The following is a 144,179-nucleotide window of genomic DNA, read 5'->3' on the forward strand; positions in this document are numbered from 1 at the left end:
GTCTAGGGAAGGACTTTGAAGAGGGTGTTCAATCTATTTCTAACTCCCTGCTCTTTTCAAGAACAAGTAGTCTATAAATGAATAGGGTCATAGTAAAACATTGTTTGTATCCTGACTTAAACAAATCACCATAAAATGCTTTTTAAAGCAATCTTGCAAATGTATTTGTGGACTGTATATTACATAATATTAAAGAATTAAAAATATTTTTTATGAGTCTCACTCTGTCACCGAAGCTGGAGCGCAGTGGTGCTATCTCGCTAACTGCAGCTTCTGCCTCCCCAGCTCCAGGAATTTTTAATACTATGATATACGATAGTGGCAAGATGGTTATTTTAAAATGTCTGTATCAGTTGGAGATCATAATTAAGTATTTATTGGAGAAACACATGATGCACTTTTCAAAGACAAGCTTTAAAATTCTCTAGCTCCTCCAAAGCTAAAATAGAGAAATATATGAAGTTGTAAGAAAAGATTATAAGGGAATTATTCGTTGTTGAATATGATTGCTAGGGGTATATTTTCTCAACTTTCATGTGTTTTAAAATTTGTAAATACAAAGTAAAAATAAAAAATCATCCAAAGTAGTCAAGGAACTAAACGTACAACAAAAATAAATGTTGGGAGCCACATGAACAACCAGAAAAATTAAAAATTAAACTTTGGGGTTTTTTTGTTTGTTTGTTTGTTTTTTTTTTTTTTTTTTTTTTGGTGTTTGAGACGCAGTCTCTCTCTGTCACCAGGCTGGAGCGCAGTGGCGCGATCTCGGTTCACTACAACCTCCGCCTCTCAGATTCAAGAGATTCTCCTGCCTCAACCTCCCAAGTAGATGGGACTACAGGCGTGTGCCACCACGCCGGGCTCGTTTTTGTATTTTTAGTAGAGATGGGGTTTTGCCATGTTGGCCAGGATGGTCTCTATCTCTTGACCTCATGATCCACCCGTGTTGGCCTGCCAAAGTGCTGGGATTACAGGCGTGGGCCACCATGCCTGGCCTAAACTATTGTTAAATATAGATGGATGTTCCAAACCCACCTAGAATGAAAAAAATTAAGACCCTAAAAAGCATCATAATAATTATGCTATGTAGAGGCAATTACTGAGCCCCCAGAAATAGAGTAGCTCTCCCCACACACGCTTTCAAAGTTCCATCAAATTTAATAAGAACCTTGATGTGTTCATTTGCATAGAACATTGCATGTTAGACCAGAAAAGAACAACAACAACAAAAAATCACTCTAGTTTCACCTATGTTCCATTGAGTATGATTTTGACTACCAGTACAGATTGTCAAGTCCTCAAATTTTAAAATGAATAGATTAACGATATACTCTAATTCCAAATTGTACAACAAACTGATATTTCTTTTGGAAACCATGCCCTTCTTTGCAAAAATAATAACCACTAATAATAACCAACAGGTTATACTTGAACCGTTCCCTCTAAGGAGTTCCGAGTAACTACAGACTTTGTCTTAGCCTCATACATTTCCAAACCATGCTCATCTTAGAAATTATATCATTCCTCTACTATCAACCATTCCTATTATTCTACAAATCAACTGAGTTTTAAAATGCTGTCTTAACACTAGGAATGCTATGACATATAATTTAGCTCCAAATAGAGGCTAATATCTATGCCAGATACGTCTAGTGTCTAATGTAGAACTGTTAAAAGCAGGCAACTACTACCTGCAGGCTTAATCTGACCCACCATCTTAGTAGATAAAGTTTTACTGCAACATAGACACACGCATTTGCTTACAATTTGTCTTCTTTTTTTTTTTTTTTTTTTGAGACAGAGTCTCGCTCCGTCACCCAGGCTGGAGTGCAGTGGCGCGATCTCGGCTCACTGCAAGCTCCGCCTCCCGGGTTCACGCCATTCTCCTGTCTCAGCCTCCCGAGTAGCTGGGACTACAGGCGCCCGCCACTGCGCCCGGCTAAATTCGCCGTATTAGCCATGATGGTCCCGATCTCCTGACCTTGTGAGCCGCCCGCCTCGGCCTCTCAAAGTGCTGGGATTACAGGCGTGAGCCACTGTGCCTGACCTTGACATTTGTTTTAACACTGCAATAACAGAGCTGAGTAATTAAGAGAAACCAAACAGTGCCCACATGCCTAGTATGTACTGCTTAGCTCTTTACAGAAAAAGTCTGCCAAACTCTGGTTTAAAGCACGACTCTCAGCAAATTGCCAATGGTATAGACAATTCCCAAAATAACTATGCTAATACATAGATACAGAGAAATTCAAGTTGATTTGCCTAAATATGAGAATAATAATTATATCGATATACAATATAGCTTGCATGTTTTATTTTTTAAAATCTTTAAAATTGAGTCACAATATCTTGCAACACGTTAACAGAAGCCTTCAAAGCTAGTCTTATATAGGAGTTATTTAGTCAATGAATCAATTAATACTGAGGCCGAAGTCAGTCAGCAGTGTCTGTGTGGTAAAGAAAGAAATGACGGACTTCTTGCTGTATAAGTAATTGGAGCCACCCAGGAAAGAAATTGATGCATTAAATATCATTATACATTTACATGTAAAACATACATGCATTAATTGTACTGATGGTATACCTCCTACTCTATGAAATAAATTGAGAATTATTGTTGGCAGAAAACGACGTATCAAAAGTTGTACGTTGTGCTGTCTTGAACTTTTGGCAAATTATTTAACTACTAAATTAAAGGTTATCATTAGGTTAGTGCAGAAGAATTGTGCAATTTAAAAGTAATGGCAAAAACCACAATTACTTTTGCACGCCAACTTATTACTGCAATTACTAGTAAACTCTATGTGAAAAACATACTCTACATATTAACACTTTAGTGCTTTTAGTGAAGAAAAACTGGTAGATATTCAACTTAATTTCTTTTCCAACATAAGAGAAGTAGATTTCCCAGGTGGCCAGTTGCCCAGGTATCTACCCTCATTTTTAAAATATGTCTTAAAAATTAGGGGGTTTTTTTGCAAACAAAATAGTTTGTTGATAGTTTAAAAAAGATAAGTTTTAATTGTTTATCATATATGACAGATGTATTTTACATTCACACAAAATATGCAAGTAAGAAACTATTGATTATGGTGACAGCCAGAGAGTTTATCTGCTTTTATAAAAAAAAAAATTTAATTTGGGTAAAGCATATTAAAACTCTTATAATTGACTTTATTTTTTGAGACATTTTTTGTTGAGAAAATACACGTTTTTAATATAGTGGATATTATCAAAATAAATACATAATAAATTTATTTCTTTTAAATGTGTATTTTATCACTATTCGTAACTTTATGAAAGCCTCTCTCTTAATGGATGAACGGTGAGACAATGACCAAATCAAAATAGAATTAGGGACAATAAAATTTTGGAATTTCTCTTGTCCTCAACAAGCAGTTTCAACAAAGGGTATAAACAGTCCTGGAAATGCTTGCACATTCAAATGTTCATATTTGCGTGAGATGTTTAATTTATTATTGCACATTTTAAAAGTCCAAGAACAACGCAGATTTAAATTATAGTTCGCTAAAAACTACTGTCTAAAACTTATTATCCTCATTAATAAAATCTATAGTAGATATTTACTAAGTAAATTCACATTATAAAAGAATACATTTTATCTGGCTAAAATTACTAAATAAAAATAAAATGTACTTTTTCCCCCTCATTCTGTAATTATGTTAAAGTAAGTTATAGAAATATTTATGTCACCAATTTTTGAGTATTATATTGGTGCAAAAGTAATTGCGGTTTTTGCCATTGAACGTGATGCCAAAAACCGCAATTACTTTTGCACCAACCTAATAATTATAATTTGTGGTAATATTAAGAACTATTATTTTAGAACCCAAACAATCTAAAACTGAAGTTGCATCTCATAAAGCTTTCTGTCCACAGCAGAGGTGTAATGCAAAAGGAAAGAGGAAATTTTTCCTGAGGTCTATTTGTGGTTATTAATTTGCAAGTATTTATTTTTTTGTGGTTTTTGATGATCAGCATATCACTATTCTGTCATTTATCACAATCAACAAAACATTCAAACAACTACAACCTTCTAATGACCAGGTGGATTTGTACAAATTACAGAATGAATCAGCTAATTTTACTACTAAGTAAAATAATAAAATAGCAAATAGTAAAATTGCTAGATTTTCAAAAAAGCAAACAGTGTGAATATTTCATGTTAGTAGCGGCCAAGAAAATGTTACTTAGATAATCAGGTATGTCACATGGATAAATGGGTGGTGCTACTAAGTTAATACAGGTCTACCTAAATTGCTGTGCAATCTGCCAAGTTGCTGAGAATACTAGACAATAGAACATTACATGTAGACAGTAAGATCTGTCAATACTCCAAAAATTCAATTTTTGCCATTCCTGTAGAACTCTTACTCCACCAAAGTAGTCACCATCGCCGCTATGTAGCTGTAAAACTGATTGATTGAATTTATGCCTCGTTTTTATTCCCTTCTCACCTTTTTGGTGACAGTGCTAATGAACTGTCAGATGGCTGGAAATGAACAGTCAAATTCTGGCAGCTGGAATATGAAGGAGAAGTGAGGGGCACAAAGTTAAGTACTATTAAGTTATTATGTCTTATTAATTGAGAAGTGAATGTAATGAGCTTTTGCTTAATTTGAGACATCCTCAATTTTTATTGTCTAGATAGTATGCTTCATATATCTGGCACAGGAAAAAATATCAGCATAACAGAAACAATTCTGTTAACACTTTAACTGTCTAAACATAACCCATTAATCTTAGCATTTACCTGAAGAGGATGTGTTACAGGGAAAAGTCATTGATTGGTTCCAGAAATTTTCATTAAAGAACTGTTGACACAGTCTCAGTACTGGCGTCAAAAGTAGAATTTCTTTAAGCACTGACTACATTACTTGGCAGAGCTTGGTAGGCAGATGCTAAGTCTACATTTGATTCCTATAACTGGAAAAATAACATGGAAAAATACTGCTTCCATTTGTCTTAACTAAATACCACTGATTTTTGACAAAGCATAATCTTATCTAAAAGGAAGATTAAAGGACATTAAGTGGTATGCTAGAAATTAGCGTTTAATTTAAAATCAAAAGAGCTTCACCAACAGGATGCACTGACAAACAGCGTTGAGAACAATACTCCAAATTGGCATCAATGAACGGGTATGAACTAATTTGATCAGACCAAGTGAGTTCTGCTAGTGTAGGCTGATGAACAAAGGGTATTAAGTTTGGGGTTGCTGAAAGTCAAGTGGCCTAAGGGACTGTGAACTATATGATATATAAGAAGTGAAGAATGTTTAGTCTATAGTAGTGAAGAGCAATACCAATTTAACCATTAGAATTCTGTCTGGGAGCAGGACTGACCATGTGATTATTACCAAAATTTAAATTAATCTTTTTTTTTTTTTTTTCCTGGTGAACTGTTTTCCAGAGTTGTTCATGACCCTGGGATGACTTTGAATTATCTGGTTTTACTGTTTCCACATCTGGTATTTTGGAGATCACTTCTTGTTTTGACCTGTCCAGTTACACCTAACTGACAGATTACTGCTTACCCCATTGATACCTCAATATCTGGTGTTCTACTTGTTCATTTCTTCTTGTTTGGTCCCAGTGGCTGCCCCTGACATTATCCTGCCTGGTGTTATCTTCTTCATAGCTGTTTTCATCATTCCACTAGGCGTTCCTGCACCTTTGTCTGGTGTATTTATAATCAATGACTATATGATTATCTAGCATTCTAGCCAATTATAATTAGCTTATGATAGTCTAACTTCAATTCAAATTTGAATTGTCAATAGCGACAGCTTCTTAAAAACGAGTGTATAAGTGTAGTGAACAATATTTTCATGTCTTTTTCTGTTTGTCTTCTTGCTCATGTCAATTTGCTGCATAGTGGGCAGAGTCCACTGAGTTTGGGACCACATGGAAAGATGAACCTTACAGATGCCATGGAGTTCTCAGTGACTAAACCCATCTAAGTTGTATTTGGTGGTGTTCGGGGTGGAAAAACAGAAATAGTTGAATGGCAACTCAGTCCAGCAAAGACACATTTGAGAGAGATGGTGACTCAGAATGAACTATGGCCATTATATAGGCCTGGACAGAATTAGAAAGGCTGCGGTCATTATAACCTCAAATAGTCAGAGTGCAATGAATCATGAAAACTTGTCTGGGTAAAGCAAAACTCAACTCCTCAGCGGATTAGGATCATCAAGCTTCAGATCCAGAGAGAAAATTTAAGACAAGATATTTGCAGCATCAAGGGCATATCCAAGATAGTTGCTTTGCTAAAAGTGCCATTGCCTTGTTGGAGAAAATCTTAGCTTCTTGTCATCCCCAAAGGTGTATGTATAAAAGTATTTTTTTTTCTGGGGTTAGCTTCGTATCCAGAGGCTCCTTTTGTCCCGTGGGCGTGCTGGATCAAAAATTATATATACCAGTCTGATTTTACAAAGAATGATTCTCCTAATTAGAAATGATCTACACTCAGCAATCTAGTCAGGTCCTGAGTTGAAAGCATAGGGCCATTTACAGGTGATTTTCACATGCTTCTCCTAGAGTACTGAGCAAACTTCTAATTACTATCTTATCCCCATGAACATGACAACATCAGGGAAAATGAGCACAGTTTATTTAATAATCTTGATTGACCGACCCTAAAGACACAGTAGTACATGTTTTGCTGCATTATCTTTTACAACTGGTAGAACCATATTCACATGGGAAAGAAAGTATATTCTCCTTCATCTGGGATTTATAATGGGAGGAAAACTTTATTGGGAATCAACCTTAACAAGAGCATAATGATATTTTTTCCTACATAGATTTCTCCCTATTTTTTAACCCACATTTGCCTTTAAATTTGTTTTAAATAAATTATCTTTAAAATATATTTCAGGAAAATAAAAGAGTCCATTCTGGCACTGTGACCAGCTATCACATGAGCAGAATCATATGATTTGTAATAGAATATACAGGCCTCTGTTCCTACTCGGATACTGCTCTAGAGATTTTTGAGAGTAGCAGTGACTACATTCAACACTCTTTCCAAAAATGTGCTCCCTAAGCTCTCTCGAATAAACTAGATGAAACCAGGACAGACTACATATCATGAATAATCTGAAAACAGCAAGTCAGGAATGGGTACACCTTAAGATCTATCATCAACTATTGTCTGGGGCTAGAGGGAGGTTACTGATCAGACATTGTTTACCACATGTTCACCCATTCACTTCAACACTGTATTCTTGATTTTACCAACACTACTCCATAGCTTGAAGCAGAATGTTATGTATTACGCCTCATTGAGTACAAAGAACATCCACACAGTATTTCAAAGTAGATTTTTAAAGTGTATATACTCTTGCTCGTATCAGGCAATGTTTTAGCCAAATATTAAGAGAGCAGCCTGTATGTTGGACATTTTCCTTCTGTTCAGAATCACATTTCCAAAGGTTAACAGTTTAGTTAAATTTATCATCCCAAGAAAGTCCTCACTAGTCTGATGAATTGCTTGGAGCTCAGAATGCTTAGTTTTGAGAATAAAAATCTCTTTAGAAGAGAAATTGGATGTCGAGTGTTTCTTTCCAACCTGAGACCTTCAGAAAAAGTTATGACTGCAAATTGGAGATTTTTTTGAAATCCTTAAGACCTTTTGAACACAGTATTATGAAATTTTCAGAGATTTGTTCCAGTAAATGCCTAGTATGATCTAATTTGATATATGAATTTAAGTGTAAAATTTTAACTACACTTAACTAATTTCTTAGACTCTTAAAAGATGAGAATTCACAGATCATCAAGCTCAATTTCTGTCTTGATATAAAAATGCCTGTGCTGCTTTGAAAGGGAGGCATTTGACCTGACGACAGCTACGGCTTTCCATTTTGGGGCATTTTTGATTTAAAGGTGTTTCTCACATGGCTCCAAAACCCACCCCCTGTAATTCTGCCCAGGGAAATAACATAGCACTGGTATTTTCTTTCTTCTAGATGAATAGTTAACCTAAGTAGTTAAAGGCAAATCTCATATTATTTCTTAAAACCATTTTACATACCCCATAAATTATAGTACCTTCCCCTTTTGGTCACTGTGCTAGGGACACTTATGAGTTGGTCAGTATTCTTCATTACATGTTCTATGTTATATTGCGATCTTATGATTAACAAAATCATCATCGGTTTTTCATTTGAAATGTTAGCAATTTTTATTTGAGAAGTTGTTGTTTTGAATGTGAACATTTATATCTGTTAAATTTTATTGTCATTGCTCACCTTATCTACATTCCCTGCTGAGCTGCCTCTGGATTACATGATTCCAATCCCTGACCACAACTGATTGGACTGAGCAAGGATCCACACCGACCTGTCTACCCAAGAGTAGTCTTTCTTTGACTATTCAGGGACATGTGTCTTTGGTGGCCTGCCACAAAAAGATGAAAAGGGCTCATTAGGCCATTCATCCCAGGAATTAAAACAAAGACAACAGATCTCAGAAGGTTGTATATGTACCTATGAGAGCACACAGAAATATTTTAGCTGGTATATGCATGATTTAAGTAAAAGAATGTTAAATGTGTTTGCTTGTCTATGTGCTAACACATCACGAATTTCATAAAATATCACTATTTTATGAACAGTGATTGTTTGGGGCAAGTTAAGAAAATAATCAATTTAATGTTGGTTAAGAGTTTATTACGTAAATACAAGAGCCCTTATAAAAACAAATGCCTGGGACCTATTTGATATTTAGAGGACAATTCTCTTAGATTGAATTTTATTACTATATAAATACACACACACACATACACACACACACACACACGACACCCTCCCCAGGAATGTATATATCCAAATTTTTAATCATGTTGAACATGTCTCTTTTAAGTCACTGATACATTGGGGAACAAGATTTATAGAAAGAGAAAAGAAACTAACATTTATTGCTACATATTTTCTATCAGATAAAGTCCGACTCTGTACAGATCAGCTACCACAAAGCACCCTCAGCCTATGAAAGCAAAAATCCTAGTTCCATCTCTGTGTTCTTATAGCTGTTTCTTTTAATATCCTCTTTTTGAAGTCTTAGAATCATGTCTATTTTGTTAAATTTCAGGAGTATATGAAGCTATGTATATGTTATCTTAGGTGTACTGCTATTATTTTTTACTCGAACAAAAGATTGTAGCTGAAACATTGTTAGAAATATCAAAACCTAAAAAGCTGATCTTTATGATGAAGAAATACAGTACAAAGTAAAGAGATAGGACTTAGGGCAATGAAGACATGGATTTGAAATCCAGCCCTTCCCCTTCCTAGCCAGGTTAACTACAGCACATTATTTGTCATCCATGAGTCTCAGCTTTTTGTCTCAAATAGGGACCTGAATGTTAAGTGCCAGAGACAAAATAAATACATCCAATGACTATTATCATCAATGCTGCATTACTCTTACTCCTTAATTTAGGAAAAAATGATCGTAGATTTTGAGAAGAAACTTTCATATGACTCATAATTTTCATGATGATCCAAAAGTTATAAATAATTAGAGATAACATACTTAAGTTCTGTATTTATAGTTTTCCATGTTACCAATGAGTATAATTTACGTTATCATCGGGTTATCAATATTGGGGTTATTTTTATTTTTATCTGAAAAAACATTATCTCAATCTGAAAATGATTATTTTAAAACTGCCAATACCTTGCTAAAAACTTATTCCAATTAAAATGAGATTAGTTAATTAGAACTATTTAAATTCTAACTGATAGGAATTCATAGTTACAAAGTCATTATATGAACCAAAAGGTATAAGATACCTAAAGTAATTTTTCTGAGTGTAATATGAAATTAGACTAGTTTTATTTCTCCCAAATTAAATCCAGGTCTCCTCAGGGCAATACAGTCTAAGATATCTGGATGGAAATTAGTTGGCTTTTTTATTTTATTAATTTTCACCACTGCTATTTACCTATATGCAACTTCTGAAATTTAGAGTCAATGAATTCATTTATATTCAAATGCATTTAGCAAAGAAAAATATGCAGCAATAAAATTGTAATTTGTATTTCCTTGTAGGCTAATGGACAAGGAAGATTTGATAAGAGTATGATACTTTTATATACTTTATACTAATACTTTTATTAAAATGCAGGCAGAACTGGATTTTTTTTTTGTTTCCTTCTAATTAGATATTGTCAGTATGGTAGACAAGTTAAGTTTAGAGTGTGTCCCTCTGCAGAGTAGGCGTGTGAAATGAATGTGCAATTTCAAAGGAATGTAATATAATTAGAAAATCCTTGGTGAATCGTTGACATCAGGAAATGCATTAAAAACCCAGTCATGGCCCTTTAAAAAAATCAAATTCCATTAAATAGAAACCCTGAGAAAATCAGTGAACTCAGCCACAAAGGTAAAACAAGTAGATTGAAGTGGTCAATACTTCACACCCCACGTGCTCAGCTCTCTATGATTTTGTTTTAGGAACGGTGATCCTGGTAACAGGAAATTAAAAGTCAGATACGCCTGCATAGATTGTTCCTTACTGTGCTTTATCTAGCAAGTAATGTTAGTTGCACAACCAGAGACCTTGCCTGCGGATGGATTATTACTCCTGCAATGCAGGCGGCTTCTGCTGCTACTGAATATACAGAATCCAACCACGTGAACACAAACTTCTAAGACAAGTCAGGTTATCCTACTCCCGTGAGATTTTAAAAATCCTTCAGTGGTAGGCCGGGCGCGGTGGCTCACGCCTGTAATCCCAGCACTTTGGGAGGCCTTGGCAGGCAGATCACGAGGTCAGGAGATCAAGACCATCCTGGCTAACATGGTGAAACCCTGTGTCTACTAAAAACACAAAAAAATTAGCCGGGCACGGTGGCAGGCGCCTGTAGTCCCAGCTATTTGGGAGGCTGAGGCAGGAGAATGGCGTAAACCCGGGAGGCGGAGCTTGCAGTGAGCTGAGATACACTCCAGCCTGGGCGACAGAGCGGGACTCCGTCTCAAAAAAAAAAAAAAAAAAAATTCCTTCAGTGGTTTCCCATTTCTTTCCAAATAAAACCTAAAGTCCTTCTAATGATGAACAAAGCCACAGTGGAGTTCCCATTGCCTCTGGAACTTCATCCTCAACTACTCTTCCCCTCGCTGTTTCTCTCCAGGGTCACTGGCTCTCTATTGCTAAAACTCACCAGCCAAGTTTATGCCTCAAGGCGTTTGCATGACTTCTCCCTTTTGCCTGCAATGCTCTTTCCCTGGTTAGCCACGTGGCTTGCTCTTTTCCCTTAGGTGTCTGCTCAAATGTAACCTAATCAGCTTGGCCTTCCTTGACCACCTCACTAAAAATTGAACAAGTCATTGCCCTGTTTGCTCTTTTCTTTCTTCTCTTTTCTCCATGGTACCTATCACTTGTAACATACTCTATATTGGAACTATTTTGTTTATTGAATGTCTTCCCCCACCAGAAATAAAGCTTTATTATGGCATGAAAGCTTAGACTAGAACCTAGAAAAACTAATTGCTTAAAAAATATTTGTTGAAGAAATGAAGAAAATAATAAAAGCATTAATGTATCTATTAATTATATCTCAATAAAGAAAAGAATGAGTGCTAGCTTTGTAAAAGTTTCAGGGACTCTTGAATCAGACATGGACTGTTTCTTAAAAATGCTTATGGTCCGGGAAATGAAATTAATCATTTCTATAAGTAACACTAACACAGAACAGAGCACTTGAAGTCTGATGAGGTTAAAATATTACCAACAAGACAAAAAAAATATACTGCCTTCATGTAAAGACATCAGAGAAGCTACATGGAAGAGACTGCATTTAAAGTGGTTCCAAAAGATAGAGATTGCCATGAGTCCGTATGAACGGGTGGGGAGAGTATTCAGGGAGAAAACAATGTAAACAAAGGCTCAAATCTGTGTGGTCACTGAGCTCTCCTGTTTGGCAACAATGTACAACATATACACAGGCAAACACAGCGGAAGAAAGTTGGAAAGGTAGAGTCAAATTATGAAGAGTCCCATAAAAATCCATCATTTCAATAATATTTATCACCTACTTGAATATAACTGCTTTGTTCCCCATGTGTTGTCCTAATTATTGTCGAAGTTTCACTTTCTTCTGGGGAAGACATTGGCAATCAGTAAGAAGTGGAATGTTTCCTGGGATCCTTGGGGGCAGCTAATGACTCCCCCTCCTTTCACATCTCTCAGATCATCTATCTGTCTAATGAATCAAGGTGCCTTGCTCTGTCCCTAACAAGAGGCCCCAAATCTTACTTGCTATTAAGGCAGGATGAGGCAGCTGAAAGCAGTTATTCTGCAGAAACAGTTTCAGCAGGAAACTGTTAACCAGGAGAAATTCGATGCAAGCAGAAATTTATGACTGTGACTCCTCTGGATCATTCTTTTGGTGTTCTTAGTTGTTTTTGATTGCTTTCTATCAGAACTGGGCAGGACACAACGTGAGAATAAGCCCTCATGGTAGGTAAAAAGCCATTTAGTGGGACCTCAAATGGAAGCTCTAGTGATTTAGTACACTTGAAAGATTTTAACCCACTATGACCAGACTCCTCTCCTGGAACATTGCAGGATGCCCACCTAAAAGTAAGGACCCTTATATTCTGATATACATAAGGAATTTTTTTTAATCGTTGTAGGTGTATTAGAAAATTCACTTTGAATAGCTTTAGAACAGTTGAGAGAGATTTCACATAGCTCCCTAGGCCTCTAAACTTTTAAGTTCAAATGATTGGAAAGAGTATCAGGAATTTACACAGGCCAAACTCTAAGTCTTCTAGGGGGTAAAATAAGGCATTTTTTCCCCCGAATGTCTATCATATGACATTTGACAGCTCAATTCACAAGGTATCTTTTAGGAAAGAGGAAGGTAGGAGGGAAGGTGGGAAGGTGGGAAGGTGGGAAGGCGGGAAGGCAGGAAGGCAGGAAGGCAGGCTACTTTCTTCACTTTAATATTCTCCATTCTACTTTCCATAAGGAGCATAACGAAATTATCAGATGTTAATGTGGTATTCACTGTGTACTTTTCCTTTGTCTTTATTTTGCTATTTTTATATTCTGTCCTCCCCCATTTTTATTCCACTTATTTTCTCCATTTTCTATCCTAATTTCTTTCCAATACATGCTCCCCATTTCAGAAAGTGTGCATTTTTATGCATAAGATGAGCACCTCTCAGTAAACATTGTTGTTAAAAAAGAAAACATAATTTTTAACATCCATTCACTATATACTGCACATCAAAATTCTTTCCTTTGTACTTGAAGGGGAGGAAGGGGTTTGGCCATCGTCACTGACAGATGCCAATGTCAGTGTTATGCCTTAGCAAGTTTCACTGACTCCTGTCTTTCTTTTGCCCTGAACACTCTTCGGTTTGTCTCCTGGGCACTCCAGCCCTGCTGTGAAGACTCATTCAGTTTCATTCCCCAGGACTCTATGAACTCTGAAGCCCCATATGGGCTTGTGCCAGGCAGGAGGTTATTTCATGAAAATCAGCCAAGATTTCTTTTCTCTCCTTTCATCACTTGACTCTCAGCTAAGCCTCTGGTGGAAGATTTTCGAGGTTACCATCCAGCATCTATACCTCAAGGAGGACAATTGCACTCTGTAATTGGAAGCTTCATCTGAGCCTTAGACTGGAATTTTATCACAAAGAGTAACTCAACGTCAGAGGTAGTAAATTAGGATATGGGGAATCTTGTCATTTACATACTCTCTACCAACATATGGCAGTATCTGTAAATGCCAACCACAGTCACTCTTAATTAAAAGTTTAGACAGTAGATATACAGAAGTATGAAGGCTTTTTTCTAAGCTCTTCTACATTATTCAACCTGTCCATATGTCCACCAAAAAAAAAATTGTTAAAAAAAAAAAACCCACAGCAGGGGTGGGGGGCAAAAAGCCAAGATTGGGGAGTTCAGTTTTCCTTGATTTAATATCCTATTAAAACTCTATATGAACAGATTTACATAAAGCTTGCCATCTGATAGGACAATTGTGATTTCATCTCATTACACTGAAGTAAATATATATATAAACTGAAAATATATTAATTTTCAATCTGAGACTGAATTTGCACATACCTGGAATTATTTTTCTTTCCTTGTCTGTTGAAACAAAATGAATTCACAAAGAAAATGTATCATGTAAGGAGAAAGTATAACCAATTTAGATAACAAACCATTCTCAATCATTTTTAGATATACTTTCAAATAATTGATATGTTAATTATAAATCTTTTCACATTTTTTATTAAGTGGAACTCTAACCAGTAAGATTGTTTTCTACTATAGTTTACATAGATTGTACCAGAAAATTAAGAGTATTCCTAATGAAACACTCTTCAATTGAATTTAACATAATTCACTGATTCCTATTATTCTTCCTGCCAATTAGTCTTCACAGTTTTATTTGAAATTAATGAGGCTTTGTGACACTGTTTCTTGGTGTCTTCCAAACGTTTTGGAAAATTATTTTCTCTTCAAATTTTTTTTCTGCTTTATGTCTTCTTTTCTCTCTTCTGGGATTCCAAGTAAATATATATTACACTTTTTCACCATATCTTCTGGGTTTCTTGCCCTCTATCTTGTACTTTCCATATTTTGTCTCTTCAGCTTTACTGTGGATGGTTTCTCTTCACCTCTCTTTTTATTCATGAATTCCATTTTCATCTGTGTTTACCCTGTCTTCAAACACATCACCTGAGCTCTCCATTTTGGTTTTTGTATTTTTCAGTCTTAGCATTTCCTAGGCAATTCTTTTCTTTAAAGCCAGAATGTCATGGTATCTAGTTTCCAATTCCTTGATAATATTTTACAGTTTGTTCTTATTTCCATTAATATAGTAAATGTGTTTTGCCTAATCTGAGCCCAATATTCTCACTATATGGGCACACCTGTGGGGCTTTTTCTGCAGTCTGTCATTTGTGACGATTCTCTTTCATGTTGCCTTCTTTCCTTGTGCCCTAATTATCCTTGTGTACCAGACACAGTATTTGAAACATGTAGTAGAAATATTTTGAGGCCAAGATAATGTCATTATCATCTGGATATGATTTTCATTTGCTTCACAGGTGTCTGTAGATGCTAGCTTTCCAGGTTCACCTTAATCTAATTTGTCTTGGTCACCAAAATGACTTACACTGGGCTGCAATGTGTTCTAAGACTGTTTGACTTCTAGCTCAGTCTCCCATGTAGATTTGGTTCCTGCATTTATGCTACGGAAGTTCATCCAGGGAGCTCACCCTTGGCAAGCTGTAGACTTCAATTTTTGTCCCTAAAGTGCTGAAGCTCTGTCAAAGACCTGCTCAGCAGCTCCTCTGGATTAGCAGATACTCCTAAGCCAAAGCAGTCTGAATTCTGGGCTCATCTTTCTGATTTCCTTCTCTTACATCTTGGTCCAATTACTCTTCATTATCTTGGTAGGTATTTAATGCTTGGAAAGATTTTTTTTAGTTCATCTATATATTTAAATTATAATTAGCAAGTGGGTTTGTTCAAATTACTCATTCTGACTTTACTATAAACAGAAGTGCTTTTCTAATTACTCTTAACTAGGGAGTTTTTAGAACACTACAAAATAACTGCGCTGATAAGCATACACAACCATAAAATTATTTTCACTGGGGATGAAGATAAGGTAGATCTAATTGGAAATTTTTCCATTAATCCCAAATCCATACTGATGGGGAAATGACCTGATAACTCCATGCAAGGATTTTCCTATATTTCAAAAAAATTATAGAATATTCTATCTTTGAGAGGAAGAACAAATACCAATAAAAATTGCCAGTTTATTCTTTAGGACCAGAAAGAGACTACGTAAGAAACATAAGAGAAATCGTGTAAAAAATTGAGGACAAGAGCAATATCCTATCAAAACCTATACACCAAGATAATTTATAGTTTGCACATGCTTATACATATGAAAAAACTGCTATGATCAAGTCTCAATGATTCTCATAATTACAAATAGTATGTATTTGTGTATTGAGGTATATATGTGTATAAAAGATAAAGTAAGAAATGTGTGAGTGGAATGACAAGGAATTGAAACACGGTGGCCTACCCTTCTCCACCTCTCCCCCACGAACTGACACAAGTGGTAAATGTGCTCAGGCAACCGTTGGTTTAGGACAAGCAAGGAGTAAAGAGAGAAATTTACTGTCCAAGCCCAGTGTCCTCACTCAGTAGAACTTAATGATATGCCTAAATTCAAAATATTAGAGGAGAATGAACAGAGGTCTGTCCATAAGAAGGAGACAAATGGAAAGGTCTGTGTCACTGTAATTCCCAGGAAAATTAGATCAAGGAGATGTGAATTCACCTACAAAGTTTAGAAAATCAATCAGTCCCTGTACTTATTGAGTACCAGCTGTATGTAGGTCACTGTATTCAGCAATGAAACACTAGTTACTGAAATAAAAGCCAGTCATTTATGAAATATTTACTGAATGTCTACTACATACCTAGCAGTTAACATACACCTACTGAAACAAACAAAGATTCCTTTCATCTAGAGCAGTACTCTTGCAGCGGAAAATAGACAATGTGCAGTTATTATAATAAACTGATATATTATGAGTATCTAAGAAGTAGAGCAAAGTTAGACGGAGCTGGAGTGGCCTCATGGAAAAAGTGACGTTCGGATAACAGAACAAGGTATCCCAGGAGGCAGGAAGATATCATACAGTCATGTATTAGTCATGTAGATATCTGGGGGAGAGTCTTCTAAGCAGAGACAACCAGCCCCTAGAACAAAGGCTCTAATGTGAGAGGCTACCTGGCATGTTAGAGAAATGGGAAGGGAATAAGTATGGCTGGAAAGGGGTATACACAGAAGAAAGGAATGGAACATAATAAAAGTTATAAACACACAAATATGTAAGGTCTTGTGGGCCTGGAATCTGAATGAAATGGGGCAACACTGCAAGATTTTATTTATCTATTTATGTATTTAGAGACAGAGTTTTGCTCTTGTTGCCCAGGCTGGAGTACAATGGCGCGATCTCAGCTCACCACAACCTCCGCCTCCCAGGCTCAAGCGATTCTCCTACCTCAGCCTCCGGAGTAGCTGGGATTACAGGCATGCACCACCATGCCCGGATAATTTTGTATTTTTAGTAGAGACGGGGTTTCTCCCTGTTGGTCAAGCGATCCCAAACTCCCGACCTCAGGTGATCTGCCCGCCTCGGTCTCCCAAAGCGCTGGGATTACAGGCGTGAGCCATCTCGCCCGGCCCAACACTCCAAGATTTTAAGCAGAGGAGTGACATTATCTCGTATTTTAGCAATATTACTTTAACTAGTAAGATGAGAATAGATTGGTGCAGGAAAAGGAAAGGCAAGGACACCTGTTAAGAGACTATTAAGTGTCTGGGAGAAACCCAGGTAAGAGAGATGGTAGTAAAATGGAAGTATTGGGGAATTGAGTGGAACAGTAATTCTGTAACACACATTTGTTTCTCCCCATAGGTAGGAATACAGGTGTCCTCACCTCCCTACCTGAAAACAAGTATGCATGGAATTTCTCCAACTTAAGGCAGTTTGATTTAATCTATGTCATGCCCAGATTCAGAAACTGAGAATTTTAACAAAAATCAATTGCCTGAGAATAATGACCACACATTATGAATAATTTTCATTTACTATATAGTTAAATTCCTCCGACATTATAGACCTGTATTACAATGACAAGTTTTAGGTTTTTTGTTTTGTTTTGTTGTTGTTGTTTTATTGTGTTTTTGTTTGTTTGGTTTTTTGTTTTTTGTTTTGTTTTTGAGACAGATTCTCGCTCTGTCACCCAGGCTGGAGTGCAGTGACGCAATCTCGGTTTACTGTAACCTCCACCTCTCAAGTTCAAGCGATTCTCCTGCCTCAGCCTCTAGAGTAACTGGGATTACAGGCCCGTGCCACCACGCCTGACTAATTTTTGTATTTTTAATAGAGACGGGGTTTCTCCATGTTCGCCAGGCTGGTCTCAAACTCCTGAGCTCAGGTGATCCACCCGCCTTGGCCTCCCAAAGTGCTAGGATTACAGGCGTGAGCCACTCCGCCCGGCCAAGTTTTAGTTTTGACTGCCAATAACTTTTTAAATAGATTGAGTGGTGGATGCCTAGAACCTGAGCATACAGAGGTCAGTGTTGTTTTTGTTTGGTTTGTTGTTGTTGTTGTTGTTTCAGACGGAGTCTCGCTTTGTCGCCCAGGCTTGAGTGGAGTGGCACGATCTTGGCTCACTGCAACCTCCGCCTCCCGGGTTCAAGCGATTCTCCGGCTTGGTCTCCCAAGTAGCTGGGATTACAGGCGCACGCCGCCAAGCCCGGCTAATTTTTTGTATTTTCGTAGAGATGCGGTTTCACCGTGTTGCTCAGGCTGGTCTCGAACTCCTGAGCTCTGGCAATCCGCCCGCCTCGGCCTCCCAAAGTGCTGGGATTACAGGCGTGAGCCACCGTGCCCGGCCCAGAGGTCAGTGTTTAAACTTGCTGAACTAATCCACTGTCCTACTTTTCATTCATTATTATTTCTTTCCGTCTTCTTCCATCTTCCCACATATGTTTCATGGTCTTTATAAGCTCCATCAGCAGCCATGTGTTCTCCAATTTTATTTTCATTCATGCTATCATCTTTGGCAATGCCAGGAAGGCTTTTTCTCCCCCTCTCATATACTTTAATATATTATTTCTCAAAAAATAGCCTCCCTGCTGCGTTTTTTCTGAGTCTGTGAGAAAGAAGAGCCAAGCTGCAGAGAAAGAGAGTTTGCCATGTGCTGTGTGATCTTGCATGGTTTATAACCTCCAGTCTTTTCATCCATGACATGAGGATAACAATACCTCCTCAAAGGGCTTTTGTGAGGATTACACAACCCAGGGTATGTACAATGCCTGTGAAAGTGCCTGGCACAGAGGCCAGGACTCAATACTTCTGAGTACTGCCTGTAGGTCAGAAGCTTCTCTCAATTCCTACTCTAGCCATTTCTGCTGCTATTTGGTTTTCTGTTCTTGACTTACCAGTAGCTCTATGATCTGCATGTTCTGTAATTTATTACTACTAACTAAGCTTACTCTATATGGTTTGCTAATGAACAGCTTCCCTTCTTAATATTCCTAATAGAGTTATTTTCAGCATCAAATGATATAATAAGTGGAAAATTCAATTAATGTATTTGGGATATAACAAGTCCTCAACTGGTAATCATTAGTCTTTATTTTTGATATTTTATTACCAATATTAATATCTATCTTCTCTTCCCACTAGGAAGAAGGCTCATCAAGGACAGAGATATTCATCTGTTTTATTCTCTGATACATTCCTAGTGCCTAAAACAATGCCTAGCATATAAGAGATAGTCAATAGTTAATGAATAAATTAGTAACTGAATGAATAAAACACTTTCACTTATTTCAGTTGCATTAATGCAATGTAAGTTACAAGTAAGTTACCTTGCCATCACTGAGTATTATAACTTTTTTGCTAACACATAAAAGGTATAAATTTATAACTTACTTTGTTTCGTATTTTTTAATGACTAGAACAGTTAAACATTTATTTAAAAAATTATTGAGGTTTTGACATTAGTCATAAAACAGGCAAGGTTGTGAAAAAGTTAAGAAATATCCAACATTTCAAGTGGGAGAAATGTCTTACACAGGAAATGAGGGAAAATTATAAAATATTTATCATCTTTTGTTTAGAGTGAAACTCTCTGGCACTCTCTCTTCTCAATTTCATGTGATGACGTAGTCTCATATCTCACAGAAAACACAGATGGAATCAGATGTGAAGGCTTCCCTATTTCTTCCATTACATTTCCCACCCTTCTGCATATTCACCCACGTTTCCCATTTGTCTGCTGTTCAAATGGATAAAGTGGCTCTGGTCCTATCAATAATCAACACATCCATATGCATTGCAGACTCCATCCTTTCTTCCCTACTCAAGCTCTTCTCTCCTAGAATTATCATTCCTTTTTCCATCATTGGTCTCTTTTCCTCTACTTGATTATTGTTTTCACCAACATATTAAAATGTATAGGAAGGGCAATATGTTCAATATAGATAATGAACTTTTGGCTTTTACCTTTCTTAACACTGGTCTGAGGAATTCTTCAGCCTAGAGGATAAAGTGAAGAGTTAAATTCCTTTCCTTTTGCATACTTAGAAAAAGCATAGAGATGTAAAATTTAAACGCAGCCATAAAAAAGGGGGAATAGATACTAAGCATGTTTTTTGTTGTTGTTGTTGTTGTTTTTGACTCAGGATGGAAGGATGATTCCAAATGTGAGTACATATTTCTCTCTCTGGCTTTGGAGGAGTATAAAAAACATTGCATTAAATAAATGCAAGTATCACCAATAGTACTGGAGGCTCTGCCTTTATAACTTAGGAAAGAAGACCAATTCTGACTCACTGGCTTTGCAAACCAAACCAAGGCCTAATTTTACCAACTTGGGGTTGCAATGTGGTCAGGTTACCAGAGAGTGCTCTTGATGTTCAAATATTTGGATGTGCCCTCAGTGCCTGGGATGCATGGATGTTATGTTGATAGCCTATGGGTATTCCGTGGTGCCTACCTTGTCTCATAACATGACTTTTTCACATTGCCTGGTCTCCAGCACTGGGCTAGAGGGTAGGAGACAGGCTTAACAAGGACTCGGAGAGTCCATGCTCAGAGAGCCAGGGACAATTGATCCTGCAAGAGTAAGCTGACTTTGAGTTAGAGCCCAGACTTCAGCACTAAATGCCCAGAATAAAAGGCCATCAACCAGAAAAGAAGAAACTACACAAGATCTGAGTCTTTTTCTTCACCATAGGGATGCAAAAGCAACACTCACCTTCCATACACAAAAGGGAGAAACTATATTAGAAAGAAGCTGGGGTAGGCATCATAAGAACCTGATTATTCTTTTATTCTAGAAATCTTTATCAGTAGGATGATTTAAATCATCATATTGGACTAGGTTTTAACCTGAAAAGGATGTTTAATTAACTTTTCTCCTGTAGCTGGCAGGTGCCACCTAATGAATAGGCAAGATTAGCAGTAGACAAAATAAAATTACAAATTTTTTACAAATCAAAAATTTGGAGTGAGTCACATTGTATAATTCTGTTTATTGGTTTACTTGTAAAAAATAAAAATAAACTAACTCCTTTAGCAGTAACTACCTTATCAGCTACAACCTCATTTTTTCCCCTCTCGGAACTTCTTGAGCTAATTTTCTTCCTGCTGACACCATTCTCTTCCACTTCCATTCTCTCTTCACTTTTACCTCAATTGATCATCCCTCTTTATCATGTCACTAAAATTTTTCTTGTCAAGATCATCAATGAGAAGCAAGTTGCCAAGACCAATGGGCATTCTTCTGCCCTCACTTTACCAATCTCATGGCACCATTTGGCACAGCTGACCATTTCTTCCCTCCAAAATACATTCTCATTCTAAATTTTATTATTCACGGATCTTGTCTACCTCCTTCTGCTCAGTACTTAGCTCTGTCATCTCCATTTCTTCACTAATTCTGTGTGACCTAGCCAATGACTTTGGTAACATACCATCAATATTGCACAATTCCCACCTCTTCCCAGGAGTTCCAACGCCATAGAGCCAATGGCCAACCTGATATCTTCCATTGAAATTGCACAATTTGTTAACAACTTAAGAGTAGACATTATGTTTCTGCTTTTCTTCCCTCAAGCCCCATATCCAGTCCACCAGCAAATCCTTTGTCTGTATTTTCCCAAATCCTTATACTTATCACGATCTTCAAGACTACTACATTCTTCCAGTCATCATTATTCCTCACCCAGACTCAGCAATTTAGCACTGAACTGGTCTTTCTTTGCGTCTCCTTGTGTCCCATATTCATGATGGCCACAGCAACTTTGTGAAATTTTTCTTTTCAAAATTACTTACTTATAGGAAAGTAATACAGCTACAGTATGTTTGCCTGATACTGAATTAAAAAAATGTGTCTTGCAGAAGGCAGTTTCATCACCTTGTCTCGTGAAGGAGGCTACCATATGAAGTTTCCCTATATGAAGGGGTAACCATATGAAGTATAACCAGTATGTGAAGTTTACATTTCCCCACAAGCAAATGCCTGCATATAAAATAAAACTCACACATGGCTTATTTTTGAGGGGCAGGAAAACTGAGAATAATTTTAAACAAAAGATATTCTCTAGAAAAGACATAAAAATCGAGAGGGAGACACCCAGCAGAATGAGAAAATATGAAAATGATAAAGTATACTCTAAACAAAGTGAGAGCTCAACAACTATTTGTTGTTTATGATGAAAAGGCTTTCCAATGAAATCAATGCAATGCCTGACACTCAGATTTTTTTCTCATTTTCCCAGGCTTGACAAAAATAAAGAAGACACTGAAAGAAAAGTTTGCATGGATTCTGTTGAACTGAAGAGGGCAGATGGACATCTCTTTAGAAAATTAACAATAGCTCTGGCCATCCATCTCACAAATGTGTGTCATTAATTCAGCAGAGACAGTGAGAAAGAGCATAGATCAAACCAAATCTGAAGTAAAGTAGAAATGATGCTGGCCTGGGAGTTATAGAATCAGAGTACTACAGATGAATCTCTGAATCCTTATTAATGGGTAGTGTGAACTTGAGCAAGTCCTTGAACCTCTAGCTGCTTACAAGCTATCTGGACTAGATCAACTGCAAAGTCCTTCTAATTTGTATCTTCTAGAATGTATAATTCTAATGTCACTATTGGAAAGCCAATAGATGTTGTTATGATTGTGGTAGATTGATAGAATTGTTTTCACATACAAAGAAGGCACAATGCCTTTAGACATGTGGAAAAAAGAGCCATTAGAGGTGTCCCTAAAGGAATATTTTGAATCACTGATTGATTATACCTCTAAAGTTCCCATTTACTTACATAAGTTTATGTTTTGGAAACTTACCAAAGGTCCTTTGCTTGAGAACAAAGAAAAGTCAATTCTTCATTACAGACCATCTGAAATAAGATGTTGGAAAAAATTATTATGAGCCATAAAGTGTCTTAGAATTATTACATTCTATTGCTTGAACTGCATATGAGAGTAAAGACTGATAATTTTTAAAATACATAGGACTATATGTTACATTCGATTTGTTATGGTTTCAAATAAGGGGATTCAATACATTGAGGAAAGCATTAAATAAAATTTTAACTCAGGCAATGCCTTTGGCCCACAATTTGGATAGCAGGTTAAACCAAGGTTTACAGCTCTGCAGTAAGCTGATGCTCACCAAACAATTTAATGTAGGCTCTGGAAGAGTGCATTTTACATGGAATAATTTGGAAGAAAGGAATATCAGTTAAAGAAACAGTAGAAGAGTAGGCGCGTCATAGCAAAAAAGTAGAGTCATTCAGCAGAAGATACTGCCCTCATCAAAGTGAAGCCCATGGATAAGATGGCAAATAACAGAGATTAAAATAGTTATCAATGACTTAGTGCCTCCTACACTCCAGGTCCTGTACTAGGTACTTTATATTTCCCATTTCATTTCATCCTCAAGGCAAATCTAGGAGTTCAGTTGTATTATCTTCATCTTGCAGTTGAGGAAATGAAAGCTTAGAAAGATTACTTAATTTTCAATGATAGCAAATGTAGTACAAATCAAAATGAAGAGTAAAACTCAGATCCATCTGTATCCAAAGCCAATACTGTTTCAGCTACTTGAAGCTACATAAATGGCCAAAACATTAGTGTTCTGGGAAGTTGTGTAAGAGAACCAAGCGAATAATTGTTACATCACAGAGCACAAGTATTCATAAAGGACAACTACATAAAGTGACTTAGGATGACTTAAGAATGGAAGCTCATTACTTCTATGGTTTCAGAGCACCAGACTGCAACCTTTTTATCTGAGTGGAAAAAAAGCATTCAGGTATAAACTCCAAATTACTAAGTAATCAAAGAAAATTATCTGGTATCAATTTTTGTATTTAAATAAAGCCTAAATATATTTTATTTGAAATTTCAAACACTATCCAGTTTATGACAACCCAGCTTCATACATTCTATAAAAATACCAAGCACCACTTTTTAAACTTCTATTTTTTCCCCAACCCTGAAATTCATTGAACTCATACCCAACCTGGGAAACAATATGTTCAACTGATGTGTAAAAACCCTAGCTGGTTAATGAGAAAGGACCTGTTAGTCATCCAATAAAAAATGGATAACATGCTCCCAAAATTACCTGTTGATAAGAACAAGTTGAGTTTATTGCTTATCGTGGTAAGGAATATCACCACCTTCACGTAATCTTGGGTAGAATTTCAGAAGCAAACAACAAAGTTAGGATTTTTGTTGTTGTTGTTGTTGTTGTTGTTGTTGTTGTTGTTGTTGTTGTTATGGAGTCTCGCTCTGTTGCCCAGGCTGGAGTGAAGTGGCGCCATCTCAGCTCACTGCAACCTCAACCTCCCGGGTTCATGCCATTCTTCTGCCTCAGCCTCCCAAGTAGCTGGGACTACAGGCGCCCACCACCATGTCTGGCTAATTTTTTGTATTTTTAGTAGAGACAGAGTTTCACCGTGTTCGCCAGGATGGTCTTGATCTCCTGACCCTGTGATCCGCCCGCCTCGGCCTCCCAAAGTGCTGGGATTACAGGCGTGAGCCACCATGCCCGGCCATAAAATTAGGATTTTTAAGAGGTTTTGATGATGGTTTAAGGCAATGTATTTGTTTAGGTTTCGGTAAGGTTCATCATATGATAGTTTAGGACTGATGGACATAGTAAGACAAGCTTTTAAGGAGAGAGTTTTTGCAAGCAAACAGTCTTTCCATGCTATCTATTGAAAAGTTTGACAGTCAAATGTTCATTTAAATGGGCTTATAGGAGTTTCTAAAATTAATAATAATTATTTCTAACTTTTTTATTCCTGAGCAAAACTTTCCTAATATAGTAAAATCATGCTAATGCAGAAAGAAACTTCCGTGGGTATACATGGTTTTGCTTCCAGAATCATGAAAATAGAAAATTATTTTAGCTGGGCATTTATTTTGATCTATGAAGATTAATCCTTTATTATATTTGGTTTATTATATATCTTTGCATAGTTTTGGGGAAACTTTGAAGGATATTTCTTCATGAAGTATGTTTGAGAAACTTTTATGTTCAAAGAAGCTCCAAATAAATTCTGCTCATTGATATCAATAATTGCTATTATTGATAGACATTTTTATGATATTTAAATAAATAGGGTTCTCACTTTCCCATATGAAAACAGCCTCATGAAGCAACATAAATAACCAAAACATTAGTGAAAAATGTTTTGTGAAAAAGTCCTTCTGTGGGCATATACTTAATTCACCACTTTTTTATCCTGTCAATTATAAAGTATTTGACAAATAAAATAATTTATCCTACTATTGAACAAACAAGAGGACAAAAAACATTACCTCATAAAACACTACAAATATGCTTGGACATCAGAAGGGTTGAACAGCCTTGCCTTCAATTAGTCTCCATCCTCAAGTGGAAAATAATGTTAACAAGTAAATGTGGTAAGAACTATAAAAGATGTAACACAACAGAGGTAAAGAAAAAGAAATGATTAGTTCTTACTGCCTATCCCAGTAAGTGTCAACAAGAAACTAATATTTGAGCTAATCTTGAAGGAGGCAAAGACATTCCTAAATGAGAGAATCGAAGGTCTCAATGATTAAGTCTAGGGCATAATAAATAGAAAAGTTGAACGGAATAGGAATGTCAGCCTGGCAAGAAGTTACTTTTACCTCTTTCTTGCTTCAAATTTAGTTCCTTTTCTTGGCTAGAACAAAGAATTTTCAAAAGAGCAATGCATATCATTCTGTCTTGTTCTGGTAGCATTTGATGCAATTATAATTAATTATATGTGAATGACACCTGTCTTTTTCAAGGTAGATTATTTTTGCATCTCTAGTATCTAGTACTGTGTCAGGCACATGTTTGAATGAATTATTAAGTGACTACATGAAATGCATAAATTAATTTGGTTCAGCCTATAATGAAGGTTTGTTTATATCCTAAGAAAATATCCACTTTGGAAGATTTCCACTTTGTTATATTTATATCTCAAAACTATTTATTGTTTGGAATCTCTAGTCATTTTTCAAATGCTAAAAACGACTCACTTCTCATTATACCAATCAAGAAGGGCATCCCTATGCCTTATGAAACAATATGTTTTTGATTTGTGCTAGTATAGTATACAGTTTAGGTTATTCTAAACCTTTTCCTTTGTCATTACTCTTGTGAAATTTGTTTCTTTGTCTTATGTCCTTTTATCCTTTTTCCTCAGAAGCCAAGTGGTTCATACAAGGATGGAAACCTTGGACTTTACTTCAAAAGCACCAGCTCTCTCAGGGAAGATACTTATTCTAGAAAGGGCAAAGAAGTAATTTAGGACAGAAGGTTTTCATAGTAAATGCTAAATGTTCGCTCTTTAGGTTGGATGTTCTCTTTTGAATTCTACCTGCCAGGTGTCCATCTATGACCTTTACACTGGTAACATTTAACTTAAAATTTGATATATCTTCATATTCTACATCACAAACTATCTTGGATGTGTTACATCACTTCTGACTCCTTATTCCTCTCACCTGGCAGGAATCATCTCTGTGATGCTGGATGCAGGACAGACAGGCCAGTGCTTCTCACATCCATGTCCTTGCTAGCTCTCACCTAAGTATTCTCATCATTTTACCACTAGGGGAGAAGGGACACAGCTTCAGAAGCCTGAACATATCACTGCAGCCTCCAGTGGCATTCGCTTTACACATGAAATCTCTATGAAACCCTTACGTTTTCCTTAGAGTTTCTGCCCTTTCTCCATTACAAATGGGAAGGTAGTTTGTGAATTATGGAGAAGTCATTAGATGATAGGGCTTTGGTGGGGTGGAGAGCTCACCTCCAAGAACTATATGGGAGGCTGTTTATTAGTAGTGCTTGCTTAGCAAGCCCCTTCATTAATTAGTCTAAGACCTTTCTTATCTCCTTCATGTACTCCCTCATGTACTTGATTTTTTTATTAAAAAATCAAATATAATTTTATAACCCTGCAGTTCATGTTTTCATTTGCCAAAGGAAAAAAAAGGTTGGATATAAAATAGGAAAAAATAGAAACTACTATTACAATAATCTGGGCAGATACAAAATATGTGTGAAGCTATGTTGCCATATATTTGCTTGTTTAATAACAAAAATGTATTTGGAATTTTGTGCCATTTAATTCTTTGTAATAATATTAGTAGAGAGTGGCATTTTCTGCAAGTTAGAAGAAATGTCTTTTTTCTTCATTTGTATTTATCTCACTCATTAAAAGTAAGAGTAGGCATTATGTTAATGGCCTATAAGTATATTCATTGAATAATGTGTTTCTTTTACTTTAACAAGTTAATAAGCACCAGTAACATGGCCAGACAATTGGACTAACTCTGTCAGAATCAGAAGGTTGGTCACAATTTAAAATGAGCTAAGTACAACCATGTTGCTTGAGAAATAGCATTTGTTTACAGGCAAAATATGAAAATTTGTTCTAGTAAAACTTCATTTGAAAGGGGCAATAAAAATAACTTCTGCTGTCTTGGAAAGTTATCTGTTGAAAGTGTTCTACTGATGGATGTGTATTTTACACAGATGGACACAAATAGGAAGAATGGAGTAGAGGGTTCAGCTTACAGGGAGGAGCATTTATAGCCTTATGTCAATGAAGCACAGGTTACGGCATGGCAAGAGTCTGTTTACCAAGGTTTGTGTGCTTCCTTCAACACAAGTCAAGTTTAAGGATTTATATCCCTAATTGGAGTGTTTCTTAAGTGTCAGTTACACATATTTAAAATAACAACATAAAAGTAAAGATAATTGAAAATGTGTCAGTTAGGTCTCTTACAATGACTGTTTTAACATTTAAGAAAAAAACTGGAAGCCACAGCACTGAATATGACCTATTTGCACAGAATATCAAAGGAAAATTTGATTCCATTCCAGATGAAATTCTTCAGCCAACTCTATGTTATTTACACCCAGGCTTTATAAGATTGATTAAACTGAGTTTTAAGTATCTTTGTATAAATAATATAGTCAAAGCTTGCTGACTTGAATTCAATTATATTCATTTTTGACAGTGTAATTGGTATCAAATTTAATTCTAATGATCTGCAAAGCTGATTTCTTTTGTCTTCCTAATTGTGATGAAGGATTTTTTTTTTTTTTAGCAGAACGAGGCTATTGTCATCTTCTCTTTACCCTTAAATAGAAAAAGTATTCGGTTTCAATTTATTCATACCAGAGAATAGAATACCAACTAATTATTATTCACTGTGCTGAAAAAATCCTATTAGGTAGTTCACATGAAAGAAGAAAAATAAACCCTGCTAACGTTACATTTACTTTCTGGAGATTCACCCCTTGCTAATAAGTGACCTTAACCAAAGAAATGCTTTCTTATAGAAGGGTTATAACTTGTCATATTATCTCATTGACTGGCTTATGGACGTCTCTTTCTGTCATAGCAACTAAAATTCCTTCTGGTATGAGCCTTTTGGTGCTGAATGGTGCATTGTTTTGACATTGACTTTAAACTGGAATAAAATTCTAGGTGAGCTGTTCTTATAAGCTATCCTGTCCCACAGAAAGTCCACAACAAATTTACTTTCTTGAGGTCAGTCCCAGTCCTGAATGTTCTGACCCAATCGCTTTGTGTTTTCAAAGCTATTCTTATTTCTAGAAAATAGCCTTCAAAAAATGAGCTGTCTTTCAGAATAGGTGTGAGAAGAATTAAGGGTCTACTATTCATGCTAATGATGGACCATTTTAGTGCATGTGTTTGCAGACTTAGACTTGTGGTAGTAAGGGAATTGTATTTTCTACTTTTCTCACTTTATACCAACCCTTTCTCTTCGACTAGCTAGTCTTTTGTGTCCTTTCTACCTTGCCCTTGCTGCTCAAAATTCTCACTTAGGGCTATACACCACCAAGTACCCTATGTTCAGAATCTATTTCTTCAGATGAGCTCTAACAGAATTATAGACTTCAAGTGGTGATGTACCTTTGGATGTCTTTTTTTTTTCTTTTTCTTTTCTTTCTTTTTCTTCTTCATTTTTTTTTTTTTTTTTTTTTTTTTTTTTTTTGTGAGATAGAATCTCCCTCTGTCACCTAGGCTGGAGTGCAGTGGTGCGATCTCGGCTCAGTGCCACCTCCGCCTCCTGGGTTCAAGCAGTTCTCCTGCCTCAGCCTCCCGAGTAGCTGGGATTGCAAGCATGTGCCACCACACCTGACTATTTTTTGTATTTTTAGTAAAGATGGGGGTTTCACCATGTTAGCCAGGCTAGTCTCCAACTCCTGACCTCAGGTAATCTGCCTGACTCAGCCTCCAAAAGTGCTGGGATTACAGGCATGAGCCACCATACCTGGTCGGATGTCTCTTAACCTAAAATTCCATCTGATGTAGCAACTCTACCACAGTATACCCCAGGGATTTGCTTTATTCTATCCAGTGACTGAAAAGGAGTCACAGACCTCAAGTACATTTTTAGCAAAAAAAAAAAAAAAAACTTTAATAAAAATGTTTTCCTTTTAAGTTTTAGCCATTAGTCTTAGTTACTACTGTGAAAATACATAATATGTCTAAATTTTCTTTTACATAACCCATTTAATATATATATATTTTTTGAGATGGAGTCTCGCTCTCTCACTCAGGCTAGAATGCAGTGGTGCAATCTCGGCTCACTGCAACCTCCGCCTCCCAGGTTCAAGTGATTCTCCTGTCTCAGTCTCCCAAGTAGCTGAGATTACAGGTGTGTACCATCACGCCCAGCTAGTTTTTGTATTTTTAGTAGAGATGGGGTTTCTCCATGTTGGCCAGGCTAGTCTCGAATTCCTGATCTCAAGTGATCCGCCCATGTTGGCCTCCCAAAGTGTTGGGATTACAGACGTGAGCCACCGCGCCCGGCCAATATTTTCCATTCTGTATCATGTGTTCACATCTGTTCCTCCATTTTTCTAGCTTTTGAGTTTTTCCACTATCTATACTCCTATGATATTGAAGTCTCAGCACTACCTTCACAACAGGGTGATTATTATTAGAATAACGCAAGAACATACTCTACTTCATGATAGACTCTTCTCAAAATTTGTCACCCAGAAAATAACTAAGATACTCCAAATAGTGGTTAATCAGCCAGGCTATGCTACTCTCTAATGTTCGTATTTTGGTCTACAAAATTGACAAATAGATCAATGGAACAGAACAGAGAGTCTAGAAATATACCCACAAAAATATAGTCGATGTATCTCTAACAAAGGAGCAAAAGCAATTTAATGGAGAAAGGATAGTGTTTGTAACAAATGGTGCTTCTCTTAGTTCATTCGTGCTGCTATAATGAAACATCTAAGACTGCATAATTTGTGTATAAACAATAGAAATGTATGGCTTACAGTTTTGGAGGCTGGGAAGTTCAAGATCAAGGTGCTGACAGATTCAGTGTCTGGTGAAGGCCCCTTTCCTCATAGATGGCACCCTCTAGGTATCCTCACATGGTGAAAGGGCAGAAGGTCAAAACAGTTGACAAATGTTGTGTTTTCCCATGGCAGGAAAGGAGAAGAGAGGAAACCCACTCTCTTAAGCCTGTTTATAAGGGTCCTAATCCATGAGGCCTCTGCCCTCAGGACTTAATCACCTTTTAATGACCCCACCTCTTAATACTGTCACATTGGCTATTAAGCTTTAACTCTCGAATCTGGGGAGATATATTGAGACCATAACAGTGCTAGAGGAACAACTAGACATCCAAATGCAAAAAAGTTTGTCTGAACATTGACTTTTCACATTTCACAACTAATAACTCAAAATGGGTTATATATCTAAAAGTAAAATGCAAAACTAGAAAATTCTAGAAGACAACATAGGAGAAAATTTAAGTTACCATGGGTTTGGCAATTACTTTCTAGATAACACCACCAAAAGGACAATCCATAGGAAAAAATCAGTAAGTGGATTTCATTGAAATTAAAAACATCTGCTCTGTGAAAAAATGGTCTAAGATAATGAGAAGATAATCCATAAACTAAAAGAAAACGGCAAAACATATAGCTGATAAAGGATGTGTATCTAAGATATGCAAAGAATTCTTAAACTTCAACAATAAGAAAACAAACAACCCAATTGAAAATAGGTAAAAAAAAAATCTGAAAAGACATCTCACCAGAAAAGACATATAAATGTCAAATAAGTATATGAAAAGATGCTCAACATCATATGTCATTAGAGAATTACAATCAAAACAATGAGATAGGCCAGGTGCCATGGCTCACGGCTGTAATCCCTACACTTTAGGAGGCCATGGCGAGCGGATTGCTTGAGCTCAGGAGTTGAAGACCAGCCTGGGCAACATGGTGAAACCCCGTCTCTACAAAAATACAAAATTTAGCCAGGCATGATGGTGGGTGCCTGTAATCCCAGCTACTCACGAGGCTGAAGCAGGAGAATCATGTGAACCCAGGAGGCAGAGGTTGCAGTGAACAGAGATCGCACCAGTGATCTCCAGTCTGAGTGACAGAGCGAAACTCCGTCGCCAAAAAAAAAAAAAAAGAAAAAAAAATTAGTCGGGCATGGTAACGCATGCCTGTAGTCCCAGCTAATCAGAAAGCTGAGGTGGGAGAATCACCTGAGTGTAAGAGGCAAAGGTTGCAGTGAACCAAGATTGCACCATTGCACTCCAGCCTGGATGACAGAGCCAAACTGTTCCCCTCCCCCACCCAAAAAAACAACCAATGAGATACCACTGTACACCTACGAGAAATGAGCAAAATCCAAAACACTGACACTCTAAATGCTGCCAAGTGTAAGGAGCAACAGGAACTCTCATTTATTGCTGGCAAGAATGCAAAATGTAACTACATCATAAGATAGTTGGACATTTTTTTAAATAAAGCGAAACATAGTCTTATTATTTGACCCAGCAATTGCATTCTTTGGTATTTACTCAAATAAAATGAAAATGTATATCCACAGAAAAGCCTGTACATGAATGTTTATAGCAGCTTTCCTCATAATTGTCAAAACTTGAAGCAACCAATATGTCCTTTAATAGATGAATGGATAAACAAACTACAGTACATCCAGATAATGGAATATTTTTCAGTGACAAAAAGAAATGAGCTACCAAGCCACAGAAGGACATGAAGGAAGTTTAAATGCATATTGCTAAGTGAGATAAGCCAGTCTGAAAGGCTATATGCTATAGGACTCTAACTATATGGCATTCTGGAAAAGGCAAAAGTGTAGACACAGCAAAAAGGAAAAAAAAAATCAGTGCTTTTCAGAGCTTAGGAGTAAGGAAGGAATAAATAGGTGTAACATGGGGATTTTTAGAGGAGTGGAATTATTATGTGTCATACTGTAATGATGGAGACATGACATATATTCATCAAAATCCACAGACTTGCACATCACAAAGAGTGAACCCTACTGTATGTAAACTGTGGACTTTAATTAATAGGAATGTATTGATATTGATTCATCAATTGTAACAAATATCCTACATTAGTGCATGATGTTAATAATAGGGGAAGCTGTGTGTGGGGAGAAGAAGTATATGGAAACTCTGCCCTTTCTGTTCAAATTTTTCTATAAACCTAAAAATTCTCTGACAATCTGTATCTATCAACTATAACTAACAATATTGAAAAAGGGCCATGAAAATAGAGTAGATTATAAATATAAGTGACTGAAAGATGTTAGGAAATGACTGCACTTCTTTGAAAACTATTAAATAAAGGGGGAAAATTCTCTTCTTTTACAGTTGAAGAGGAAAAATTTCTTATTCTGAAATAGTTTATATACAATGAAGAATGATAGAATATCACCATTCTGTAGCCCCTAATGAGTTAATGGATCTGAACAGTGATCATCAATTGCTACTAACATCAGAAGGAGAGAAAACTAGACTCAGGAATTTCATGATGAAAGTACACAACCCTGTCTATTAAGCAGTTTACTACCAACTAATAAATACATAAATTCTAAATTTGATAAATATTTATACATAATACCAAGTTATGAGAAATTCAAGATAGAAACGTTAAAAATAGCGCATGTATAAAGTTACAATTCACATTTAAAAGTGTGTATTAAAAAATGTCTGGCTTATCATATGAAATATGGCAATAAAAAAGATCTAGAGGAAAATTAGAGTTTAAAAGAGACTTAAAACTAAATATAATATAGAATCCTAGAATACTCGCTGGATTAGTGGAAAAACTGGTGAAATTCAAATAAAGTCTGTAGTTTAGTTTTTAGTATTATAGTAATGTTAATTTCTTAGTGTTGAAGTACCATGGTTATGTAAGACGCTAACATTAGCAAAAACTGAGTAAAGAATGTCAACCCAAAAAAAATGTCTGAAAGTATGTTGAGTTTATTTGGGAATTACAAAAGAGGATTATAATCTCAGATCCACGGGTATGGCAAGCCATATATGCACCTGAAAAAGGAGGGTAAACAAGCTTTTGTTGACACAAGAAGTTCACATAAACTACTTGGAAACAGAGTTCATTGATTTCAGAGGCTCAAAGCCAGAGATAGCATCAGTTCATTGGTGGAGATGCCATTACTGGGCAGATGTTCTTCCAAGAGCATCTTATCTACAGCATCTTATTGCTGCAGTCCTAAAGAAGGAATAATTTTTTTTGTCGGGTTATTTTAGAAAGTCCTTGAGACAGTCTTTATCTCAGATATGCAAGCACGAGCTCTCCCTCTTCATGCTTTCCTGGCTCTAATTTCTTTGGGTCTGACAAAAAGTGATTTCATGCTGGCATCTGCAACTTTCACAAGGATATACCAAAACTCTCTGTACTATCTTTCCAGCTCTTCTGTATACCTAGAATCACTTTCAAATAAAAAGTTTATTTTTAAAAAGACACTTGAAAGACATATCAGCAATATATGGACATTATCTTGATCCCAATGCAAACAGATTGCAAAAATAATTACAAGGCAGATGAGGAGATGTGAACATTGGCTGAATATTTGATGATGATGATGATAAAGAATAATTCTACTAATTATTGTTAATAATTTAGGTATCATCATAGTACAAATGCTATGTTTGAAAATAATTTAAGTATACATATTAAAATATTTCAAGATGCAAGGATGTAATGTAATAGCTGATAATTGCTTCAGAATAATCTGACTAGGCATCCAGATGAGGTAATAAGTAAAGAAGGGAAGAAAGAAAAAGAAAAAGGAAGAAAGGTGGGGAGGGAAGGAGAGAGAGAGGGGGGAGGGAGGGAGACAGAGAGGAAGGAAGGAAGGAAGGAAGGAAGGAAGGAAGGAAGGAAGGAAGGAAGGAAGGAAGGAAGGGAGGGAGGGAGGGAGGGACGGAGGGAGGGAGGGAAGGGGAAGTCTGGCTTTCCTGAATCAATTATTGTTGATGTAAACATTAAGTGCAAGTATTGTTAGGAGTTTCACATATATCATCACATTTAAATTTCACAACACTTTTTATAAGATAAACATTTTACAGCTGAAAAATCCAAGTATAGTTAAGTAGTTAACTATCTTTTCTTAAGACACAAAACCATTAAGTAATGTAGTGAAGATTGGAATCCACATCTGCAGGTCTCTGAAGCTAATGCCCCTTTCTTGTGAAAGTAATTACTAGTAAGTGTATTATATCAGGACCAGAAGCTCCAGGCAACAGGTGAGAGAGGCAAGTCTTCCTGGATGCCACAAATTCACTCAAGTTATGCCTCTCTGTCATATCATGAGCTTCCTCAGACTGGCTGCATTGGTTTTTGTTGTTTTCTAGTAATAGTGATGGCTTACACTCCCCAAACCACATCTTTATATATATAGTCTCCTTTATTATCAACAGGGCACCCTCGAAATGGTACGTGACTAAGGTCAGGGATGCAGCCTTATGTTTTGCATTCTTTGAAGTCAATGTGTGATTAGAATATGTAAAATGATGATGACAATAATAATGGTGATGATACCTATATTGACAGGACCCTGTCCTAATGAACTGGTCATCCATGCAGAAGTCAAGAAAGGGACAGACTCTTTACATCATATCCTCCAGGCAAAAGTGGAATTTATTGAATTTTGGACAGACAAAGCTCACGGATTTAGGATGGAGTCTCAGCAAATTGCCACATAAAAAACTATCAGAGGAGAGGTACTGACAACCTACTGTGCTCATCCTCTGAGAAGTTTTGGTCATATCCTAAAGGCAGTGCTCCTTACTTTAACTAATACTTGAATGAACTTGTACGTGGCACAGATTCAGGGAGTCTGTAGAACCCAATATATTTTGACATTAAATATCAATAGAGTTAGGTATAATGAATGCTAAGGTACATTACCTCTGTAGCTGGTTATACCAATACATTTTTATATTGCTCCTCAAAACATAATAATGTTAATTATTATAGCCCAAAACCCATATCCAGTTCTTTTCCAGATACTGTGACTCAGTGTGAGTGTTATTTCAGTCTCACAACAATCCCTTGATAGAAGAATGATTGGTTCTACTTTATAAATTTAAATGCATAGGAAATATAATTATTTGTATAAGGTCAAGCAGCTAGATCAGTCAAGATTGTGTCTTTTCCATGAGGTTATTTTTCCTGGTATTAAGGAACGGTTGCTATGGTTCCTGCTACAGCTGTTGCTTTGAAAGATGACATTTCCTTGGCGGAGACACTTTGCATACTGCTCTACCATCTTAATTGCATGTGGATAATGGTTCAAACACAGCCACATCCTCTGGGGAATGAGGCGGCAATCCCAGCACTGTCCAATAGGCAGTTTGGTGGCTCTTCAGAAAATTCTCTCTGTGAAGACTTGTTCTCAGCAATCACAAGAGATATCAGTCAAAGCTATAGCAGAAGTTTAGCAGAAATTCCACCAAAAAGATATCAACAGATGACAGAAATGGAAGGGAGGAAGGTGTTTGAGGTACTCCCATATAAAGCAGATATCTATAATCTCCAAAAAATTATGCCAAGTTTTTTTTTTTTTTTTTTTTTTTTTGGAGATGGAGTTTCACTCCAGTTGCGCAGGCTGGAGTGCAGTGGCGTGATCTCAGCTCACAGCAACCTCCGCCTTCCCAGTTCAAGCGATTCTCCTGCTTCAGCCTCCCAAGTAGCTGGGATTACAGGCACCTGCCCCCATGCCAAGCTATTTTTTTGTATTTTTTGTAGAGATGGGGTTTTGCCAGGTTGGGCAGGCTGGTCTCGAACTCTTGAACTCAGGATCCGCCTCAGGAACTCTTGATCCGCCTGCCTTGGCCTCCCAAAGTGCTGTGATTACAGGCAAGAGCCACCGCGCCTGGCCGCCATGTATTTCTTTAGGTCCTGAAATTAGTCATGTATTTTTACAGGCAGTATATATTATATATTTGCTGTGTGTGTGTGTGTGTGTGTGTGTGTGTGTGTGTGTGTGTGTGTGTGATTAGCAGGCTAGAGGTGACTGCACATGCTCTGTCACTTCACCCATTGTGAGGAGGCCTCTATACCACCTCCTCTTGAATGGGTAGGTTCTGTAACTGCTCTGACCAATAGAAAACAACACAAGTGGTGTGATGCCAGGCCCAGGTCAGCTTCCACGTTCTATCTCATGAAACACTTGCTCATGGAATGCTTGCTCTGGAGGAAATCAACTGTTAATGTAAGAAATCTGACTACCCTGAGACTGCTAGCCTGGAAGAGCCAAAGACGCATGAAGAGGGCCTGGAAGATAAAATGCCAGGTGGAGAGAGAAGCTAAGGAGCACTGCAGTACCAGCCATATGAGTGAAGATTTCATCTTGAAATGCAACCCTCAAGTCTTGGGAAACTCTGATGATGTCATATGAACCAGAGACAACCCACCTAGCCAAGACCATTCAAATTCCTTGACACATAAAACTGTAAGCAACATAAAATGGTTGCTTTCAGCCCCTTAGTTTATGGGTACTTTGCTTTACAACCATAGATACCTAAAAAATACATGCTAAAATAATCAGATAATGAGATTTGTTTTTAAAAATAACAGGCTGTCTCTCTGTAATAATTAGTAAACTAAAGCCAATAAGAGAACTTTGGTTAGAAGGAAGGGGGTGAACAACCTTTTTCAAAGTGGAAACACATTAGTTATAATTAAAACTTAATCTTAGGCATTTGTAATTAATACCCCTCATTTAGTGGTTTAGAAAAATACTGTTAGAGATTTAGTTTTATAGTGTTGATATAAGGTAGTGATTTTTCAGAAGATTAAAAAAACCTATGGCAGCCATTTTTCTATAAATTAGATTTGTAATATAGTAAGGGATAGCATCTTTCCTATAGGAAAACAGGTTATTTCTTTGCAGAGGAACTTGAGACATAACAGAAGTTCCAGATCTTGTGACAATTATAATACAGAAGGTAGAATAATAAATGTTTCAAAGATGTGGAGTCCTTGTCCTCAAAATGGCAAAAAAATATAATTTGTAAAGGTACACATTTTTTATATTCTTGGGTATTTATCACAGTGCCAATTTTGAGCTCATTTTGCATAATGGTGGTGAACCAAATGCATGAATTTACTTTTGCTTCCCTTCAACCATTCCATTAAAACAACAATAAAAGTTTTTCTCAAACACCGTAAACCCACAAAGGCAACAAAATGGGACAAGAGACAAGAGCAATAAAATATTAGAGGCTGAGAAACAAAACCCAAAACTGTCTTAGCAGTCAGAAAAACAGAGACACACTCTGAACTACACTGCTGATTCCTTCAAAGAATTGGGGCACCAGGGAAATTTGCAATAAAAAATGAAGGTGGAGCTGAAAAACAGAGAGACTTTTCAAGATGTAATTAGATCTCCTCCGTGACTTAGTTCCCTCTCCTCTACCTTGTTAAAATACTAGACATTCATTTGCTGCAGAGGGTAACATACAGGATTTCAGAATTCAGGGACAGGTTGATGTCAGGGACACCACACTATCAACAGAGTGATAAGAAACATGAATATCCTAACTCCATTTCTTCACTCAGCTTTCAGGTAAGGCAGCTAGGTCTACTTCCTTCAGAGAAGAGATGAGAGGGTCTTTCTCCAAGAAACGTGACTGGCTCTAGGCAGGTACCTAAAATTACTGACATCACAGCCTCCTCAAGAAAGCAGGCCAGGCAGCAATTACCCTGTCTTAAAGCTCAGAATGGGTAAACTCACACACACTCAAAAGACTTTGATTGTTTTCATGATGCCCATTCGTAAATCGGAGCAAACAACCTAGGTTCGCCAGGTTCCAACTATCTGATAAAAGTTTATAATGTGACAAATAGTGAGCAAATCGAACAAAAAATAAATAATTTGAAGGAAAGGAGAATATGCAGAACAGGAGACAATGAAGGAAAAGATCTCATTAATACCTTCAGAGAGGAAAGGGAAGAAATTTCATTGATGAAGCAAGAACAGGAAATCTATTTTTAGGAAAGAAATACAAATAATTTTCTTCAGGTGAGATCAAGAAAGAGGGGCAGAAAGCCACAGATGACATGTCACCAAACCCCAGGATATGGGCAGTCAGTTGTGGCCAGCGCCCTCAACCCGTCAACCTCTAGCAACAGGGCCAGTGAAGAATCAGCAGTTATGTAGCAGGAGCAGCAGGAGATGAAGTGGAACCAAAGATGGAACTCAAATAGACAACACTTTCTTCCAAAAGGAGAGGAGATACCATGTGATGAAACTAACTGGAAGAATAACCAGCTGAAAGAGCCCTGCAGCCTCCAAGATGAGGAGCACAAAACCATATGTGGGGAGTCACTAAGAGATCAAAAGGGCTGTGTTAGTTAGTCTAAGCACTTGAGAATCTCAGAAATAGCAGCAAATCACTCATGAAAACCCTTCCAAGAGCACAGAGCTGAAAGAGAAAAAGAAATTGCTAGGAAGGGGAATAAGAAGGTTTACATTGTAGGGAGCCAGGATGCAGAAAAAGCAGATACTGAAAAGTACTATAACAACAAAATATCAGTAAAACTTCTCAAGGGAGAGCACCATCTCCAAAGGCAAGGCCTGATGCCTCTGGGAAACACTAGCTGAGGGGCAGGAAAATTTGCAGAGCCAGACCTAGCTCCAATTCAATAGGCCTCTAGAGGGCCATAAGCTAACCACAGGGGAGGGAGCCCTGCAGCCTGACCAACATGCACACAGGAGGGTTCTCTGTCACCCAAGACTGAGTTAATCTCTTGAGACAGTTCAGAAGAAATATTCCTCAAGAGGTGACAATCTATTTGGGTAGAGACAACATCCATGCATGCAACAGTCCTGATATCATAGGTTCTCTGATTGGTTGAATTATTAGGTTAGAATTTACATCAATGCATATCCAGGTCACAGTGAATTCTGCACACCAGTTCGGGCACTTACAAGTTGTTTGAACTTGGACCTTCTCTCAGTTTCCTCTCTATAAAATGGGAAGAGCAACAAAACATTATCATAGGTATTTTGTTTATATTAAGTAAAATTAAACATTTAGAACCAAATGTTAATAAGCATTTAATAAGTATTTGCCCACATCATTATGATTATTACTATCCAATTGCAGAGTAATAGAATACTCTTTCTGAGCTGATCGATCTCTGTCACAGTATGTAAAAACATCAAAGTCATGTAATGAAAGGATAGGAATAGATTTGTAAACCCAAAAAAGACCCCAATGTAGATCTGAAAATCCAGAAGAGACCATGGGTTTCACCTCTATAATCTCATTGCCTGCAATAGCATCTGATATTCCCTTGGTACTCAGTCAAATCATGTTAAATGAGAAGCAAAGAACTATCATCACTATTAGAGAAACAATTCAACGTTCATGTCCAATATTCAATGTTTTAATACTACCAGATTCTTGACAATTATTATGCATGGGAAGGTTTAATTTTTGACTTTATTGTGTATGTTTTCTGCACAAATAAATCACAAATACAGTTTAATTTTATAAGATTTACTGGGTCTTTTTTGTTTGTTTCAGAAAACTTTTAAATGAAAGAAGAATATATGTAATTACAATTTTAAACATTAAAATAATATTGTTCTTAATATCAGTGTACAAGACAGTATACTTACTCTAAGGATAAGGAAAGATATTTATTGTCTAAGTAATTAAACATAACTAAGCAGTGAAAATATTATATTTATTTTCTCATTCAATATTCAGTAATACATGTTTTTTTAAGAAAAAGATGTAAAGCTCAAAACAAATATCCTTTTTCTATCTGAAGTAAGCAATATTTCATGCGAAGCTAGAATGTGCTACTCTTATGATCCGTGACCAAAACATGTTGTAATAATTCATATTATATCATATTATAAATAAAGAAGGCATAAATTCACTATATGCCCTGTCTCAGAGTTATATTCTAAATATTTAGCTGATTCTTTCTAGGCACTGACCAATGAGAAAGGATGCTGGCTATCAACAAACTGTTCAGCTGTACTGGACCTACAGCTGAGTATCAGCCAGGTCTGACCCCCATTCTTTTAAAAATACATGTTTAAGCCACCTTAAAGAAAAAGTAAATTCATAAAACCTGCAAGGAGTATTTATTGTTCTTTTCTGGAAGCATGCAACCAGTATATTCTCCAAGCCTCTCAACATGAATAGCAACAAAATATTCATTGTCATTCTACTATATCATCATCTCACGAAAAACTTAATGGGCTACAGTGGGTCCTTAATCATTTGGAATAACAAAAATACAGTGTTGAGACTAGAATGCCATAAAACATGAGTTATGTATAAATGCAATATGTTCATTCTTTCATTGATTTTATTTCCCCTATGGAACATATAAACACCTTCCATAGGTCTTTGTCAGCTAGATTATTAATTTTTGCTTTAAATTCCAGTGTAGTTTTTGCTAGTCTTAAAAATGCTTGCCTTTGCTTCTGCATATTCCCCTGGAAGGAGATACTATGAATATTTTTTTTTCAATAGAGTTTCCTTGACATTATAGTTAGGGAAGGTGATTTCTCCTATTGATTTCTTTGATATTCATTCCTCATGTGTTTTCTCCAGATACTCTTAGTGTGTTTGCATTTTTCCTTTTCAATTGCATGAAGCCCTGTGATATCGCACAGCCACAGGAAATCTTTTCTACTTCATTTTAAATCATTTTAATTGAATCTCAGAGTCAGAACATAGTTTCTCACTGAAGAAATTTCTCCTCATTTTATTATTAGTGTATGACTGCTGAATGCATTTAAATGTAGTTATCGCTGAGGGCGATTGTACTGCATTTTCTGTTTTTCTTCCAGTAGTAATACCTCTCAGGATTCTTAAGTCTCCCTGCTTATGATGTGACAGGAGAACGCTTGAGGCTTTTGCTGTAGGATTTTCCCCAGACAAGGGATTAAACATTGAAGAATGCAGCAACAGGGGACCCTGCAGGCGTGGTCTCAAATTACACTAGAGGGAATGTAAAATGCATGCCCTTCTCTCTCTCCCTCCCAGAAAAGGGCTGTCACCCACCTCCTACAATGATGCTGATTTCTGGTGTAAGAAATGCCTAATGATTTGACCCTGACTTTCTCCCATAGCTCTACAAGGCAGAGATAAGTGTGGCTGGGCTGTCATGGTGCAAAGGTTGTGGGAAAAGCAGCAGGAGGCTTTCAAAGGCTTCCAAGGGTCCTGAGTGCTAAAAGTGAGGCCAAGTCTTTAATAAGCTAAAATACAAGTTCAATTTGTAACCTCATTTAGTTCTGAAAGGAGAACCTTATCCATAAGGAAAGAACAGCACATTTTAAGGAACCAGGATTTTGTCTGTGTTGTTTTTCTGCCCTTTCAATGAAATATAATTATTCAATGAATAACTAACCTTAACTAGACTTGTGCAAAAAGAAACAGGACCTACAGATTCTTTCCCTGACACCGGGTTCCTACTTCTCATATTCATTCATCAGCATTGTCAACATTGTTCTATCCTGTTTGACATAAGGGGTAATGGTTTTGCATTTATAGAGAAATCTTAAAACTAGGAACCAAAAGAATAGAAGAAATTAGAAATGTTAACTCGAGGATCATCCCAAGAATAGCTAATTAGAAAATATGAACCCTACCGGATTAGAAAAACGAAGTTATTTTAAGGAGAGAAATATTTTAAACAAAATTTTTAACAAATTGGAAGCTGCAATAGATATAATGAACAGATACAATGCAAAGATAACAGATCATATTCAGTCATCTTTCCAATAGCCAAAATTGCTACATAGTGCTGGCAATCAGACACTTCGTAGAAATTAAGCATGTCATTAGACTTAGTAACAAAAACTGGATTTGATTGCCAACTCCGCCATTTAGCACCTCTTGAGTCTCAGTTTTTCTTTCCAAGAAAATGGAAAAAAATGCACATCCGCCACCTCTTATTCATGAGTTTTTGTGAAGTTTATTTTAAAACATTTTTTAAAGTGCCCTGTAAACTTTACACATATGCACAATTGGAATTATAGCAGTGCTTGTTGACTGAAGGAGAAACAAATAGAAACCTCATCTCGCTACTGACAATAACTTGTAGCCTGACCTTGAAGTAGAGCACCAAGTTATGTACTATCTCAGATCTTTGTCTGGCTTAATTTCATGTGTGCAAGGATCCTCCTCCATGAAAAAAAATATATAAGCTTCTAGATCACCGTCCATTGTTTTCCACTCTCCATGGCACATAACTCAAGAGCACGAATGCAAAGTCAGAGTCCCCTGAAGTTAAGCCTAGCGCTGCCACCTCATATTTCTGGGACGTCAAGCAAGCCAAATAATTTCTTTGAAGCTAAAATTTTTTATCTGTGAAATGAGCATAGTAACATCTACCTCATAAAGTTGCTGCAAAGAGCTAACTTATAACGTTCTGTAAACCTAGTAGAGTATTTGGCACAGTGATGGGATTTTTATTGTCTCTATTTTTTAAATGATTTCAAGATCCTTTAACACAATCTTACAGAAATGACATTTCCAAGTGTGAAAAGTTTGAGATGAAACGAATTCTACCTTCAAAGTGTCCTCAGGCAAACCATCACAGCCAACTCATTCCCTCCAATATTGGCTTTCAAGGTCTTACATTCTTAAACACTTCTGCTTACTTAACTTACTTAAAAGGAAATTATCACCCTGTCTCTCACAGTTCAGAGAAGCCAAAAAAAAAGAAAAAAAGAAATACTTTCAAAAGTCACCACTTAACCATTATCCACTCCACAAAGCAGAGGTCGACTTCCTCAGCTATTAGGTCTCCACAGCTGGATTCCATTTGCTCTAGCAAGTGTTGGTGATCTTGTTACTGCCTGAGAACCAACTCTTTTCATGTGAACTCCTTCTTATCTGTACCTTCAGGGCTTCTATCATTTTCCCCTCTGTATCTATCAAGAAGCCCACTCATTGTTCAAGGTTAAGGTCAAGCGCTATCTATTCCTATGAAGCTTTCCGGTCTACTTGTCCCCATGTTAACTTTCTGACTCTGAATCCTTGAAGTGTGTCAGCCTAAATTTATCAAAACAGTCAGAATCCAATTTAAAGAGAGTTTATTCACGTGCAAAGTTTGAGGAAAGCCCACCTGCAAACACCAACTCTAAAAGAATGGAGTCAGCATTCCCAAGTAGGGAAGTTAACATTTATAGGCAGACATAGAGTTTTTAGCAGGAGTACCAGGTATTCATACAAACTTGGCTCATCGTTACAGCAGTTTGATTGGTTATAGGCAGTGTTTCTTTTGGGGAAGGGTACATTTAACATTTTTTACAGAGGCTGGAATAGCCATGGGTTTTCTGTCATCTGGTTTAAGCAAAGCAGAACAACAAAGGGGAAGTTAATCTATAGCAAGGGTCGTTAATTAAGAAGGCAGGAGGTTTTTGTCCCTGACATCGTTTAATTATCTTTAGTCATTGTACAGAACAAGGAAAATAAGAAAATGAAGTAATCTATAATCTGAGAAATAGAAGTTGTAGCCATATGTGACTCAGATCACAGTCACATCTCTCTCAAGGCTTAAAGTGTTTTGGGGGTTTCGATAGCTTTTAAATTATATTTATTTTCACAAGTCATTACTTTCTGCACTACTAATTCTACACTTCCGTTGCATAATAATTTAACCATTATTGTTTAAAGCAGAGTTTTGATTTATACATAATATCTTCCAAGATGATCTAAAATTGTACTGTAAACAAGATCTTCTATTTTATATATATAATGTCCGACAAAACCAAATTATGTTGAAAACATCCCAAAGCACTGTAAGTCTAACACTGATGATTCACGGGGTAGAGGGAGGTCTCTGCACCAAGGTTCTGATTCCATTATCCCAAAGAGAAGAATTAATTACGGTTTCTTTTTTTATTATGCATTTATCCCATTTAGCCACACAGTGGTCTTCAGTTGTTTCACTTGCTGCTCTTATTGCTATGGAAAATGTCAGCAAGTGCTAGCAGAAATCTGCCTGCTGAGGAGACCACAGGAGCAGACACAGGTCCTTGCCTGCAGTTACAAAAACACTCTCACTATCCATACAATGTTTATTCTGTTATTTAAAAGAGACACATTTGATTGCCAAGGCTGTAAATCTAACTCCTTTTTCCTAAAACAAAAGATCACTGAACAGAAAGAAAAAAACAAAAGAATTGCCATGTTGATGAGGTGAAGTGATAAATGCATGAAATTTTCGCATTAGCTAGGTGAAAATAAGGACAAATTCTTGAAGTTACAGAAAGCTAACTAGGTATATAATAGGTAAAAATAAAAATGTAGGCTTGCACTGGGGAATTACTGCCTTTCAAACATTTTTTGAAAATATTGGGCTCTCCCTAAACATACAAAACTATGAGAAAGGTGGTTTTATGTGGATTATTTTCCCTAAAAGACAAATGCCCCAACCACCTTTGCACTATCAGATTGTCTGTACTTCTTTATCTGTCTATAAAAGGTACTTTCTACTTCAGAGCCTTGCCAAGAGTCCCATGCTCTAGTTGGAAATAAAGGAACTACAAGAAGCTACATCAAGTTTTATATCTAGGGGTGTCTCTGGGAAGATGCCCAGAGTCCTTGAGTCAGTATCCACAATGCACCACACCTGTATGGAAAACATTTCTCTAATACAATCATTTTAATATTCCTGTTTTTTTCCCCCATAACTTTTGTCCAGTCTCCAGTTGCAAGAGGAATTACTTAGGCCAGTTTCACAAAATATTATTGCTAAATGTATCATATTATAATAATTAGAAAATTAGCTGCATATTACAGAAGTTTAAACAAATGAAAAACAGTAGGAAGACATTTGGCCAACTTTATATGGCAAGGTGGAATAGCAATTTTCTACTTGATGGGATACAAATGTTCATGAGCTCCACACTTACACCTCAACGGAGTGAGTCTCCTGGCATTTGTCCAGCACCTGAAGTCCTATCACCCACTGAGCCATCTTCCAGTTCAACATTCTGAGGAAAGAGCTTTCCTACAAAAACAATTTCCTCAACTGCAAGCTGTAAATGACTTTTTACTTTTAGTGACTTTATTAATATAGTTTCGCTACAGATAAAACTTACAGTTACAACATTTTTCTAGGGCTTATGACTTATTTCTACCAATTCCTTTAGCCAGAATTGTACTTTCATTTCCCGCAGTCCTAGTCAGACGCGATAGGTTATTAATGAAAGGCAACTTCGAGCTAGAGGACATGATACCCAGCTGTTTTCAGTGCACAAACAACATGTAATTTCAAAGCTGTTCATTTGAAATCTTAAAATTACCAAATCTCTGGAATATAGGGACAGGAAAATCCTCTATTCATGTTCATAAGCTTTACTTCCAAAAAGTCTAAACTTCTGAAAAGAAAATGAATCCATCAGGTGAAACTGGCATTCAATATTTTGCTCAAAATATGTGAAATATAACATTTTAAATTATTATTGACTATAGGCACCAGAAGATCCTTCATGCCTATTTCCCAAATAAGCCTGTGAACAAGTATTCTAAAAACTAACTTCTTTGCCCAGAGAAAACTGGAGATGTCATTCAGCCAAGGATGTGAAAGGACTTGATAGGAATTCAGCCACCAAGCTCCCTTTCTTCTAACACATACCCAGAGTCTGCATTTCTGAAAATTAGGCCAGAGAAGATATTCTCATCTGGTTATTCGTAATGATGACTGTGCAGCAAAGAAACTCTGGGAAATGCCCTAATAATTTATGAGACAGGAAATAAGGAAGATACAAGATGGGTTAAAAACAGATGAGGAAATTATTATTATTATTAGCCCAGTAATAATTTAGAATTCAGAGGTGGCAGATGGTCACATCGAAAGTTCTCAATGGGAATTGAGGAGCTAAATCAATGGCAATCACCTGTCTCCTCCTCCTACCCTGAAGCTCAAAATAATATATTGATGGTAGTGATTACTATTAAATTATCATCATTCCTGTTGTTACTACTTTTGAGGCCGGAATTCATGGCTTCTAGATGAATTCATAGAATTAAGACAATTAGTAATTCTGTCTGAAAGGTAGCTCAGGTGAGAACTCTGCCACTTGTGTGTATAGTCAGCTGGCCTGTGTGTAGTATCTAACTGCAGGGGAGCACGTAGGAAACAGAGGTGTCCTGAGTCCTGCTAGGACTCTTTTCAACCAGGCAAATGGAGCCCTTACAGATTTTGTTTTCTATTAACCTTGGAAATTTAGCTGAGGATTGAAAGGAAGTGAGTGTTAAACAGAAGAAATAGTATAGTAAAAAATTCATCTGATGATGCTTCTAACAGCCCTTCTGATTCCGTATTTGGGGTATTGACTAGTCATATGATCAAATCGGTCTATTTTTAACGCCACTAAGCTTTTCCAAAGTCAAATATGTACATTCTTGAACATAAATCCAGATTAAACTGACGAGTTAAATTTAGCTAAAACTTTCTGGTTTCATTCACCAGTATCTACCATTTAGCCTTATAGTTGATGGGGTTCAGAAAGACACAGATGTTGAGCGATGCATAAATAAGCCCAGATGAATTGATACTCCAAGATTTTTCCATTCCATTTGCTCACAGTCAGATAGACATAGCCATAAAGTTAGAATTTGTAAGAAGCTAAATGGCATTGGCAAAAAAAAGAAGCAAAGAACATGACAAATGTTTACTTGAAAAAATGAACAGCAGAAGAAATAATGCAGGTCTCCAACTAAGTAATCAAGAGAAAACTGCCATACCGTTGAGATTTTATAAAGAATAGTGAGGAATGTGTTGCAAGGTAATAATAGAAAGTAAGCTATAGAAAGCAAAGATGTTTTTTGAATAAAGGGAAAATAATGTGCTCCAAGAGTCTTTAGAAACATTTCAAATAAAGCTCTCTGATTTGAGAAGAGAACAAATAGAAAGAAAACAAGCAAAAAGCCTCAATTCTCTCCAGGTCCCTCTTTCACATTTGGACAATATATGTTATGTCATGGACTATCAAAGTCTCTATTGCCTGTAGAAATATGGGCACTCACAACTTTAAAAAATCATAGCGTTCCATTTTTTTCACTTGCTCAATTATTTAAAATTGTATGGATTATTATCAATTGAATTAATTTCACTTTCTCATTTCTTAAATAATTAATATCAACTATATTTCTTTGCATTTTAATAATAAAAATTTCACTAATTTTCCAATTTCTATTCCTGTTTCCATCTATATTTCTGCAAAATGAAAACTTTGTAGAGCCATTGAGAAGGTCAGAGATAATATATATTGCTGGACATGTTATATGTGTCTGGTAACTGTTAGCTTCCCCAAATTTCTAATGTTTAGAGAAATATTTTTAATAGGACACTTAAAAATTACTGCCCCCAATATCCATCATGTCTTTTTAAAGATCTGAGCAAAGCACCATCAAAACAATTTTCAAAATGCTAAGTCGCCTACACTGCTGTTCCAGATTATCCTTCAAAATAGTTAATAGCTTATTTTTGAGCGCCATTATGTGCAGATTTATGTTTTAGGGAGCTCACAATACTGCTCACTCCAATCATATCATTGAAGACTGAAAGCACTGAAACGGACAAATTAAGGCATTTCAGGTAAATGTGCAAGCTCTGAGCAATTTTCCAGAAAAGTGCAAGGTTTATAATAGGAGTAAGCACAAGTTAGAGTAATTTTGTAGAGCCAAAAAGGAAGCAAGTCAACCCTCTTCAGCAAATATTTACTAATCATCTACTACGCAAAAAGTGGCTAGGAGCTAAAAATGCAGCGACAGTGCAATAATACATATTCCAGAGAACTGAACCTCCCCTATCAACTCTCCTGGCCAGTGCTAATCAACATTTTGTCAGCAGATAAAACCCCCTAAGAACTATGGAATTTCAATAGTAAGATACGTAAAAGTGGAAATTTCCTCAGGATGTTGAAGATGTTCCCAAAACCAAGGAGGAGGAAATTTGATAGACCCAACATCATACTATCAGAGGAAAGGCAGGCTAAAGTTTTAAGGAAAGAAGAACCACAACCAGCTACATTCTATTTGATTTTTGCAAGTATGTAATTTTCTTTTCTAAAGACCCACTAAAACAGTGCATTTTAATAAAATACTACATAGCAATAAAAAGAACTACTGATATACTCAACAACATGGGTAAATCTAACATACAAATGATGACTAAAATAAGCCAAGCAATGAAGAATGCATACTGCATGATTCTATTTGTGTGAAGTTTGAAATAGACAAAAGGGATCCATGGTGATAGAAATCAGGTCGGTATATCCTTGGAATACTCTTGGAAAGGAGCTATTCACTAGGCATGAAGTTTTCTTCTAGAGATGAAATGCTCTACACTGTAATCTGGGTACTGTTTACAAGTGTGTGTGTGTGTGTGTGTGTGAGAGAGAGAGAGAGAGAGAGAATTTATCAAGCTTGTAAATTATGATTAGTGTACTTCACCTTCATGTATACACACATGCATACACACACTTATATATATACAGATATTATATACTCATGTGTATAAACAGATATATACATCATATATATGATAGTCGACATATACATACATATACACATCATAGTCTCCTCTCAACCCGCAAGCTCCTTGATAAGGATCATTCTGCCTATAAGTTGAGGATAAAGATTATTTTTTAGTTTCCTTGCAATTCTACAAAATAGTAAAATGACTGATGCAACTATGTCTGAAAATCCAGCTCACTACAGGCAAGGTTATTTTTGTGTATGTTAGTGGGAAAAGAAGGAAAGGTAGCCAGAAAACTGGGTAATAGATCTAATCAACTGTATATGAGATGGGCCGGGCATGGTGGCTCACGCCTGTAATCCCAGCACTTTGGGAGGCCGAGCTGGGCAGATCACCTGAGGTCAGGAGTTGAAGATCAGCCTGGCCAACATGGTGAAATCCCACCTCTGCTAAAAATACAAAAATTAGCTGGGCATGGTGGCGTATGCCTGTAATCCCAGCTACTCAGGAGGCTGAGGCAAGAGAATCGCTTGAACCTGGGAGGCAGAAGTTGCAGTGAGCTGAGATCGTGCCATTGCACTCCAGCCTGGGCAACACAGCAAGACTCTATCTCAACAAACAACAACAAAATGTACATAAAGGATATCTAAGTTTCTATTCTTCCAATCACCAGTGACCAATATTTTAAGTAGATCAACTGTCTTTTATTTGTTGTGTCTGTACCTTCCCCAGATACCGAGCTCCTTAAAATACATGGCTCAAATGTTTTGCTGTACTTCACAAAGCCTAGCATAAAGCTGGGTAGGCACACATAGTGTTCATGTTGCTAACAATCATAAAATTATGCCATTTGTTGATTATCCTTCTAAACAAAATAGTTAATCCTCTTATAAACCCTAGGAAGTAAGTGTTCTTTATGCCTAATCTACAGATGAGGAAACTGAGGCTCAGGCAATTCATGGGAATAAAAGGTGGAAGAGCAGGGCCCCAAATGCTGTATACAAATCTCATATTCTCTGCCACCAAAACTTCTGAGTGTTACATTAGACTGATCATAGAACATCTGCTTAGACTGGCTTATGAGATGAGATTTTCATCACCAGGTTTTACCCTGCATGATCTATTTAGGGCCCTTGCCAATATTAGCATCCATGCTTATTTAATGTTGCCCGGGAACCTAAAAGGCCCACAGTTCTGACATAAAAATGGCTTAAAGCCTCACAAAGAGTCAATGGCCACTCACACAATTCACAGTTTGTTTGCTGTACCATAGCCTTGTAAATATGTGTTGTGCTTTTAGTATATCCCCACATTAAATCAGTCAAATGAATCTGCGGAGGGCTTCTCGGTCATCCCATTGGTGAAATTTATCTCCTACTCAATTATTTGTTGTTAAATTTATAATGTAATTAGGAATTGTTTTTGATGTATATACCAAATGGCCCCTCTATTCTGAACATTTCTTAAATCTATTTCTAAAGTTACAAATTCTAATTTTGTTCTTTCTTGACCTTATCTAGAAGGAAATTCAAGTTTCTTATGATGGCCAATGATTTTTTTGAACTATGGCCAAAGCAGGTTGATGCTTTGGCGATAGCATGCTACCAATCCAGGTCCACAGAGAGAGAAAGCCTCTCTGGTAATAATTGTCTTGTTTTACAATCTGCATGAATAAACACTGTCAGCCTACAAGTTTTTGACAGTTCTGCATCCTCTCTTCACCTCATTCTATTTGACAGCTAAACATAGATCTCATTTCTAGAACATCAGCACATTTTTAGGTGGTGTGGGCATTTCTTGCATATGATGATCTGTCAGATTTAATTCACATATAGCCAGAATGCCGTTCAATGTTGGCAAATTCATACTCATCATTCATTTTCTTTAGACCATTAAACAATGAAGTCTCTCACAGGAGCTTTATTATCCTGTTATATAGCCCAGATTAAACACTTCCTAGAGGACTGAGTCTAGTCATGGGTGTGTTTAACTTAGGAAAAAGTATTTAAAGAGAAATAAATCACCAACAGAGGTAGAACAGGAAAAGCCTTGAGTAATAGAATGAAAGGTTTTAGAGAAATGTGTGTGTCCCTGCAGGTGTACAAGAATTCCTCCTGGGTTTTAACCTGATTCTACTTTATTGTGTCACTGTGAAATCATAGCCTCAGTTTACTTACCTGTAAATGTATTCTAAAAGTTAGACGTGGCAGTGTTTAAACTGTGTGGCACAAGAGCCAGCAAATAGTTATCCCAAAAATAGATCTCTTCACTTGAGAGAATTTTCCTCATTACCAGACCCAAGTTGTCTTTAATCCTTATATTCCCGTGCTATGCTATGAGGACAAAGATACCCAGGGGATAATTAATGCTGCTTCTGACTACCACAGTTTGTGAATTGAACTGCTTCGCATTATGATTGAAATGACATCGAAGACTCATGCTTTGTGTCATTTTTTTTTTAATTATGGGGCTGAACTTGAACCAGCTGAACTTAAGCCACACTATCTACCACAAAACAATTTACATTTTTCTCCTAATTATGAGATTTATATCCTGACTTTATGTCTTAAAGGGATGTTACTGAATCATTTTCCTCTTTACATATTCTCTTTCAAGTTCTCACTAAAATTTCAGAAGATTTTATTATCTCTATCATCAAACCTGATTTCCGTTTCGAATCCTCTAGTTTTATTTCTTTCACCTTTCCTAGAAAATGGCTTTCTTACTTTGTACTGTTGCTGCCTGTACTTTAAAGCAAAAAAGATAGAAGACTCTCCTGTAGATGTTTCCAAGTATTTAATTAAAAAGTGGTCATTTGAAGTTTCTATTCGTAACAGTTCATGGAGTAGCCATGTATTTCTGGCAGTGCCACCAAGGTGCTGTATATCCTCAAAAATGCCACAAGGTTCTCTGTGCCTCACTTCTGTCATCTATAAAATGGATGAAACAACAGCCACAATTGTATCTATTTTATAGGATTGTTGTGAGGAATAAATGCATATCTATAAACATTTACTATGGTACCTGCCATATGGTAAGGGTTTAATAAATGCTAGTAAGAGATGTATTTAATAATAGAAGATGCATTTAAAACACTTAGCAACTAGTTTTGTCCATTTCAAGTGCTTACTATAGAGAATATTACATAGTTTTGTTTTCTTTTGCTTTGCTTCCAACACTTATATACCCCTAGTTTTTGAGGTATTAACAACCCCATGTTGTTGAGTATGAGGTATTAGGAGTGCTGTCTGGTGCATAGCAGACACCAAATGAATGTTTGTTAAGTCCATAATAATGCAAAGAAGTGAAAGTAAGTTTTATTTCAGCTTTTTAAATGTAAAGTCTTTAGGATGTCATCAATGATTTCACATTGTTCTGAACTATTGTTCCATAGTATTACAATGATGCATGTAATAGTACAAAATCCACAGATAACAAAGGGATCTCCCTCTACATTCAGCATTCAGAAAGAGCCAGCTAAACAGAAAACTAGGTTCTAAGCATTTGGGGAGAGAGACACTGCTTAGAATAATTTAAGCGCTCCATTCCAATAATTTAAGTATTACAAAGCCTAGGTGTTTTCAAAGTGAGACAAATATTATGAATATTAATAATAGCTGAATTAAAGACTGCATAAAAAGGATTCTATTCTTCAGAAATACATTAACTCTATTACCAACAAAGTGTCGTAGGTAGAGTTTTAATTAAGACTAACCAAAGGAATAAGAATCATATGAAATTATCTGATCCATTTTTTATAAAAATCATTGTTAATAATGTATTTACAGATTCCTCTTTATAGATTACTGCAGCAAGTCTTCTTATGAGTAGCAAATATGCATTTTATTTGCAAACTTTTTTCATTTCTTAAAATGTGTAGAAGAATTTTTAATGCTGAACTTCAAGTGAGATCTAAATTAATATTGCTCTATTCACTGGCCCCTCTGAAAACTAAAGCTGGGCAAAAATGGAAAGGATTATTGTATAAAGCATTACATTTCCTGATGGGTAGAACTAGTGAGAATGAATAACTATTTTTAAGGAATATTGTAGAAGCAAAAAAACATCTATATTGGGTGGGAATTTGAACATAACCTACTTTGAAGGTGCTTTCATCTCAACAATTCTGATTTTGAGTCTATTACTTTACTGAATATTAAGCTGTAGTAGTTTTATATGATTGAATTCTTATTGACGGAAGAACTAGAAGCCAATCATTTATAACATGAAGTGTGTTTATTTACCTGAATACTGAATTACATAAGAGAAAAGGCAGTGCTATCTTTCCATCATCAACGCCTCTCACCATTACACCCATTTGGCATTTATTCAAGTCCAATATACATTTTACCATAGATTTATTTGATATTTCAGTGGAGATCATATATATTATTAATTGCCATGACAACAGCTTTGTAATCTTATAGTCCTATTAGAGCTCATTAGTGCCAAATGCTTCCATGAGAATATTCATAATCCATAATGATAAAGCCTAAATGATTATTTTGGTTTTATCCTCTTTTATTATATTTTTCCCTCTAAAGGGATTTGTAATTATTTTTTCCTTTGAAGATTCAATTAGTTCAGCTTTTTCTACTTGAGCTATCAGGATTTCTATCAGAAGCAGCATTTCCCTTTCCAAAGAATACAGGTCAACTTCATTTAACAATGTTCAAAGTGTACAAATTGTGTATACGACTCTTTGATTTATTCAGTAAACAAATTGCACTATTGACACAAGGCTTCCTAGTCACCCTATTATTGTGTAAACTTCCATCTCCCTCACTAGATGGCTAAAGTAAATATTCATTCCTGAAAAGAACTTCTGTAATAGTATTTAATGGTGTTTTCTGATCATTTACTAGTCTTTCTTTTTTGCTGAGCTAACTTGCTTTTATCTTCTTACCTTTTCTCCCACTGAGTTTATAGAAACAAACCTCAAGGCAAACAACTGCCATGCAAGTCCATTTATCAGCAGAGGAAAGACAAACAAATTGGCTTTAATCTTAACTCAATTCAATTCAACAAGCACTTATTGAATACCCATTTCATGTCAGGTGCTAAGCCAGCAATCTGGGAAACGAAATTAAACAGTTTCTGTTTTCAGGAAGCTTAGTAGAGAGGTAGATATGTAAACACCAAAATACTGTAATGTTTTAAGCATTGCAATATGTCCATAACGCAATATGTACTAGTCTATAGGAGGGATTTTAGCATAGTGATTAAAAACATGGGCTCTGGAGGGACTCAGAACTAGATTTCCTAAGTTTGAACCTAGCAGCAGCATTTAATATCTACGTGACTTTGAGTAAAAACTTAACTTCTCTGTACCTCAGGCTTTTAACCTGTAAAATAAAAACAAAATCATAGTTACTTCATGGGATTGTAAGTTAATATTTATACTAAATACAAATTAGTGAATAAAGTGCTTAACATAGTATATGTCACATACTAGGTGCAATGTAAGTGTTTGTTAAATAAAACAATAAAAAGCTTCTTATTACTTAACAGGTGAGAATAAAAGCGATTCCAGTGGGATACTGGGAAAGGTACTTCAGGTAACTGGTGTCACTTAATAAGGGTCCTTAGAAATGAATCACATCGGCCGGGCGCCGTGGCTCACGCTTGTAATCTCAGCACTTTGGGAGGCCAAGGCGGGCAGATCACGAAGTCAGGAGATCGAGACCATCCTGGCTAACACAGTGAAACCTCGTCTCTACTAAAAATACAAAAAATTAGCCAGGCATTGTGGCGGGGGGCTTGTAGTCCCAGCTACTCGGGAGGCTGAGGCAGGAGAATGGCGTGAACCCGGGAGGCGGAGCTTGCAGTGAGCCGAGATCGCGCCACTGCACTCCAGGTTGGGCAACGGAGCGAGACTCCGTCTCAAAAAATAAAAATAAAAATAAATAAATAAATAAATAAAATAAAATAAAATAAAATAAAATAAAATGAATCACATCTTCCAAAAAGCACAAGAAGGAAGAAAGCATAAATACAGGCACCTTGGTGTGCCAAATCCTTAGAATAGTCAGTAAAGGGTTAGTTTGCTACTGCAGATAGAAGAAAGATTTTATGAAATAGGATCTGGAGCCGGTCTCGGGTCTCGGTGGCTCACGCTATAATCCCAGCACTTTGGGAGGCCGAGGTGGGCAGATCACTTGAGGCCAAGAGTTCAAGACCATCCTAGTCAACATGGTGAAACCCGTCTCTACTAAAAATACAAAAAATTAGCTGAGTGTGGTGGTAGATGCCTGTAATCCAAGCTACTCGGGAGGCTGAGACAGGAAACTCGCTTGAACAGGGTAAGCGGAGGTTGCAGTGAACCGAAATCGCCCTGCCACCCTCCAGCCTGGGCTACAGAGCAAGACTCTGTCTCAAAATAAATTAAAAAAAAAAAAAAAAAAAAAAAAAGAGTCTGGGCAGGAGGATGGGAACAAGTTGTGAGGAAGCATGTTTAAGGACTTTAGAGTTAAAAAAAAGTTTGTGGGTACATAGTAGGTGTATATATTTATGGGGTGCATGAGGTGTTTTGATACAGGCATGCAATGTGTAACAATCACATCAATTTCTAAGCAATGGAGAGCTTTCTAACTTAGTGAGTGGTGTGATTAGATTTGGATTTTAGAAAAATAATTTTGGTTATCATATAGAAGATGAATTGGAACAACAGGTTCTGATGATATAATGACCAGTTATTAGACCACTTTAATGGTACAAAAGGAGATACACTGGGAAAGGAAAGCCAGATGCTATTAATGGAGAAGGAAATGAGGACTCATGGCCCCATCCTGGTAGAAGATGGGAACTTTCTCATAATGGAATGTCCAATCTCCTCCTAGAGAGAAATAAACATACCCAGAAAAATGCTCAACCAATTTGCTGATAGACGCTAATGGATTAAGATCCCTTCTGGGAAACTTGTTACCTACGTATATAGCTAATTGTCAGTCAAGAGTAATGGCATTTAAACAGCAATTCTCTTTTTTTTTTTTGTATCCAGTTATCAGGGTTATCTAACAAATAAAATGCCTCAACCAAGACAGGATTTTTAAATTAATCTTCTTAGGTTTCCTTCCTTAGTGAAATTTGAAATAAAATTTGACACATCTGCCACCAAACTGTCAGAAAAAAAATCTTGACAAAGAAAGCAGCAATTGGCCAGGAGTGGTGGCTCACGCCTGTAATACAAGCACTTTGGGAGGCTGAGGCAGGCAGATCACCCGAGATCAGGAGTTCGAGACCGGCCTGGGCAACATGGTGAAGCCCCGTCTCTATTAAAAATACAAAAATTAGCCAGGCATGGTGGCACACACCTATAATCCCAGCTACTCAGGAGGCTAAGGCAGGAGAATCGCTTGACAGTGGGAGGTGGAGGTTGCAGTGAGCTGAGATTGCACCACTGCACTCCAGCCTGGGCAACACAGCAAGACTCCATCTCAAAAAAAAAAAAAAAGAAAGAAATAAAGCAGAAATTTGGAGGAAAATGGTGTCCTTTGTTGAAAACTTTTGTGCTGAAAGAACTTGCAGGAGACACCAACAGAGAGAATGATGGTGATAATAGCTACTATTTATTGAGTGCCCAATATGAAAAGCATTATGCCAAGTATTTACTTATCTTTAATCTCATAATAATCCTGCAACTAATATCACTATTCCAAATTTATGGTTGCAAATACTAAAGATAAATGATTAAACTTAACCAAAACCACTTAACTAGTAGGTTATTGAAATAAGATTCTCATCCTGGTCCCCTGATGTCAAGTTGTGTACAAATTCCATTATGTCAAACTCACTCTGGTGTCTGGAGGTTAGGGAAGATTATATATAGTATTGTCTTAAATATAGTTAATTATCTATCAGAATTATTCTGTCTCTATGAAACATATAATATTAAAACATTTACTCCATTTCTCAAGCCAAATTTTAAAATTAGAGAGCAGGGTAGCTGTATAGCAGAGTGATCCAGTGTACAGCTTTAGAGACTCAGGAAGACCCAGGTTTGAATTTGTGACTTTGAAAAACTTACTATGGGCCGGGCGCGGTGGCTCACGCCTGTAATCCCAGCACTTTGGGAGGCCGAGGCGGGTGGATCACGAGGTCAGGAGATCGAGACCATCCTGGCTAACACGGTGAAACCCCGTCTCTACTAAAAATACTAAAAATTAGCCGGGCGTGGTGGCGGGCGCCTGTAGTCCCAGCTACTCGGGAGGCTGAGGCAGGAGAATGGCGTGAACCCAGGAGGCGGAGCTTGCAGTGAGCCGAGATCGCGCCACTGCACTCCAGCCTGGGCGACAGAGCGAGACTCCGTCTCAAAAAAAAAAGAAAAACTTACTATGCCTCAATATTCTCCCTGTAAGATGAAGGTAACATTTGTCCCATAAGATTACTGTGCATATATAATCAAAGAATATTTGCCAATAATTTTGTACAGTGCTTGACAAATTGTAAACAATCAAGGGTACATCTCATCAAGAGTAGCTACTATTTTTTTTTTTTTTTTTTTTTTTTTTTTTTTTGAGCTGGAGTTTCACTCTTGTTGCCCAGGCTGGAGTGCAATGGCGCAATCTTGGCTCACTGCAACCTCTGCGTCCCAGGTTCAAGAGATTCTCCTGCCTCAGCCTCCATAGTAGCTGGGATTATGGGCACCTGCCACCACACCTAGCTAATTTTTTGTATTTTTAGTAGAGACGGGGTTTCACCATTTTGGCCAGGCTGGTCTTGAACTCCTGACCTCAGGTGATCTGCCTCCTTTGGTCTCCCAAGAGTAGCTACTTTTAATGGTAACTTTGGTCAGTAATATTTTTGTGGGGATACATGCTTGAGAAGACAGTTAAAAAACACCTAATTGCAAAAAGTTAATTTTTTTTCAGGAAAAATTGCTTGCCTAAAGTCAGATACAAATATATTTTATAGTTTAAAATGCATTTTATCTTTGGCTTTATGTAAAACTCTCTAAGAAATGTCAAGTAACCTAGTATTATATTTAGGACAAAAATAGAGTAATTAAAATGTACTATGATACGGAGTTTAAAATACTGCTTCATATAAAATCAGACCAAGCTTTATTTCTGTATTTGATTTTGACAGCTACATATATGATTGAACCCAAATCAACTTCTTGCAGATGTAGCATCGCTGTTGAACCAGATTGCCAGTGGACATGTTTGTGTCCCACCTCTTTGTCAGAGCACAAGGTACTGGCATGAGTAGGGGCCTGACAGTCAGGGTTCTATTTCTGGTTTTGTCACTGACAAGTCATGTGACCTCAGACAGCTTCCGACTTCTCTAGACTCAGTATCTATATCTGTAAAATGAGATGCTTGGAATTAAGAATTGCAAGAAATCAACTGCTTTAATATACTATGAGCCTGTTATAGCAGAAATAATAGACTAGAAAAAATTGTAATGTGGCATATTTTGGACAGACTGTTCCCTTTGAAGACAACATGGCTAGTACAAGATAAGAAAACAAGATGAGGATTTAGGAGGAAATGAGCAGTTTGAAAAATTTTACTTAATGAGGCTGACAACCATCCTAGACATTCCTAAACCAAGATACTTTCTCAGCCATCTGTCATCAACCCATCTACAGAAAGCCTGCCTAACCTCCCTAATGGGCCTCACACATTTATGTATTGAATGTGCTTACAAATTCCCACTGGCTCTTATTCTTCAAAAACCTTTTGGTCTACTTAAATATGGCAGACATTCTCAAAGATAACACAATTCCCTTTAATCACTAGGGAAAAACACTACTCTGGTTTTAGCTTTACTGATAATTTTATAGCATACGCCTGAGATATGTAAAATCTCAACAATTACACACACACACACACACACACACACATTGCAGCCACACACAGAGACCAAGGCGACCAGAATGTTGATGAATTATGTTGTCAGATCACTTTGACCAAGGAGCAACCAGTTTGCAAGAGCCATCCCTTACATAGGTGTGTCTTTGGAATCTAACAATTTTGCATGACTAGCAATATTTGTTATTTCACTCATATACTTAATACGTATTTATTGCACACTAGTCATTGCTCTAGGTCCTGGGAAAGCACCATGAATTAAACAGATGAAATAGTCTATTCTTCTTCCACTCTGGTGTACAGAAATAGTTTATGATGTCAGGATTGTGACTGCTTGGGAGTTCTAATTAGTCTACCTTCTGGGCTATTTTTATATTTGTATCTCCATACTATTCCTTACCACCACTATCCCTTCCCAGAAAATTGCAAGAATTACTTTGAGAAGCATTGATGGAACCACAAAATTAGAAGGTATTCTAAAAGTATTGCAAACACTTCAGAATGGGAGCCTAATAAACATCAGGCCAGCATTCATTTTCTCTTGTTCCCTACCCAGAAAAATTATAAAGGTATAGACTTAGCCCATGAAACTACTATCTACTATATAGCTTATATTGCAGTGCCACTGGGGAGACAAAGGCAAAAACACACTCTGACTTTAAGGTACTTTTTGTAGTCTAGTGGTGAAGAGAGGAGTTAAAAAAAAATAAGTACAGTACTAATGTGATGGGGAATTATTAGATTGAGTTATTTCTACTCCAGAGTCATCTACAGTGGTTAGCTTAGTTACAAGGTAAGTTGATTTGGGAATTAAAATCGAAGCAAAATTGCATTCTCAGTTTGAAACCCAAACCGTAATCTATCTGAATTTCAAATTGACCTTCTAGTTGACCCAGCATTCTGATCTTTGATGAGGTATGGTATAACCCAAAGTGAGGTCAGCTTTCTGTAGACATGGAAGAGTTGTTCAGGACATAGGAATTCTAAGCTCAGTTCAGTGGCCTTTGGTTCAGGGTCCTGTAAACGTAACTACCTAACACTAACTAACGTGAGCAGACAGACTGTATGTTAAAAAGACAAGAAGGCTGGGTGCGGTGGCTGGCGCCACCACTTTGGGAGGCTGAGGCGGGTGGATCACCTGAGGTCAGGGGTTCGAAACCAGCCTGACCAACATGGCAAAACCCCATCTCTACTAAAAATACAAAATTAGCTGGGCATGGTGACACATGCCTGTAATCCCAGCTACTTGGAAGGCTGAGGCAGGAGAATCGCTTGAACCTGGGAGGCAGAGGTTGCAGTGAGCCGAGATTGTGCCACTGCACTCCAACCTGGGCAACAAGAGCGAAATTTCATCTCAACAAAGAAAAAAAAAAGACAAGAAGAACTTTGTTCTGATCCACATTATCACATATCTATTAAACATTTGCTCTGTTCTCAGCCTTGCGGTAGGGAGAAGTGAAATAAAAAAGGGGAGCATATCATTGATCCCTGCCCTCAAATTGCTTGTAATCTAGTTTAGAAGAGAATGCATATATATAAAACTAGGAAATGATGTCCTATTAAAAATAAATTCAGCATCTGCTGTGGCCTAGATATCTTCACGTATTATCTTTTACAACCCTAATAGAAATCTTGTGAGTTAGGTAATACTATGTCCCTTTTACAGATGATAAAAATGTCTAGAGAAGCTAAAAATTAAGCTGTAAATTCATACCAGTAAGTTTTTAAAATGGGGGGAAAATGTAGATTCCCTATCTGTCAACCCCTAAGATTGCAAATGCTGTGGAACTAAGTTTTTGGTCAGCAATATAAAGACAGTGGGCTAGAATTAGTGGCTGTGCCTTAGAATAATCTGATGTTTTGTGGAGAATACAGATGCCTGGGCCTCTATCATGGAGATTCTGTTTTATCAGATGTGAAAAAGTAAACTGCCTACGAATCAGCATTTTGCAAAGGGCTCCAGGTAAAATAAATATTTGCAGTAGTTTTTACCAATTGAGCATTCTTAATTTGAAAATCCCAAATCTGAAATGCTCCAATGAACATTTCCTCTGAGGGTCATGTTGGTGCTCAAAGAGTTTTGGATTTTGGATTTTGGAGCATTTCAAATTTAGGGATACTCAACCTGTATTTAGGAATGAGTGAACTAGCACCTTGCAGGTTACAGAATGATCTAGGGATGAGCAGCACTGTACTTACTTGGGAGCTAGTCAGAATTGCAGAAACTTGAGCCCTACACCAGATGTGCCAGGTCAGAATCCATATTTTAATAAGACCTCTAGTTGATTTGTATGGCATGGCAATCATTATTAAGTACAGATGACTCCTGGCTGGGCACAGTGGCTGACACCTGTAATCCCAGCACTTTGGGAGGCTGAGGCAGGTGTATCACCTGAGGCTGGGAGTTGGAGACCAGCCTAGCCAACATGGTAAAACCCCGTCTCTACCAAAAATACAAAAATTAGCTGGGCGTGGTAGTGGTACATGCCTATAGTCCCAGCTACAGAGCTACAGAGCCAGACTCTTCCTCAAAAATAAATAAATAAATAAATAAATAAATAAATAAATAAATAAATAAATATAAATAAAAATAGAAGTATAGATGACTCTTTTACACTTAAATTTTACATTCCTGTCACTAAGAGCTATCAAAATCCTAAAATGAAAAGTTAAAGTGGGCTAACCTAATTAATATAATCCTGTGGGAGGAAGCAGGGTTGAAACTGAATAGAATTTGGAATGGCAGACAGGAAGGGGAAAGGCATTTGGAATTCTGGAAGACAACAGCACTGAAAACACAGGATGGACCTAAACCCAGAGACTCATGGGCTGATAAATAAATGAATTGAAAGAGAAGCTTTTATAGTCTCCTTCAAGACCCAGCCTAAATGCTTTGGGTAAGTCTCTTTTCTTCAGTTTCTTATCTGCAATAAGAATATATTTATAGGATGAAAATCCTGATTCTATTTCCCACACCGTAGGATAGAAACTTCAATAGGCAACTCCCTTCAAGGGAAAGCCAATATTTTGAAACCACTGTCTTGCTATATTCAGGGTTCTTGATTTGCTATGAACATTCAGAGGCAATGTGGTGAGGTTATATTGAAAACTTTGATTTTCCTTTTGATTTTGAAACAGAAAGACCCTTTGGTAACACTGCTTAGTGACTGGCTATGAAGTGGTGGCTTGGCTGCAGCTCTGCTGAGGATGCCAGAGAACAGGACAGTACCAGAAAACGCTGTTCTATCTGAAATCAGTGAGGCCAAGGTAGGAAATGCTTAAAACATTTCAGGATAGGGGAAGCACAGTCTGAAGTGATGGGACATACAGATAAAGGGCTGAGTGAGACACCTGCACCTATGAAGAGGTGACAGACTTGAGTGCCAACAGGTCCTATGATCCTAGTTGCAGATAGACATTTTGAACAAAGCAAATTTCCATCAATAAGTTTATTTAAATGGATGCAAACTAAAGCACTAGATATTTAACAGGTGTGATGTAAGGACTGAATTGAGAGAAATAAAGGAGAACAGTAAGTAAGGAAGTTTGTATTTTGTAAGTAGCCGTGCATAAAATAATCAGCTCCTGATTTGCTCAATTATTTCTACTATTCCCTTTCTAGATTCCCCTGGGTTGTCAGGATCCCCTAGGTCTCTCAGTTTTCTCTTAAATGTCACTAGAATCTCTGCTCAGAATTACAACCTAATTACAACATACACATTTGGGGATACTTGTCTGTTAAGAATTTGTGCAAATTTAACAAATGAAACCAGATGAATTGAAGCAAGGAGAACCACATGAGAAACATAATGTAAATGCAGAGATAAAGAACATTAGGCAATATTCCCAACACTTTCTCCTTTAGCATTAAGTGTTTATCAGGGCTGCACGCTGCAATAATGGTGACTAATGTTGCATAGTATAATGGAAAATGATTGAGTGATATATTAGAGCAGTAGCTACACATTTGAGTGTGTACTTAACAGCTTGGCTGGTTTTAATACATGCCATAATTACAGATACTAAGTTGGCAGGTTTCGTTAAAAATGGTTAAGTAATTACTGAAATAAAATGCAACATGGTTAAATCTTTTTAATCTTAATACTACTTCCCCCTATTAACATGTGAAACAACTTTGCTGCTCTTCAGCATAATGATTTCAATGTAAAATTTCACTTAGGCCCTAGGACGGTGCCATAGGTATTCTGCTAATTAAAGAGCAAAGCACAGCTTCATTATACTGGTGGCACAAATAGCACTCGCTTTGGCTTTCTACATTGTCCTATGCTGGAGAGACTTGATATGACTTAATAGTCACTTAAAATCTAATCAGTGAGGCGATATAAAATGAGGATTTACATGGTTTTTTTACGTTCCAGGTCCTAAAGTAATTGTGGTCTTTTGCTGTTCAAGGTCAAACCCTTTTTCCTCCTTATAGGCCAGTTTCAAGCTCATTTTAAACCAATTCCCACTCCCCTCTAATCTGTGACAAAAAGGTAAGCACTGATTTTTTAACTTCAATTCCTTCCAACAAGCCAATCTAGTGAAAGAAATATATCCCAGAAAGTAAACCTTAAGGTAAATATCTACTAAACTAATTATATTTACCCAATGACTTTTATTTCAAAATTGGATGTGCAGTTCTTGGCAAATGTTTAAAACTTAAAAGTGGTTTCAAAATGCCTGAAAATACAACAAACCCTTAAGATATATTTATTAGATTAAAATACAGAGATGTAGTAAAACATTTTCTATAGTACTGTCTCCCTAAATATTAACAACGTAAATACCAGAAATGAACATATGAAATAGCTCCAGTCTATGACTATATAATCATTCTCTTTTCCCTATCCATTGTTTATCCAGGATTGTAGAAACTCCCTAAAGCTTCAGCAGTTTGCTTTGATTTTTCATATCTTTTAAAGCTGCTTTAACAGCAACAATTCTACTTTTAAAATAATTTTTTTCTTTCTTATCACTTCTCTGTAGATGACCACATTTTAGCTTTCAAGATAACTGTATTTAGCAGTAATATTTAGAAATTCATAATTTTCTGGTTGAAATGAATAATCAAATCTATATCACATTCCAACAAAATATTTATATAACTAATTAATGTTATATTGACATTTTAATGAGTAGATAGATTTTAATAATAATACCTCTTGGTTGTCTTAAAGTCACACCTGTCTAAACCATATACTAGTTTCGATGTATATTTTTGCTTTTAACATCTGAAAGATATAAAGTCCTAATCTCTACACAATTTCTCTATAATCTAATACACACACATATATATGCATATGTGATCCATTATGCATATATATGTATAAATTAGAACACATAGAATTTGTGTAGAAATTAGGGCTTTCTTTGTATCTCAAGGTCATTATATTTGATTATTACTAAGCACTAAGAAGGAATGTACTGGATCCTTTAATTGTCTACCACTTGGTTAATGCCTAGTAAAGATTAGAAGAAAACAAAAATATCAGTAATAGCCTAAATTTATATGATTTTTAATCGAATGTTGTATTTATAAAGAGTTGGCAAAACAAAGACATATTTGTTAAATGTGGAAATTACTTTATTGTTTTTGGATAAATACCCTAACAACCACCACAAAAAGAAGAGAAATTCTTCCAGGATGACAGCTAATGACAGAAGCAGAAATGAGATTCAGATAGCGACACAATGCCTCTAAATTCCCGAAGAAGATACTACTCCTTGGGGTTAAATTGATAATGATTGGTGAGTTACTCCTATTTATTAGAGTCATAAAGAATAAATATTTACTATTATTAAAGAAGTAAAAGAGTTATACCCTTGTTTTTGAAACTGGTCCCCTTTACAGGGGAAATCTGTCTCTTCAATGAAATTAATCTAATCTTTTAAATTAATCAAGACGATTCCCCGTAGAGGGCATGCTAAGTGATTGTTTGCTTATTGACATCTAGAACTGTAGCAAACCTCAGAGTCTATCATTTAACATTATCTCCATTGAAGCTTTATTGAGTCAGCTGGTGTACTGGCACAACATACAATAAAGAGTGTTAATAAATTGAAGAGAAGAAATTTACACATTCTCTATTTTGTAGAAGGTATTTTTAAAAAGCAAGTCAGCTGTAAGAACTACTGAATAGCTTTATGAGCATTCGATGAGAACCTACTGATTAGACCATTGCTGTGCTGTAAAGTTTTTTCCAACAAAGTAGAGAAAAGTAAATCTCTAACTCCAGGGGTCTACCATTAAATGTGAACCACGAGACTAACAGCATAAACTGCCTTTGAATTTTTGGGTTGGATCTTAAAAACTTATTACCACTCTGTAATTCATCTTTTCATTTTAGTGTAAATAGATGTGTTAGTCCAGATCCTCTGTGAAGCTTATGCCAGAACAAGACTAAACATGCAAGAGGTTTATAAGGAGAAGTACCTGTGAAGGAAATTGGGAAGGGACTCAAGGAAGACCAGGCGAGCTGGTAGATCACATGCAGATCTGGCCTTGTAAAGGAGAGGGGGAAGGAAGGAAGATGGGTGTTGGAGCCTTAGAAGGCATGGAAGTTCCAAGGAAGTCGTTGATCGAAAGTCACCTTTCAGAAAGGTCCCCCATTCCTCTATAATGGGCCTGTCTTATACCTGCCAGTCTCAGTCATTGTCTGGGAGCAGTCCATAGGAAGTGGACTATCGGTGGGAACACAGTGATGATGTCAAAATTCAGAAGCTGGGGTTCTCAGCAAGTAGTACTCTTTGCGGTTGAATATCTGAGAGGCATATTTTCATAGCTTCTATCATAGAGTAATTTAAACCAATAAGTGATAGAACAGAACATTTTCAGTGTGAGATACAATTAAGCTAACAATATTAATTTCAGATGACATATGACCCTGCCTATAGAAATCTTCCTCTTTCTGTTGGTGTTATTACTCTCTTATGATAAACCACATTTTTTTATGGATGTACAATTCACCAGTGTTCAATACATTCACAATGTTGTGAGCAATCACCTCGATCTAGCCCTAAAACATTTCATCATCTCAAAAGGAAGCCCCATTTTCATTAAAAAGTCACTTCATATTTTATCTCCCCCAACCCACATTCCAAACCCTGGCCACTAATCTGCTTTCTCTCTCTATGGATTGGCCTATCCTAGATATTTCACATATGAAATCAAAATATGTGAACTTTTGTGGCTGACTTTTTCCACTTAGCATAATGTTTTACAAGTTCATCCACGTTGAAACAACTGTAAGTACTTCATTCATTTTATGTCTGAATAATACCATTGTATAACACTATATATACCACGTTTTGCTTATTAATTCATTATTCAATAGACATTGGATTGTTTCTATCTTTTGGCTGTTGTCAAGGGTGCTGCTCTGAATATTTGCTCACAAGTATGTGTTACAATACCTGTTGTGAATTTTTTGAGGTATATACCTAGGAGTGAAGTTGCCGGGTCTTATGGTAGTTCTATGGTTAACTGTAGAGGAACCCCCTAATGTCTCTTCCACAGCAGTTTCACCATTTTACATTCCCACCTGCAATGTGCAAGGCTCTAATTTCTCCAGATCCCTACCAATGTTTGTTATTTTTCATGTTTTCAACTATAGCCATCATCGTGGATGCAAAGGGATATCTCATTATTGCTTTGATTTGCATTTCTGTAATGACTGACAAGGTTGAGCACATTTGCTTGTACTTGTTGGCCATTTGTCTATCTTGTTCAGAGAAATGTCTATTAAAGTTATTTGCCTATTTTAATTGGGTTGTTTGTCTTTTCATTCCTGAGTTCTAAGGGTCCTTTATATATTCTGGATACTAGATGATATGGTTTGGCCCTGTGTCCCCACCCAAATCTCATCTTGAATTGTAATCCCCACATGTCAAGGGAGGGACCTGGTAGGAGGTGATTTGATCACGGGGGTGGTTTCCTGCATGCTGTTCTCATAAAAATGAGCAAGTTCTCACAAGATCTGATGGTTTAAAAGTGTGGCACTTCCCTTTGTTCTCTGTCTCTCTCCTGCCGCCATGTAAGGTGTGCCTTGCTTTCCCTTTGCCTTCCACCATAACTGTTAAGTTTCCTGAGGCCTCCCATGCCATGCGGGACTGTGTGTCAATTAAAACCTCTTTTGCTTATAAATTACCCAGGCTCAGGTAGTTCTTTATAGCAGTGTGAAAATGGACTAATACACTACATTCTTATCCACTATATGACTTGCAAATATTTTCTCACTCTAGGTTCTTTTTACTTACTTAATAATGTTGTTTGATACACAGAAGTTTTCCATTTTGAATTCTATTTGTTCCTTGGGATGTTTGTGGTTTTGGTGTCATATCTAAGACTACATTGCCAAATCCAAGGTCATGAGGATCTACTTCTATGTTTTATTCTAAGAGTTTTATAGATTTGCTCTTTCATTTAGTCTCTCTGTCCCTTCAGATCTACATAAGGCAAATGTTGTATGTATTTAGGTGCTCTAATGTTGGGTGCATATATATTTATCACTGTCCTATTCTCTTCATTAATTGACCCCTTTATCATTGTATAATTGGCCTTCTTGTTTTATAGTTGTTGACTTATAATCTTTTTATCTGATGTAAGTATAGCTACCTCTGATGTCTTGAGGTTTCAATTTGCATGAAATATATTTTTCAATCCTTTCACTTTCAGTCTGTGTGTCCTGAAAGGTGAAGGCAGCATATAATTTGTTTGTTTGTTTGTTTTTGTCCATTCAGTCACTGTATGACTTTTTATTGGAGAATTTAATCCATTAAGCAATGGGGTTAATTATTTGTAGGTAAGAACTTTGCTGCCTTTTTGTTAATTGTGTTCTGATTGTGCTATAGATCTTCCATTCCCATATTCCTCTCTTGCTGTCTTCCTTCATGATCGGGTGATTTTTCTCTAGTGGTATGTGGTATGCCTCTATTCCTTACTTTTTCTATTTTGTGCTTCTACTACAGGGTTTTGCTTTGTGGCTACCACAAGCCTGGAAAGCCTTCTTCTGAAGAAAGAGATGTATGAATCAAATACATTCAAAAACTATTGCTCCAAGGAGTATTATAATAATTTCTTTCACTGCCCTAACATAATCTTCTGATAAACTCTTAAGGTAAAATGTGTTCCCTCTTTTTCTCTCTTTAACCAGCCATTCTTAACAGCTTGTAATGTGAGAAGTTCATCCTGAATCTATATGTTTAAATAGTTAAATGTTATTCGTTATAAAAGAAAACAATATATTAGGACCTAAAAGTATTTGGTCAGCTTGATTTTTAAAAAAACAAAGTATGCCTCAAATATTCATTTCTTTTCTGAAAAAACATGTGGTTGTGGGGAATTTGGAAAATGCTTGTTATGTATACAGTCTTACAGACTCTGGGCTAGTTTAGTGGTATATGCAGCTGTTGAGTTAAATGAGAATGACCAGAAAAAAAAAAAAAAACAGCTGAAATTCAGCTAATAATTGTAGATTAAAGTTAGCGAAAATGTGTCTAGAGGTCGGTGGTGATGGTTCTAATGATTTTGCAAAGGCAATGGAAAAGCTTTTGAAGAACATTTTTAATTTCCCCATCTCTCTGTTCTGTCACATAAAAAATAAGGGATTTTACAAAGATAAAGACAATTCACATTTTATAGATTTATATGGTACTTCACAGTTTACTAAGTGCTTTCATGTTTTTCCTCTTCTGAAATAAATTAAGGCTTTTTGCAGCTCCAAAATTCTACCACTTTATGTTTTATTGATTCTTTTGCATATGCTTTGGGATTTTTTTTAAATTTAAAACCGACAAATTGAACAGTTTTAGTTTATCATTGATATGACCTTTCAATTTCTTGCCTTCCTAGAGGTTACTGGAACTATAATATGGACTTTGTTAATAATAACTTCCTGATAATGTAGAAATAGCCATAAAGTATATTTCAAAAGAATTGTCAATTCTAATACCTTGTGAACAACCAAAGCTTAAATAGCTGAAGATGATACAATTGTGGCACAAAGCTCCATATATCATTTTCATTTTCCTTAAAAAATTCCACATGACTGGGAAAATGACCTGGTAATGCAGAAATCTGCTTTCAGATTTCATGATCCTGGGGAATCCACAGAAGATTGAATCACTCAATTACTAAGGAAAAGAACAAAATAATGGCCATGGCCAGAAGATAATCAAAATGCTTCTACCAACTAAAACTGATCTCATTTCACAATATTATTTCAAGATTATCACCACTTAAAACAAGCCCCTAAGAGGCTGAAATATTTTAATATGTACTATTTTTAAAATATAAAAAATACCATATGGGAATTTTTCTTTGGAGGGGGCAGGTAAGGCAGGAGGCTGTCTGAAAGCGATGCTAACCATTTTTCTTGTACAGATTTCTATCTGGGAAAGAAGACTCTCCAAGAAGAAATTGTGGTACTCAACACTAACAACTCCCTCTAGACATCAGACATGCTCCTGTTCAGATCTACATACTTTCTTATGACAGCACCTAGAGGAAGAAATGAATGGGATGGAACTTACTGAACAGCTACTATATAGCAGGTGCTCTCTGGGTATAAAAGATCCCAGGCAGACATTCTGGATTTAGGTAGTCATATTGTTTTCTATGTGAATCTTGGATGATCCTAAATGGATCTAAGTATAGTAATTCTAGCTCTTTTTTTTTTTTTTTTTTTTTTTTTGAGATGGAGTCTTGCTCTGTCACCAGGCTGGAGGGCAGTGGCGTGATCTCGGCTCACTGCAACATCTGCCTCCCGGGGTCAAGTGGTTCTCCTGCCTCAGCCTCCTGAGTAGCTGGGACTACAGGTGCATGCCACCACGCCAAGCTAATTTTTGTGTTTTTAGTAGGGATGGGGTTTCACCATGTTGGCCAGGACGGTCTCGATCTCTTGGCCTCGTGATCCGCCTGCCTCATCCTCCCAAAGTGCTGGGATTACAGGCATGAGCCACCATGCCCAGCCTAGCTCTTGTATTTCTATCCACAGATTTATAGGAGAAAGGGTCTGGAAATTCCTTGAGATTTAAACTTGATAAAATTTAAATTTGTGGACTGAAGTGGCTCTTACCAGAAAAAATACTCGAAAAGGGAATCTGTAACAAGAGGAGTATGGGGTTTCAAGTGGGGATTAAATCTTGAATCAAGGACCAGAGACTGAGGAAGACAGATGACTCAGAACCTATGAAGCAGCAGACACTGAAACCTAATCTGACGTCACAAACCTGACAGCTACTTTGTGACTCAGGCAAGTGTGTGTGAGGACATGGGACTAACTTCATATACAAATTTAACTCTCAAATTAAACTACCTAAATGTGGCAGAAAATAGAAAGTCAAATAATTTAATTTTTATGGATGTACCCACCCAGTATCATTCTAGAGAGCATCTCTCCCCGGGCTGTGCTGCCTGGGGTTGGAGCAGGGTGACCAGAGTAAGGTAAAACTGTTCTTCCTACACTCTTCAATGCATCTCTTCTTACTTCTGTGCTATCCCCTGGTGCTGTAATCTCACCTGGTTTCTTTAGTTCTTGCAAAGGTATTTTTGTGTGTGGATAGTTAATTGAAATTGATGTTTCTGATGTAGAGTCCTATGCTGCCATCTTGCTAACATCCTAAACTCCATTTTTCTACTTTTATGAACTTTAATATATACCCAATAAAATGGAAAGAATTTTAAATGTGCTGTTTGATAAGCTTTGACAAATGCATATGCTGAATAGCTACCTACATAATCAAGATAGATAATATGCTTCACCTCTTCACCATCAATACTCAAACTCACCTTTTGTTCTAAACAACCATGGATCTGGTTTCTGTCACCACTGATTAGATTTGCCAACTTTAGACCTCCATAGAAATGGAATAACAGAGTACAAAGTTTTGTATCTGACTCCTTTCACTTGATATTCTGTGAGATTTATCCATGAGCATCAAAACTTCATTATTTTTAACTGAATATTATTCCAGTGTATGACTATAGCACAACTAGTATTAATACAGCACAACTTACCTGTTGACATACCACTGCTTCCCAGCTTTTAGTTATTATGAATGCAGCTGTGATAATAAATTTATGTACAAATCTTTTTGTGGGTGTATGCTTTCATTTCTCTTAGGTAAATACTTAAGAATGAAATTGTTGGATCAGAGGGTAGTGTATATAAAACATAAGAACTAATAAAATACTTGCCAAAGACTATTATTGTAGACTCCCAGAAATGATATATTCAAGTTTCAGTGGCTTCATATTTTTGTCAACTCTTGATATTTTCCATTTTTATATATATTTTAATATAGTCATTCTGGTATATATAAAATGATATCTTACTCTCATTTTATTAATAATTTACATTTCTCTGATGACTAATTATATTGAGCATCTTTTCTTATGCTTATTGGCCATTTGTACATATTGTTAGAACTTTTGTGATTTTTTTCTGAGAAATATTTTTATACTCTAAATTTGTGAAGAATTTTTCATATTTTATTCTGTAAGCTTGTAGTTTGAACTTTTATATTTGGTTCTGTGATCAATTTCAAATTAATTTTTGTGTACTGCATCAGGTAGAAAGAAGTTCAGTTTCACTATTTTCCCATATGGTTGTTCATTTGCTGAGAAGCCTATTTTTTCCACATTTGGTGCCTTGATATCTTTGTCTAAAATCAACTGACTGTATCAATTGAGTCTATAAATGTTCTGATTCATTGATCTATTTTTAAAAATTTTTATTCCAATATCACAATAATGAACGCTATAGCTTTTTAGAAAGTGGTCCTCAAACTTTGTTTACCTTTCCCAAAACTGTTGAAAGTAGTTGGCATTCCTTGGCTAATAGCTGTTTAACTCCAATCTCTTCCTCTACTGTCACATGGCATTTTCTCCTGTGTGTGTCTATCTCTATATGTCTTCTCCCATTTATATAAATAAGAACATTAGCCATATTGAGTTGGGACCTACTCTAATCAAGTATGATCTCATCTTAACTTGATGATATATTCAAAGACTCTATTTCCAAATGAGGTCACATTTTTAGGAACCAGGGTTAGAACATTAACATGTCTTTTTGAGGAGGACACAACACTAAACTACATTAAACAGGCTCTGAAGCTATAGTTCTAGAGAAAAAAATTATTTAAAACAAAGATGAATTTATTACTTACTCTTTTGTACTAAATTGTGTCAACCAAAATTCACATATTGAAGCCCTAACCCTCAATACTTCAGAATATAATTGTATTTGGAGATCGGTTCTTAAAAGAAGTTATTAAGTTAAAGTGGGGTTTTTAGAGTGGGCCTTTGTCCAACATGACTTGTTTCCTTACAGAAAGAGATTAAGGCACAGACATCAGAGTCCAAGTCTTGCTGTGAGGACACAGGGAGAAGACAGCCATCTACAAAACAAGGATAGAGCCCCACAATAAAAACCACCCCGCAGCTACCTTGATCTTGAACTTCTAATCTCTAGAATGGTGAGTTAATACATTTTCATTAAGCCACCCAGCCTGTGATACTTTGTTATGACACCCTAGCAAACTAATTCCCTCACTATAATAGGTAAAGCTATGCTTGTTTCTCTGAGCAAAATAGAATATTAACCTTATATAGGATTTTTGAACAGTGTGAAACTCAGAGGTTGATGGGCTTTCAGAGGCACAAGTGGACGGGACATCATCCGTAGACACAAGGTTAGAGAGGAAAGATTGGTTAACATTTAGAGGTGTACTTACTAAATTAAATTGAAACAAGATTGCTAATATTCAGGAACAAGGGGTTCACACTGATCAGTTTGCACATTCACTGAGGTGAGTTGTCATTGATTAACTGAACAGGTTTAGAGCAGCTTGGGTAACCACTTGTTAGTTTGACCAAAGAATAAGTACTTTCCTAAGTTTATAGAAACTTTTCTCAGAATTTATAAATCATGGAAAAATAATTCTTAATAATATTGACTATTTATACATAAACATGGTAAATGCATGCATTTATTTAGGTCTCTTTTATTTTCTTACAGCAATATTTTGTATTTTTCTGAACTTTATTTCAAGAAATAACTTGTCAAGGCAAATTTTTGCCTAGTAATCCGTAAGCCATTCCACAAGTCCTAAATCCATTTATATGTGAATTTATTGCATTCCTATTTTATCCAGAATAATTTCTTGGGAAACTACAAAAGGAACTTAACAGATTTTATACAAAATCACAGACATTTGAGAAAATCCAAAGACAGGTATCACTTACATAGTAGACACTCAACTAGATGTTAATGAGTGGAAAGAATGGCAAGAATAGATATTCCTAATGTATGTCAAGCCTTCAAGTCTTTTCCGTATCTATATGTTGCTACTTATTTGGATGTTAGTGAAGAGTCTAATTTATAAATGTGGGCTTTATATATCTTCCTCCTCTAATCCTCATCTAGAAGTAATAGCAAATAAAGTAGTACAAAGTCAGAAGGAGGGAATAATAGAAGCATGGGTCTTGCACATCACCCCTAGAATAATGCAGACCATACTGAGTGCTGATTTATTTTCGCTAAGCCAATTCTGCTTTTGTATTTAATTTAAAAGCTCTTTAATGCCAGCAAAGGGCAGGTGGAATTTTCTACTCAAATATATATTATTGAATTTCTTTAGTCAACAGAATTTAGCAAAATACATGTCATTCATTTCAGCTGGGGGGAGCAAAAGCATTGATTATTACTCATTCTGTACTTATCTGATAAACTATTCAGACCTAACTGTGATAACCATTGGCAATTGGCAATGTAAGAATATCTGAAGCAAGTGCCTAGAGAGCTAACTGAATTTTAACTATAATGAAAATACATAAACCAGTTTTACTGTAATTGTTTTCATTTCCTGGACATTGTGGTGTTCAGGATATGTCATAACTGCTTATATTCTTCAGAACAATGGTGTCCAAAATTTTTTATGCAACATACCTATCTGTAAGAAAAAATATTTATATGTATTTGTGTACATATATGTTATAATTTCTCCAAATTATAATTATTTTTATTTTAAAAAATGTTTGTGGGTAAATAGCAGGTGTACATATTTATGGGCTACGTGAGATGTTTTGATACACGCATGCAATGTGAAATAAATGCATGATGGGGAATGGGGTATCCATCCCCTCAAACATTTATTTTTTGTGTTACAAACAATCTAGTTATACTTTTAGTTATTTTAAAATGGACAATTAAGTTATGATTGACTATAGTCACCCTATTGTGCTACCACGTAGTAGGTCTTATTCATTCTTTCTACTTTCTCTGTAAACATTAACCATCCCCACCTCTCTCTCTCAACCCCCAACTACACTTCCCAGCCTCTGATAACCATCCTTCTACTCCCTATGTCCATGAGTTCATTGTTTTGATTTCTAGATCCCACAAATAAGTAAGAACATATGATGTTTGACTTTCTGTGCCTGGTTTATTTCACTTAACATAATGATCTCCAGTTCCATCCATGTTGCTGCACTGCAATTGACTGGATCTCATTCTTTTTTTATGGCTGAATAGTACTCCCTTGTGTATAGATACCATATTTTCTTTATCCATTCATCTGTTGAATGGACACAGGTTGCTTCCAAATCTTAGCTAATAGTTCTGCAACAAACATAGGAGTGCAGATATCTCTCTGATATACCAATTTCTTTTCTTTTGGGTACACACCCAGCAGTGGGATTGCTGGATCATATGGTAGCTCAATTTTTAGTTTTTTGAAGAACCTCCAAACTGTACTTCATATTGGGTATGCTAACTTATAATTATTTAAACATTGTATGTATGATATTATATACGTGTGTATGTGTGTTTGTGTATATATGTATGTGTGCATACACACCATATATATAAACATACATATACGTTTTGTACATTGTAATACAAACGCAAATATATAAACTAGAATAGGACAACATCAATATGTAAATAGAACTTATAGTATTGTCTTTCCATATACCAATGGATTGTCTTGTGTACATCTCATTTTGGGCATTAGAGGCTCATTGTTTATAGTGGATTAAAGTGAACCCATAGCAAGATTGCCGGTTAACAAAGGAGGTTTAGGCAGTGGCTTTAGTCTCAGCATTTCTAATGCAGCAGCTCTGAAGTGAGGCCTGAGATTTTGCATTTCTGACATTCTTCTTGGTGGTGATGCTGCTGCTGCTCATGAGGTCACTCGTTTAGACCAAAGAGACAGCTTATTAAGGTCTGGTTAAACGATAACCCAGAGGGGGAAAAAAAAACATGCTTCCCTACTCTATTTTTCAATATAAAAAGGTAACTCTATATTAAAGTATGTAAATATTAAACAACTAATTTCCTCAAATGACCTACAAATGAATATATTTTCTATAATTGGAGAAATCCTTGTAAAAATAGTGAATTCTAAACCAAAACCATGAATAAAGCAGATCAGGAACCACGCTTGATAGTGAATTCATTGTAAACAAAGGACAGGTAACTAGAAGGTAACTGAGTTGAGCTTTTCCATGAATTACACCATGGAATTCTTCAGTGTCTTAAAAAAATCTTCAGCAACACTTATCTTGAGGGCACCTTGAATGAGCAACTCTTTCCCAAAGTTCATCCAATTTTTAGGTAGTTTCTTACAGGTTAAAGCAATAGCTAATATTTATTTTATTTTAAAAGGTCATACAGCTAATAAGTGGCTGGATCAAGATTTGAATCCAGGTAATGTGGTCATAGAATCTGTGCATGTACCCACTAACCCATACTATTTCCCAGGCATTAATGAAAAGGAATTCTAGGTTTGGTCTATAGGGACATTTACAAGTGACCATACGGCCCCACTCCTTATAGCCTTTGTGTTTCTGTCACCTCTGCCACGCTGCATATCTCCCAGCTTCATATGATGTTCTCACTTTATCACTGGTTCTAGAGTTGCATGTAATGCAAACCAGAAGCCGGGTAAAGGACAGGTTCCTTTGGTCGTCTAACAAAATCATATGTGTAAGGGCCACTGGCCAGGCAGACTCAATGTGACTACTCAATATGACCTTCCTCTAGGTTGATCTGAACACTCACTTCATGCCCCTGAGGTATTACAGCCAGAAAACTACCATCGGCTGACTCATACAAGTGTCTTCCCCACTTAGTACTGATTGAGGCCCATGGTGAGTCCAACACAAATGACCTGGCCTTTGAGTTTTGTCATGGTACTAATAAAAATCCTTATTATTCATTATTGAAAATTTGACTTGAATAGCATAGTCCAAGAAGCTAATCAGGACCCTCTTGCAGTCCCAGAAAAGCCATTGGGCATACAGCTGCCTCTCTTCAACAGGTTAGGACCTAACCGGTAAAACCTTGAAAACATTAGTCGTTGCACTGACAAAGGCCAGTGTCCCAGTCTACAAGGGCTTAATGCCATCCTCACTATTTCTTGCTAATGCAGGTTTCCCACTTGACTAGAAAACACTACCACCACCACCACACACACACGTGCATGCACGGGCCCACACACACACGTGCATGCACGGGCACACACACACACATGCATGCAGGAGCACACACACATTTGTGCATGCACGGGCACACAGGCACAGGCCAGTTTACCAGTGAAATGCTAGGCTTAACAACTATCAAAATTCTTTCCCAAGGCTGGGCGCAGTGGCTCACGCCTGTAATCCCAGCACTTTGGGAGGCCGAGGTGGGCAGATCACAAGGTCAGGAGATTGAGACCATCCTGGCTAACACGGTGAAACCTCGTCTCTACTAAAAATGCAAAAAAAAAATTAGCCACGCCCAGTGGCGGGTGCCTGTAGTCCCAGCTTCTCGGGAGCTGAAGCAGGAGAATGGCATGAACCCGGGAGGCGGAGCTTGCAGTGAGCCGAGATCGCGCCACTGCACTCCAGCCTGGGCGACAGAGCGAGACTCCTTTTCAAAAAACAAAACAAACAAACAAAAAATGCTTTCCCACAATGTTATAGGATTTACAGAACTTTCAGAAGTTTTAAATTAATTGCCATCACAATTTTATATAATATTGTCAGAATACAGTGGTTGTAAGAATGCGTCCATTGTTTCAAAAAAGAAACAATAAACACAATGCAAATACAGCCTTCAAATAAGTTGCCTAAGCATCTGTCTTCCTAGTATAATTATTTGAAGGAAGGCAAAAGTCGTATTTGTTAGTTTCAGTCATCCACACCAGAAAAGTTTACCTACCTCACTACCTGACTGTCAGTTGACACTTCAAGGTCAAGGCCTTGCCATATAATAAAGGCTGATTGATTATAATTGTAGCTATGTTATCTAATAATGAATTATCTCATTAGCAAACAGGGTGAGATAAAGCAAAAGCTTCAGAGTTATAAAATTCTGGGTTCAAATTCTGCTTTCGTCACTTTCTTGCTATATGATTCTGGGTAAACCAATTAATCTTTTTGAATCACTTGAAAATACCGGTAACAGTGCCAACCTTCAGAGTTTTCTGTGAGAATGAAAGCGGTACAGAATGTATGTATTTGTGCATATTTTCGAGATGAACTTAGCAACTTTCCACTTATCTGTAGGCTACTTCAGGCAGACAACACTATTATCCTGTAGTGAACAGAGTTTGAAGAAAAGACTGAAGCTCATAATTTTTTAATATGCATAGTTTCCATTGTCTGTTATGGCTCACAACCTAACAAAGTGATGTATTTTGGCTTCAGCTAGGCTTTTTAATTCAAGAAACTCAGAGATTAGTGCAAATCTCCTTCTACCTCTCATTTCACCGCCCTTGATATCTCAAGGGTAATTTTAGGGTCCAAAAGTTATTTGGTGGCTTGTTTATAATGTTCAAAACCCTATTTTTAAGCTTGAGATCCAACATAAAAATCTTTTTATTCTATTTACATTTCCCGCAAATTTTAGCAATGGTCTCATTTATAAACTAACACACACAATGTTTTAAATTGCATTCGTAAATTTAATATAGTTTCCTGATTAAGTATTTTGGCTAACTTATAAAATAAAATCTACCCTAATATGTATTATAAAACCAGCAGAAAACTAAAACTATAGATATGATGATTCTTAGATTATTTAAATTTCCCAACATAACACAGTCTTAGTAAATTACAAGTCTGAAGCAATTACTCAATTACATATTTTAAATTAGAATCACAAGGTTAATATTTTACTTGGAAAAGACAAATTCTGTTAAACATTACTAAATTCTCTTTACATTAATTCTCTTAAATTAACCAAAATGCTAAATTACCTTCTTAATACAAAAATATTTACACTATGTGTGTGGTTTCAATTAAAAATATTTATGCTTAATCCTAAATCTTCCTGTGGTTAATGATGTTAAGGAAATAATTACATCACCCCATGCACCTTCTCAAAGGGTTAAAATTATATAAGGACCAGAAATATAGGTCAGGAATATGAGGTCTGGAGCTGCAGATAGCCAGGGTGATTTTTCTCACAATCCCAACTGTCAGGCTGACTTCCATTTTTAAGCACCGTATCTTAGAGCCCTTAAATTAAAGAACACAGGTGGTAGTGTTACGCATTTTTCTACACTTGAGTCACATCCTTACCTCATTCTCTCCCTTTTTGTTTTCCACATGCAACCTTCCACCTAGGCTGCTACATCATTTGATTTATTTTTTTGTACCTCTGTCTCAAATTTTATAGATTTCATAACTTCATAGGAACTAGTCAATTCTTTTCAAATCTACTTTGTTCATTAGAAGACTTTTTAGATTTTAAAATGGTAATGCTGCAGACCTCTTGTGGCTTTTCCGTATATAATGCCAAGATCATTATCCTGGTAAGACTAACAGAAAGAAAAGTTTCAGCTGCGGTACAAACACAAAAGTACCTGCAAAATATTATACCAGATTCACCAAAGGGAAAGAGATGCACTCAGGAATCCCATGTTGAAACACTCTAGAGGTGTCATTCACACCAGAACCTATAATTGCGGGTGTGCTAAGTACTATTTTGGGCAGGCAACAATGACACACTTAAGGTTCCTGCTCTCTGGGGGCTTACATTCAAGCGGGATCAAAAAGCTAAGCAAATAGCAAAACTGGATCATTACAGCTTTTGATAAGTGTCATAAAGGAAATAAAGCAATAAGGCATAATAGAGAGTAACTAGATGGCTACAGAAGGCTAAATTCGAAAGTGGTGTTCATAAAGCTTGTCTAAGGAGGTGACCTTTGAGCTGGAGGATGAGAGAGAGAGCAGCTCTGTAAAAAGCTAAGGAAGGACTTTTGAGGAAAGTATGTAGCCAAAGTGCCAAGACCCAAAATATCAACTGCAGCATTATTGGCATGTTTTAAAGAAGAAAGAAGATCACTATGGCTACAGAGATGAGCAAGGAAGGTGCAACGTGAGCTGAGGATGAGCAGAGGTTGGGCCCGATCATGTGGGAGGACTGCGAGGCCCTGTTAGAGCCACAGTGAGAAGTTTGAATTGTATTGGAAGGATTTTAAGAAGAGATTGAATCAAAGGACTGAAGTGACTTTATTTACATTTTAAAAACACTACTCTGCATGTGATGTAAAGCCTAAATATTAGAGAAACAAGAGAGTCTGCCTGAGAGATATGGGTGGCTTGGTCTAGAGTTATGTTAGAGAAGAGAGGGAAAATGGACGGTTTGAGATATCCTTTGGGAGCAAAATTTTCAGAATGGTTTGGTCCTGGGAGATGAAGGAAAGTGATGAATCAAGGATGACTCCTGGGTTTGGGATTGAGTAGGTGGGGAGATGTTGGTGCCACTTCCCAAGACGGAGAAGACTGAGGAAGAAACAGGTATGTGCGGGGAAGAGGAGACGATTTGTGAAGCAGAAGAGAGAGAGGAGGTGACTACGGGAACAAAATTGTAACATGAGAGAAGATGGAGGCCAGAAAAAAAGTAAGGGACAGGGTGAGCTAGCTTTCGATAAATGAACAAATTCTGTTGTGTAATCAAAGAAAAGAAAAAAAATGCGCACATGTTAGGGTTTTACATTTTGTGCTAGAAAAATTGAGCCATGTAGGTCCATTATTATTGTTGCAGATAAAAATGGAAAGAAGGAATAGCATGGTTTCTGCATTACTTTTACTACTTTATTAAAATTCTTTCATTTGTTAATTAAGTTATTCATAGAGGAAAAAATGTAGATAAAAGTAAACTTAAACCTCCTTTCTACAGTGTTGTCTAGATGTGGGGACATAGACATACCTCAGCACTTACTAGAAATTAGACTGTCCACAATTTTTTCTGGTGATCATAAAGACCTTATTTTGCCGATCTACTATATTTGGTGATGTATTTACTGTAAGTAACAGAGCACGCAATCAGGAGATTAATTTGCTTTGGGGCTAGGAAGTTTACAGTAGAAAGGCAAACACAGTATTTGTGTATAATACATAATTATTTACTAGTTTGGAGCTATCCATTGGCACATTAGACAGAAAGTTTGCAAACTAAAATCAATATAAATAATAATTGTCTTTCCTAGGAGAAGTCCCAGAAACTGGAACAGGGAATATGAGATGTTTGTTCTGTTATTATTATTTTTGTAAACACAAGGAATTTGGTTGTTATCTGATAGTTTTCTGTTTCCTCTTATCTTTTTCTCTTTCATTGATGCAAGATTTTACTATTTTCTGCGACAGATTCCTGTTCCCTAGAAAATGATTCCATGTCACAGAAAACACATGTGCACACACACATACACATGCATATAGAAACATAGAGACACACACACACACACACACACACACACACTCATGCATGCCAACAGCAGGCAGTCTTCATTCAATCTCTCTTTTCTTTTTGGCCTTAGTTGTCTAGCAATAAACATTTGTCTAACAGTCACAGTGACAAATAATGGTATCTCCAAAAGCACCAACTCAGAAAACTTTCTATTACTATTATTTATTTCCTCTGTAGCCATTGCTCTAACTAAAGCTCAAATAAAAATTGTGAAATGTGATTTTATTTAGGAAAAACTATATATGGCAATGCTATAATTGGATTTCTGGTATTCATGTCCTTCCTTCATTCTATATGATGGGGGAAATTTGGTAGATTTCAAATATTAAAAATATTTTGTGCTGAGAATGGTACTACTGGATAAATTAAAATAAAAGAAAATCGTGAAAGGTAAAAACAGCTATAGGAATATGCAGTTCAAAGAAAAGATAATGTAGAAGTCGTGCATAATTAATGAAAAGGATTACAAGGGGTCAGAGTTAATAAAGAGAAATTGAATTTAATTATGAGTACTATTAAAAACTGTAGGTGGCTTGAATTTGGTCTGTGTACATTTTGTATCTGAAAGGAAATTAATCAATCAACAAGTCAACCACTGAGAACTCTCTGAATCTGACCACAAAGTTGGAATATAAGACGTTTCCTGTCATCTAAATTTCATAAGAGAGGCAGTCAAGTAATGTTTAAAATGGACTTTTTTTACTGTAGAACCAAGACTTTTGAGTTGTATATTACTCATGAGTGATTTGAAGTATCAGATAATCTGCCCACAGCTAATAAGTGTCAGACATGGTTCCAAATCCAGGAATCTCAGCTCAAGGCTTATGCTCTTTCTGTGGCAAGCTGCCTGACTCCCTCAACATTTGTAGGAGTTCAGAGAGTAGGAATTAATTTGGCTTTAAGTTCTTAAGAGGGCTTTCTAAAGAAAGAGTGACTTGAGTTGGTTCTTGAGGAATGAATGGGATTTTTAAAAGTAGAACAGAGTTGAGAAGATTGTCTAGATATGCAGGAGGGGAAGACTCCAAGGACAATGCCAATACAGTAGAAGTAAGAATGTGATGGATGGGCACCCAGAAACATGCAGGGCTACTGGCCTGGAACAAGCTGTGTGTGATGTTGAGGAATATTGGGATGCTTTAAGACTGGACTGGATTGGTGTGGGGATCCATTTTTCCAGGGACTTGAATACCAGACAGAGGGGACAACAGGGTTTATATGGGAGGAAAGAGTCATTGTATGTTTCTTTTGCATAACAAAAGCAGGGTTTTAGAAAGACTATTCTAGGGAAAGAGTCCAGATGGCTTTGAATGGAAAGACAAGAGAGACAGATAAACCAAATGTCAAAAAGCCCATTGGAAAAAACTCCATATCCCTCCAGTATCCCTCGATTTCTCTCCATATCCAGCCAGTTGTTTGCAATTACCTTCATTGAGAAGGTGTGAGGTGAGCAATAGAGAAAAGGTGAGTAATGGAGAAAAGGTATAGGCAATGACCTGATGATGGAGAACTTACTGTGTCAGGCCAGTAAGGAACCAGAGTTTCTCAAACTAGACTGAGGCTCCTCAGGGGGTCATGAGTTAATATAATGCATCTAAAAAGCCATACTTAGAAACAAAAGCACATTGAAAAATAAAATTTTATATACATTTTTATTTTTCAACATTTGGCAAGCTGTATCGATTATTTAATTGCAAATTTATCTACAAGCCTAAATAAATGTATAGTACCATTTATAGCATCATGCAAAATGACAAGTTGTATTAAACACTAATAGCTCAAACTTTATCCTGTGAAGATTTGTTTGTGGCATACTTTTAATTTAAAAAGGATGGGAACTTCTGCTCCAGGTGAAGAAAAATACTGAAGGGTTTTCCACAGTGTAATGTGGTGTGGTTGCACTCTGACAGCTTGTCAAGAATGAATTTTGGTGGATCAAGACTGGAGAGAGAGCAATTATGGACAAGCTATAAAGATGAGAGCCTGTACTTGAATAATGAGAGCAGAAATACAGAGAAACAGACACATCCAAGCAATATGCATTAGGCTAAATCGGAGGATTGAGATGAAGGTATGAGAGTAAAAAAGGAGGGATCAAAGATGTTTTCAGATTTTTTGCTTGGGTGAATAGACAATGGTGGTATTAGTAGTTACTTTAGAGAATGTAGGAGGAAGATGAGGTTTGAAACAAAGTTGATTAGTTTACTTCTGTGTGACATGCTGCCTTTGAGATACCTGTATAGGATGATCATTCACGGTGATTTGCATGAACTGTGCTGATTTATGCCTGTTGTTCTAGCTTAATTATTAATAACACCCTCTCTCCTCTCAAAAGTGTCACGTCAGGAAATGAATTACATGGTCATTCTTAACCTACAAAACTCAACAGGTGGAGAGAGATGTTCTGCAGATGGTAGAGTATGAGTCTAAATCTCAAAATAGAGTTTTGGGCAAGACCCTTGATTTAGGAATAATCAGAATATTTGTAGTTATCTGAAGCTATTAGTGTGCATGGGATTAGCGAGCCAGAGTAGAGTTGTGTCATTATAGAGAAAAATGGAATTCCTGTTGACAGCAACACTTTAATGAGAGGTTGTAAGAGAACTTCAAGTACATGTATTCAGAGAAGTACAGGGAATAAAAAGATAGTGAGTTCAAAATAAGCCAGAGTGTAGTAGGCTGGGAAGTAAAGAAGGGCTGAGGAAAAATGATTTTTCTGGAGGAAGAGACTTAATGGTAAATCATTTTATAAGACCAAGTAAGGTTAAGATTCTATTTTTGTTTGAAGATCAGAGATGAGAATGTTTATAGATTGGAGAGAAGGACTAAAGAGATACAGAAGAAAAGGGGGAGAGAAAGAAACAAAAAGAGGAGGTTGAGGAGGAGGAAGAGGAGAAAAGGAAACATAAATATGAAAAAAATGATGCAGAAAAAGAAATTGCTAATAATGCAGATGCCTGGAGAATAATAAAATAAATTAGAGGCAGAAGAGAAAAAATTGAGCTGGCACTGGATGATGGGTACCTCATCTTCTGTGCCTGGGGCTGTCCGTTTGCCCTCAATCTACAATAAACAGAAGGTGATTCTCAAGGCCAGAAGTAAGTCAGGGATTAAAGAGTGGAAAAAGGTTTGTCACTGAAGGATACTTTAGGCAAATACTGAAAACATTCACAAAGGGGCAGCCTGCTGCAGATTTCAAGTTGACATGGATTCGATATCACCAGGATATTTCCCAAGGCCCAGGAAGAAACAAAGTTCAAACTATGGACTAAATACTGATCCATGGTTTCACGTGGAAGAAATAAGGGAGGTCAATAAGCTGAATGCATCACACTTTGGGGTCAAAGGGACAAAATCTACCTCCTAAAATCCAAAGTGGGTCCTGGACCCAGGAACCCCTAAAGCAGGTTCTGATATGGTATTAAAACTGTCAGATATAGACACCCGAGAAGTTTTTGCAACTGGTGAAATTTAGGGTACCTTCCCTGAAGCTTAACACTAATCCCAGAAAGTTACTCAGAGAAATCTAGTAACATGGTACACGCTTCTGAGTGGAAGTAAAGACAATCAGGTGGGTTTTGGGAGCTGAGTAATAGAAATAGTAGCAAGGCCTGAGGCACAGATGAACGTTTCTGAAGAAACAGAGGAAACCTATGATGTGGAGAGAAGATTCCAGAATGTGGATCCTCAGCTAGGCTTCTAACTCCATTGGTAATATTATACAAGTTGCTTAACTCTCTACACCTTAAAACCTCTCTTGTCTCAAAAATCAGGAAAGGGAAAGTTGTAGAGGCAAGAATTTTTAAACCCTTTTCTGCTTTACAGTTCTTTGATGAACGTGGGCATAGGATGACATAAGAGGAATTAGCAAAAATCCTCTTGTTAAGTGAAGAAAGGAATGATGTCCTTCAAGGAACAAATTAGTAAATCCATTTTGATTTTAATTGTACTACATGACTCAAGTGTCTCCTTGGGGAATGAATGGAGATAGAATTTTAAATCCAAAGGCTCAGTGAGGTAAAGATCTCACTGAGAACTCAGATGAATAGGTCAATGGAGGAATGACCCAAACACTGAAGGCCTAGGTTTGACTGGGTTTCAGGGGCCAGTAACTAGTGCAATATGGATAGAAACCAGCAGCAGAAATTGAAGGCAACTAGCAATATGATTAACCTGATGCTACATACAAGACATACAAAGGTAACTTCCCCTTTACAGGTTTCTTGTCCAAGTTGAAATTAAAGCCTGGAATTTGATTTTGTACATTCTTAATATATGTCAATTTCTATAACAAGCTGTGCTATTAGAGTCAAGGAATAAATATAATACTATCCCTATCATCAAAGAGCCCATAGTCTAGACAGTACTGAGTATGAATGAGGTATTGGACATCTGATGAGAGCTTAGTTTCAATAGTCAAGAAACTAGCCTGTTTTCAACAAGACAGGACACATTTCTTCAAGCCATCAGTCCTCTGTAGGTTAATCAGGTCCCACCCTTTGTTAGAGCTGATGAGACAATGCAACCAATAAGAATATTGAGTTTATAATGAAAAGTTAAACTACCAAATATAAATCAACCTGCCATTTGTGGCCTGAGAATTTTAAAGCCAAGCTCTTTATAGGTCTGCTGAGCTTTCAGTGAAAAAAAAAAAAAAAAAAAAAGCAATAGTGAATAGTGTCCCTTAAAGATGTAAATAACTGAATCTAGTTTAAATGTAATTGTACCACTCAAGTCAAGTATATCTTTGAGAATAACTATAAATTTTATATTGAACTCAAGTATCCAATATAGTGAAACACTTGGGAAAAGGACACATTGGGAAAAGGAAACATTGTTAGTGCTGTCATATTTTCTTTTTTTAAATACTTTAAGTTCTGGGGTACATGTGCAGAACATGCAGGTTAGTTACATAGGTATACACGCCCCATGGTGGTTTGCTGCACTCATCAACCTGTCATCTACATTAGGTATTTCTCCTAATGCTAACCCTACCCTACCCCACTACCCCTCGACGACAGGCCCTGGTGTGTGATGTTCCCCTCCCTGTGTCCATGTGTTCTTATTGTTCAACTCCCACTTACGAGTGAGAACACAGTGCAGTCACATTTTCTAATAGATTCTTGTCAATCCCAGTTTGTAAATGGATGGCATGTGAAAAAAATATATACGACCATATCTATCTACTTGATTCTCTAACAGTAAATGAATTATTTACACTAATTTGGATCCTCCATGCATTCTATATTCTTACAAACATTGACAACTTCATGAAACTGCTATTGCAGACTAACTCTGATTAGCACCTCAGATATGTTGAGGAAAAAAAGGATGCACACACATCATTAACCTTCACAGCGACCCCATGGATTGTCCTTCTTTTTCAGCAGGACCTTAGATACTGTGAGGTGAGCAGGAAAGAGCTCATTTCACCTCACTGCTGGGCGTGGATCACTCTGACATTCTTAAATTCATTCTCAGTAGGTTTTAATAATGATGCACGAAGCTAGCCTATCTAGAAGGGTATGGAACATTGCCTGCTGCAACAAGGTACTCAATAAATATGGACACATGAATTCAGTTTTGATGTGAGGGTCTGTATTTAAATAATTATATACATGCATATGAGATTAAAACAAATTAGTTTTAAAAAATTTTTAATTTCATGTATTTCTAAAAGATTACTCAAGACTTCCAGAAAACTTGCACATGCGATGTTACTGAAAATCTTTTCACATCTGTGTTTAGTTGTACAACAAAGTCAGTCACAGAAACGACTCCTTAAATGCATACTCTTCAGGCATGTGTTTTGGTTCTGCCCAACATGGATTGTACTTTTTGAAAAGGAAAGGAAGTCCTCTCATTTTTCTTCTAAAGTTTACGATGGTGTGAATCCAGAAAGCTATGCCAAATTAACACATATTTATCCCTAATCCATTTCCATCCAATGATCAATCTGGAGCCTGCTGTAAACAGGGAGATAGATGAGCACTGGTAAAGCTACAGGAAATCATGCTTTTTACATTTTCCGTATCTCAGCACATTTAGCTTCACCACTATAGATATTTCATAAAGTATAAGTTCCATTAAAAAGATAAACACCCAACTAGCGCAGATCCATGGTCCATCCAACTCAGTAGCTTTTTCTCTGACCGAAGCATCAACATGTCTGCTTTCTCAATAGAAGATGAATATATTCCTTGAATCAATAGTAAAATGTTAGGGTCATATCCGAAATAGTAGGCATCTCATAATAAATTTTATTAGGTATTGCATTTTCCAGTAACTTATCTAAACCCATTATTTTATTTTAAAGTCTATTTTAAAATTCATGGTGCCCCAGCTCATAAATTATTTAGGATTGGGCATAAATAAACTTCTTTTCAACTTCAAGAAAGTGATTCTAAATATCAGACCATCATCAAAAATCTGATTAACCTTTATACATCTTTTTTTTAATTTTAAGAGCCTTTTTACCCTCACATAATTATACATTCTAACTTTCGTTTTTCTAAAATGGGAAGTTCTGGCCGGGCGCGGTGGCTCACACCTGTAATCCCAGCACTTTGGGAGGCCAAAGCAGGTGGATCACGAGGTCAAGAGATCAAGACCATCCTGGCCAACATGGTAAAACCCCATCTCTACTAAATATACAAAAAAAAAATAGCCAGGTGTGGTGGCGGGTGCCTGTAGTCCCAGCTACGTGGGAGGCCGAGACAGGAGAATCACTTGAACCCGGGAGGTGGAGGTTGCAGTGAGCCGAGATTGCGCCACTGCACTCCAGCCTGGCGACAGGGTGAGACTCCGTCTCAAAAAAAAGAAAAAAAAAGAAAGAAAAAAAATTCATGGTGCCCCAGCTCATAAATTATTTAGGATGGGGCATAAATAAACTTCTTTTCAACTTCAAGAAAGTGATTCTAAATATCAGACCATCATCAAAAATCTGATTAACCTTTATACATTTTTTTTTTAAATTTTAAGAGCCTTTTTACCCTCACATAATTATACATTCTAACTTTTGTTTTTCTAAAATGGGAAGTTCTAATCATTAAATTTTGTCTTTGACAGCAGCTAATTTATACAAATCTTCTACTCCTGTTAATCATTTTCTTTCACATTCTTTGACTACATGCCACTTGAGTTAGTTTGATTCTAGAGTGATGTGAAAAAAAAAGTCTGCATGCATTCCTTAAATATTCCAAGGGAGAGAATATCACAATTTTATATAAGTAAAGGATGACATATTTATTTGCCACATTTGAACAAATGCTTCAGAATCTCATTTTGTGATTCAAAAGAGTCACATTTTGTGTTTCACTAATCAGCATGAATATGATCCTGGCCTCTTTTTCAGGTCTATAGACTTCATTTTAATGTTACTTTTATTTTGAAGTCGGGTATTAGGGTTTCCATTCAAATGACAATTCCTTTTAAAATAAAATCTATTATTTTCTCAATCTTTGTGAAGTAGCTCAACCTATTTTATACATTTTTGGTGGTTATTAGAATTATGCCTTATTACTGAGTAAAGCTTGAGTGTGCTGTGCCAGCACTTTTTTCTCCCTGTCTAATTGTAATCATGGCAACATATGAAGAGTTCAGTGGGAAGTATATAAAGTATATATATACATACACACACACACACACACACACAGTCTGGTGTTTTAAACACATATATATATGCTTATATAATATGGTTTCACTTTATGCTGAGCCCCTTCATTCTGTCCAGTGTTTTAAACCTATATATATTTGTGTTTTAAACACAAATTATTACACTAGGTCTTCTCCTCTTTATAATTAGTTGTGTTTACTAATTACAAAGAAGAGAAGACCTGGGAGATGTACCTTTAGTTTTTAAAAATCAATGTTGTTATTGAAATACACAGAACTTTGAAGGAGCTTTGAAAACATGGAGAAATATGCACATTATAAGAGAGTTGCTAGTTTCTCCATTTTCCATGAGAAATGAAAATAGTAAATATTATCACAGAGTAGTTATGACCAAAAAGAAATCAAAAGGGTGAATAGGATTAATGAATAATTTTTCTGATGATCTACAAATCTTCAGCATTAAATTTTAAAGTAATATGGCTCTTGGTTTTACTTTATACTGAGTTGTATCTCAAGCTGCCAAGGTCACTCCCACCCTTCCTCTCACACACATGGCACATGGAGTTCAAGAAATAACCTTTTCCTAAAAAGAGAACTGTTCTCTGTGTTCTGGAGACAGATAAGAAGGGTGGGTTGGCCGGGTGCGGTGGCTCACACCTGTAATCCCAGCATTTTGGGAGGCCGAGGCGGGTGGATCACGAGGTCAGGAGTTCGACACCATCCTGGCTAACACGGTGAAACCCCATCTCTACTAAAAATATAAAAAATTAGCCAGGCGTGGTGGCAGGCGCCTGTAGTCCCAGCTACTCAGGAGGCTGAGGCAAGAGAATGGCATGAACCCAGAAGGTGGAGCTTGCAGTGAGCTGAGATCGTGCCACTGCACTGCAGGCTGGGAGACAGAGCGAGACCCCATCTCGAAAAAAAAAAAAAAAAGAAAGGCGGGTTAACCCTCCTATTTCACATACCCTACTAGTCTTGAAAAAGGAAGTTTGCCACGTGACCTCTGCTGTGCCACTGAGGAATTGGAGGAAAGGAGCAGATACAGGTAACAAAAACTCTGTGAATCTATATGAACCTTCATAGATGTTCCATCATGAGAGATAACAGTCTAAGCCAGTGATAGGTTGCAGGAGAGATGGAAGGCTGGAAGAATGTAGTGGGAAGAATTCAAAGGGGATTGGAGGCTTCTGTAGGGCACTAGACGTTTGGACCCTTGTTTGGCAGACTGAAAGACTCCATGGAAGAACAGGATGGAAAAGGGAAAATACGGATTTTAGAGAAAAAATTTAATTTCACAAGATAGAGTAATTTATCTGTAACAAATACACTAATATACACCTATAGATCAATAAGCTATAGTCCACCTAATGATTAAATCTCAACTCATTAGCTAATGTCTTCTTGTATCAGGCACTGTTCCAGGTTCTGGAAATACAGAAAGAAAAATTTTAAAAAAACCACTCTGATCTTGTAGGGTCTTCCATATCAGGATGATAAATTGTCTAGATGGACACACCGCACACCTAAAGACCCATTTAATGTCACTGTAGAGCAAATGTAGGTATTTAGAGTTGACCACAAAACAGAGACAAAGGCACCTGGGAGCCATGCAGCCTTGGAGAACAGGCCTCTCATGAAGCAGAAAGGAAAAGGAAGTCAATTCGATTAGTTGCTGCTTAAAGGGTGTATTTATCTTGCCTAGTTCTAGTCGCAGATAACTTAACATTTGCATTCCTGAAGTCCATTTCCAAGTGTCTTTGAAGAGCACTGAAATGTTCTTGGAAGCTGGCCAGAGCCACTTTGGCTTTTCTATCTGTACGTGTGTATAAAGATCTGTGCATGAACCATAGTACCTATGACAACTAAGATACTATAATATCTAATTGCATCATTTTGTAAAAGACAGAGTAGAGTACCACTTTTGAGTAGAGCTACTCTAGAGATAGGTTTAAGGTCAGCCTGCGAATGTCTCCCACTTGATGTCAAATATGCCTTGAATTTACAAACACAATTTGGCTTATATATTATTATTTACTAAGCTATTTTCTAAAATGATTCTTTTCCATGTGAATTAGTCTATTCTAGGCAATGAGTAAATGTAATAAATTGAAAATAATACAAGTGAAATCGAATCAGAAGTCTTTGGATAAAGAAAACTACTCAATATAACAATTATAACTGCTCCTATTTCTTATTTCAGTAAGAAACAGAGACATATGAATCAAAAAATATTTGCATCCTAATAGTTATTACCATTTTCATGCCAATTTATAGCTTGGTAAGATTTCCTGTTTCTCACTCTTCATCTTACTGGTTCCAGAAAGAAACAGAAATTGCACATAGTGTCCAGACAATGCAGACAGAATTATAAGTCTTCACTTACACTGGTGTCTATGATAAAATGTGCAAGAATTAAAGAGGTTAGATGAAGATTCATCAAATTGGAAAACACTACCGGGTCAACATTAGCCCGTGTTTCACTAGCCAAGACCTGTTTTATCAAAGAAAAATTAAAAGCAGAAGTGCCACAATAGCTTGTGTTGTTATATTTGTTAATAGTGATGAGATGTAATGAGACGTAAAAACTACCAAAGTTCCTCTATAGTTGGAAATGCAGAGAGTAGTTGCTGGTAGTTGCTGATAAAATTATTACCCATCAAACATTATTTTAGTGAGAATCTGTTTTTCCACTCTCAAAATAATGTTTTCCCAATATCCTTTTAATTGCAGTTTCCAATTCATCAGTAAGGAATTTCAAATACAATACACTTTGAAATAAGGCTATAAACAGACCGATGACTCAATCAAATGAAAGAAGATATTTAAATTAGATTTCATAAGGTAGTGATGTGGCTAATGCATGTTTTTATTTTTAATTCTCTAGTTCTCAGAGGAAATGATGCTTGAATCAGAATTGAAAGGTAGAAACTTTTCTAGTTCACTGATTTGCAAGCATTTTTAAAATCTGTATAAGCCTATATTCAAAAGCAATTGAAAAAGATATTCAGGAAAAAAAGTTGTTCTAGCTGTGTAATCTTCCTTACTCTATCTTTACATTCTCCCTATCCCTCAGACCCCATCTCTAATTTTACTAGATCATTTTCACATTCCAACTTATAGACAGTTCCCCAAGTATAGCACTTGACCTTTTTTGTTCTTTTTTTTAACTCAATCTCTCATAAGAATTGATTCCTTCTTACCCCGCCACTACTTAAATCCCGAGCACATTCTCTGGCTTCAGAACCTCGGAAATATCTACAAACCTTCCCACTACTTTATTGTTTCTGTTTCTAATTCTTCTACCCATAGACAATATTGACTGGAAGTTTCTTAGAGTAGAATTTGAACTACAAGAGAAATAGAAATAACAGTGTAATTATTCCAGAATTTTGTCAAGAAAAAGAGAAATCAAGCATTTTCTAGAAAGGCAGAGGAAGAGTTGAATTTACATAAGGCCATCTCTGTAAAATAAAATATTAATGTCCATAATATTATGCAATTCCCAGTGTACACTGGTGTGTTCTTGTGGTTTTGTTTTGACTGCTCCCCTGTTTTACATTTCAAATAATAGGAACTAAGTAGGATTTTGCCTATCTGCAGTCTCACATATAGCTAGACTCTGTTTACACAACTGGAATACTAGCCCTCAAACATTCTTCATTATGATCCTCATGTAGACAAAGCATTTTTTAAAGTTCAGGTCAAGTATGCCCTCACGCTTTATTATCATGTGGAAGGTGAACTACTAGTTTTACAGAGAGTTACACATAGCTTTTCTTCATTTCTAGAGAGGCATACTATATTCCAAATGTAAAGTCCAAGAGAAAGCTTCCCTTTCACCTTCTAAAAGTTCACTGAAAATGAACTTATAATAGGTAGATGAATGGGAGAAAAATACATACAGAGTTATTTAATGTGCATAAGCACCAGAGAATCATGAGAATGACCAAAGGGGTCCAGATCCTTTACACTCTTTTCTTCATAGAATTTAAAATTGCAATTTAAAATTTTAAATGGCAGTAAGCGATTCTTAGGAGAATAAATTGTGCCAATGCTCAGACAGTTGTTAGTAAATAATTCTCTTTGGAAATTGAATGGGACCAGATAATAGACCGTGGTTTAGGTTAAAGTTTCTCTGGGCGCTAAGTATGGTGTTTAATTTTCAGTCTTTTCCTCTGTGATATTAAATGCTATTAATCTGGGAAGATTAACCGCATTTCAGGGAGGGGATCAAAGGCAATTGTGTTCCTCTTTGGCAGGTCTGGTTTCTAGGTAGATAAGAGAACTTTAGGGAACAGCCTCATCCTGTGCTTTGATTGAAACAGAGGATTGAGAAACAGGAGGGAGGGGAAAGATCAGAGACACCTTGAGGGTGATTCTTTAGTTCATCATATCAAAGCATCATATTTTAGGTTATCATCTTCTGAGCTTCAATACCTGCAACTAGTTTCGCTCATTTCTGTGTAGTTGTTCTTCATCAATAGAAATAGAAATAATTCTCTAATTTATATGGGTTTTTATAGTTAAAAGCGCTGCTATCACATCAGTTATTTTACTTGATTTATCAACCAACTTGCCAAAGTCAGGTCAGGTATTATTGCCCCTGTTTGTTAGATAAGGAAACTGACAGCCACTTAATAGGTGATAGAAATAGGTCTAAAAGTTATGTCTATTACTCCTAACTCTGGTCTCAACAACCATAATCTATGGTGTCAGTGTCCCATAGAACACAGTAATGAAGGAGATCATATGTGAGAGACAGAAAAAAAACATAAGCATCCTTGAGATATCCTAAAACATACAAATATAATACAAATATAAAATAAACATAAGTGACACTTCTATCAGCCTTCAGCCTAAGGATCCTACAGCAAACACCTGTGAAACTCGACCCTTTAACACCCGGCTCCTCTTGAACACCAGAGGCACATGGCTAACTATTTTTTCATTTTAACCGATCTCTGGGTTATTGGCATTGACGCCAGTTTTCAAGAAGAAAAAATACAAGGAATAGGTTTGCAGAAACCCTGACAGCACCTTTACACCTGTAGGTTTTTTTCATGTTCAGCTTTCCTGATTAAAATAGAAGTGTTGAAATTGCATATTCAATGTTACTAAATAAATGTGGTTATTCTAAGCCTGCACACACTTTGATTTTTAAAAGGAAAAATCAGCAGATCACCTGAGGTCAGGAATTTGAGACCAGCTCTGCTCAACATGGCGAAACCCCATTTCTACTAAAAATACAAAGAATCAGCCAGCCGCGGTGGCAGGCGCTTGTAATCCCAGCTATTCGGGAGGCTGAAGCAGGAGAATCACTTGAACCCAGGAGGCAGAGGTTGCAGTGAGCCAAGATGATGCCACTGCACTCCAGCATGGGCAACAAAAGTGAAACTCTGTCTCAAAAAAAAAAAAAAAAGGAAAAATCAGGAAAGATTTTTCAGGACAGACAAGTGACTTTTGCAATAGAGGGATGTCATGATACATAATATTTGCATTAATTTTAGAAAAGATTAGTAATAAGTCTCTAATTTATCCAGATCAACACTGGTACATACGTATACAAAGGCAAAGAAATTTCATCCACTGGCAGACAGAAAAGGGAGTCAAAAAGTTAGAAAGGGTATAAGAAACATTTTACAGTTTATACGTGGTTCACTCTATTAATTATTTTTCAAAAAAAGCTCTGGATACAAAAATCCCTGGGAGATAAAAAGTTTGGTTGGAGACCAACCATAAATCACATTTTCCACTATGTAACTATAATTTTCCAGGTAAAATCCTAATAAAACAAATGTCAAGAGGAAAAGCAGTTATAAAATGAAACAATATGCCTGTATTGTGATATAATGAATGTAGAATGTTTCTTTTTCTATAAACTTCTTATTTTATAATCATTTTAAGTTTTCAGAAAAGATTAAAAATATAGTATGGAGTTCCACATATCCCAGTTTCTCCTATTATTAATATCTTATGTTAGAGGTTGGTAATCAGTCACAATTAATGAACCAATTTCCGCACACTATTATTAACTCAAGTCCATGCTTCATGGAGATTTCTTTTCCTAGGAGTTTTTATCTAACGTCTTTCTTCAGTCATATACTTTGTAGAGTGACCCTTAATCTGATGTTTTTCTCATAATTAGACTATGACTTGAGGTTTTGGGGAAGAAGATCAAAAGAGTAAAGTGTAATTCTAATCACATTATATCAAGGGTATATACCAGCTACATGACTTACCACTGTTGATATTAACCTTGTTTACTTGGCCGTAGCAGTATTTATCAAGTTTCTCCACTGTCAAATGACTCTTTTCCCCCATTCCATACTGCTGTAATCTTTGCAAGGAAGTCATCATTGTGTACAGCCCCTCTTTTTTTTTTTTTTTTTTTTTTTGAGACAGAGTATCGTTCTGTCGCCAGGCTGGAGTGCAGTGGCGCGATTTCGGCTCACTGCAAACCTCCGCCTCCTGGGTTCAAACTTTTCTCCTGCCTCAGCCTCCAGAGTACCTGGGACTGCAGGCGAGCACCAACACGCCCAGCTAATTTTTTTGTATTTTTAGTAGAGATGGAGTTTCACCATGTTGGACAGGATGGTCTCGATCTTTTGACCTCGTGATCCACCCGCCTCTGCCTCCCAAAGTGCTGGGATTACAGGTGTGAGCCACCACACCTGGCCCCAGCCCCCTCTTAAGGAGTGGGGAATTATGCTCCACTTCCTTGAGCGGGGAGTGTCTATACAGCTTACCTGGAATTTTTCTGTGAGGGAAATTTGTCTATTCTCCCACAAGTATTTATTTACGCAATCATTTATTTGTACAAATATAGTCTCAAAGATATTTATCTCATGCTTAGAGTGATAAGCCGATATTACTTTATTTCTTTTAGTGCTAAAATTATTCAGGCTTTTTTGCCTTTGGAAGCTCAATTACTTCCTATGTCCCTTGTATCCCTTTGACATGCCTTTAACAATGTAGGGGTTTTTGTTAGGGGATCTCTCTTGCTTTCTGCCACTGCAAGATGCTCCAGGATCATCTTGTATATTTCTTCTACCAGTCATAGATTCAGCCATTTTTCAAAGCAGTAGAATGGATTGTAAGACAGAAATACGTGAATTCAAATCCTGGCTTCACACTTACTTGACTATGACCTTGGGTAAATTATTTAGCATTTCTAAGATTCCATTTCCTCACTTGTGAAATGAGAACACTACTAACTTCCAAGGGTTATTATTCGTCTAAATTAGAAAATAAATGTAAAATCCTGGTTCCTAACACTGCATTTTAAAAAATTAATTCTCTTCCATTCCTTCTTCTTTATCACCAGTCAGCAGAGCAACCTAATTCTTCTTTGCTAGTAACCTCCCTGAATCACTACCTATCTATCTTCCACCAACTGACGAAGCTTCCAGTACCCCTTACTTGGAAAAGTCACTTCAGTTACTATTTACAATCTAGAAATGCCTTGTTTTGTGACTAAACTCACACTTAAACACAAACATATATACATACACACACAATGCACACACACTCATGTTGTGTCACTTCATATATGTGTGAGATATTTCTAAGCTAACATGTCCTTAGTATGAAAAACATTTTATATGAAATGTAAAATAGCAGTAATTTTGAGATGCTAGTATCTCAGATGGTTAATTTAGAGAAAAAATATTTATCAAAATGGGTAGTTACCATAACAACTGCATGCAAGTTTTTTTCCAATCATTTCATTATTATTTTAACATCTCAGTTTCCATGGCAACCAAATGCAGTTAGCATTATCTCTAAATATACTCCACAGGTATTTTTTTTCTTCAATGAATCAAGACCTTTCATTATATACTAAAGAGATCAAGGCTATCTCCATGAAATTAATGTAAAATCTATCAAAGACAACCCTCTTTCATAAAAAAATGAGCAAATTCAAATACAGTAACATTGTGGATATTGTTCATATTTTTCTTTTAATCATGTTTATCAAGGAGTTCTAAGAAAATATATCAGAAATGACCAGAGGAAATTTGTCTACATTTCTAGCACAGATTATGAGCTAAAGAAACAAATGTTTAGCTCAGAGAGTCAGACCTCATCCTGTGTTGCTATTAGCTTGTATTTTTATAGCATATCTTACATTTTAGTCACTTAGTGACATGAAGTACACAACTCTGGTCCCAGTGTAGTTCACTTATCTGCAAAGGCTTTTGTATAAGTGAACCTATTTCTGTTGAAGCTGAATTTGTAACTTCATTTTTTCCCACGAACAGTACGATTCCTACTGTTCTTTCTCTTTTATTGCTTCTTCCCTCTTTCTTTTTCTATTCTCCTTTCATTACCTCTTTCCTTTCCTCCATCTTCTCCTTTCCTCTCTTGACCTACCAACCCCTATGTCTTATGGTAATTAGTGGTAATAGTAACAGTAGTAAGGCAGGTCAGGGATGAGATGTTCAATAAACACCTTTTTGGGGTCAAAATGTTCCTTGGGAAAAAAATCCCAACCAAAATTTTTTGGGCATTTAAATACAAGTGCTTTAGGGGAAGAAAACTCTAAAGTGGTGCCTCAGTGTCTAACCCCTTTCTTCCTTCATTTAGAGAATTATTTAACATTAAGTGTCATCGTGAGAAGGAGACTGTGTAATGTACTAATGAGTATACAAAAAGCATATGGCTCTAATTCAGCAATTGTAAAATATACATAATTATTATTCTGTATCCATTTTTGTTCAGGTATGTCCTCAGTAGATATACCAGAAAGGTCAATATAAAAATGGATCTAAATTATATATTTTTAAATATTCTGTAGTTGTTAATTTGCCTGGGGCCAACTTAATGCTAATCAACATAGTAATACCACACGATACTATCATTTTCTGAGCCTTTTTATAACCCAAGATTTGTAATATCAAGGTTAATATAGCTGGGCATGGTGGCTCATATCTGTAATCCCAGCACTTTGGGAGGCCGAGGCAGGTGGATCGCCTGGGTCAGGAGTTCAAGACTAGCCTGACCAACATAGTGAAACCCTGTCTCTACTACAAAATACAAAAAAATTATCTGGGTGTGGTGGCGGACGCCTGTAATCCCAGCTACTAAGGAGGCTGACGTAGGAGAATCACCCAAACCTGGGAGGCGGAGGTTGCAGTGAGCCGAGATTGCGCCATTGCACTCCAGCCTGGGCAACAAGAGAGAAATTCCATCTCAAAAAAAAAAAAAATGGTTAATGTTAGGAGCCAAAAAAACATGGCCCAATTCTACAGCTCAATTATTTTTTAATGTTGTCAGCTTTACCTTTTTACCAAGGTCTTCAGTTAGTAATTCATATTTCACTTTGAGCGTTCCTCAGAAAAATATTTTCTATGGGATAGGTCTTATCCATTTACCTTGCTTTTACTTTTAATTTAAGAACATGGGTGGAAAATATTTAATTATGATAGAAAATACATAAACTTAGGAAACTGTAGAAAATGTATCAAACTTCAAAGTTTATATATTATAGCAAAGATATTTTTGCAGCTGCATAAAACAAAAACTCAAAACAGCAGTGATTTAAATAAGACAGAAGAATTTTATACCATCATATAATAGTATATTATTAAGGCTGTACTACATGTGGTCAATTTTTTTTTTAATTATTATACTTTAAGTTTTAGGGTACATGTGCACAATGTACATGTTAGTTACATATGTATACATGTGCCATGCTGGTGTGCTGCACCCATTAACTCGTCATTTAGCATTAGGCTATCCCTCTCCCCTCCCCCAACTCCACAACAGTCCCCAGAGTGTGATGTTCCCCTTCCTGTGTCCATGTGTTCTCATTGTTCAGTTCCCACCTATGAGTGAGAATATGCAGTGTTCGGTTTTCTGTCCTTATGACAGTTTACTGAGAATGATGATTTCCAATTTCATCCATGTCCCTACAAAGGACATGAACTCATCATTTTTTATGGCTGCATAGTATTCCATGGTGTATATGTGTCACATTTTCTTAATCCAGTCTATCATTGTTGGACATTTGGATTGGTTCCAAGTCTTTACTATTGTGAATAGTGCCTCAATAAACATACGTGTGCATGTGTCTTTATAGCAGCATGATTTACAGTCCTTTGGGTATATACCCAGTAATGGGATGGCTGGGTCAAATGGTATTTCTAGTTCTAGATCCCTGAGGAATCGCCACACTGACTTCCACAATGGTTGAACTAGTTTACAGTCCCACCAACAGTGTAAAAGTGTTCCTATTTCTCCACATCCTCTCCAGCACCTGTTGTTTCCTGACTCTTTAATGATTGCCATTCTAACTGGTGTGAGATGGTATCTCATTGTGGTTTTGATTTGCATTTCTCTGATGGCCAGTGATAGTACTGGTACCAAAACAGAGATATAGATCAATGGAACAGAACAGAGCTCTCAGAAATAATGCCGCGTATCTACAACTATCTGATCTTTGACAAACCTGAGAAAAAAAAAGCAATGGGGAAAGGATTCCCTATTTAATAAATGGTGCTGAGAAAACTGGCTAGCCATATGTAGAAAGCTGAAACTGGATCCCTTCCTTACACCTTATACAAAAATTAATTCAAGATGGATTAAAGACTTAAATGTTAGACCTAAAACCATAAAAACCCTAGAAGAAAACCTAGGCATTACCATTCAGGACATAGGCATGGGCAAGGACTTCCTCTCTAAAACACCAAAAGCAATGGCAACAAAAGCCAAAATTGACAAATGGGATCTAATTAAACTAAAGAGCTTCTGCACAGCAAAAGAAACTACCAGAGTGAACAGGCAACCTATAAAATGGGAGAAAATTTTCGCAACCTACTCATCTGACAAAGGGCTAATATCCAGAATCTACAATGAACTCAAATAAATTTACAAGAAAAAAACAAACAACCACATCAAAAAGTGGGCAAAGGACATGAACAGACACTTCTCAAAAGAAGACATTTATGCAGCCAAAAAACACACGAAAAAATACATGTGGTCAATTAAGGCTCCTGTTGCTTTGCCTTTCCTGGGATGTCATTGTTGTCCAATGTTTGAGAACGTCTTGCCACCATGTTTGCATTCCAAGCAACATGATGGAGGCAGGGTGGGAGAAAGGTAGGCCCCTCCTGTTTAGAACATGAGTTAGAAGTTCTACACTTCACTTCTGCTAATAACCTATTGTTCAGAACTTAGTCTCATAACCACACGTCCTAACAAGGGCAGGGGTGCTAGTAAATGGGTCTAGTTTGTCATATGACAGCTAAAAATAAATGATTTTATTCTTACAAGGATATTGAGAGACAACTGCCTATCTCTGTCAATCTCCCCTTCTCACTAGAAAGTTGTTTGTGCGTATGACTAATTTCACTAAATCCAAAGGTGATATAGAGGAAACTGAGATAGAAGTGTGGCTTGAAATTTTCTACTGCTTTGAAAGATGAAGCCTGAGTCACTCACTGCTGAGACATTTACTCCTACAGGGTGCCCTCATCATCAACTGCTCAGGAATCATTAATCTGCTCCTCACTTACCTTGCGTGTCCCCAAAAAAAACACCATTTTGCTCCACCAAAGCTGTCATTTTTAAACTTTTCCTGCTCACTGTTTTAGGGAGCAGCATTTTCCAATTCTTTATAGCTTTCACAGAAGGGAGGTATTTATTTCCTTTTCCAAAGGCATTAACTGTGGTTACCATGGTCTGCTTGTTTCCTTACTGGACTTTTTTCATTTAAATATTTTCTTTCCTCCAATCTTCTTTCTGTTTCCTTCTCCTCCTTTTCCCCATCTTTCACTCTTACACCCTCTCTCTCTCTCACTCACACACACCCACACACACTCACACACCCCTCTAGTTGTTAATGAGGGTAGTTACAATTTTCACTTTTACATTGTTAAATGACTCTAGATGGCCGGGGGAGGGGTCGGCAGAAAGAATCATTAGCCATTTGTAATTCAACAAACTTGACATGAGTCCTGGAGTTGCCCACAAGTGAAATGTTGAGTAATGAGAATTTAATTTTCTCCATTCCTATTCTCTTTTGTACATTCTTAGCAACGCTAAACATTATTTCAGCCCATTTGCTGTCAGGTGAGAAGGTATGACAGTGATAGCTTAAAAGATGTCCATATTTATAAATTCCTTAAACTTAAATAAATATGAACTTATAAATTAGAAAAATTGGTCAGGAATAACATACCAGAGAAACAGATCAAGGCTTAACCACAGCTGCAGTTTTGCCCATCAAAGTATGGAGGAAGAACTCCAAATACTCTGAGCCTTTAGGAGGAGCCTATCACAATCAAGAAGCTTTGATTTAGTACTTGAAATGATAGTGAAAGGTCCTTATGTTGGCAGTATCTGCTGGGAAAGTTGCTATCTTCCACATATTTTTCCAGAGAAATGAGGCAGGAACTACAGAAGTATAGATTACTTTCAATATCAAAGTCACTTTTAGGCTTCTATACATAGCTTCCAGAAAGTGATTTTATTTCAACAATATCTACTTGGAATATTTTTAGTATGTCCAAGAAAATGTGATATCAACTTCTGAAAGAAAAACGTAATTTTTTCATAAGACATAGGATTTATAAATATATCGCTCACATTTTAAAACAATGAAGTGCTTAAATAATTCTCCAAATTTACTACAAACAGTCTAAGGCACAGGCCAATATGATAACACATATAAGGTTGAAGGTTGGATTTTCTAGAGGCAGAAGTGGAGTCAAGGATTAAAGTCCCCATGACTTCAGGTGGAAGTACAATTGAAACAGCTTTCAAAGGAATGAGGCAAACAAGAGCAAGCATGTAATCTCAGGTAGTCTAGTTTTGACCTGATCCATGGACTCTGGACTCTGGACTCTAACAGTTCTTACTCTAGAAGTCGTGAAACTAGAGAGTGGGTTTTACCAATGCCAAGTATATTTCTTATATATTGGGCAACCAGGGAATTGTTGGATGGATCCACATCCTCAGTGGTCTTACAGTAAGACAAGCATGGGCAATAAGTATACTAGCTGACTCACCTATGCCTGCTTTATCAGGGGAGCCTCGATGAGGGTGCTCTGGGTCCCTGAGTATCAGAGTCAACTTAGACTCTATCCAATAACCCTTGAACTGGCCAATTAGTCCTTTTTTCTCTATGTATGGTTTTCAAAGTAAATAGTGGTAGGTCTTTTAGGGAAGGATAAGGTGAATCTTTACTGTATATGCTTGCCTTGTTATTCTGTGGTCCTTCTTCATGGGTCTTGGCCAGTCCTTCAGTTAATAGTTTCTGGATCTAAGGTCAGTTTTCAAAAACTAGTCAAGGCATAGTGACTTTCACAGGGCACTGACCTAGCCTTCTGTCCTTCTGTTGACCCAAGTTTGAACACTTTTGATTATAAGAATTAAGCAATATCCTCATTGACTACCCAATCCATTTTTTTCTCTAGATCTACTATGCTTTATTATCCATATCTACATATCCTTGTGGCTGCTACTCCAGCCTTCCTGACCATAATGGTAAGTATGTCCACCATGTTTTAGGTATTTTAGAGTTGCTAAATGGCCTCTGTTATTAAATTAAATGGCCAGCATCTAGTACCATCAACCCTGGCCTACACAGATAGGCACGACCCAGCTTTTTATTGACATCAGCACCTCTCACCGGTGTATTATGTGTTGCTTTAGTAAATGGGGCGTCCCCTGGGGCCCTTCTCAGGTATACAGTGAGCTGCTAGGTCTCCCAGTCTTATGTAGATGATATCATGCATGCTTCTCTGAGCCTTTTGATTTCATCCGCCACCATATGCCATGACAGCTCTGAAATCCGTTTTGGAAGCTGCTGTTGAGTCTCACTGCAACAAATTAAAACTAGCCCCGAGGCACCTTTCCAGGTGTTAAGTTCTATGACACAGAAGAGCTTTCCCATATTGACAAACTCTTCCTCACTAGCTTTATTTTTGGCCTCCTTGACCCAGTACCCTCAAGTGTGACATCTGCAAGTGCAATTGTTATTGGTGACTAAGTTACATTTTTACTCAATCAGCACTAAGGATCTTAGGTATGAGGACTATGCTAAACGTAACTATAACAGCTTATAAAATCGTAGCAGATAAAATCAGTGTTGCTGTGAGGTTTTCTTTGTGTGTGTTCTCAAAAGTCTATTCAGAGTTCATTTGGATTAAAAATTAATCTCAGTTTTTTATGGTTACAAATTCAAAACCCTATTTTTAAATCTTTTAACTTTAGCATACAAGTCTTATTTTTCTATTTACAATTTAGCAAATTTAAATAATTGCTTTTAAGGGAACTTTGAATAATGTTTGGCTCATTTTATACATTTTATTAAATACTCTCAAATATTTTAACCACATTTATAAACTTAATCATGGAAATTCCCATTTTGAATGACTGTAATTGACCTAGAAAACAAAACTTTTCAGATTACAGTACTAAATGATTCTCATAAAATAAATAAACTTTGTAAGTACTGTGAATATAGTTATCTTAGATATTCCAAAACTGTGCATAAACCTAGTAAGATATTAACTTATTATAAATTTATATCAATTACTCAATTTTACATATTAAATTGGACTTATAAGGTTATCACATTAATACATCAAGTTCTATTAAAATGTAGAAGCACATGAAGTGGCAAATATCTATTAGATATCTTTTTAAAATTAACATAGTAATGCTAATGTTTTTATTTTCTTAATTGTTTTGTATTTAATTCTAAATATCTTGGAGTAAACTATATATACCCAGTAAGAAAGAAAATTATCATCTCACTTAACTGGGGTTAGGTAACATCTTGAAGACAAGACAGAACTGTCAACTTCCAGGGAGATTTGTCTCAAAGCCTGGACAATCAGTACTAGTCACCGTACCATTGGCTTCGACATTTCAAAACTGTTTAGTCATGTGGGTTACAGAGCCTGCTTATTCTCAACTCTCACCTAGGTTGAATACTTTATTAAACTTTGCATTTCTGAGGAGTTTAAACAGATCTAAATGTTTTCCTACCTGATTCTAATAGCCTTATAATTTGATGAAATCCTAGGTTATGTGTAGTTTGTTTATTTTTTTTTCTTTAAGTTAAACACCATGATTGAGTCTTAGAAGCCTGCATTCCTGTGTGCTTAAGACTATACAAATCTTTTGTACATTTGAAATAATTCCCAGTAAATTTTGGATATTCCACAGTTTTATCTGATTTGGACACAATTTACAAAGTTCCTTTACAGACAAATAAAAGTTATAATGTACTATTTCACACTAAGAATCAGTTCTTGATTTTCTGAAGATCTTGTTCCCACAAATTTTTCCAACCATCCATCCATCCATTCATCCCCTGAACATTTACCAATGTCCTCACTGCCGTGAAATGCCTTTTCTGTGGAGGAAATTAAGTAATTGAGAATTTATTGCTTCATGTTGAAGCGAAACATGTCAGAGAAGAAGCAGCCCTGCTTATTTCATCTCCACAATGAGAATAATGATGAATATAACACTTTTTTTGCACAAGGCTGAGGATACAGTCAACTTTGAATAAATGGCAGTGTAGGTACACGAGAGCACCACAGTTAGGACTGAACTGTGTTATGGAGGTATATTTCTGGAAAATGGATACGAGGATCACCTCATCATTTCGTGAACACTCAGGAATATATTGAGGTTGTTTGTTGCTTGCTTGGTGATTGAGGTGAGTATAAAACATTGCAGATTCAATCTCAGCGTTTTTTAAAATGATAGCAGAGCCTAGAGCATCATGGAATTCAGATACGGCCTGAAACAAAAGCAGTGTTCATTAAAAAATTTCCACTGAATATCCACTATTTGACCATAACTCAGCACCGTTCTGGATGCTGAGAATACTAAAGTGGAACAAAACACTTCTGTATTCATTGGATAAAGAAAATGTGATATGTATCTACAATGGAATATGACTCCACCATAAAAAGGAATAAAATTATTTTGGGCAGGAACTTGGATGGCCATTATCTTAAATGAAATAAGTCAGAAACAGAAAGTCAAATCTCAACATGTTCTCAAAGTGGAAGCTAAATAATGTGTAAACATGGATACAGAGTGTGGAATAATAGACACTGGAGACTTGAAAGGGTGGCAGGGTGGAAGGGGGGTGAGGAATGAGGAATTGCTTAGCAGGTACAATGCATACTATTCAGGTGATGCTTACACTAAAAGCACAGACTTCACCAGGATGCAACATATCCATTAACAAAACTGTACTTGTACCCCCTAAATTTATACCCAAAAAAAGTGAACAAAACAGGCAGAACAAATTTCTGCTGTCATAAATTTATACTCTGATGTCTACAGTCTCTGAACTACCAGAACAGAAGTGGGAGCCAGGAGAAATTTTAAAAAAAAATCTGCCAAAAGTGAAAAGGAAGTTTCTCACGCTTGGCATAATCCCCACTCTCCGTGAGAGGAAATCAACAGTAGACCATGTGTTTCTATGGTGACTCTGGACCATCTAGGAGAATTCTGTGTTGTTTCTTGCTTTATTTTACTTTAAAAATCCCAATTAATTTCTATATATTTTCCACTGAAGAAAATTTATAAGAGTTTCATTGGGCACCTTTTCATTATTCCATTATAATAGTCACAGAGCAGTATCTAATATGAGGGAAAAATAATTAAGCTATATAACATAAATTGTTACTACACTATAATCTATATTGAATTGCACCTTACAACAAAGGTCTATGTCAAAATCTGCTGCATTTTGAGGCATCTTGAACTGATCTGTTGGAATTTTACATAGTTTCCCTAAAGACTTTTATTTGAATGATTAAAGTCATCTGATGAAAGGCGACTGAACTGTGATGTATTTAATTATTTAATATTTCTTGAGGTTTATTCCAATGGATTAAGTGTCATAGTCTTGCCTAGCAGCAAGCCTTTCTCATGTAATCTTTACTCAATTTTGTTGATAAGTAGAGTGTTGTTACAGTTCTTACCAGCATGATGGCAGACTTGTGTGGCTGATCCATAGAGTTTGCCTGCCTGTGTTTTCCTGGAGAATTCACACAGTCTGTACGTTATGGATGTCATATGTATCATATTTTCCTTTTTAATCTCTATTATTTATAGTGATTCATCCCATTGTCCATCGCCTTTTCTTAGATGATTTTCAATTTCAAATTTTCATCAGTGAAAAAGCTTTGTTGCAAAGCTTTATCACGAACCCCACAAGCAAGATTTTTCCTGCCACATCAGAGTTGAAAATTTTCCCAGCTAGCAGTGTTAACAGCAGTATTATAGCTCTGCAATCTAGGCAGGTAGTTTAATTTGTGAAGTTAGATCCTATCAGTGAATCAAATTGATTTGGTCCCAGGAGAAACAGTTCGTGAATGTTCATAGCAGCATTACTTGAAATCTCCAAAAACTGGATATAAGAGAAATGTTCATCAACAAGTGAACAGATAAACAAAATGCTGTATTTGCAGACAATGAAACACTACAGGAAAGAAATAGTGATGTAAACAACACCCTGGACAAATTGCACAAACATTATGCTGAGTCAAAGAAGAAAGAGAAAAGCAGAGTACAGTCATGTGCCTCATAATGTTTCACCCAATGATAAACCAACTATGTATCTAACAGTGACCTCCTACTATAATAAAGCTAAAAAATTCCTATCGCCTAGTGATTTCTTAGCTGTTGTAACATTGTAGGTTAATGCGTTACTCACCTGTTTGTGGTGATGCTGGTGTAAACAAACCTACTGTGCTGTCAATCATAAAAGTATACTAATACAATTATGTAGTACAGTTCATAGTACTTCATAATGATAATAAACTACTATATTACTGATTTATATATTTACTTTTGTCTTAGTCCATTTTGTGTTGATATAAAGGAATAACTGAGGCTGGGTAATTTATGAAGAAAAGAGGCTTATTTGGCTAACCGTTCTGCAGGCTGTACAAGAAGCATGGCACTGGCATCTGTCTGACTTCTGGTGAGGGCCTCAGGCTGCTTCTACTCATAAGAGAAGGTGAAGGGGACCCAGATGTGCAGAGATCACATGGCAAGAGAGGAAGCAAGAGAGAGAAGAGGGATTTGCCAGGCTCCTTTTAACAACAAGCTACCTGGGAGCTAATAGAGTAAGAACTCACTCAGCCCTGAGGGAGGGCATTAATCTACTAATGAGATATCTGCCCCCATGACTCAAACACTTCTCATTAGACTCCACCCCCTACATGAGATTTGGTAGGGACAGACAAATCATAGCTGCTATACTATACTATAATTTTTATTGTTATGATATACCTCTTCTGCTATAAAAAAACGGAGTTAACTGTAAAACAGCCTCAGGCAGGTCCTTTAGAAGGTATTCCAGAAGAAGGCCTTTTTATCAAAGGAGATGACGACTCCATGCATGCCACTGCCCCTGAACACCTTCCAGTGGGACAACATGTGGAGATGAATGACAAATGAAAATATGCGAAGGTGATAAAGAATAGAATTTCTATTTTCCTAAATTTCCAATTCTTTTTTTTTTTTTTTTCTTGAGACGGGGTCTCACTCTGTCACCCAGGCTGGAGTGCAGGGCACTATTTCAGCTCACTGCAACCTCCATCTCCTGGGTTCAAGCTATTCTTCTGCCTCAGCCTCCTGAGTAACTGAGATTACAGGTGCATGCCCCCATGCCCGGCTAATTTTTTGTATTTTTAGTAGAGATGGGATTTAACCATGTTGGACAGGCTGGTCTTAAACTCCTGACCTCACGTGATCCACCCACCTCGGCCTCCCAAGTGCTGGGATTACAGGTGTGAGCCACTGTGCCCAGCCTTAAATTTCCAATTCTTGAGTGACACGTGCCATCCCATCCCTGGCTTTTACAGTGCTCATGATGCTAACCATGCTTTCCAAGAGGACAGAGCAAACAGTGCTAGATTTCCCCACAGACTAGTGTGCCAGTGACAGCCAATTGCAACCCCTTCCCACTAGCCACAGTTTGAAACAATCATTGGACCATTTGCCCCACTAACATATTAGACAGTGCCAGTAAAGTTAACTTTTTGAGTGACAACCTTTTTTTTAATTATACTTTAAGTTCTAGGGTACATGTGCACAACGTGCAGGTTAGTTAAACAGGGTTTGCTGCACCCATCAACTCGTCATTTGCATTAGGTATTTCTCCTAACGCTATCCCTCCCCCAGCCCCCCACCCCCTGACAGGTCCCATTGTGTGATGTTCCCCTCCCTGTATCCATGTGTCCTCATCGTTCAACTCCCACTTATGAGCGACAATATGCGGTGTTTGGTTTTCTCTTCTTGTGTTGCTTTGCTGAGAATGATGGTTTCCAGTTTCATGCATGTCCCTGCAAAGGACACGTACTCATCTTTTTTTATGGCTGCATAGTATTCCGTGGTGTATATGTGCCACATTTTCTTAATCCAGTCTATCATTGATGGACATTTGGGTTGGTTCCAAGTCTTTGCTATTGTGAATAGTGCCACAATAAACATACATGTGCATGTGTCTTTATAGCAGCATGATTTATAATCCTTTGGGTATATACCCAGTAATGGGATGGCTGGGTCAAATGGCATTTCTAGTTCTAGATCCTTGAGGAATCACCACACTGTCTTCCACAATGGTTGAACTAGTTTACACTCCCACCAACAGTGTAAAAGTGTTCCTATTTCTCCACATCCTCTCCAGCATCTGTTGTTTCCTGACTTTTTATTGATCTCCATTCTAACTGGTGTGAGATGGTATCTCATTGTGGTTCGGATTTGCATTTCTCTGATGACCAGTGATGATGAGCATTTTTTCATGTGTCTTTTGGCTGCATAAATGTCTTCTTTTGAGAAGTGTCTATTCATATCCTTTGCCCACTGTTTCATGGGGTTGATTTTTTCTTGCAAATTTGTTTAAGTTCTTTGTAGATTCTGGATATTAGCCCTTTGTCAGATGGGTAGATTGCAAAATTTTTCTCCCATTCTGTAGGCTGAGTGGCAGCTTTTTAGAAAATACAAAAGTTAGTCACATGAAGATATTACAGGTTCCTGTCAGAGCCTAGAGCTGAGTGTGGATTACTTTTCCAGCAGAGCTCCAGAACAAATTCAAATCATCTCCTGGGCAATTCTCTATGGATAAATGCTGCACCTGGAAAATACGTGGAGCTCTCATAGAAAAGGGAATGTTTAAGAGAGGGTAAAGTCACTTACTGTGCAGCTAGAACCTTCCTACAGCTGATATATACAGATGTAACAAATCTCCTAAATGTCCCCTAGGTTAAAATAATAGAATATCTTCTCATTGAGATATCTGTTGTTTGAATTGCTGGCCTGCTTTTACAAACCCATGAAGAGAAAAATTAACTCAGTGTTCTTTTTGCCTGTCCTGGATGCCAGTGTTCATCCCAAACACACATGACTTACTCTTTCATCTCCTTTAGGTTCTTGTTAAAATATGACCTTCTCAGCAAAACATTTCTCACCTCATTTTTAACACTGAATCATACCAAAATATACACCCCTACCACACACACGTGCACAAACACGCACACGCACACACACACACCATATACCCTATGCCCCTTCTGTTTTATATTTTGTTGACCATATGAAAAACTTTGTATTTTACTCATTTATTTATTTTCTATCTTCCCCCTTCCTTCCACCAACTTCCACAAGATTATTTTCTCACTTCTTCTATTCTGTATTCCTAAGGCTTGGAAGAGTTCCTGATATACAGTAGGCATTAATTCAATATTAATGAATAAATGAATGACTATTATACAGAAAGAAACAGGATAAGTCTTCAATACATAGATTAGAGCTCAATTCTTTAACAGACTGGTAAAAGTAAGCAGGGAAAATTCTCCTTACATTTTGATAGGATTTGATTCTCCATGAGACTCAATGAACAGAGCATCTCAAATTTTACACCCCAATAATTGCAACGATAATCTTCCAAACCATTCCAGTTGTTGTATGAGATATTGACATGTGTTACTTATTAAAAACATATCTATGGACAAGTACATTACATGTATAATAGAATGTATAATATACATATTATATATACATATATATGTATATATACTTCCGTATATATACTTGGGGTCTTCCTATTTGCCCAGTCTGAAGTGGAGGGGAGTCCCTATTTTATGCCTACTTTATGCGTACTTATACATGTAATATATATTACATTTATTTCCTAGAAAAACATAAAACACCATGTTTTATTAAGAGCTCTGAGAAACCCTGCAGTAGATTCAAACGTAAACACACACATCGAAAAGAGTTTTAATTCTGTTAACACACTTTCCCAAATTTATTGGACAACAGTACCCCTTCTACTTTAAAATATGTTAAAATCTCATTGGAGAGTCAGTGGAGTATTTAGGAAATTCTGGCATATTTAACCTATTCTTCATCTCTGAGGGGAAAAAAAACCTATATTGGTCATAAAGCCTCAGAAGGTATAATACCAATCATGTTATTCTGAAAAGAGTTGCTTAAGAATTAAATTTGGCCAAATAAGATGTGAATCATAATAATGGATGAAACAGAGAAGACAAGTATTTTACAGAAACAGTATGAGGTATGGATTTATGCTGAAGATTAGGAAGGAAATTATATAGACTTAGGGCTAAGTCCACGTAAATTCAGGGACAATTAATCCTCCATTTGGTATGACAGAGATGCCTATCATGCATACCAAAATTATTAAATATGAATTAGAACATAACAATAAAAAATAACACGATGAATAAGAAGGAGAATATTTTTAAAAATTTGGGCTAAATCTTTCTAAGCAGAATACTATGGCTAGAAGACTAATAAAAGGAAGTCACAGGTTTAATGGGCATACGTCCATTATACCTAAATATTAGACTTGAAAAAGTCACGAAAACAAAATGTAAAGAGAAACATCAAATTTTCAAAATATTTACAACAAATACAACAAAGGGTTATGTCTTTAACTTAGAATTTTTACAAGTTAATAAGAATGAAGACAAAAACTCTTGATTCCATGACGTTCCTCATAGAAGAAACACAGGCAAGCATTAAGCTTTTGAAAAGAGACTTCACTTTGGGAGGCCAAGGCGGGCGGATCACGAGGTCAGGAGATTGAGACCATCCTGGCTAACACGGTGAAACCCCGTCTCTACGAAAAAATACAAAAAATTAGCCGGGCGTGGTGGCGGACGCCTGTAGTCCCAGCTACTCGGGAGGCTGAGGCAGGAGAATGGCGTGAACCCGGGAGGTAGATCTTGCAGTAAGCCGAGATCGTGCCACTGCACTCCAGCCTGGGTGACAGAGCGACACTCCGTCTCAAAAAAAAAAAAAAGAAAAAAGAAAAAAGAAAAAAAAGAAAAGAGACTTAAATTCTTTTAATCGGCATCCATCAATTTGTCAAAATTAACAAGTTCAATAATTCTTAGATTCAGCAAGTGTTTGGGGAAATAGGCACTCCCACATAAAATATTGTTAGGAGTGTCTTTCTCTCTCAATAAGGATCAGAGTTGAAACTATTGCACTCTGAGAAATTTATCCAAAAGAAAGGGCTAGAAATATACAAAATGACGTTTCCTTATTCAATGGAGCCTTTCGTTTAAATTGAAAAAATAACTATTAACAGTTAAAATGTGAGAGGATTTGTAGCATAGTTAAAAGAATATGAGCTTTGGAATCAGGACCCAGCTATACTGAATACTGAGATATTGGACAGTGTCTCAACTTCCTTATGTCTTAGTATCTCCTGTGACATAAAAAAGATCCTAATAGTAGACATCACATAAGGCTCCCCAAGAGTTAAACTACTTAATGTATGTAAAATGCTTTTTCCATTGCTATAACGTAACAGATGCACAAATAGTTGTGTGCGTACACACACGATATACCGATTCAATGGAATATTATATAGCTCTTTAAACAAATGACACAAATCATGTTTGACATGTAAAATGTTCATGATGTACTGATAAGTAAAAATCAATGAGGTCCACTACATACTATATTACATTTCATATTTATATCATATGCCCAGCTATATATTATATACTATATCATAAAAAATACTTATCAAACTATTGGCAACGATTATTTCAGGGTAAGCAGGGAGGTAGTATGTCAAGGAAAAGGAATAGAAAAAAAGAGAAGAATTTCCTTTTCTACTTTATACATTTTATAATGTTTAAATATTTTGCAACAAATGTGTATTGCTTTTATAAAATAGCTACAACAAAAATCCCTATTGTAAAAAACGATTAAAGCCAAAGAAGGCTATTTGATGTATTTTCATATCACTGTGAAGCTTCCCCTGTGAATTCAGGCAGGACTCGTTATTGATGTTGTTCAACTTCTACATTTCAGATTTTTAAAAAAAGATGTTTTACAGAGTTTACCCCTGTAGTCGAAGTTAGGTATGCCTGGGTTTCATAGATCCCCACCTATCAATCTTTTTTTAAAAGAAAATTCTCAATAATTTATTTTTCAATCCTCAGAGCCAAATTCCCCATGACTTAATTAATACTATTACAGGATTAGAATAAGATTTCATAATGAACTCAGAGGATGCCATTTAAAAATCATTTTTTAAAAACTCTTCTGGATTTGGAAATAAAATGCTGAGTTGAGACACAAAAACCAAGCTAATCTCAAAGTTAGAGATTAATCCTAGGATTTTGCATTTTAATAGTTTTGTATATAATTTCATCATTTTAAAGGAAAGATTTAAATACTGTTTCCAGGTTTGTTTAAATAATTTCTCACTGCAACAATTCATTGAAATTTAATTACAACCTAGATGGTGATTCTCCTGCCAGGCTTTGAAAACTAGTATAGACTCATCCAATGTTCATTTTAAACTAGTGTGTAACTCCAAGAGTGTCTGCACCAATGATGAGGGTGGGGAAAGACGCCAGATTGCATGAAGAAAGACACCTGGTCATTTTGTTACACCAAAAAGAGTAGCTCTATGAAAACATCCTGTGGGGATGATTTTCTAGCTGAAAAGAAAGAGTAACATTAATTTATTCTGGAGCTAGACCATTTCTGGAGTTCAGGAAGTCAGAAACCTGCTATTTTCACAAATTTTTTTGACAAAAAAATGTTTTAATGCAGTGAAACCTCTTATATGGATGTATTTAGAATAGAGCATGATTCAAAGCAAACACTATATTGGAAATATACCCTTGAAATATTTTTGAATAAAAAATTGCTATTTCATATCTGAAGAAATGGCCTATTGTACACTACTAAACAAAATAAATAATCTGAAGCCACTAAACTAATGTTTTTTAGAACTCCTATAACTACAGGATTTAATAAGAATTTACTAAATTTCCTTTAATTTATTCTCTATATTCTAAATATGATGCAAACACTTGATCAAAATACTATATATATTAGCCCTTTGCAGAGAGTTGAAATGTATACAGAATCTTCTCGAGTGTGCGTCAGTATCTCTCCGATCCTAACCACCAGGAACTCACATTTGGACTTCTGCAATGTCTTCTTCAATACTTACTTCCCGTGGTTTATTCTCAAAATGAATCCTTTAAAATGTAAATCGCATCGTGATACTCTCCTGCACAAAATCTCACAATGACTCCTCCTTCTCAATCACACTTAGAATAAATCCAAAGACCACAGATGGCCTGTATAATCTGGCCTGTCTAGCACTCTCTTCTTCCTTTGCAAATCTTTGGAGGCACTGCTGTGCATCATGGAACTCAAACAAACCACGATACTCTTTTATACACGGAAAAGTCAACCCATAGGTATCTCTAGTGCTTACTCTCCTCTTCATTTAGTTATTTGCTCAAATGTCATCACAAGAAAGAGGCCTCTTCAGACTACTCTGTAAAAATGAGGCCCACTATCATTCTTATCTTGGTGTTATGTCTGATCTTTTATTATATAATTGCTTTAGAGGTTTTTTTTTTTTTTTGCTATTTTTGTCTCTCACTATAAGGATATAAGCTCTATAAAGTGTCACTTTTGACTGTTTACAACACCAGACACATACTAGGTGCCTAATAAATAGCTGTTGAATAAATTAATAAAGACTTGAAAAAAAAACTCAATGTCACTTTATTTTCCAGAGTGTGTGATCCTATATCTTTAACATCTTTTCAAGCCCTTTCATCCAATGCGATCGATCCATTTTTTTAACTCTTCCATATTCTTAAATAATGAAGCTCAATGCTAGCCATTGGAAGGTTATGAATAGTAGCATATGTAAGTTTAAATACGTTTAATGGGATAATATTTGATAGATTATCTGATAAATTTTCCTTTTCATGTAATTCTCATTAACCCATAAACATTTTATCTATATAGGAAGCAGCAGTATGTCCAAGGGTTATATCCCATGGAAAGAAAAATGTAGTAAGATATTAGAAGTTCATTTTAATGTTTATGTTTAATATGTAACAATTGAAACTCATAGTAGCAGAAATCAATTAGAGAAAAGACTATTTTAGTCTTGGGATCCTGGTTCTCATGTGCCAAAACTCTGTGGCCCTGAAGAACTGAGACACGTCATAATAATGATATCTTTTCAAATCATCTGGGTGTATGCAGGATGATATAAGAGCAAATATCTCCAACCCCTTAGGAATTAGAGCCCCTGGTGAGATAAGGGAGAAGGGAGGAGAGAGAGAAAGGAAGAGGTTTAGAGTGAATCCAACATAAACTCCGATGATTGGAACAAAAAGGGAGGTTTCTCCCTGTCCCAACCATGGGTGAGCATTAGGGTGAGGATGGAAAGGAAAACTATATACCCTAGAAATAAGGTTATGTATCCTGAAATGTAAGGTGCTTATGACTTTAATTTTCCAGAAAAAGTCCTGGTGGGTGGCATATATTTTTGAAAAATCCCACCCCAAAGAATAAAGTAGGCTCACAGAGGTCCCACATGATGTAGTGTGGTACAGAAGGCAGGAAACAAACACAGGTTTGTTTATATGACTGAGCGGTACAAAATATGCCATATGGACTTTGAGAAGTGACCTGTTTTCATTTTGGTGAATAGTAGATATTAGTTTTAATAGTCAAATTTATTGATATTTTCTGTTATGGTTAGTTCTTTTTGAACTTTATTTAAAAAATCATTTTCTAATCCAAGGCCCTAGGGCATTTTCTGTATTATTTTTCTGGAAGTACTGTTGTTTTCCTTTGCATATTAAGATCTACAATGTAACTGAAATTTACTTTTTTGAATGGTACAAGATAGTAGTCTAATTTAATCTTTTTCACATAGGTTTCTAACTGTTCCAGTATGATTTATTATATTAATTTGAGAGAACTGAAATGCTTAAAATATTCAATATTTTGTCAAGGGAAGAGACTACCCTTGAAATATATATGAAACAAGAGTGAATATAATGCATTATCCACTATTTAAAGAAGTCTGCTTGCAGGAACCAGAGCTCTGAACAAAGCAAGGACTTAATCTTATATAAGACTTTGAGTAAGTATAGAGGTAAGTGACTGGCTGAATTTCAGCACTTCGACCAAATCTGATCTGATATTGATTAACTTATTTCAGCCATGAGAATTTTGAAGGAGAACCACTGCATGGAATTTAGGAACAGATTTTTGTTTTGGCCCTGAGGATAAGTCTTTATTGTTTGTACCAGTTGGATATAGAAATTTTTTATACTTACTTCCAAAGCTACGGTTTTATAGCTACCTCCTACCATAGGTTTTCTATTTGTACTATTTGATCTAAGGTTCCCTTTCCCCTCTCCCTTAGATTATATTTGATTGACTGAGAAATTTTATTATTCCCTATATCACCTTTGTTAGTTCAGAAGATATATATACATATAAGTATGTGTGTGTACATGCACACATATCTTATGCACATGCGTATGTATATATATTTATGCATATACATATTGTTCTTTTAGTGGTTACTCTGAGATTACAAAATGCTTCTTTAAATGATCAATTCTAATGTTATATAGCAAAAAGCTTACAACATTTTAACTACGTTTACCTTACTTGTCTTAGAGATTTGTAGCTACATGTCTTAAATCTATATAAATATTTTACATGCTATCATATGCTATTACTAGTCTATAATACAATTAATATTCAGTCTAATTTACTCACATAGTTACCAGTCTCATGAAGCTTTATAACCTGCCAAACCTTTGACTTTCCTTTCGTGATAAGGACATCTTATTTAGTGTGAACTTAGTGATGATAAATTCTTGTTTTATGTTTTGTTTTGATCTGAAAATGTCTTGATTACATCATCATTATTGATGCATCTTTTTGTCTAAGTATAAAATCTAGGTTGAATTTTCTTTAAGAAATTCAAAGGTAGCACCCCAGTGTGTGTGTGCATGTGTGTGCGTGTGTGTGTGAGTGTGTGACAGAGAGAGAGAGAGAGAATGTGTGTGTGTTTCCTTGGTTTTTGGCTTTTTTACATGTTTCTATCAAGAAGTCAAAAATCAGTCTAGTTTTGCTTCATTTTAGTGTAATCTCTCAATTCTCTCACTAAATTTAACATATTTTATCTTTCCTTGAATTTTCTGCAGTTTAGTTCTAAAGGGTTCAAAAGTAGATTTCTTTGTACTTTTCTTATTTGGGTTCATAAAACTCCTTGAATCTCTGGCTTAATGCATTATTTTTGAAAACATAGTCATTATTAAAATATCCCTTCCGTTCCATTCTCATTTCTTTTCTTCTGAAACTTATTTACACCAAATTAAAATTTATCACTGCATCTTTTGTCATCTCCTCTTTGTTTTTGTATTTTTCATTTTTTGTCTCTGTTTTTCATTCTGGATGTGTTTTTCTTACAGATGTATCATTTCACTAATTCTATGTTCATTTGTCCTCAACCCATTTTAAAACATATCCACTGAAACCTAGTTACTGATAAATTTTTTAGTATCTTACGTATCTTACTGTATTGTGCTAAATATCTTTTGCACTTTTTCAATTCTGCCATCTTTTTTTAAAAATGGTTTCCACTGAAATTCCCTCTTTTCTCTCCTGGAACATGTAAATATATTTATATTAGAATCCTTCTCATAAAAAAATTCTTAATCCTCTAAAGTCTTTTTCTATTTTCTATTGTTTCTCGTGATTTTTATTCATATTGTGTCACAGCATTGTGTGTTTAGCTATTCTTTATTGCATGCCAGACATTGTATATGAAAAATAGCTTTTATAAATAATTTCAGGTTTAGAAAGGTGGTATATCTTTCCAGACAGAATATTTATTTGTTTTTGCCATGTTCCTGGGAATACCAGAAAACACTGTAATTCAATTTCAAGGTTAGATGATTCATTCCCTGTGATGGCTATTCTATTTCTCTATCATCCTAATCCCTAGGAAGCAGAACTTTAGTGTCTCAAATGAAATAGTGGAGAGTTTATCAGACCCTTCCTATCATTGAGAAGCTCAAGACTTCAGCTTTCGTTCAGTTACCCCTACGAAACTGTCAAATATTTGTTTGGCTTCTTGATCACTCATTTGGAAACTGAAAAATGTCCCTAGAGGAAATGTATCTCTAGAGTCCAGGCTCACCACCATCTGTTTTGCTATTCTCTCTGGTTTTGGTCAAGGACTTCTCTACTACCAACTTTCTAATACTTCAAGCTAACAATTTGTTTTTTAGCATACTTGTCTAGCTTACCTATTTGTACTGCATATTCAAAATTACCCAGTTTTCCATTACTAAAAATAAAAGGTGCTAGTTTTAAATGAGACAAACATAGAAGCAGATGTCAGAGTTCCAGATTAGTGAGATGTGACTAAGGATCCCAGTTAATGTACATGTCAGTTGATACCAAGTTCATTTGATAAGCAGTAAAAACTAGTTCCTCAATATTCCCCGAACAATATCTTGATACACTATAAATCCTCAAGGGAAAAGAAATGAGGAAGAGATATCTTTTAAGTGATATAAATCTCTATTATCTAAGTTTATATGAAGTGATTAATATTATTGGGATGGGACTACTATTGCAGGATATCATTTAAAAAGAAAATAAAATTAGTCATTTAGGGCACTAGCAAACATATCTGGGCCCCAATCTATGCCTATAATATAGCCATCTCTATCAAACCTTAGGTACGACCTCTGTTGTTACCCAGAATTGACCATGATGTTCATAAAATGTTTAATTTCTTTCCGGATGATATTCTAACAAGCTTAACTCTGTATAAAGGTAGAAAATGTATTACAAGTCCTTAACGTAATAAAGTTTGCAATAATTACAGGCTCTAGTAATTGAATCTTCTACATGTTAAGGACTGTACTAAGATGTTTTAGGTTCAAACCTAGGTTGCGTAGGTTCAAATCCTAGCTCTGCCTCTTACAACCTATGTGACCGTTACTTAATCTCCAGATAGCTCAGTTTTCTTACTTGTAAAATTGGAATAATAATAACACTTACTTCAAAACACTGATTTAACAACTCGTAGTTATAAATTATTCAATAAATGTCAGCTATTGTTAGCTCTAAAACTAAAATAAATCCTCTAGATTGATATTATTATTTTTATTTTTAAGGAAATAGACTGAAGGATGATAAGTGACTTGTCCAAAGTTACAAAATAAGCAGCAAAACCTAGAAATAAGCCTGCGTTTGTCAGGTTCTGACAAATGTAGTATATTTACGTCATTACAATAATCCTGTTTCTATCTCACCATATGGCCTGGTTTTTTTATTTGACTGAGATAAAGACCGTAAGTAACACTGAATATACCAAATTCCTTCCCTCAACACCCAAATCTCTATATAATTTTATCCTTTCCCTTGTCTCTTTATTTTGTTGACTAAATCATGTGCCTTATGTTTTACTTTTCTTCTCCATTGGATTCTTATGTTTTTGAGATGGAGTTTCGCTTTTATTGCCCAGGCTGGAGTGCAATGGTGTGATCTCAGCTCACTGTAATCTCTGCCTCCCAGGTTCAAGCAATTCCCAGCCTCAGCCTCCCGAGTAGCTGGGATTACCGGCATGCGCCACCACACCCAGCTAATTTTGTATGTTTAGTAGAGACGGGGTTTTTCCACGTTGGGAAGGCTGGTCTTGAACACCCGATGTCAAGTGATCCGCCTGCCTCTGCCTCCCAAAGTGCTAAGATTACAGGAGTAAGCCACCGCACCCAGCCCTCCATTGGATTCTTCTTACCGATAAAAATATTTGTCTTCTTCATTCCAAAACAATAAAATATACATAAACTCTCATTTCTTTACGAAGCTCTCCTATTCTCTCCCTTTCATATCCAGCCTTCGAAAAATTTAATATTATTCATTGCCCCAAAGCACCTATCCACTAGTAACTCCTTTTTGATTTAGCCTCCATTACTGCTATTGAATGGAAACTGCTCTCTAAGACTGAATTTCCAAGTCAGCTGTTGTTGCTCCATCATCTACCTTTGACCTTCCTGCAAGGGTTTGTTGTTCTTGTTTTGCTTTTGAGATGGAGTTTCACTCTTGTTACCCAGGCTGGAGTGCAATAGTGTGATCTCAGCTCACTGCAACATCCGCCTCCCGGGTTCAAGTGATTTTCTTGCCTCAGATTCCGAAGTATCTGGGATTACAGGTGCCCACCACCACGCCCAGCTAATTTTTGTATTTTTAGTAGAGACGGGTTTTCACCATGTTGGCCAAGCTGGTCTCGAACTCCTGACCTCAGGTGATCTGCCCGCCTTGGCCTCTCAAAGTGCTGGGATAACAGGTGTGAAACACTGTGCCCAGCTCCTGCAATGTTTTATGGTTAATAAACCCTCTTGACCATTCCATTAGTTTTTGCGGCCCTGAAGAATCCAAGATCTCCACCTATGTCAATTATTTATCAATGATTAATTTTAAAAATCTAACAGTTCCCCATACTCTAACTTCTCCCGTCTCTCTGAACTGAGCCTTTTTTCTCTCTGAATTTGTGGTCATATCCACTTATAAACCTTGACCATAAATTATGCAGATGTTTCTAAAACCTTACCTTTGGGCCTACAGTTCTACCCAAATCTAGGCACATTTGAACTTCTTAGAGAATTTCTCAGTTGTATGTGTCTCCAACCTCAATATAAATCACTTCAGTCTACAAACTGTGATTAAGAAGTGGGAGGAGAATCTAGGCTTTTTCCAACAACCTTCATTCTCACTTGTCCGGCTTTCTTCTACTCTGTTAGAGTAGTAAAATTGAGAAACATTTTGCCTATACCTGAAGTAAAAGTGCATTATCTAAATGAGAATGCTTGAAAGACCATAAGGATACTTCATTATTTTTAATTTATGTTTGTAAATTTGCCAAGTTTGAAGACACTTCCTCTTCTATTCTGACATCAGCATAGAAGAAAAAAATAGCTATTATACATATATTATTCTATATCGTGATTTTCCATGACTTATCCATTATCAAGTTTACCCTTTTTTTCCCCCTACCTCCACCGTGGTATGCTGTTAGATATTTAACAACAAGCTCTCCATGGATAGGGTGAGGCAGGGGGCCCTGACTTGTGGAATATTCCTGTTTCTGTGGTCTACATACCCCTCCAAAGCCTATTGAAAGCAAACAATGTAACATCACTAACCACAGACTTGGAAATGAAGACAAGCAGCTTTTGTGAGCCAACACAAGTCAGCTCCTGTACAGCACTGACTCTCAGGAAGCAAGTTCTATGCCTTCATATTTTCCTTTTAGGTATTTGTTTCCAAGAAATTAGGAAATTTCATAGCAACAGTTGAATTGTTATAATTTCCTATAACAATAAAAATCTCCCCAAATAATAATATCATTGTTTGGGGAAGGAAACAATGGGGCTCTTGATCATTAATTAGTTATTCAGAAATATTTCTTAAATGTTTATTATGGGGTAGGTAAAGTAGAAATACATGTAAGAAAGACAGACAAGATGCTGCTCCAAAGAGCTTATATTCTTGTTGGGGGACAACAAACAAACGACAGCAACCAAAATAAACAATATAGTTTCTCATATAAAATTGGCTATGTATAAAATAGAGTGGTGAAATTGGAGTGTAGAAGTAGTTAATATCTAATAAAATCATGCTTTTCCTTCTATTTTCTCAACTCTAAAGGTTTTATTTAGTAACAACACAATGCCCTAACTTACTATGTGTAATTAGGGAAACAACTCATTTTACTTGTTCTATAAAGTTTGATGTCATTTTCAGAACTTTCAGAATTCAACTGACCAAAATATAAATGGTTGAATTTAGTGGCATACATAAAGTAAACATGTATATTCTTCCTCTTCCTCCTTTTGCAGTGCCAGAGGGAAAGGATGTTGTTAGAGGCATAAAATCATTGACCTTTAATATTGAAAGGAAATGAAGATATGAAAAGTCATTTATTTTATGGCTTGAGTGCACCTTAGGCTCTTTTTTGCCTTTTACAGATTATTTCTAAAAATATTTGCAGAAATATCCATTATGCCATTGACAAGACTTGAATTAGTAATAGAATCATAATTTATCATTGAACAACATTAAGCAATTATGTTGAAACAACTGCCAATTAGTTTCCACATAATATCATCCCAGATAAATGATTACAGTCTTTACTTCTTGATGTAATTACTATACACAAATAGTGAAATATTTACTTATCCAAATGATAAGCATTCATACATATATTAGAAATCAAAGGCATGGGTTATGTTCGTATTCTGTATTTTGCAGATATTTTTCATTATAGCTTAAGGGGAGTATGACAATATTTTCTTATTTAGATAGCTACATTTTGCACAGCTCTCCTTCAACTTCAAGATCTTTTTCAGGCAACTGGCTTGGGAATGTCAGTGCATGCATTATTAATTTTATTACCACATTATTCATTTATATAGCATCGTTCTACCTCAAGGATCTCAAGGTGATTTACAAACATTAATTGCCAAATACTCATAGTGTTCCTTTGATACATGTGTACCTGAAGTTGTGCTAATTAAAAATTATAATCAAATCCCTATAATACATGCACACACACTAACACACATACAAAAACTTATTTATAGCATAACTCCTTTTAGGTTCTGGAAATTTACCTGTTTGGGAGTAAATAACAGGAAAACAATGGCAGCAAGATGTCTGGCCAGCATGGCAGTGGGGTCCATGAGAATCTGGTCCTTCTCTTTGAAGTGATTCACCTCTGTGGAAAAACAAAAATGAGAGATTATGAAGGTAAAGCTAGGAAAATGTTGATAATACCAATACAATTCTAACTTCAGGCCTTCTGGGATGGAAGGAAAATTCCATCTCATTCATTACTGAAATTCCTTCTCTGTTCTAGTATTGAATTCCAATCTCAAAGGCTCATGTGACATTCAAAGGATGAATTTCTAATATCTGGTCTCTCTGGGATAGGCTTGGCTTCCTCGCTGGTGTTGGTTCACTGCAGTCAAGGGACCTTCTGCTTCTACGTCATTCCCCTAGCACAATGCCTATTTAAACTACTAATAAGTCAGTATCTCCAAGTTCTGGCCACTTCACTGGAGTTCTTCCATAAGGAATATCAAAAAAGCTAATATTTGATTTTAGAAAAAAAAAAAAGAAGTAAATCTGATGAACCTCTAGTGATATGTGATCACAATTTTAAAAAACAGAGTAGAACCTAATTTGGTCCTACTCTATCAAGAATTAAAAAAACATAATCTATAGATCAGACATTTAAAAAGGTAACAGGATAATATAAACAATTTTCTTGATAACTAAACTTTTGGATGAAATAAATCTTAGAAAATATAATTTATAAAACAAAACAAAAAAATGGAAAAACCTATATATTCCTTCAACTATTAAAGACACTGATTTGATAATTCCAGGGAAGTGAAATTAGTGCAGCAGTTCACCTGCTTCTGAGTTATCGCTTACTAAATATATCATTCATTTCCCTGATTTTTTTCTGTTTGGTAAATAAGAAAGTTGAACTATATTATTGTTTTGCAAATAGAACTCTACACTAATCATTTTCACTAGCAAATTCTGCGAAACATGTAAGGAAGAAACAGCACCAATGCTACATACACTTTTCCAAAACTAGAAAAAGTGGGTACAGTCTTCAACTTTTTATGAGGACATCATAATCTTGACAACAACACACAAAAAAAACAGTACAAGAAAAATCATAGGTCCAGTTCACTCAGGAACATAAATGCAAACAAACTAAACAAAATAGTTACTATATTAAAACTATTTCAATAAGAAATATATCACAAATAAGATTTATTTCAGATATGAAATGTTGATTGAAAATTAGACAATCATTGTACTCTACCCTTTTAACAGAGTAAAGAAGAAGAATCATGTGCTTATCTCAATAGACAAAGAAAAAGTTTAATGAAATTTAACATCAATCTATGATTCAAAAAGAACATCCTGGTAAACTAAGAATGGAAGGGACATTTTGGTTAATGTCATACTTTCTCTGAGATCAGAAACAAGATACATATACACGATGGAATACTATGTAGCCATAAAAAAGAATGAGATCATGTTCTTTGCAGAGACATGGATGGATCTGGGGGCCATTATCATTAGCAAACTAACACAGAAACAGAAAACCAAATACCACATGTATAGCTCGCTTATAAGCAGGAGCTAAATGATGAGAACACATGGACACATAGAGGGGAATAACACATACTGCGGCCTATTGGAGGGTGGAGGGTGGGAGGAGGGAGAGGATCAGGAAAAATAACTAATGGGTACTAGGCTTAATACCTGGGTGACGAAATAATCTGTACAACAAACCCCCATGACACAAGTTTACCTCTGTAACAAACCTGCACATGTACCCCTGAACTCAAAAGTTGTTGTTTTTTTTAAAAAAACAAGATACAGATATTTATTCTCACCACTTGAATTCAACACTTTTTTAAAAAGCTAGGCTGGGCATGGTGACTCACCCCTGTAATCCCAACACTTTGGGAGGCCAAGACAGGTGAACTGCTTGAGCTCAGGAGTTCAAGACCAGCATGGGCAACATGGCAAGACTCCATCTCTACCAAAAATACAAAAACATTAGCCGGGCATGGTGGTGTGCACCTGTGATTTCAGCTACTAGAGAGGCTGAGGTGGGAGAATCGCTTGAGCCTGGGGGAATGGAGGTTGCAGTGAGCTGAGATAGCACCACTGCACTCCAGCCTGGGTGACAGAGCAAGAACCTATCTCAAAAACACACACACAAAATAAATAAATAAATAAATACATAAATAAAATAAAAAATAAAAAGCTAGACACTAATAAACACATGCACATGCACATACACACATACCAAAAGTCAGGATAGTAGTTGCCTTCGGGGAGGTAGAAAGACATAAATTAAAAATCAGTGAGATTGGTCATGTTTACTTTACAACTATGTCTATTTAATGTAACAGCAGTCAGGATAGTTTAATGCCTATGATCATATCAACCAATACATTTTAATGCATTTACAAGATAATCATATAGCAACCCAAGGAACTGAATTTCAGATGGAGGAGATAGAGACAAGAATGAAAAACAAAACAAAACAAAACAAACCTTAACTGACTGGCCGAATTCTAATCAGATGTAGGTGAATTCCGTGTGGCAGGTGCCCTGTGGCTAGCACTTTCACCAGTGGGATGCTTTCATGGATTTTTCATTTCCCTCTACCTGTTGGGAAGCCCACTGTGAGAGGGACCTTCTTAAGTCTTGCCATAAATGGTTACCTTTCTTGGTAACCATTTTCCATCAGGAAAATCACAAACCCAAGATAAAGAGCAACCTGACTCCACCAACCCTAGAAGTTCAGCCCCTTCCGAGTTTGCAGCTTCCTTTCTTTCTGGAGCCATGAGAAAGTTACTTGATCTCCATGGGCCTCAGTTTTCTCATCTTTAAAACAGGACTATCAATTGTTCCTAACTCAGAGGCTACTGTGAGGGCAACAATTAACGTGTGTAAAGCATTTAGAATATCGCTTGGTATGTAATAAGTGCTCAGTAGGTGTTAGCTATTCTGATGATAATCATTAACACCTACAACAAAAATGGACTTACCCTTTGGTCCCTAAACAACAATTATATCAGATTATAATCAATATATTGGGTTATTTGTTCTTGTGTGGGAGGCCAAGTCGAATGTCAGGCAATCCAGGTGGAATCAAGCCAAGTACAGGCCGTTCCCTTCTCATTTCTTGCTTCCCCATCACGAAGGTCAAGCGTGAAAGCCTTACCTGCTGATTTTCCATCTACGCCCTCCCATGGGAGGTGAAGAGCTACCACAACAAAAGTTCTCTCTCCCTCTCTTTCCACCACTCACATGTTCTCATTTACACAGACATATACATTTCTGTAATATCTGTAAGGCAAAATTTACAGACACAACCTATTCAAGTATATCAAGAAAAGAAAATCTCCCCACACATTTGCCAAACCATTTTCGAGCCACAGTTATGCCTTGGTCATCCATGGGATTTATTTTACCAATTTTGATTTAGAATCTCACTCTGAAGAGCTACATTTTTAAACTATGTTTTCTTATGGAAAACTGAGAAGTACCTCCATCTCTGCATTATAAGATGAACCCTAAAGGATATATTCAGATGTTAGATTTTTTCCGTCAAAACAAAGAGACTATCTACTCCAAAAGTATATTTGAGTACCAACCCCTTGTCAAGCAAAAAGTGTTTTCAAGCCAGGCGTGGTGGCTCACACCTGTAATCCCAGCACTTTGGGAGGCCGAGGCAGGTGGATCACGAGGTCAGGAGGTCGAGACCATCCTGGCTAACACGGTTGAAACCCTGTCTCTACTAAAAATACAAAAAAATTAGCCAGGTGTAGTGGCAGGTGCCTATAGTCCCAGCTACTCGGGAGGCTGAGGCAAGAGAATGGCATGAACCCGGGAGGCGGAGCTTGCAGTGAGCTGAGATGGTGCCACTGCACTCCAGCCTGGGCGACAGAGCAAGATTCCATCTCAAAAAAAAAAAAAAAGTGTTTTCAGCTTATAAATAACAATAATTACACACAACAAAACTTCAGCTTGCCCCAAGTCTCAATCAGGACTGTGAAATGAGAAAACATAATAAGATATTCATCAGAATCCCTTTTTGACACTTGCATGATTCCACTTTTCAGATTTTCCCCCAAATTATTAAAGTATGAAAAATAAGCAGAAGAACCTGGGTACCAGTTCTTTGAGATTCTTACTAATTGTGAATCCTTGAGGATATGGACAGGAGTGATTGGCTGAGGAGCCCAGTGTGGTAGCCCCTTATACAGAAAAAAACGGGAAGCAGGTCACTTATGTTACAATAATGGCCACTGTGCTGCTGGTGTGGGTGGCATCAGGTGTCATCCTGGAGACTTCGGAGAAGAAGGAAGGGTTGAAGATGAATTGTTACATGAAACTAGCATTCCAAAGTAAATGCCTAAATTTGGTGCAAACAGAGAAAAGTGGTAGAGTTACATTCGTCCAGGAGTTTCTCCAGGTACGTTGAATTGTTCACTAAGCTGGCAGTTGTTACCTACATGCTCACTAACCCCTTCAGTAAGTTTCAGAATAATTAGGCGGGGCAGAGCTGTCCTGTGGGCTCTTTGGTTCTAATATAACTTTGCAGGGAACATAAGTCAAGTTAGATATGACGATGTAGGAGAATGGATCCTAATTAAAACACAGTGGTAGTGTGCATGCCTCACTGGTATTCCTTGAAACTTCTTCAAGGTGAATGTGCCAACCCCAGGAAAAACAGAAAATAAAGCTCATTATCTCAGAAATGGGAAAAAGAATTTGCAAAAACTAAAAAGAGCTCCCTTTATCTTTCTTGCTTACACATTCTAGACAGATTCCCAGGGAATATTTACTTCTAAAATGCTTTCTTCTCTTTTTGTAACTTACTGTCACAGCATTCTGTTAATTCCTAGAACTATAAATACTTTTCCAGGTGCAAGGCTTTTACAAATTGATAATTATTCTAACATTGCTGAAATTTTATAATGAAATTGCAGATAAAAGTATTCATATAAAAATAAATTGTATAAATGATAGAAAACATATAAATGTATAACATGTCTATATACAGATATAATCGCTCTTGTACAGCACATGATAACTGACATATATCTTGAAGGCTACATTTGGCTCAGGCTGAAGACAAAATCCAGTCAGTAGAAAAGTGTCTTGGAGATACTGCCAAGCCTCATTTGGCAACAATAGTGATGTGTGACAGCACTTAATGAAATATCATATCTTTTCAATTAAAATTTTATATACTGGAGGTTTACTTAAATTATACCAAATAATTTTTGAGTCTAGAGCTCATTGAGGCATCAGAGAATGAACTGTGTGCTATATCGAAGCATTCATGTGAACACTTCATTATTTTTCATCATTAAAAAAACACTTTTCCCCCAAATAGTAAATATCGAGAGAAATGAGTGTTCTGTAAAACAACATCTATTTTTATTTTAAATGATTTATCCATTTCTGAAGAGCCAAAAGAAATTTAAACTTCATCAAAAGTGTTATTCATGCTTTCCAAACCAGAATTAATAGCCTGTCATTTTACTTATGCCGTTCTTCCATTTCTTTGATTATGGAACAGCGGTTTTCTGATTTGTTTCTTCCAATGTGGGCAGCTGATGGTATACAGTGGTTAGCTGATATTTGTCTGGAAATCACCATCAGTGCATTGTGGGAAGTTTCAGTCTAGAATCCTTGTCAGTGGTTCTGTCTGAGAATCAGAAAAAGGGCAAAATATATTCAGAACCTTTTTTTTTGGTCACAATTATAAAAGCAGCAGACGTGCACATTTATGAAAGATTGATTAAATGCTTCAAGCAATGCTTTTAGATGGAATTGGTAGATGCCAGATTGTCATTATGAAACTATCCAGAAGAGGAAAAGCCATTTTTAGATGAAAAGAGTGCTTTCTATTTATTTTTATGTCAGTGCATGTGTACATATGACAAACTAATGGCCCTAGGAATTATCAAATTAGTAGATTTTGCATCTGCTGATTTCTCTATTTCTCAGTCTCATAGTTAATTTATTTAACTGCCTCCTCATTAGGAGTTCTTAGCAAATAATATCACCATTTAGTTGGGTAGCTTGTTATGCTTGGTAAAATTCTTCAACATCTATGCTTTATTATTTTATCTTAAAATGCCTTTGGTGCAATTGGGCTGATATTATTTTACCAACAAAGAACCTGAAACTCAGAGAGGGTATACGACCTACTTTCAGTGTATACTGCCTTTTTAAAAGCTAGGATTAAATAGAATTTCCTCATTCCTAGTAGGATAATCTTTCCACTCTACCATATAGCCCCCATAAATGATATTTCTTCACGAATTGTGCAACTGATCCTGAAAACAAAAGACAAGAACAATTGTTCATTTTGCAGCCTTCGATATGGAAAACTTGGTGTGGCAACAGCTCCATATAATACAGTAACCATGAAATATATGGATTATTGTAAGAAAAAGTGTCAAAAATAACTAACTGGTGGTTAGTAGGCAGTAGCCAGCTGATAGACTAATTGAGATCACATTCACAAACAGGCTTGAAGGAATTCAGGCTGGAAGGCCGCAAATGACCTTTCTCTTTGGCTTCATTATCTGGGACATTTATGAAACTAGCATTGTCCCTCACCCCCATTTCTCCTTTTACCTCCCCTACATGTCATCTGACTCTTTGTCTCCCCCAGCCATCTTCCAGCACCCATACTGATATGGTTTGGCTGTTTCCCCACCCAAATCTCATCTTGAATTGTAGTTCCCACAATTCCCACGTGTTGTGGGAGGGACCTGGTGGGAGGTGATTGAATCATGGGGGCAGGTCTACCCCATGCTGTTCTTATAATAGTGAATAAGTCTCACCAGACCTGATGGTTTTATAAGGGGAGGTTTCCCTGCACAAGCTCTCTTCTCTTGTTTGCTGCCATGTGAGACTTGCCTTTCACCTTTCACCATGATTGTGAGACTTCCCCAGCCACATGGAACTATGAGTCCATTAAGCTTTTTTCTTTTCGAAATTGCCTACTCTCAGGTATGTCTTTACCAGTAGCATGAAAATGGACTAATACACATACTTATTAAGAACATTGAATAGGGGTAGAGGAGGTGCTTTCCTACTCGGTCATAGAATGTTTTCTCCTTACTAAGAAATAACAAATATCAGCAACAACTTAAACCAGTGCACTTTAATCATAGCAGTGCCTCTTTGACATATATTATCTCATTTGATCATGAGACCTTTGTGAAATAAGCCAAGATAAAAGCCACCTTTGAGAGATAGAGACGACCGAGGTTCCGTGAGGGGAAAGGATCTCCTCAAGGTCCCACAGCTCATGAGAGGCAGGTCAGGAATCATAATTCAAACATTTTGACTCTAAATTCAGCACTCTTTGAACCACATCTGTGAAAGCAGAGAACCCAGAAACTTGCTTTGAACCTTTTTTGTTTTTTTTGTTTTGTTTTGTTTTTGTTATTTTACTTCTTCTGTCATCTTTAAAGAGGTGACTATAAGCTGATTGCCCCAGGGGTATTACGTAAAGTGGTTCTAGCCTCTCTGGTGGAAACAGAGAGTAATGCCAGAACCCTTTAGACATTTTCTCATTTCTTAACAAAAATGTTGATAAGGCTTTTTCCATTAGGGAAATGCAAGCAACAGGACATATGAGGCAGGAAACAGATTTTGTACTTCCTGAAGCTTATACAACTTGGGCACCCCTTTTTTTAAGAAAAATAATACAAAATTATAAATACAAAATTAGGTATTAAAGCAAATGCTTAATTAGAATGATTCAAGAAATCTCAAATCAATTACAAATGTTAAAAAAACTGTAAAATCCAGAAAACTAACATGTTATTATTTATTTACTAACCAACACATATCTAAAATACTATTTTCCTACATCGTTAGCTGAATAGCCTTTGATGGCCCCTTCATATGACAAGGATTTTGTCATGTAATTTTCAATAAAGAAAGGAAAAAGATTATTCTGTCTTTTCTCTAGCATGCTTTCTTTCCTCCTCACAAATTCGGAAGCCAAACTTCATAAGGCATGTTTGTATAACTTTTACGTATGTTTAATGTAACTCTGGCCTCCATCTCCATGTCGGGATGGTAAGCATAGTGTGTAGGAAGGTTATTATGGGAAGATATTCCTATACCAGGAGAGGTTAAATAGAGGTTACTCAGTGCTCCCTAGAGGATGCAGTCGACAATACCAGCTAGGAAACACCTTTCCAGGTAACCAACTAACAAAAACTGGTAGTGCAGAAGACACACACAGTCATGTTGGAAAATGTCCATGCTATCAAACCATAATAGAAGCAGTAGCTTCTAAGTTTTCGTACTAGCCTGGAAAAGTGTGGCAGAGTTTTTTTCCCACAGGCACAGAGCAAAAAGTAGTCTGTTTCCAGAAGCCGTTCTGACTGATCCTCCTTTTCATTCATTCATTCAACAGACACACACACACACACACACACAGAGGAGGCCAGTGTTGGGGAGTGACTTCCATGTGCCAGGCACTAAGCTAAGCACTGGAAAGGTAAGCAGTGTTCCATCTGTACCACCTTAGAGCTCACCTTTGACTGCTTAATAGAGAATGTATATTCTCCAGTGGATATAAGATTTGGGGGTAGAAAAAGTGAATTCCCCAGGAAACACTTTACAATTGTTTTCCCAGTGGTTTTATGGAATTCTTGAATTTTGACTCTAGGTTGAACTAGCTGGAGCACTACTCACGTCTGACCATCACAGGGATTAGTTCCATGTACACACATTTCATGTGCTGACATTTGGTATCCTACATTCTATAATACAAATGAAGTCTCTGTAGCAATAATGGCAGTAGCAACATAACATTACAGGAGCAATTTAAGCCACAAAAGAAATATCTCCTCACAAGAACTCCCTATGACAGGGCTGAGCAGAGTTATTCTATTTATTTATTTATTTATTTATTTAGAGATGGAGTGTTGCTCTGTTGCCCAGGCTGGAGTGCTGTGGAATGACCTTGGCTCACTGCAACCTCTGCCTCCTAGGTTCAAGCAATTTTCATGTCTCGGCCTCCTGAGTAGCTGGGATTACAGGCATGCACCACCATGCCTGGCTAATTTTTGTATTTTTAGTAGAGACAGGCTTTTGCCATGTTGGCCAGGCTGGTCTCGAACTCCTGACCTCAGGTAAGCCGCCCTCCTTGGCCTCCAAAAGTGCTGGGATTACAGGCGTGAGCCACTGCGCCCGGCCTCCATTATTTTAAATTCATACCATAACAAAAAATTCTAGATGCCAGAAATCCCTTCAGAATGTAGACAATCACCCACATGACACGTCACATTTTGGGGCACATTTTCATCACTACTCATTGTGTTTGTCACAAACACTTGATACTATAAACAAGACCTTCATTTTAAGAACTTCATATTCTGACACCTAATTGTCCCCCAGAAGCTATAATCCTTTGCCTGTGAAATCATCATTTATTCCCATGGAAATATGATTATGACTTCAGGTGAAGGAATAAACAGGAGAAACAGTTGAAACTTTTAAAAGCATCATTTTTCATGTAAATCTCTCTAGCAATAAAGTCAGAATTTAGAAAATAGCAAAGGCATGATGAGCTAGTGGAACTGTGACTAAATATACTGTTTCTAAAATTTTCTCAGCACCAGGTGCTTGAACGTACACAGCTTATTTAGGATGCCTGCAAGTGCTACCTCTGTGTGCCTTTTTTTTTCAACTTTGATTTGGGGTTACTTTTGACACTGCACAGAATTTGTACCTTACTTAATTTTTAAATTTCACTCTTTCTGTAAATATTTTTAACTTTTCTCAACTAATTTTACCCAAACGGGTGAAATTTCTAAAGGACATATTTATGTCCGCAGCTTTCAGGATGAATTCTACAAATTGCCTTGTAGGTCACTAACTTTCTAACATTGTATATTTAAAATAGTAAAAAAGAAAAATAAGTGTTAGTTTAGAACTTTTAATAAACTAATAAAACTATTAGAACTAATAAAAATACACTTATTTACTGAGAGTGGTAGTTACACTGGATTAATTTCTTCAAACTAAATTCTTTTGCCCAAATTCCTTTGTTTACATTATTATTATACTCAATGATATGTTTTTCCTAAGTTCCTATTGTTGATCGTATTTTATTTTTTTAACTATTGATGTACTCAACTTCTTGATCCTTTCTCTTTTCTGGCATCACTGACATGCCTCTCTCCTGGCTCTCTTTCTGCATCTCTGATCACTCCTTCTTGGGTCTCTCTCTCAGGCTTCCACACATCATCCAGCACCTAAGTGAGGCAATTCCACAAGCCTCCAATACTGACCCTTTGCTTTTATTTCTCTGATTCACACCTCTGTGTTTACCCCCAATCTGATGGCATTCTATGCCACCCCTTATCAAAGTCTCCAGATCAAATTCTTCTGACTTCACTTTCTAATCAGCCCATAAGATTTCTCTTGGTGGACATCCTCCTTGTGGATCACATCACATCACACTCAACAAGCAAGAACAATGTTTTTCTAAACTTTAGACCCTTTCTTTAGCAGTTTTTGCTGCAAGTGACTTCAACATTCTTTTTATCTCAACCAGAAACCTTGAAGTTATTTTTAAATTTTCTCTATGCCTCATCCTCTGAATCCGGTGTGTCACTGTATCAAAACATTTCCATATTTAAAATGTCCTCTTTCTCTTTATTCCCACATCATTCTCATAACTGGAGACCTCATCACCATCCAGGATAGAGCTCCCAGCTGACCTTGCTCTAATCTCCTTGCCTCAACATTACTCATTCTTCCAAACAAAAATGGATTGATGATCCCCAAAGAGCCCATTAAGCATACTAGTCCCTGTTTCAAGCGTATTATATTCTCCATGTTTTCCATGTCATACTTCTAAACTAATATCTTTCTCATCTTGTGTATCCAACTTGATTTCCAACTAATTCCCACAATATGGTTTATAATCCAGTAGTCCCTTTTTCCCAGATGTGTTTTCTAGCAATCTCTCTATTAGTACCTTTGTTCATGCTGCTTCTCTATCCAGAATGGCATCATTATTGTCTCCACCTTTTCAAATGCTATTCCTCCTCAAAGTCCAGCAAAGTTCCCTGCTTCTACAAAGTTCACACACTCCCATCTCTAATCTATCATAGTGAAGTTCTCAGCCACTTGTGACAATACTAACAAATGACTGAGGCTGCCTGGATGCCTACTTTAGGCCAGGTCTCATGGAGTGGCTGTGCCCTAATGAATTCACCATCATTGTAGCTGTGATAACCACATTTGCACTTTCAGAAACTCAAATTCTTCTGAACACCCAGGTATCATCAGGCCCTAGGCAGCAGAAAAGAGAGAAAGAGAGAGAGAAAAAAAGAGTAGGCTGGATTAGTTCTAAGTCAAGCCTAACAACACACAGCCATATGAATTCAAGAAAGTTATTCAAACTTTCCTAAGTCTTCAGTTCCTCATGGTTAAAATTGAGGTGTTAATATCAACCTTCCCTAACATACTACACTGTTATGGAAATTAAATAAGATAATTTATGTAGAAGAACACTATAAAGCATTCTACAGACTTATTTCTAATTCATGATAACAAAATTCATGAGATACTTAGTTTTAAGCCATAAAGTTAATTTAATAATTTATAAAGAGGAATAAAGATTTCTGCTGACTGGAGAGATATGTGTGCTCTAGAGGTAAAACTTGGGTAAAAGGATCTAAGGAACTGAGTAAATAATTATAAGGTTTTGGAAAAATAAATCTTAGGGGACTTGAGTGGTCTTGAGTGATAGTTTGCAGTAATCCTTGATCTTTTAGGGAGGTAGTGGGTAGGTAGCAGATATAGGAATCCTGGGCTCTTTTCTACTCTACGGTGGCATGAGAATTTGTGTTAGCTTTGAGAACAGAAGATGGTTATATTTTCTATATCTGTGTATTCTCCATGCAGTTGGAGACGACTTATACCTTATCACTAACAATTAACCCATGAAGATAATGTGGCTTATAATATTTTCAAGTCTCTCAGCATTATACTGTCTCTAAGAATGAATTGCTTCCTTTTATGCATCACGTTATAACTTTATTTGTAGAATGTGGAAACCAAGCTGCCTGAAATCATACACTAGCTCTGTCACTTACTAGTTGGTTATCTTGAGTAAGTTACTTTACATACCTGTATACCTTAGTTTTCCAATCTGTAAAATGGAAATAATAATGTACTTAAATCATAGGTTGCATTGAGGATTAAGTGAGCTAATGAATAGAATATAGTAAGTACTCAATAATTTCTTTGTTGCTTTAGCACGTATTTCATTATGCATTGTGTTGTAACAATTTACTTGCATATCTGTCTACTCTGCCAGACTGTAAGCATCTTCCAGACACATATTCTGTCTTACTCCTCTTTGTTAGCCTCTCAGCATCTTCCATAATGTTTTGCTCACTGAACGTGTGCAATATATTTAATGAATACATTCAGGGCTCTTTCCTGCAGGTGTTTTGCTTTCTCAACTAATACTGATTATGAAAGCTTTGTAAGTCCTCCTTGAAGGGCAAAGTTATGTTTGATACTTTTCTTTTTTACATCTCCCAAATAACAGGCACTTAAATGTTGATGATTAATTGATTGTACACACAGCAGTTTCTAACATAATCATGAAACCTGAAAATGAAGTATGTTGGTTCATGATTTTTATCCCATATTCCCTTTTATATTCCTTTTTGCCATATGCCTTCAACGCCTATAGCATCAATCAGAGTAGCAGTGACTAGGACAGTGCCAATTATATGCAAAGCCAACTACAGAAGCATTGAAAATCTCATCACAGAAACAAGCATTTCTGAGATAATAAAATATTAATTGATACTTTACTACACTTTGGAAGAAACTAAATAGCACAAAAATTAATAACGACACACTGCAACATGGCAGAAAACAAAAGCTATGAGAAAAAGACCATTCATGCGCTATGGAAAAAAACTGCAAATTTGAAAGCATGTTACTCACTGATGCTTCATTTTCTTCAGAAACATAAAATGAATCCTTTCCTCCACCAAAATAATGGGTAACTATCGATAGTATCACCCTGCAATATTGTCATAAGATTATTCTTTTTGCTAATTTTGCATAAACTTATTTTGATGCCACCTTATTCTCTAAAAAACGATTTATATTCATATGTTGGATAATTCAATTAAATCTGAATTTTTAATCACCTACAATACAGTGCTATCTCTGACTATCCAGGAGAAATGATTTAATCTATTTTCCTTCTATTGTGTTTTATAGCTATAAACTATATTGTTTTTTAAGAACTAATTTACTTATCTATTCCACAAAATACAGCACATCTTCAATTAGGTTATGAGCTAATATAGGTAGAAGTCCTGTGTTAATTTTCCCCTGTAAGGACATAGGACGATGTCTGGCACATGGTAGGTACTTAATAAAAGGTTGTAAAATAACTTAATGAATGAATAAAGAAACAAATACATGTTCACCGAATGCCAAGGTTCTGGGAGTTTCAAATAAAATATAAGAATTAGTGTTTGTCTGTAGGGGTTTACAATAAAGTTGAAGACAAATTATACTCAATTCAAATATAATAATATAAGACATATGGCTTTGACTTCTAGTTATAACAGTACCTGATACTGAAGTTGTCCTACCATAAACAAATATAAAATTGGACAAAGTCACAGAGATAAGGAAGCCCCATGTTTTTCTTAGTTCTATCCACAGAGACAATTTCCCAAAAATAGCACAGATAAATGAAGCCCAAGCAGGGCACAGTGGTCTGCTAAACTAAGGAGACAAATATAGGAGTTTGAGTTGCAGAGGCTGCGGAAATCTTCATGGGAGGAAACTAGAGACAACTGATGTCGATTGAGGTGGGTTTTAAAAATCTGTGTGGAAGTTCCCCATGAGTCCTCAGCCAAAGTTTGGATATGCATACACAGGGTGAGACCACATGAGGTTTATTAGCAAATGACTACCATGGGGTTAAGAGTAGGAGACTTTGGAATGTTGTAGCAGCCAGAGTAGACAGACATTGTTCACACCATCACTATCCAAATAAAACACAATAAAATCTACACCTTTGAATATTTCACTTAGAAGTGAAAACTATATTGCAGAGTAAAAGCTACTCTAGATCCACCATCACAATACCTAAAATGAACACTGACAAAATTCACAGAAAAGACAAAGTTTGCAATTTAAATTATACAATGTATAGAGGAGCTTTTAAAAATATGTTGAGTTTCCAATGATTCACGTTAACGAAACTAAAAATACACACATTCAGGTTGCTCATCCTATAGAATAACTTCTTGTTAAAAAGGAACCATCATTCTTCAAAAAATTAATAGAATATAATTTCTCTTTAACGTATTATCTACTATACAGTAAACAGTAAACATTACTAAGCATGCAAAAAAATAAGAATTTTTTTTAAAAAGAGATAAAGAATGGACAAGATAATTGAGCTGTTGGATTTAGCAAACATTCTCTCTCTATAACTGGAGTCACAGAAAAAAAGGAGATTGGGACTAGGGCAGAAAAAATATCTGAAGGCAAAATAGTCAAAAATTTAACTAATTTTATGGCTAACAGTAATTTGATTATATAAGAAGAGAACCCCATGCAGAATCAATACAAAGAAAATCGCACCTAGATAGGCAAATGGTGAAAACCAAAAGTAAATGGAAAATCATAAAATATATCATATAAAATTCATATATGATTCATATATTTTGACATTCATATTTCATGTAAATTTTATCTTCAACAAAATGTCTTTTTAAAACAAGTATGGATAGACATTTTCAGATGAATTAAAAAATGAAAGAAATTGTCAACAGCAGACATGCACTATAAGACACACTAAGGGTTGTTGTTCTAGCTGAAGCAAAGTGATAATAAATGGAAAATTGTATGTAGAGGAAAGAATTTAGTTGCTAAGGCAAAAACTATAAAATAGTAAAACTTAAAACTTTAAAGAAATATTTTTTAAAAAACTAATACAGGACAGCACAGAGAATTCTCATACACCTTCTACCTTATAAACACAGGTTCTCATGTTGTTTACATCTTGCATGAGTGTGGTACATTGGTAATAAATAATATTATTTTTGGACAATTCTCAGCCATTAGTGTTTTAAATATTTCTTCTTCTCTTTTCTGTTTTTCTACTCTTTCTGGTATATCCATGACTGGTATGTAACACATTTTGTATTGGTCCTACAGGTCCTGGATATTCTGTTCTGGTTTGGAGTGATCTTTTGTTTGTTTTACTCTGTGCATTTCAGTTGATAAGTTTCTATTGCCATATCTTCAAGCTCACTGATTCTTTTCTGAGTCATGTCTAATCTAGTGATGAACCTATCCAAGGCATTCTTCATTTCTGTTACAGTGCTTTTTATTTCTTGCATTTCCTTTTGATTTTCTTCGTGGAGTTTTCATTGTTCCCATTGCTTATATCACACATCTATTCTGGAATATTGTCAACTCTTCCCACTAGAACCCTTAATGTATTCATCATAGTTATTTTAAATTTTCTATCTGATAATTACAAAATCTATGTCATACCTGAGTCTAGTTCTGATCCTTGTTTTGTCTCCTTACTTAATTTTTTGTTGAAAGCTGAACATAATGTGTCAATTAGCAGAAACTGAGCTAACTAAGTTTTTAATGTGAGGTTTTTACATTACACCTGGCTAGAAGCTTAGTGGTATTTAATGTTTGCAGTGAATGTAGATGCAGGAGTCTTAAGTTTTGTCTAGTTTCTTTGTTCTTTTGTTTGCTTGTTTTTTACCTCCTGTTGTTTTTGGGTTTCTCTCAGACCTCCTTCTTAAATTGAATCTGTGTCTTGCAGTTCTGTCAGTTGTAATCTACTGCTATACTGGAGCCCTGTTGATGTGGTAGAAACGGAAGCATTCTATAATCTTATGACTGAATCTCAGCTTTTTAGTGGGCCAGAGTCCAGAGTCATTTACCAGCCATTTTTCTTTCGTCTATGTAAGAGAGAAAAGCTCGAGGAGGCTATAGTTGTCTAATTGTCCTTGCTTCATGTGAGATAAAACTCAGGTAAAGTGGTTTCCTTTGGGAGGCGGGCATTTTTATGGAGAATTTTCTAGGTGTATTTAAAACTGTCTAATTTTATCTTTTTCTTGCCCGAAAGAGAGGAGATTTTGTTCTCTGATCTTTTCTGTGAGAACCTAAAGGGGCCTAGTTTTAAGAGGTGGGGGGTCTCATCCTTTCATGGGTCTTAACTCTAGTAAAACCTTTGTCAACACTTGGTATTGTCAATTGTTTTAGTTTTAAAATTGTTATTATAGTGAGTGTAAAGTTATATCTCATTGCGGTTTTAATCTGCATTTCTCTAATGATTAATGATGTGAAGGACATTTATTAATATTTTCTCCAAAACTAGGCCCCCAGAAATTCTAACCATCAAGTCAGTCTATACTCAGACTCCAGCAATTCCTCAAAATTACCATAGAAGTGTTACCACTTGTTTCTGCCTCCAAGAGTTTCTGCTTCACTCTAGCTGATCTCAACTGTGATTGCATTCAGGTCACTCATCTTTCCAGAGTGGTGGTTTGCTCTGTGACCTCAGTTATCTGATATCTAGAAGAAGTCATTAATTTTTACTTTGTTTCCCTTTTTTCTCATTGTGAGGACAGGAGAGTAATAACATCCATGCTCCTTACATGTCAGATCTTAAACCAGAAGTCATCAACTGATTTTTGACAAGTTGCCAAAGTAATTCAATGAAGATACCTGTCATTTGAACAAACAACTAGAATTCTATATGAAAAATAAATGAATACCAAACAGTACCTCATACAAGAAAATTAAATTAATTGAAAATGAGTCATGAGGTGAAACATGAAAACTAAAAATTAAAAATATTTAGGAGAAACATAAAATCCTCATAATTTGAGGCAGGTAGGAAATTATTAGAAATGGCACCAAAAAACTCAAACTGTAAAAATATATTGAAAAATTGGACTCTATTAAAATAAAAAATATCTGGTCTTCAGAAGACACTTTGATATTTTTAACACGGCATAGACTATGAGATATATATTTGAGTATATATATATGTATATACATACACATACACATACAAAAAGAACTCATGTGGTTCAAAAACAAGAAAAATAGGGACTTGGCTAGAACAGGCACTTTATAAAATAAAATAGACAAATGGTAAATAAGCAAATACTAAAGATGATCAATATCATTAATTAGGGAAATGCAAATTAAAACCACAATGATATATAACTTTACACCCACTATAATAAAAATTTTAAAACTAAAAGGCAACACAAAGTGTTGACAAAGATTTTGAATAACTGAAACTATTACATATTACTGTTATGGATGGGGGTGTAAAATTCCACAACCAGTAAGGGAAACAGTTTGGAAATTTCTTACCCATTAAAAAATACACCTTCCATATGATTCAGCAATTCCTTTCATAGTGTTAAAGAGAAATGCAAATATTCTTCAAGAAAAGTATTTTTACACAAATACTTATAAATGTTTATAAAAACTTTATTCACAAAAGCTAGGAACTAAAACCAACCCAAACATCCATCAACAGATGATTTAAAAAATAAGCAAATATTCACATAAGTACATAGCCCACAGAGCCTAAAAAGCAACCACATAGTAGAAAGTATAAAGCAACCAGCTAACAAGTTCATGATATGATCAAAAGGTCACGTATCAATATTAATGAGGAATGTAAATGACTAAATGCCCCCAAATAAAAGGCACAGAGTTGCAAGGTGGAATTTAAAAAAAAAAGACCCATCCATCTGTTGTATTTGAGAGATCCATCTCAAATATAATGACAGCCATTGGTTTAAAATAAAGGGGTAGAGAAAGATCGATCATGCAAATGGAAAACAAAAAAGAACAGTGGTCACTATTCCTATATCAAACAAACTTTAAACCAACAACAATTAAAAAGGACAAAGGGCACTGTAAAATGCTAAAGGGTTCAATTCAACAAGAATACTTAACTATCCTCTATAGATACATAGCCAACATTGCAGCACCCAGATTAATAAAACAAGAACTTCTAGACCTATGAAAATACTTAGCCACAAAATAATAGTGGAGGACTTCAACACTTCACTGATAGCATTTGACAGATTACCAAAGCAGAAAACTAACAAAGAAATCCTGGACTTAAATTTGACCCGTGATCAACCAGACCTAATAGACATCTACAGAACACTCCACCTGTCAGCCATAGAATACACATTATCCTCACCTGCACATGGAACATACTCTAAGATTAACCACATGCTCAGCCGAAAAGCAGGTCTCAATAAATGCAAAAGAATTGATATAATGCCAACATACCCTCAGACCACAGTGGAATAAACATAGAGCTCAATATTAAAAAGATCTCTCAAAATCTCAGAATTACATGGATATTATTATTATTATTATTATTATTATTATTATTATTATTATTCAGACAGGGTCTCGCTCTGTCGTCCAGGCTGGAGTACAGTGGCATCATCACAGATAGATGACTGCAGGCTTGACTTCCCCAGCCCAAGCAATCTTCCCACCTCAGCTTCCCAAATAGCTGGCACTACAGGCACATGCCACCACTTGACTAATTTTTATATTTTTCATAGAGACAGGGTTTCACCACGTTGCCCAGGCTGGTCTCAAATTCCTGGACTCAAGCAATCCACCTGCCTCAGCCTCCCAAAGTGCTGGAATTACAGGCATGAGCCACCACACCCAATTACATGGAAATTAAACAACCCAATGACATTTGGGTGAATAAGTAAATTAAGGCAGAAAGAAGTATTCTTTGAAATAAATGAAAACAGAGACACAACATTAAAAATATCTGGGATGCAGCAAAAGCAGTGTTAAGAGGAAAGTTTATAGCACTAAATGCCTACCTCAAAAAGTTAGAAAGATTTTCAAATTAATGATCTAACACCACACCTTGAGGTACTAGAACAACAAACTCTAAAGTTAGCAGAAGAAAAGAAATAACTAAAATCAGATCAGAACTGAATGAAATTGAGACCCAAAAATGTATACAAAGAATCAATAAAATCAAAAGTTAGGTCTTCGAAATAAAAAACAAAACCAAGACTGCTAACTAAATTAGCAAAGAAAAAAGAGAGAGGATCCAAATAAGCAACATCAGAAATGACAAAGATGACATTAACACCAATCCCACAGAAGCACAAAAGATCCTCACAGACTATTATGAACACCTCTATGTACACAAACTAGAAAATCTAGAGGAAATGAATAAATTCCTGAAAACACATAACCTCCGGAGATTGAATGAGAAGAAATTGAAACCTTGAACAGATAATTATGGAGTTCTGAAAATGAGTCAGTAGTATATAAACTTACTCACCAAAAAAGCCCCAGATCAAATGGACTCACAGCTAAATTTTACTGTACATACAAAGGAAGAACTGGTATCAATTCTATTGAAACTATTCCAAAAAATTGAGGAGGAGGGGCTCCTCTCTAACTCATTCTACAAAGCCAGCATCACCTTGATACCAAAACCTGACAAAGGCACAATGAGAAAAGAAAACTACAAGCCATCTTCCCTAACGAACATAATAGGGTTTGTGCTCCAGTGAGAATCTAATGCCGCCGCTGATCTGACAGAAGGCGGAGCTCAAGTGGTCATGTGCCAGTGAGCACAGCACACCTCCGGCTCTGCGGCCTGGCTCCTAACAGGCAAAGGACAGGTGCCAGTCCATGGCCTGGGGGTTTGAAACCCTTGTTCTAAAAGTAGAGAAAGATTCAGATAATCAGCAAGGCAATAAATAACTCAACAACATGCTTCCATGGAAAGAAGAAATCTATGATGAAAATTAAATCAGGATAAGGGAATAGAAAGTGAATCTATATGAAGTTTGATCAATTTTGATAGAGTGATGAAATAAGTCTTTCCTGGGGCAGTAACATTTGAACTAAACATTGAATGGAGTGATGATGCCAGCCTCATAAATATTTTAGGGGAAAGCCTTCTAGGTTAAGACCACAAGGATGGAAAGTGGTGGCATATTCCCATCACAGCAAGAAGGCCCAAGTGGCCAGAGCAGCATGGGGCCAGGGCAATGATGGGAAATGAATCTGGAGAATTACTCTGGCCCAGACCATAAAGGCCCTTGTTGACTGTATTAACAGTTTGGATTTAATTTGTTAAACCAATGAGAAGCTATTTGAGGGTTTTGAATAGGGGTTATTGTAACAATGTGAGCTGATGTGGGACTGAGAGATAAAGCAATGAAAGTCTAATACTAGAGAGACCAAGTCAAAGACCAGTGACAGGCAAATTTTTGATGGCTGGGACTAGGGTGGTAGAAATATTTATTGGTTTAACTATATTTTAATCCTTGTGCTATTTCCCACAAATTTCTAATTTACTTTTTGATTTCCATTTTAACTGCTAGTACTTTAATCTAGGTTCTTAACTCTTGGTTCTTAAATTAATATATTATCTGATTATTATTACATTGTCATAGACTATAACAGGTTTTCCTGATTCTATTCATTCATAAATTCAATCCCTCCAGCATGCCACTAGTACTGATTAAAAGTTACTTATTACAATTCCAAAGAGAGCTTTCAGTTCAAGATACATTTCTTCATTATTCTAAGAATACTCATATTCATTTATGTCTCTGTCTTTTCTCAAATGCTGGTTCTTTTCTCAAAGAGAAAACCATTTCCTATTTATAATTGAGGTGTCTTTCAAGGTCCAATGAAATTACCTTAACCTCCCTTCCAAACTCTCTTACCAAGTTCTTTGATCTTCTACAGTAATTATTGTCCATACAATTCATCCCAAACTGAATTGTATGTTATTTTGTATTCATTTATTTAATTATTCATACATATGTTACTTAAATAGCTATTTAATTTGAAAAATGTTTACTAAAAAACCTATTATGTGCCAGGTATTTGGCTTTATTTCTGGGTTCTCTATTCTGTTCCATTGGTCTGTGTGCCTATTTTTATACCAGTACCATGTTGTTTGGGTGACTATAGCCTTATAGTATAGTTTGAAATCAGGTAATATGATGCCTCCAGATTTGTTCTCTTTGCTTAGTCTTAGTTTGGCTATGCAGGCTCTTTTTTTGTTCCATATGAATTTTAGAATTGTTTTTTCTAATTCTGTGAAGAATGATGGTGGTATATTGATGGGGATAGCATTGAATTTGTAGGTTGCTTTTAGCAATATGGTCATTTACACAATATTGATTCTACCCATCCCTGAGCATGGGATGTGTTTCCATTTGTTTGTGTCACCTATAATCTCTTTCGGCAGTGTTTTGTAGTTTTCCTTGTAGAAGTCTTTTGCCTCCTGGGTTAGGTATATTTCTAAGCTTTTTTGTTTGCTTGTTTTTTGTTTTTTTTTTTTTTGGCAGCCATTGTAAAGGGGGTTGAGTTCCTGATTATATTCTCCGCTTGGTCGCTATTGCTATATAGAACAGCTACTGATTTGTGTACATTAACCTTGTATCTGGAAACATTGCTGAATTATTTTATCAGTTCTAGGAGCTTTCTGGAGGAGTCTTTAGGGTTCTCAAGGTAAACGATCATATTGTGAGCAAACACTGACAGTTTGACTTCCTCTTTACCTATTTGGATGCCCTTTATTTCTTTCTCCATCTGATTGCTCTGGCTAGGACTTCCAGTACTATGTTGAAGAGGAGTGGTAACAGTGGGCATCCTTGTCTTGTTCCAGGTCTCAGAAAAAATGCTTTCAGCTTTTTCCCATCATTATATTGGCTGTGGGGTTTGTCATAGATGGCTTTTATTACATTTTGCTAAGATTTTTAATCATAAAGAGATGCTGGAATTTGTCAAATGCTTTTTCTGCATTTATTGAGATGATCACGTGATTTTTGTTTTTAATTCTGTTTACATGGTGTGTTACATTTATTGACTTGCATATCTTAAACCATCTCTACATCCCTGGTATGAAATCCAATTGACCATGGTGAGTTATCTTTTTCATATGCTCTTGGATTTGGTTAGTTAGTATTTTGTTAAGGATTTTGGCATCTGTGTCCATCAGGGATATGGGTCTATAGATTTCTCTTTTGGTTATGTCCTTTCCTAGTTTTGGTATTGGGATGATGCTGGCTTCATAGAATGAATTAGGGAGGTTTCCCTCTTTATCTTGTAAAATAGTACCAATAGGATTGGTACCAATTCTTCTTTGAATGTCTCGTAGAATTCTGCTGTGAATCCATCTTGTCCTGGAATTTTTTGTGGTTGGTGAGTTTTAAATTACCACTTCAATCTCACTGCTTGTTGTTAGTCTGTTCAGGGTATCTAATTCTCCCTGATTTAAGCTAGAAGGGTTCTATTTTTCCAGGAATTTATCCATCTCTTTTAGATTTTCCAGTTTATGTGTAAAGGTATTCATAGCAGCCTTGAATGATCTTTTGTATTTCAGTTGTTTCAGTTGTAATATCTCCATTTTGTTTCTTAATGAGGTAATTTGGATTTTCTCTCTTCTTTTCTTGGTTAATCTTGCTAATGGCCTGTCAATTTTATTTATCTTTTCGAAGAACCAGCTTTTTGTTTATCTTTTGTATTTCTTTTGTTTCAATTTCACTTAATTCTGCTCTGATCTTGGTTATTTCCTTTCTTCTGCTGGGTTTGGGTTTGGTTTGTTCTCATTTCTCTAGTTGTTTGAGGTGCGACCTTAGAATGTCAGTTTGTGCTCTTTCAGTCTTTTTGATGTACACGTTTAGGGCTATGAACTTTTCTCTTAGCACCTCCTTTGCTGTATCCCAGAGGTTTTGATAGGTTGTGTCATTATTGTCATTCAGTTCTAAGAATTTTTAAATTTCCATCTTGATTTTGGTTTTGCCCAAATGATGATTCAGGAGCAGGTTATTTCATTTCCATGTATTTGCATGGTTTCAAATGTTCCTTTCAGAGTTGATTTCCAGCTTTATTCCACTGTGATCTGAGAGAGTGCTTGATATAATTTTAATTTTCTTAAATTTATTGAGGCTCATTTTGTGGCCTATCATATGGTCTATTTTGGAGACAGTTCCATGCGCTGTTGAATAGAATG

The sequence above is a fragment of the Gorilla gorilla genome, chromosome 12 (assembly GCF_029281585.2).
Source record: "Gorilla gorilla gorilla isolate KB3781 chromosome 12, NHGRI_mGorGor1-v2.1_pri, whole genome shotgun sequence".
Classification (NCBI taxonomy): Eukaryota; Metazoa; Chordata; class Mammalia; order Primates; family Hominidae; genus Gorilla; species Gorilla gorilla.